This window comes from Dromiciops gliroides, chromosome 3, assembly GCF_019393635.1.
Source record: "Dromiciops gliroides isolate mDroGli1 chromosome 3, mDroGli1.pri, whole genome shotgun sequence".
Classification (NCBI taxonomy): domain Eukaryota; kingdom Metazoa; phylum Chordata; class Mammalia; order Microbiotheria; family Microbiotheriidae; genus Dromiciops; species Dromiciops gliroides.
In genome coordinates this window covers 498,992,961-499,137,139 of record NC_057863.1, presented here as the reverse complement: position 1 = coordinate 499,137,139, position 144,179 = coordinate 498,992,961, and the positions used below count along the sequence as shown (strand labels likewise).

The window sequence follows — 144,179 nt, the reverse complement described above, 5'->3', positions numbered from 1 at the left end:
ATGCTTTGCACAGAGTGGGTGCTTGATAAATGTGTGTGGGGTTGGACTGAATCCATTTACTTTAGAATGGCACTTTACAGATTTCAAAGCATTTTCAAACTGGGGGGTTTTTTTTGTTTTTGTTTTTTTGCTATTTAAAGTAACCCTGGGAAGGAGTCACATCATGGGCCATCATGTCAATTTTACAAATGAAGGAACTGAGTACCATCAAGGTCAAGGTTAGACAACTATTTAATGGCAAAGTCAGGACTAGAGCATATGAGATCAGACATCTTGTCTTATGTTTTCTCTACTACATTCATGGAGGTGACTGGGAGCTCTGCATGGCGCACACACACACACACACACACACACACACACACACACACACACACACTAAACCTGAGGCTTATAAACACATATCATCAACTCATAAAATCCTGGCTCTTAATCACCAGGAGACCAAGATATTGCTGCTCCTCCTCTCTTCCACGTACCCCCCTCAGGGTGTAGATGGCCTTTTTGTGAGTTTGTTTCTCTTCTTGGTATTCACTTTAGCCTCCTTCCATCTAGATACAATGTTGGGGATTGGAAGAAAGTAGAGAAGGTAATGGGGTAATCGCCCTGGTTTGCTTTGGCTTTAGCTTAATTTTATCTGTAGTATTTTTTCCTACTTCAGAAAGGAGTAAGTATTCTTAGCTTAGGCTAGAAGTATAATGAAAAACAGCAGATTCATTACAACAGGGAAGAGCAATCTATTAACCAATTATCACCTACCAAACACATTAGCACTGATTAATTTACCAGAATAGCCCAGGTTCTTAGGAAAGGGGAAACAGGACAGGTAAATTTTGATGGAAAAAGAGGAGGAGGTGGAGGAGGATGAGGAGAAAAGAGGATGAGCATGGAAGAAATCAAAATGCCTGTATTTCACAGTTTTACTTTGTATTCCTATTTCTAAGATCTGTTTTATGAAATAGTTTCTGACTGAAGCTGGTGCCAAACTTGTGGAATTTAGCTGTCAAATTGAAAAGAAAAATGATTCTGTTTCAATCATACTTTAAAGTGCTTCATTTTATTTTTTATTAATTTTGCATTAAACATTCTTTTTTTACATTTGAGTTGATGCAAAATGTATGACTGATTAAATTCAGGCTAATAAATGATAAATTATTTAAACATGATCTTTTGCAAGTCTTATTCTGATGTCAGCTTTTTAAAATGCCAGCATTTGAATAAGCAAATGCCAACTTTTCTAAGCAGAATCTTTCCCACAAATAGGCAAAAATCTTTACCCAAAGGAGCAATATGTGAAATCTGCATGAACTTGGAGACTTTGACATCACTCACATGGGCAGCCTAAACCTTAAAGAAAAATGATACAGTAGGCAATCTTGCCTTTGGCTTCTCTGTAACCACTCCACCTGCTCCTCATTCTTTTTTTTTTTTTTTTGGTGAGGCAATTAGGGTTAAGTGACTTGCCCAGGGTCACACGGCTAGTAAGTGTTAAGTGTCTGAGGTCGGATTTGAACTCAGGTCCTCCTGAATCTAGGGCTGGTGCTCTATCCACTGCACCACCTAGCTGCCCCTCCTCATTCTTTTTTTATGGAATGGAAAACCAACCAGCCTTGCACCTCCAAACCCACCCTCCCAACAATGGCCAACCCAAAACCCAAACAGGTAAACTTCATGCATGGTTTCATATTCAATATTCTATTTTATTTTGGTGACAATGTAGCCTTTAGAGTTTGGATGAGATTATAAACTCATAAGTCTAGAGCTATAAAGGCATTTAGAAGCCATCTAATGCCACTGTGTCACTTTATAGGTGAGGAAACTGAGACCTAGATACAGCAAGTAATTTACCCAAGTTCATAGAGATAACAAGTGTCAGAGGTGGGATTTGAACTCAGGACTTGGAGCCAGAAGATCTAAGTACAAATTTTATCTCAGACACTTAGTACTTACATGACTCTGGGTCAATCACTTAACCTCTCTGAGCCTCAGTTTCCTCATCTGTAAAAAGGGGCTAATAATCACACCTATCTCAGAAGGTTGTTGTAAGGATCAAATAAGATACAGCATGCAAAGTATTTTGGTAATCTTAAAGCCCACATGAGCAGTGAGCAATGATGATGATGATAATGATGGAATTTCTTCAAAGGGAATTCTCTCCTCCAATGAAAGCACAGGTTCAGGTTATAAGGTATAATGCCAATCTCAGTTCAATGTCCCTAACTTGTATCCTCCTCTCTTTCTGCTTTTCCTGCTTCTCTTTCCCCTCACCTTTCTTTAGACTCCCAACTTCCTTTTTTTTTTTTTTTGGTCCTATCCTGCCCACTTACCCTTTCTCTGTCCTGATATGATGACAGAAGGAAAGAAAAATGAAGGCAGAGAGACAATATATACAGGACACAAGGCAGAAGTTGTCTTTATTTTCCATTTGCTGCAGAAGGTGCCCTCATGCTGAGTATTTGTTTCTTTGATTTAAAAACTGCAGTCTTAGAACATGTATCTTTTTGGGGGTTGGGGGGGAGACGTGACAGGGCATTTTTTTGTTTGTTTCATGGCTTCCCTGCTTTGCTCTCTCAAGAAAACCTCTTTGAAAACTCTAATTTATTCACAGGAGAAAGACACTCATGGATGGGTGGGAAGAGAGAGAGGCAGCGAGAGACAGCGAGAGACTGCAAGAGAGAGAGAGAGACAGAGACAGAGAGAGACAGAGAGCGACAGAGAGACAGAGAGAGGCAGAGACAGAGAGAGAGACAGAGAGAGACAGACAGAGAGACAGAGAGAACCAGACAGAGAGACAGAGAGAACAGAAACAAACTTTCCCTTCTTTTCTTGGTGTTGCCTGAGGCTCATTCACCTCCCATCTCACTATGAGGCCTCTTTTCCAACTCTTTATTTTGTAAACCTTAAAGTACTGTATACATGTGAACTATTATTATTGTTGCCTAATGTGGAGGAGTTATTTATGATGGGAATTTCAGGTCAAGCAGGAAAGGAGAGTTTTGCTGGTGGGGTATATTCTGGGAGCAGGTTGGACCTTGCAGATGTGATATTCCCCAAATTATACCATGTAGATGTATATCTGTTCTGCTTCAGCCCAGGGCCATTAACTTCCCTTCCCTTGCCACCCTTACCTTACCCTAAACAGGTGTTCTTTAAATATTTCTGTGCTAAGAATATATTAAAGGAACATGTTCTTTTTAAAAAATGCATACTACTTAAAGAGATCTATATTTTTCCTAATCATAACCTTTTTGAGCCTTTGTTTCCCAATTTGTCAAAGGAGGGGGTTGGAGTCAGAGGGTTTTGTTTGAAAAACTGGCTCTGGCACTTTATTCCTCTGTGACCTTGGGTAAGATATAACCTATCTGAGATTTAAGTTTCCTTATCAGTAAAATGAAGGCATTAGATTAGACAACCTCCAAGTTCTCTTCCAGTTCTAAATCTATGATTCTATTATTCTATTGTAGCCCACATAGATACCCCAGAAGGCAACTAGCTACATCTCCCCACCCCGAGTGTTCTAGGGTCACCCCAAAGAGTATTTGGGGGGGTATTTTTCTAATAGGATCAGCTTTGAGTCTCCATTTCAGTGTATTCTCCCCAATATTAACTGTCAGTTTCAGTTAGTATCTCCCCTATATCATTGATTGACCCAGTGATCAGTGCTCCACTATCATCTAACCAATTAACATCTATTAGCTTTAACAAATGAATATTCACTGAGAGGACACAGCAAGAACAAAAAGTACAAAGCATTTCCCCCAATAGTCGGCCACACTATTCCCTCTATCACCTTGGTCCTTGGGGAGCAGTGGGCTTAAATTTAAAATAGTTGCTATAAAACATTCACCTCACCAAGTTCAATTCCAAATACAGCAGAGCTGATTGATGAAGTCTATCACCGTGTCTTGGCTACTCACAAAGTCTCAGCTATCGCCAGTACTCCTTCCCTTAAGAGCAAGAACGAGGAGATACAATAGAGACAGAAAAACACCCAGACTATGTGTTGACCATCTCCATGTTGGCCTAGGTGGGAGGGCAGAAGGTCAGAAACTTACAGCATATTTCCCTCGATAGACATAAGGAAAGAGAAAAATCAAGTGACTTTTAAAAAGTGACTTTTGTGTGCATACCTAGTTCTGACTCAGCAGCCAGTCAAAGGTGTTTCTTTGCCACACAGTAAGCATACAGGAAATAATCACCAAATTCCTGTATATGATCTAAAGTAGAGAACAGGAACCTCTATTATCCATGACTGAGAGCAGGTTTATCCAGTCTCCATATGGGGCAATTGTAGTAGGCAAAACAGTGCATGCTCAAAGGATGAGAATCCCATTGGCTAATTCCCCCCACCCCCATTGTACTATGATCTATTCTAGCAAAAAATTCACAATCCTGTAACCATCATAAACATCATTACCATAATGTCTTCCTTCCTTCTAAAATAATTATGCTGAGAAACCTGCTGAGTCACATGGGTTGGTTAACTATTGGTTTATAAACTATTGGTATGATACCTAGTATAGAAGAGTCATGGTTCCTTCTACCAGATTGGAATCCTTCTGGCTCTTAATTATCTTCTGTTGTTCTACTCCAGCACACCTTTTACATTGGCATCTTTCTCCCCTCCCTTTGCCCCAGGAAAACAGTAAATATAACAGAAATGTTGGCAAGCAGATTCTGTAGCACAGTCCTAAGTATGTTTGGCCTCAAAAGGAAACATGTGGAAAATAAACTCAGTCATTGTTCTCAGTCATGTGCAGGGACGTCCAGGGAAAATAGTGTATTGGAATACTGGATTTAGTTTCAAAAAGATATGAGTTCAAATCCCACTTCTGACACCTACCAGTTGTCTCATCTGTAAAAAGGGGGATAATAATACCTAGAACACCTATCTTGTGGGTTATTGTGAGGCTCAGTCGAGTTTATGTATGTAAAGTACTTAGCAAACTTTAAAAAGCTATGTATATATTGATTGTTATTTTAATTACAGAGTAAGAAAAACTTAAAATGAAGCAGAAACTGCACCCTAGCAATACCTAGCATGGTGTCGTGTACATTGTAAGTATTCAATAAATATTTTTTAATTAATTGAGTCATAGAAAACTGGAGAAGGGACCTAACTCTCTAAGGCAAGATGGGATTAGGATCTTAAAAACAAACTTCATTCAATAACAGGACAAACAAATAATGCAGTGAGATCCAACTGAGTATTCATTCAGCTTTGGCAAGAGTACAAGGTCATTTAATTGGGGCCTCTAGAAAACAGTTCTACTAGACTCCCCATTGACATACTGCCATCTGGTGGAGCAGGGTCTGTCGATCAGCTTTCCAAGTCTTTGGCTCTCTGAGCTATAACATATGCTCATTCTGCTTTTCCTGCTGATTTTTCTGACGCCTGTCCAGATATCCAGGAGAGGAAGGCAGACAGGACTAGGTTTCTGCAAAATTGTGAAGTAGGTGAAGTTTGTTTCTGGCACTTTCCCAGCTCCCTCTTTCAACCCTCTTCTCCCCCACCCTGTTTCCCTTTTACTAGATGTCTCTTTCTTGTATCCCATCCCCACTAATGCCTCTGAAATGCCATGTTAAGGTGTCACCCCTTTCAGTTGTGGTTTGGCTTTAATAAGGTACTCTTAAAGACCAAAAACCCTTCAAGACGATTTACGGAGTTTCAGTAAACAGGCAGGTCTTTCTATAACAGTCTTTTTATTGATGCAAAAGTACTCTGGGCAAAACCCTGTCTAGAGATCACTACAGCCCACAGCTAGGGGAGCCCCAAAGAAACAGAACACAAACAGTGTTGCTTAGCTGAAAGAGCACTGGACTTGGAATCAGGAAGAACCCAGATTCCACTTAAAACTGTGTGAGTCCTGGCAAGTCACTTCAACTTTCTGACCTCAGTTTCCTCATCTAAAAAAATGGGGATAATAATACTTGCACCATCTCCCAAGGAAAGCACACTGTAAACCTTAAAAATCTATATCAATGTAAGCTATTCTGAGGAATTTTAACACTTCATCTAAATATTTCATCTGATCAGTGAGAGGTGAGGAGTTAATGATCTAAGAAATGTCGGCTTTTGGTTCAGTTCTAGTCCTATAAATAAACATAGGGTCATGAGTACCAAATAGAAGATTCTAGAGATTCACACATTGTGATATCATTAAAGGTTTGTCCTTAGAAAGGAACCAATTATATCCCAAAAACATCCCCAAAAGAGAAAATGACCTACTTGTACAAAATATTTCTAGCAGCTCTTGTTGTGGTGGCTAAGAATTGGAAATCAAAGGAATGCCTATCAATTGGGGAATGGCTAAACAAGCTGTGGTATATGATGGTGATGGGATATTATTGTGCTATAAGAAATGACAAGCAGGATAATTTCATAAAGGCCTGGAAAGACTTGTATGAACTGATGTATAGTGAAATGAGCAGAATCAAGAGAATGTTGTGCACAGAGACAGCAATATTGTTTGATGAAGAACTGTGAATGATTTAACTATTCTCAGCAATACAAAGATCCAAGAAAATCCTAAAGGACTAATGATGAAGCATACTATCCACCTCCAGAGAAAAAACTGATATTGAGTGAATACAGACTGAAGCATGCTATTTTTCACTTTCTTTCATTTTTTCTTTTGTTTTTTTTTTTGTACAAAATGACTAATATGGTAATGTTTTACATAATTGCACGTCTAACCCATATCTGATTGTTTACTGCCTCAGGGAGGGGGGAAGAGAGGGAGGGAAGGATAAAATTTGGAACTCAAAACTATAAATAAAATGTTTATTATATTTTAAAAAAGAAAGGAACCAAAACTTGTGATGCAAACTATCAGCCAGGACTGATAAAGGGACTGTTCCCAGAATCTTGTGCCCAGAGAGTAGCCGAAAAAGCTTGTAAGTAGTTGCCAATGCTTCCCAACTATAGCCATACCACAAAGGAAATGCCTCTGTTGTCTGGAAGAAGTTATATGCTCTAAGGGCTATAAAATTCAGCCTAAGAAACTCTTCCATGATGGTGATTAAACTTGGTACCCCTCCCCACCCACCCCAGCCAGTTGAGCCAGAGAGTAATTTGCAGAATTGTCTGTCAGTGAGATCCTTCTAGGGAGTTCATATTTGGATGGAGTAGCAAAATCTTCCTCTCTTCTGTGTTCTAAGTGTATATATATCCTTTTGAGTCATCAATGTGGACACTGTTTTGGGAGAAATGGATCTCATCTTTTGTCTTCCTTTGGGGGAGTGGAATTACCTTGTGGGAATCTATGTAAAGCTACTTAGTTCTTGTCGTTTGTTAAACGGAGTAATAAAGGACACCTCATAATTATTCTGTCAGACAAGAGTCAATTGGACCTAAAATGGAGCCAAGTTTCATCAGTGGAAGCCACTACTAGTAATCTAACCAGCTCAAACAAAACTCTCTGGTCACTCCTACTCACATACAGAAAAAGACCAAGGAATCCTTTTTCAAAGAGTACTCATTCTCCTAGAACAGAGCTCAGCAAACAATAATCCACAGGAAAAATTCAGCCTGCCACCTGCTTTTGTTCAGCCAGCAAACTAATAATGGCTTTTACATTTTAAAGTAATGCTTTATTGGAATATAGCTGCTTATTCATTTACATATCATCTATGTGCCATGCATATTGCCTTAACATGACATTTAAAAAATTATCAGTTGATACCACTCATGTCAAAACAAGAAAAGAAGGGGAAAAAAGGGTTTTCTTAATGATTTTTTGAGCTCAGGACTGATGAAATTTTTCTGAACAAGATGAACCACCATCTACCACTATTACCAAACCCCGAATGACTTGCTGCAGACTTGATATTGTTTCTTATTGAATTTAACCTAAGTTAAAAGACAAAACTGAACTCATCTGTGAAATGTACTGAAGTAAAGTCAATTCAATGACAACTAACATTGTTCAAATCATAGGTAATATCAAGTTGCTTCATATACTTCCCGTGCTATCAAAAGTTAAAAGTAGGGGGCAGCTAGGTGGTACAGTGGATAAAGTACTGGCCCTGGATTCAGGAGGACCTGAGTTCGAATCCAGCCTCAGACATTTAACACTTATTAGCTGTTCAACCCTTGGCAAGTCACTTAACCCTCATTGCCTCACCAAAAAAAAAAAAAAGTTAAAACTGGAAGTGAGATCTTCATTCCCACACAAATTTGCAGTGGATATATTTTCTGAGCTCAAAATACAAATCCAGCAGTGTTTTTTGGACCTTAATGAAAGTGCAAAAGAAATGTTGATACTTTAAATTCTACTTAACCATTTAATTGAGAACCTTCCATTTAACATTCATTTGGGAGTGATTAATCTGCAATGTAATGACATGCTTAAAAGTAATCTAATAGAATTATATAAGTGCCTTCTAAGTGCTCAATTAAAATCATATGTTCCTGTAATGATATCAGTCTTTGAAAGTACCTATCTTTGTGAAAAGACATTTTCAAAGATGAAATACATAAGATCTCATTACAGATTAGTATTAACAGGTGAACATTTAAAATTAGTAAACCTGCATTACAAAAATTATACTTTATTATTATTGTTGTTTTGAATTTTACCAGTAAAATGTTGGTGGAAATTAGTTTTCTCTAATTATATAAGTATCTATGCAATACCCTTGATTTTGCCTCTCAGTCCACAAAGCCTAAAATATTTCTAATTTGACCCTTTATAGAAAAAGTTTGCCAACCCCTGTCTAGAAAATAGAGATATGTGGAATGTAACCTGGTGCTCAAAGCATTTTACAACAGATTCTCTTTTTTTTACCTGATACTTTGAACTTCTATGAGGGTCAGAGTGAGTAAGAGCTTGGGTGAGGAAAGATCTTAGGTTTCTTGTCTTTGAGAGAGGACACACAAGGTTCGGAGCTTTCTTCAGGATAAGGTGATTGAAGGGAGGGAGAGGAAGACTCTAGTAAGTGTCAAGTGTCTAAGGCTGGATTTGAACTTAGGAACTCCTGAATCCAGGGCCAGTGCTTTATCCACTGTGCCACCTAGCCGCCCCCTGCGACATTCTGTAAAGATCAAAAGACGTATTCCAAGAAGAACTCATATGTTTATTATTATCTGCAAGACTTCATGTTAAATTTTTCATGTTCCAAATCTTATTGAATATCAACAACATTTTAACTTACAATTTGGAAGATGTCTAATATGATAATCATATATAAGCAATTTTGATTTTGGACTTCTTTATTTGAGTAAAAATTTGCAATCTTTGGCTCAACACTAGACAAACACAGACTTAAATCTAGCTCTGCATTGAATTTATTACTCTATTTGGATTTACAACAAGGATAAAGTGAAAATGCTTACTTACACATATATCTAGTGGGAAAATGATAGGAGAATTTTATAAGCTCTCTTCCTGAGAGATGGAAATTAATTTTTCATTTTAACCACCTAACCAACTGACAAAAATGAATAGCTTGTTTTGATATAAAATGATGCATTTACTTTTCTTCTAATGACAAGAACTCTATTAAGTGACAAATGCATTTAAACTTAAATTATATATATAGCTTTTTAAAAAAAATTATGTAAAAACTAACCTTTCAAGTAAAGATTCTCACCAGATATGACTTTCTTCTTTCCTACTACAGCTACCCCAACTTTACTCTCACAGAAATTCTACTTAATGACTAACCACTGTTGCTAGCCAGTTCATTTGATCATTCCTCAGTTAGAAGGATAGGATAAGTTTAAATCAGAAAACAGCCTTAAGACTGCAATGAGAGGCAATGTAAAGTTTGTTTCCACAGAGAGTCGATGATGGTCCATGGTTTCAAGATTACTTGTATTGTGAATGCCCAGTGATTATGGTTTTCAAACAGCCTGATATTTGTGCTACAGGAATGTAAATGTTCATAACATCTTGGTCATGTGATTACATAACTGATTAATTATGATTTCAGGGTAATGGAGGGGAATGAGGGAGCTACTTTAGTTCAGTGTTCAGAACACAAATGGGTGTGTGTGGGGGCAGCTAGGTGGCGCAGTGGATAGAGCACCGGCCCTGGAGTCAGGAGTACCTGAGTTCAAATCCGGCCTCAGACACTTAACACTTACTAGCTGTGTGACCCTGGGCAAGTCACTTAACCCCAATTGCCTCACTAAAAAAAAAAATAATAAAATAAAAAAAAACAAATTGGTGTGTGTAATGTGTTTATCTATTAGGAATTGTTTTGTGCTCAAATACCGAACCTTTGTGGCAGTTTGGCAACAATTTGATGACAGATTGCTGCAAGAACATGTTGGACTTGATCAGAAGTGGTCAGAATTTGAGGCAATAGGTACACAAACACTAAAATAATTGTGAGCATGATTATGGTGGTTTTAATTTGCTAAAGAAATAAACCAAGTGCTTCAAACGAGCACATGCTTGTTGTCACAGAAAAAATATATTTGTAGTATAATTGTGCAATTATTCACTATTTAAGAAACCTTTAAAAGATTTTTAGATGATGGTCTTTTAGACTATTGTCTTGAACCCATGAAGGGTTCACAAAACACTGTACTAGATGATTTCAAAATTATCTTCGAACTCTAATAATCATCTATGATGGGAGTGTTATGGACATAATTTACTTATATTTTGGCAAGGCTTTTGATAAGTATTATTATTTTGGAGAAGATGGAGGAATAAAGACTAGATGATAATAAAATCAACTGGACTTAGAACTAGTTGGATAGTTAAATGTCTATCTGGCAGGAGGTCTCCAGTAGAGGGCCCCAAAGAGCTGTGCGGAGTCCTGTGCTGTCTAGTAATTTTATCAATGATTTTGATAAATGCATACAAAGAATACTCATAAAATATGCAAATGCCATAAATATGGGAGAGAGAGCTCCTGAACTGGGTCCAAAAAGATCTTGACAGCCTAGAGCATAGGCCTGAACCTAATATGATGAAATTTGATGGGCATAAATGTAAATTCTTACATCTGGGCACAACAAATCAACTTTACAAATACAGGATATGGGAAACATTTGGTTAGATGGCAGTTTGTGTGGAAAATATCCGTATGTTTTAGTAGACTGTGAGTTCATTATGAGTTAGTGTGATGTGGTAGACAATAAAGTTAATACTATCTTGGGCTGCATTAAGAGAGGTAAAACTTCCAGGAATAAGGAAGTGATAACTTCTCTATATTCAGCCCTCATCAGACCTCCTCTGGGATATTAAATTTAGTTCTGGGAACCACAGTTTGAAGAGTGGAGGAATCAGGATGGTGAATGGCCTTGATTTCATGTCATATATGAATTGGTGGAAGGAAATAAAGAAGGTTAGCTTGAAAAAGAGAAGATCCAAGGGAGAAATGATAGCTATGTTTAAATATTTAATGAGTTTTCATGCAGAAGAGGCATTAGGTTTGTTCTGTTGACCTTGTAGAGTAAAACTAGGAGAAATAGATGGAAGTTGTAAAGAGACAAATTTAGGTTTGATGTCAGGAAACAATTTTACTTCCTAACAATGAGTTTAAGAAAAGTGTGATGGACTTCCTAGGGACATGGTGGCCTCCTTGTCTTTGGAGGTTTTTGGTGGTCTTTAAGTAGATGTTGAAGAACTACTTGTCACTTATGCTATAATAGAGATTACTTCTGGGTATGAATACCTGGATAGCTGCTGAGGTCACTTCCAAATCTCAAATTCTATGACTTGATTCTATCTATACAAAGCCAAATTGAGTTTTTGTTCTTGTATAAAACTAATTATAGGGGCAGCTAGGTGGCGCAGTGGATAGAGCACCGGCCCTGGGTTCAGGAGGACCTGAGTTCAAATCTGGCCTCAGACACTTAACACTTACTAGCTGTGTGACCTTAGGCAAGTCACTTAAACCCAATTGCCTCACTAAAAAAACAAAACAAAACAAAACAAAAAAACAAAAAAACTAATTATAAAACCACTATTGATTTTTCTAGTAGAATAGATTTACTACCTTTTAAGTGGCAAAACTTAAGTGTTTTATTCCTCTCTTCCCAGACAAAAATAACTAGAGAATAGAACATTGAGTTTAACACAAAGGTTCGACTCAGAAATTGTCTTATAAATCTCAGAGCAGTATGCTTTCAAGAGGGCTAGAGTATGGTGGAAACATAAGACATACCTAGCTCCTGTAGTAGATCTCTAAGTCTTCTGCACAGAGATTATAGTTGAATCCACAGGACTGAAGAGATCACTTAGAGAGAAAGTGTAAAAAGAGAATAGGGCAAGGAAGCAACCCTACAGTACACCTATGCATAAGGAATGGACATACTTGATGTCAGAGGAAATTGAGAAGGAATGGCCAAACAAGTAGAAGGAAAATAAGGAGAGATGTTTTCTCTTCTCTTCTCTTCTCTTCTCTTCTCTTCTCTTCTCTTCTCTTCTCTTCTCTTCTCTTCTCTTCTCTTCTCTTCTCTTCTCTTCTCTTCTCTTCTCTTCTCTTCTCTTCTCTTCTCTCCTCTCCTCTCCTCTCCTCTCCTCTCCTCTCCTCTCCTCTCCTCTCCTCTCCTCTCCTCTCCTCTCCTCTCCTCTCCTCTCCTCTCCTCTCCTCTCCTCTCCTCTCCTCTCCTCTCCTCTCCTCTCCTCTCCTCTCCTCTCCTCTCCTCTCCTCTCCTCTCCTCCCCTCTTTCTCTCTCTCTCTCTCTCTCTCTCTCTCTCTCTCTCTCTCTCTCTCTCTCTCACCACACACACACACACACACACACACACACACACAGATGCGCGCGCACACACAAACAAGCACACAGCCATCTGTCCTCTCTATTATACTTTCATCATCATCATCTCAAAATCCTTTTACATTATCTCAAACTTTCTCCTTTTTTCTTCAGCCTCTGATAATGAGATTACCCTTCTCAATAAGTCAACCCTTCTCTATGCTTGCTTTCCATCTCTTTCCTGCTGTCTTCTCCAACAGACTTCACTCTCAATCATCCCCTCTCTCCTTTTCAATTTCTAGTCATTCCTTGTCTACTCACATGCTGCCAACAGATCTGCCCAAGTTTTTCCCCTCTTAAAAAAAACCCCTTTATTAGACCCTACTATCCTCTCAAGCTATTCTCCCCTACTTCTTTCTTTTTTCTCAAACTCCTAGAAAAGGCTATTTGTTCCTTACCTCTACTTTCTCTCTTCCCAATTGCTTCTTAATTTTTTGCAATCTGATTTTTGACCTCATTACTCAGTTAAATGTCTAAAGACTGATTTATTGACTGATTGATGAGAAGTCTGACCCTCTTATAATGGGCCTCATATCTTTTTCAGCACTTTACACAGTAGAGGGAACTGTTGCGCCAATTGAAGTGGACAAAGGGTTACATTCTTGCCAAGGGAACTTTCTTGATTTCTCTATTAGTTTTTTTTTTTAAGATTCTTTCATTGAGCTTCAGAGGGTAGGAAATTGTATGAATGGTGGTGTCAGCAACAATAATCCAAACTTACCTGCTACTATTTATTGTCTACCTTTCTCCCCCAATATGATAAACTTTTATTAAAGTGCCTCCTGTGTGTAAGATATTATGCGAGTTTCTGGGAATAAATAGCAAAACTGAAAAACATTCCCTGTCCTCACAAAGCTTACTTTCTAGTGGGTGATATCACATATAGAAGTAAATACAAATGATACACAAAGCATTGCAAAATAATTTTGAGAGGAAGAGTGATATCAATAATTGTTTCTTCACTTAAATTGCTCTAGAAACCCTACTGCCTATTCCATGATGTCTTCTTCCCTACTTAATAGCAGAAGTGGCAGCGAATTCTCTTTCTCTCTGTTTATGTTTTCTTCCTCTGATTGGCTGGTTCCTCTCAGAACTGCCATTTTAAGGAGAAGAACCAGGCTAGCCATTGTCTTCATTCTTCTCCAGACTGCACTCCTGACACTGCTGGACTTTCTTTACCGTATTTTTATTTCTATCACAGTGCCTAGAACACAATAAGCAAAGACTTGTTGACTATGTGTAAAACTTGGTTATCTTGCCTAAGAACTAATACCTAGTAGCCAACCTTCTGTTTAGATCGTGTTGTTTTAAAAAAGCAATTTGACTTTGTAGAGCAAAATTCAAACTTTAAGGCAAAGGTTCTTAATCTGGGATCAATGCACCCAACTTTCAGAGGATCTGTGAACTTGGATGGGAAAAGTTATGTCTTTATTTTCACTATCATCTAACCAAAACTTAGCTTTTCCTTCAATTATGAATTTTAATTCATAATTCTTAGGCTTTACCAGACTGTGAATGGGATCCATGGCACACAAAAAGGTTAGTAATTGCTGATTTAAAGGCTCTCCTCCAACATGATGTATTTAATCCATATATAGATAGAGTTCTGGACTTGGAATCAATAGACCTGGGTTTAAATCCCACCTCTGACATTAACTTTGTGATTGTAACAGCTAAGCAACTACCTTTAAGTAACAAGCTCTCTGAATCTCAGTTTCTGTATCAATAAAAGCAATAATAGCTATACTATCTCACAAGTTTGTTGTAAGACTTAAATGATATAATGTAGATAAAGTGCTTTGTTACTCTGAAGCATTTTGAAAATATTTTCTGTACTTACCAATCTCTCTTTAGATCCAAATAAAATAAGTTTGAATTAGGTTACTTAGCAGAATCCAGTACAGCCATATACCTTCTTTAAACACGTTAGTCAATCAACAAACATTTATTAAGTGTTTATTACATGCCAGCCATTGTGCTAAGTGCTGAGGATACAAAGAAAGGAAAAAGACAATCCCAGTCTAATGAAAGAGACAACATGCACACGACTGTGTACAATCTACAGGAAAAAATGGAAATAATCATAAGTGGGAAGGCACTAGAATTAGGGGGGGTTAAGGAAAGGCTTCCTATGGAAAGTTTAAGGTGACCTTGCCCAAGTGTCTAAGTGCCTAAATCAACTCCCTACGACCTATCCACTAAGTCATAGGCTGGTGATTTAGAATTACTTAAATGGGCTGATCACAAATGAAACAATGTGACAATGGGACTTAAGGTAAGAAAAAACCTTTAACACTTCAAGAAGAATCTAGTTTCTAATAGATATCTCTTTTAAAATTTATTTATTTTATTAAATATTTTCCAATTCCATTTACATTTTTAAAACATTCATTCTAAACCATTTTTGAATTTTAAATTCTTTCTCTTCTCCCACACCCATTGAAAAGGCAAACAGTATGATATTAATTATACATGTAAAGTCATGTAAAACATATTAGCAAAAGAAAACACACAAAACAAACAAGAAAAATAAAGAGATGAAAAAGTATGCATCAATTTGCACTTAAAGTTCATCATTTCTCTCTGGAGGTGCATAGCATTTTTCATCATGGGTCATTTGGAATTGTCTTGGATCATTGTCTTGACCAGAGTAGCCAGGTCTTTTAGTCTATTATGGTTGCAATATTGCTGGTACTATGTACAATGTTCTGGTTCCACTCACTTCACTTTGTATCAGTTCATATGACTTCCCAGGTTTTTCTAAAATCATCCTGCTCATCATTTTGTTATAGCACAATGGTATCTCATTATAATCATATACCAAAACATGTTCAGTCACATCCCAATTGATGGGCATTCCCTCAATTTCCACTTCTTTCCTACCACAAAAAGAGCTGCTATATTTGTGTACAAATATATTCTTTTCTTTATTTCCTTGGGATATAGACCTAATAGAGGTATATTGCTGGGGCAAACAATTTTATAGCCCTTTTATAGCCCTATTTCATAGCCCTTTGGGCATAGTTCCAAATTGTTCTCTAGAGTAGTTGGACTAGTTTACAATTCCACCAAAAGTGTATTAGTGGGGCAGCTAGGTGGTGCAGTGGATAGAGCACTGGCCCTGGATTCAGGAGGACCTGAGTTCAAATCCAGCCTCAGACAGTTGACACTAGCTGTGTGACCGTGGGCAAGTCACTTAACCCCAATTGCCCAGAAAACAACAACAACAACAACAACAACAAAAAAGTGTATTAGTGTCCCTATTTTTCCACATCTTCTCCAGCATTTGTAATTTTCCTTTTCTGTCATGTTAGCCAAACTGATAGGTATATAGCCTATCTCAGAGTTATTTTAATTTGCATTTCTCTAATCAACAGTAATTTAGAGCATTTTTTTCAGGTGGCTATTAATAGCTTTGATTTCTTCTTCTGAAAACTACCTGTTCATATCCTTTGACCATTTATCCATTGGGGAATGACTCTTTTTGTTTGTTTTTGCAGGGCAGTAGGGGTTAAGTGACTTGCCCAGGGTCACACGGCTAGCAAGTGTCAAGTGTCTAAGACCAAATTTGAACTCAGGTCCTCCTGAATCCAAGGCCGGTGCTTTATACACTGTGCCACCTAGCTGCCCCACCCCCTTTTAAAAAATAAATTTCGCTTAGTTTCCTATATTTGAGAAATGAGACCTTTATCAGAGAACCTTGTGGTAAATTCTGCCCCCACCCTCCATTTTCTGTTTTCTGTATAATTTTGGCTGCATTGGTTTTGTTTATGTAAAGGCTTTTTAATTTAATGTAATCAAAATAATCTATTTTACTTCCTGTGATCCTCTCAATCTCTTGTTTGGTCATAAAGTCTTATCTTATCCATATATCTGATATGTAATTTTTTCCATGCTCCCTTAATTTATTTATGATATTGCCCTTTATGTCTAAATCATTTATCCATTTTGACCTTATTTTGGAATACAGTCTGAGATGTTGGTCTCTGCCTAGTTTCTGTGACACTGCTTTCCAATTTTCCCAGGAATTTTTGTCAGATAGAGAGTTCTTGTTCCAAAAGCTTGGATCTTTGGGTTTATCAAACAGATGATTGTTATGGCCATTTACTACTGTGTTTGTATGGTTTTTGTTTTTTGTTTTTGTTTTTGCAGGGCAATGAGGGTTAGGTGACTTGCCCAGAGTCACATAGCTAGTAAGTGTCAAGTGTCAGACTGTATTTGAACTCAGGTCCTCCTGTACTACTGTGTTTGTATACTTAATCTATCCTACTGATCCACCACTCTATTTCCTAGCTAGTATCAGATTGTTTTCATGATTACTGCTTTATAACATAGTTTGAAATCTGGTACTTTTAGTAATAGATTTAAAAAATAATTTCCACTCATGACCTACTTTAATGGCTCATTGTGACTAATGGAGGACTATGAGTACTCCCAATGCTTTTTAGGTCCTTTTAAACTGGTATGGCTTCCAGGAGGGGAAAAATAATATATTGTAATCTGAGGGCTAACTTGGCTAACTTTGTTGAGGTTGGCCACTAGGTGATGGATTTTTTTAAAATCTTAGTTCATGAACCAGTCTACTAAGACATGGAGAGGGGATATAATCTGTATTGATGGAAGGGATATCTACAATAATGAAATCATGGATCTTTTGAATTATTGAAGCATTCTTTAACAACAAAAATCCTTTTTATGTTTTAGATGGATAGAGTACTACAATGGCATCAAACTCAAACAGAAACTAGGGGTCACTAATCTATAGATAAAGATCCCTGTGGACTTAGTTTTAAAATGTAATATTATCTATGTTTTATTGTATTTTTATTTATTTTGTTAAATATTTCCCTATTACAGTTAGGAGTTTTTTGCGGGGTAGTGAGGGTTAAGTGACTTGCCCAGGGTCACACAGCTAGTAAGTGTCAAGTGTCTGAGGGCAGATTTGAACCCAGGTCCTCCTGAATCCAGGACCAGTACTTTATCCACTGTACCACCTAGCTGCCCCCCAATTAGATTTTAATTGAGTTCAGCTGCACTAAGGAGTATTGCTGGTTATGGATGTGGTATTTAACACCTCTGGAGTAGTGAATCAATCAGGAAGACCTGAGTTCAAATTCTGACTCAGGCAACTGTGTGATCCTAGGGAAATCACATAATCTCTCCCATGCTCAATTTCCTCATTTGTAAATTTAAAAGCCTTTACCTGCCAAGGCTGTTGTGGAGTTTAAATGTGTTAGTTATATATATATATATATATATATATATATATATATATATATATATATATATATTTTAGTGAGGCAATTGGGGTTAAGTGACTTGCCTAAGGTCACACAGCTAGTAAGTGTTAAGTGTCCGAGGCTGGATTTGAACTCAGGTCCTCCTGACTCCAGGGCCAGTGCTCTATCCACTGCGCCACCTAGCCTCCCTAAATGTGATAATCTTTTTTGTTTTTGTTTTTGTTTTTTTTTTTTTTTTTTTTGTTTTTGTGGGGCAATGGGGGTTAAGTGACTTGCCCAGGGTCACACAGCTAGTAAGTGTCAAGTGTCTGGATTTGAACTCAGGTACTCCTGAATCCAGGGCCAGTGCTCTATCCGTGATAATCTTTTTAAAGTGATTTATAAACTTTAAATCAATATTTAAGGGTAGATTTAAAAAAATTCTATGAATAGAAATGCTTCACTATTCAACAATATGAATCGGTACGCAATCCAGGGGTGATGGATAAGTTAAGACCTGTGGACCAAGCCAACATTTTGTAAGGACCAGTGCAGAGCCACTTGTAGCTGAGTTGGTCTATGCCACTACTGGGTCTATTTCCAAAGACAGGGGAAATAAAATATATAAAATATTTATAGCAGCTTTGTGGTGATGAAGAACTGGAAATTGCAGGAGTGCCTATCAATTGGGGAATGGGTGAACAAGTTGTAATATATTCTTGTGATGGAATGCTACTGTGCTATAGAAATGATGAGCTCAATGATCTTAGAAAATCATGAATAGACTTGCATGAAATAATGAAGAGCAAAATGAGCGAAAACAAAAGAACGTTATATGCAGTAACATCAATATTGTTTTAAGAACAACTTTGAGCAAATAAGTCATTGATAAATGCCAAAATTAATTACAAAGGACATTTGGAGGAAGAGGCTATCTGCATCCAGAAAAAGAAGTGATAATTAGAAGTATGTAGAGAATTGTTTTACACATATATACATATTTGTGTCTGGTGGTAGTCATCTCTAGGGAGGGCCTGGGGAAGAAGGGAAGGAAAAAAGAAATGTACATGATAACTTTTTATGTATTTAAGAGGAATAACAAGTTTTACATAATGGATTTGCAGTTTCATGCGCAATCATCTTTTTTATTATGCTATGTTATGGAAATGCTTGTTTTATTTCATAAATTAAAAGCTGAATAAATAAAAATGTTTTGAAATGAGTTGTATTGCCAGTGGTTCTAGAATAGCTTCTTGTGTAAGATTTGAAGCAATTTAGGAAGATGATTTCGATCCTAGTCTTTGGGGAGGGCATAGCTCCTCTGTAGGGATCCCTTGGTGTGGATGCATTAATGTGTTTCTGGCAGGACTCTGACTCCTGGAAAGACAGCCAGGGGAACTGTTTATAGGCCAGTATTTCCCCTCCCCCTGGGGATCCTGGGTGCTGTGTATAGACCTGATGTTTTCTTTTTGGCTGAAGGTCAGTATTCTGGTATTAGGTTACTTTGTGATGATAAGGCTTTTCTGAAATAGCCAAGGTCTATATCTTTGACACAGTATCTGTCTGAGATGCTGCCCCATCACCCCATCAAAGCTTTGAAGAGTGCCAGACAGAGAAGTTCAACTGACACTAAAGACCTTGCTCCCTTTCTTCTCATGTCACTAGAGCCCCAATTTGTTCACAGAATTCAAGGACCATTTTCATGAGCTGCCAGGAGATCCTGTTAGGGTAGCATGGTAGCAGACTTGGCTCATTCACATCACTATGGCTGTCTACTCAGTATTATAACTACCTAGAGTCCCCACTCCTTACCTGAGCCTGCTATCACATTGCTGCCTATCTTACAGGGGTCAGTGAGTACAAATTAATATTCAAGATACAGACTTTATGATAGATAAGGAATAGGGGACTTTGTGATGGCAAATTCAGGAGAAGCCCCTTGTAATTAAGAAGAGGGTTTCTCGTTGTTGGAAGATTGTAGATGCTTTGAGGATAGGTAGTATTTGGGTACACCTAAAAAAACATGATGCAGGGATGAAAGTGTGCAGATTGGCAGGTTGTTTGTTTTCTGTAGCCTTGGTCACAGCAAAAGATCTTACAATTCAGGTGAGTGATTGACTAGATAATAATAAGGAATATTTACATAGTGCTTTAAAGTTTGCAAGGCACTTTACATAGCTTATCTCATTCACTTTCATTAATACCTTGTGAGGAAGATACCACAGTCATTTCCTCATTTTACAGATGAGGAAACTGAAGCTTAGAGAGCTTAAATGATTCGCATTGGGGTCTCTAAATTCATATCAGAAGAAAGCTCTGAATCCACATCTTCTGATTACCAATAGTGCTTTCCATTTGAGAGTATAGGAGAAGAGGATCTGATAGGTCAGGAGATTCTCAAACCATCATGATTAGGGACACATAGAGGTTTATGGTCTACTAGGCTGTGAGAGCACCAGGGTCATAAAGGTCTTTTTTTTTTTCAGGGCAATGAGGCTTAAGTGACTTGCCCAGGGTCATACAGCTGGTAAGTATCAAGTGTCTGAGACCAGATTTGAACTCAGGTCCCCTGAATCCAGGTCTGGGGCTTTATCAACTGTGCCACCTAGCTGCCCCCATAAAGGTCTTTGTTTCTGTTTCTGTTACTCTGGATCACTGGGATTGACAGTGCTGACAGACCCCTCCCTTCTAGGGACAGAAGAAAGATAGGAGTAAGGACGGAAAAGTTGAGAGGACTTGGAAATCCCACTTAGGGCAAAAGGAGAATGAAAAAATGTTATTGGATTCAGGGTTTTAAAGTAACTATTTCCTGGAGCCAGATCAGGAAATAAGAAGTGCCCCTTCAAGGTAAGGGAACAGCTGAGAGGGTACATACATGTGTCAGACATATACATACACACATATACAATACACATACACATACACATACATATATGTATAAATAATAATAATAAATAGTTAGCAAATATGTGGCACAGTAGATAGAATGCTGGGTCTGGAGTCAGGAAGATGAGCCTTCCTGAGTACATATCTGGCCTCTGACACTTACTAGCCATGTGATCCTGGACAAGTCACTTAATCCTGTTTGTCTCAGTTTCCTCATCTTTAAGATGAGCCAGAGAAGGAAATGGCAAAGTACTCCAGTATCTTTGCCAAAGAAATCCCTAATGGGGACATGAAGAATTGGACACAACTGAAGTGACTCAACAATAACAACAACAATGACGACGATGACAACAACAATGACAGCAACAACAGCTAACATTTATGTAGCATTTTATGGTTTTTAAAGCACTTTATAAGCATCTCATTTCATTCCTACAATACCTATAAGATGTAGGTGTTATTATCATTCCCATTTTACAGATGAAGAAACTGAGGCAGGCAAAGTTTAAATGACTTGACCAGGGTCACACAGGAAGAAGTACGTGTGGTTGAATTCATGATTCCAAGTATTCTAGGTAGCTAGCTGCCTTAGCTATAAGGGACAGATGACTCTGAAAGTAATAGACGTGACTGTAACTAAAGTGGTCAATTAGGGTCTTAGATCCCCAGTATTAAATAGAGCTAATACTACTAAAAAGTACCTAATTGTAACTTCTATGAACTTTCTTGTAAAACTTTCATTCTAGGAAGTGGTAGAAAAAGCCAAGAAGATAGGTGATTGGAAAGGGGTGGGGAACAGGTGAGGTTAACAAAAAGGAAGAAGTTTTGGGGAATGTACCATTCTAGAGGAGCCTTGTGATCTTCTTTTCCTGCCACCTGGGCAATGTTGGCAGTGAGACCTTAGCCATTTATGCCTCACAGGGGAAAAATCTCATGCATACACTTACTGGAGTAAAAGAGATGAAGGTACATGAAAAGTGCTCCATATGGAGGAGTCACAATGATGGACACTGTTATGAGAGATCAGCATTTGATACAGTTTTCCCATGGAACATCTTGATCATTAGAATCACTCTGATTTCCCCAAAAATCCCAAACAGCTTAGACATTGACCCACTGAGAAATTATTTTATGAAAGGAAAAACCCAAGGGTGAATGCTTTTCCAGTTTCCCATGAGAGGGAATAGGAAGAGAACAGAATTTTTGTGCTTTGGCCAATTGTTTGAAATGTTGCTGACTCGTCTGAAGAGGATCACATGAACCAGGTGAAATTCCAAAGCTCAGTGCATTGATGCTATTTAGTTTATTTCTAATTTTCTTAATTTGTATATGCTATGCTTTCTAAGTGAGCTACAGATCCACATAGCTAGGGAAATAATAAAGGTCAAGAGCTAGAAAGATGGAGGCTAAAGCCCTTAAATTTGATTGGATAATGCACAAATATAAACCCTAAACCAATAACACAATATAATATCATTTAGAAATGGGAGAGAGCCAGAGAGCTGTTTGAGAGCCAGAGAGAGCTTGTTAGTTACCAAATCACCTTCTAGAGTTAGGTGGTATGCATGGCAGGTGGGATGAACATTTGATAGCATCTGGTCCTGACTACTGAATAGGGTGAGGCATTGATCATACTGCTGCCCAACTGTTATAGAAACATCATGAAAATTCCCAAGACTTCTTTTTATTTGTGGCCACCTCCAGAGGAAGATGGCAGGCATTACCATTGAGAATCAGGACTGGTTAGAAATCTTTTGTTAGGAGTAGGCATACCAGTTACTTCTATTATCATAATTATGATGCCACTATTGATATTCTGTTGGGGACATACATTCAAATAAATACCAAAATTTTATCTTTATGGTATCTAACAGGGAGCATTCTCTTGTTCCACAAAGGGAGATTTGTGTATTCTTCATAGATTTTTGTCATTCAGTTGTTTCAGTCATGTCCAACTCTTTGTGACTCTATTTGGAGTTTTCTTAGCAAAGATACTGGAGAGATTTACCATTTCTTTCTCTAGCTCATTTTTCAGATGAGGAAACGGAGGCAAACAGTGATTTGCCCAGAGTCACACAGCTAGTAAGTGTCTGAGGCCAGATTTGAACTCAGGTGTTCCTGACTCCAGGCCCTGCTCTCTATCCACTGCATCACTTAGCTGCCAATCTTCACAAATTATTATGGTCTGAAAGATATAGTCATCTACAACTGCCACCTCCCATGCTATTGATTTTGGGCTGAGGTTCAGAGAGGAGAGAACTGCATCAACCTGAAGTTGTTGGAAATCTTTGGGCTCCTTAGGATTGATAGTGAGGATAAGTGGAAAACATCCTGGACATGAGTACTTAGATATGTTCTTTGGGTTGGCTAATGTGGCCATGTCTTTTATAATTTAATTTTAAAAGTGTTTGGTGGCTTTTCTTAATTAACATGCTATGGCCTGCTTAGATGCCATTTTAATTTTTCCTACTGTGACCAAATTCTCATTCCACAGGTCTCTTAAGTTCTCAACTGACTGTTGCACTCAATCTATGGATTATTTTTCACCAGTGAGATAACCTTCCTAGAATTTGTGCAGGGGACAGAATGATTATAAATGGACTCAATGTATATTTGAGCTACATGGGCCTGGGTTCCACCAGCACTATATCACTCCTTTAACACAACAAATAAAATTTTTTTAAATCCCCCCCAATTACATGTAAAAATAATTTTTGACATTCTTTTTTTCCCTAAAATGTTCATTTCCAAATTCTATCCCTCCCTACTTCCCTTTACCCCTTCCTGAGATGGTAAGCAATCTGATATATGCTTACATGTGTAAGCATTTAAAATATTTTCTTATTAGTCATTTTGTGGAAGAAAACTCAAATGAAGAATAAAGTGAAAAATAGTATGCTTTGGTTTGTATTCATACACCACCAGTTCTTTCTCTGGAGGTGGATAGCAATTTTCATCATGAGTCCTTTGGGATTATCTTGGATCATTTTATTGCTGAACATAGCTAAGTCATTCACAGTTGTTCATCACACACTATTGTTGTTACTGTTCTCCTGGTTCTGTTTACTCTACTTTGTATCAATTCATTTAAGTATTTCTAGGAACACAACAAACTTTTACCCACAATTCATAATGGATTCCCAAAGACTGATTGAACTGCTCACACATTTCCCGAGGAAAGACTGGGGGTCTCCAACAGTTGGGGGTCCTCCAAAGACTGAAAAGAACTTTAATTTTAGCATCCCTTAAACAACATATAAAACCAGATTACCTTTTCTTTTTTGAGACAGATACCTTAGGGTCCACCTTGACTCAAATCTTGTCAGAAGTAGAGGCTGATTCACCTTCCAACTGTCTATAAGTCTCACCAATTGGCTTTAGTGGAAAGACATTAATTACACTCTGGTAATTTGGGAGTTTCTTGACATCAAGGCTGTAAGGGAGATCTGGCAGCATCTCCTGGAGGCAGCAATGTACCTTGTCAAAGTCTTAATCCATAAGAGTTTAGTATACTTGAAAGAGCTGGATCTTATGAAGTTGTCGTGCAACAAATGGACATTGTTATTTTGCTGTTTTTCACCTCTGGGTAACCATATTCTTTGGATGAAATATAGTCTCACTGAGGACAAGCCATTATTACTATAAAATCTGATACCTATGTCAGAAAAGACACAGAGATGTTCATTAGAGGTTAGTAAGTAGGAAAGTATACTTCTTTTTTAGGTAGGTTGTGGTGGGACCAAACTTTAGAGAAGAAGTGTTGCAGGAACATCTTGATGTGATTTTAGCCAAACATCATGGGGAAGTGAGGACCAGAAATTTAATCCAGCTGCTCTACTGGTTCAATTTTGTTTTACTAGTGACTTGGATGGCTTCCCAACTCTTGCCAGAGAGGTGTTGGAATACAGGTATAGAAAAAGTCATGCATTTATAGACATAGCCAATGTATTGATCTGTTTTACTTGATTATCTTTATTGGCAATAAGAGAAAACTTCTAATTGGTGTGAGTATGTGTGTGTGATAGAATTAATAGGCAATGAGAGTGATAAAAAAGAAGAAAAGAGCATCAATTAAAGATTAAAAATACAAATAAGAAAGCAGAATGTAAATTCATAAGGGGATATAGATGAGTAGAACAATTTTGTTTCTATTTTATTAAATGTAATGTAAGGGGGGCTAAAATTCTAGCTATAATGTCTAAAATATCTGAGTGGTCGCCAATAAATTATAAGCTTTAGCAAGAGTATTTAAATGCTTAAGTATTTATTAAAGAGCATTAGGATCAGAGAGAAAGGTAAAAATCTAACTATTTCTAAGAGACCTATCATCCAACCCACCATGGCGAGGTCAGGAACCAAAAGAGACAGAACCCCTCCACCAGCGTCCGCTTCCTACTTCATGTCCCTCTCCCAGAAATGGGAGGCTCCTCAAGTTGATTGGCTGATAGCCATGAGCAAACATCACTTCCTGAAGCTAAGGACCTTGACTACATGGCTTGCCCTCAGAGGCCTTCACCTCATGGCGGAGCTTTTCTACAGTAAGTCTCCAGCAGGTGGTGTCATTCCAATCATTACAGTAATATATACTTTAAAAACTGTAATAATTAAATTTCATGTGCAACCCCCTTTTCTGTTGAAATGTTTATGTTAATTGTAAAAGGAACATAATCAATTTGTGCCAGGACAGTGAAGAAATTTGAAATTATGCCACATAAGGGTTGCTTTAGGAAACTGGCTATCTTTAACCAAGAAAAAAGATGATTGTTGGGGGGCAGCTGGGTGGCACAGTGGATAAAGCACCAGCCCTGGATTCAAGAGTACCTGAGTTCAAATCCGGCCTCGGACACTTGATACCTACTAGCTGTGTGACCCTGGGCAAGTCACTTAACCCCCATTGCCCTGCAAAAAAAAAAAAAAAAAGATGATTGTAGTCTTCAGCAACATGGTTGCTATCTTCAAATATATGAAGGGCTCTCATATGGCAGAAGGATTAGCCTTATTTTATGGGGCTCCACAGGGCAGGTCATACCAATGAATGGAATTTATAGAGAAAAAGATATTGTCTCAGTATAAAGAGAGCTTCCCAATAATTCAAGCTATCCCCAAATGGAATGAGCTGCCTTAGAGAGAGTAAATACCCTGTTATTGGAACTCTACAACCAGAGAATAGAGGATTTCTAGTTAGGGATGTTGCATAGGACATGCTACATATAATTGCTTAGAATTACAGAATCTCAGAGTTGGAAAAGACCACATAAGTCATCTATTTTATCTCAAACACATTCATAAATACCATGAATCTAGATAGTTATTAGACTACCTTACCACAATGATGATGAACATATGTGTATATATAAACATATATGTGTATACATGCACACACACCACACATATATGTGTATATATATATATATATATTTCATTAAGGTTTATAAAATACTTTCCTCATAACAGTGCTCTAAGGTAAGCAGCACAAGTGACAATACCTCCATTTTGCAGGTAATGAGACTAAGATTCAGAGAGGTAAATCTACTTTCCCCTGATCACACAGCTAGCAAGGGTTGAAAGCAGGACTATACCACTTCTTTTTTTTGTTTTTTTTTTTTGTTTTTTTTGCGGGGCAATGAGGGTTAAGTGACTTGCCCAAAGTCACCCAGCTAGTAAGTGTCAAGTGTCTGAGACCAGATTTGAATTCAGGTCCTCCTAAATCTAGGGTCAGTGCTTTATCCACTGCACCACCTAGCTGCCCCCTATACCACCTCTTTCTAATAATTTTTATGTGAATTATTAGACTCTGGGTTGAATTAAATGGCTTGTGAGGTTCCTTCCATTTCTAATTTTTATTTATGTAGGGGTTTACTGGAATATACCATGGAGTATACTGATCAATATTTAACAAGTGACTCTTCAAGGGGAAAAAATACAAATGACACACTTTTAAGTTTAATCTGCATTGTTAAAATGTTCACTATCACTTTCTTAAGTCTAGACAATAAACAAAACAATAAACCAACCCTATTTGTAGCATTTGCCAGTTTTTGAGGCATAAATGTTCACAATGAAAATTTAGCAATTGGCTTTCACAAGCCAGTTTAAGCTGGCACCAGCATGCCCCAGATATTCCCCACGGAGCATGGAGAATACCCATAGCTTCATTGCTAACTTCTGGGAAGATGTGGCTCAACATTGGTGCTTTGGGATGACTTATCAGGGTGATCCCCTGATACCCTCTGGTTTTTCCCGCCACCTCCAGATAGCTGTCTCTTTCTGTCTGCCCAATGAGACAAGGACTCTTCAAGCTTCTCCCTGGGGGGATGAGGGGGGTCTACTACCATCCTCTAACCCAGCAGAAATGGCAAACTGTCCACATATGACAGTCAATACATGTTCTGGACTAGATGAGCTTAATACTAGATCTCAAAGCCCTAGATACCCCTTCTACAATCCTGAACAATCCTAAAATGAACATTTATGGCCTTCGAGATAATTTTGTGATTCTGAGATGCTGGAAGCTCATCATTTTGCTGGCTGTATTTATGGGGAAGTGCCTGACAACAACTATAGCATTTCTTAGAGAATATGACCACTGGTAGGAGGATGGGCCCAACTTCTGGACTAGTTTGCTAGAAGAATTGGACTTGGGTGAAATTATTTAGAGAGTATAGAGTTGAAATGAAGGTGAAATACCAATTTAGTGGTCTTGCAAACTACTTAATTTCAATATTTTAAGTATCAACCTTTCCAAAGAGTGTAACAGTAGTTATAAAGTTGTAAATATATACTTCTTGTTTAAGTTTTTTGCCAAGGATTGTTTTTTTTGCCAAATGAAGGGAGTCTTTCGTGTTTTTTAGCATTTATTTTTTGTGGAAGATATAAATAGCTGTCTTATATCTGATTTATATCATAAATTGTGTGTTTTTCCCCCATTTTTTTCATTTGTTAATACAAGGATCCCAAGCATGATGCAAAGCTAAAATTTAAATGATTCTCCCTAAGGCTCCAGTGCAGGTATGTACTGAGCCAAAGATTTGAAAATATAAAGCCTGGATGCCTTCTATGGAGCCAGGCTTCCCTACAACTGAAGTCATACATCTGGAACTGAGATGGACTTGTTGGGGGGCAGGGGTGAAGTTGGTAGGAAAAGGGCAAATAACTTAGCTCTCCTGGGTTCAGCAATGATTCTTTTTTTTTTTTTTGGAGGCAATTGGGGTTAAGTGACTTGCCCAGGGTCACACAGCTAGTTAAGTGTTAAGTGTCTGAGGCCAGATTTGAACTCAGGTCCTCCTGACTCCAGGGCCAATGCTCTATCCACTACACTACCTAGCTGCCCCTCAGCAATGATTCTTAATGTTACACTAACATTTTATGAAAATGGGAATATTTAGCTAGATGATTTCTAATATTCCTTCTAGCTTTTATTTGAGCATTCTTAAAAGTAGTAGCTGATTTTCAGAACTACTCTGGTAATCCAGATATCTGATATGTTTAAAAACTGATAATGTTCTAGTATATAAAGATTATCACTTAATGACATGAACTAACACAGATGAAAGTGTGTTAGTGCAAATGGCATTTGATTTGGAGTAAGACCAGGATTTGAATTTCACATTTCCTTTTTACTGCCTGTGTTACCTTTGGCTAGTAATTCAACCTTGCTTAGACTCAGTTACCTGTAAAATGAGGGTTTCAGAGTCTGAGATTTTTCAGGTCTCTTTTAGCTTTAACATTTCTCTCATCATAGGATCTTGACAACACCATTCCTATTATCGGAATAGACTATATAGCACATTCCTGGTAGTGTAGTCATTTTGCCAGTAGAGGGTGACATGATGCCATGCCTTTAGAACGGTAGAGCCATTCCATCCGTTGGAGGGCAGTGACTGCCACAACGATCTGGCACAACCCAGACAAGCTGAAGCGAAATCTTGAGTCCTGTTCTTATTTCCTGAGTACCTCAAACACAAAATGGGCTGAGATGCAAAGTTTGAGCGACTTCTTATTTGTAAAGATGTGGAAAACTGAAAAACTCTTCTTGCAACGCTAACTACAATCCATATTCTCCAGCATTATCAGTTCAGTTGGCCTCCATTTGAAAATCCCATGGACTTTTAACAGAATATGGAGGCTGGTTATATATAGAAGCTGATCTAGTAACCAAAGCTCCATGACATGCCATTTGAGATAGAAAATGGAGGTTTCTAGAAGGGCCATACTTGCATCCTTAAAACTGAACTCATCAACACCATCAACAGGAATTTACTATTTACTTAATGCTAAGTAAAAAGTAAGTAAAGTGCTAGACATGGTTTTGTAACTTTATTTATTTATTGTTTTTTTTTTAAGAAAATAGGATATTTAAAATTAAGGCACTATTAGTCATATAATGATCTTTATCAAGGAGAATAAAATCTTGTGGCAACACATTGGACTCTCTTAGAGGATATCAGCCAATCATTTGAAACTTTTTTTGTGGATCTTTCCAAACAATTCAACAAAAGTAACTTTACTAGAGGGGTTTGGCAGTGATGATAAATGAGAGAACACATTATATAAATTAATGGCAGAGTAGAAACAGTTAAGCCACATCCAGAGTGGTATATATCTTACCACGATCCCTTCTTCCCATCCAATATGCAATTATTTTAACTAACTCCAGCCCATCTTGGTTGCAGTCCAGGCTCCCTTTGCCTGCCTCCCAGGGAAGTCTGAATGCTTTTCCTAGCCAGAATCTGCTTTTATTTCCCATTGAACTTTTCTCCTTAGGCAGCATGAATACTCTATCTCTTCTACTATAGGTTCTAAGGTTCTACGTAAACTATGGCTGTACCTTTTATTTATCTGTTCACAGTTAGCCCTTAACAACTAAGTTATCCTCATTTAATGAGCAGAGGTAGACAAATAGCAGCTAGGTGATGCAGTGGATGGAGTGCTGGGCCTGGGCTCAGGAAGATCCCATTGCAGACACTTAGCTATGTGACCCTGTGTCATTTAACCTCTTTAAGCCTCAACTTCTTCCTCTGTAGAATGGGGACACTAGCACCTACCATACAGTGTTGTGAGAATCACTGGAGATAACATATGTGAAGTACTTTGCAAACCTTAAAGTGATATATAAATATTATTATTATCTCAATACCATTACATGAAAGATCAGGCATTGAGGCATGTACAGCAATGGGGTGGGGATATTACTGCAAAGCTTAATAGAAAATGTGGATCATTTATCTGAAACAATAAAGGCTTATAAACTTCAGGCCGCTATTTTCACTTTAAACCTATGCCCAGAGGACAGACATAAAAAAAGTGTAACCACCAGGAGGTCAATTATGGTCAATACTACCTAGAATTGAAATGGAAACTCTCTCTTCTTCCAGTTTCTTGGTTCAGAAAAGCAAAAGCCAGAATCTGCTTCCGATTCTCTAAACAAAACTGATTTATTAAAAACCAAAAAAAAAAAAAAACCCCAAACCCACCCCAAACTTTCAAAATAGGATCTCTAGTTCATGCATGAGAATGTTAATGAGGTAATAATGAAAATGGGACAAGGCCATTGGACTAAGATCTTTCGGGTTTCAGAGCTCCTCCCTGGGCATTAATTTCTCCCCAGGTGATACTCAGTCTCATGTTGTCTCTAAGAAATGAATTGATGCTCACACTGATTCTGTAGAAAGAATGCTGGATTTGGAGACAGCAGATTTGAGTTTTAATTGCAGGTCTGCCGCATAATATGTGACTTTGGAAAAGTCACTTGGGTCCCTGTTTTTTGTTGTTTTTTTTTTTTGATCTGTAAAATGAAGAGGTGTGCTATGTAATCTCTAGGTTCTCTTCCAACTCTAAAACTATGTTATGATATTATACCCACTGAAGGTATTAAGTTAAAAAAAAACACCTCTAGAAGTAGGAAAAGCTATACTGATTTGGTCACTGGTGTGCCTCCCTTTGTGCAAAGGTTAGGTTCCTAAAAAAACCCATATAAATGGGGTTTGGTTGTACAGAAAAGCCAATAGATTCTCTCAGGAGAATGTTAATTGGTTACTGGTGCTGCTATTTACTATTGTTTTTCAGCATTTATGGAGCACTGTCACTGGGTTGGGCTTGATGTTGGCTGGTATGGTCTTTGGCTGCCCAGTGTTTCCAAGTCGGCATCCAACAAACACATGGTTATTCTTGGGACACAGATATTCCATCATCACCCCCCTCACATTCTGGATCTAGGCAGCAACAGAGCACTTTCCAAATATTAAATTGTTAAATTACACAGCCTTCCTTAGGAGTGCCATCCTGTTTCTGGTTTCAGAAGAGGGTAAACTACTCCCTGGGAGGTGTCCACACTCTCAGTGTGCCAGCACAGCCAGTTGAAAAGTGAAAAATGGAATCAACAAGTTGTTTTGTCTACACAATGAATCTGACAAATCTTTTATTTTTTTCTTAAACAAAGTTGGCTGAATTTGTTATTGTGCTGACTGAGATGACCAGATGTTTTGGCAGCTTATTTAAATTTGACCCAAGAGACGAAATAATTGGCCCAAGATACAGTGTCAGGATAAAATTGGCCCTAGAATTGAGGAGCCTCTGCTTTGTGCTGCTTTAACAAGCCATCTAAAAGGGTAAGCCCTCTGAGTTGCTGAGATACCATGAACTTTGTACTGGCCTTTCACTTAGCTGATTTTGAAAGCTTTTGTAGATTGTAGCATCTGTGTAATCTTATGAATATATGGAAGGAAAAATCTGCATTATTAGAGACCAATAAAAGGCATTCCTTAGGCTGTGTGTAGATACTCTAAATGAAATGGGAAAAAAGCAAATAAGTATGTGGAGAGCAGAAGCAATTATCTGGAAGTATAGGCAATATTAGATTTTCTATCATGAAACCTGGGATTCGAATCTCAGCTCTGCTATTTAGAATCTTAATCTTAGAGCTGGGAGAGGTCTTCTTAGAGGTCTTCTCTTTTGTCCCCTCCATTTATAGGGGTGGTCAGTGAGGCCCAGAGAGATTAAATGATTTCCTCAAGGTCACACAAGTAGTAAAGGGCAGAGTTGGGATTCAAACCCACATTTTTTGATTCCAAATTTAGCACTTCCCACTGCACTGGATTCCAATAAATCACTGAATGTCTTCGGCTTCAATTTTCTCATCTGTAAAATGAGGATCTCTTAAAATACAATCCAGATCTAAAGTCTGAGAATAATCCAAGCCAAATGACCCTTCTGACTTAATTATTTATCTATTTTAAGTGATAGTGTTTAGGGCCTAAATGATTAAGAGAATTCCTTTGATTATCTGGGGCTTTGAGTATAAAGAAACAGCTAAAATCTATGTTCATGCTGCAATAACATGTATACTAATGTTTATTTTCTCCAACACTGATTTAAAGGAGACAAACAGTTCTCAGAAAGGTTATGACTGTGTAGGAAATGCTGTATTTCAGTTGATGATTTATTCCTTTAAAAGAGAAAGTGGCCTCTTCCTTTTCTTTAAATAAATTCTTATTTTTATAAATTCCTTTTCTTATAACATCACATTCATTTGTAAATATAGCCTTCCTTATCCTCTACCCAGTAAGCTATTGCTTGTATAATCTGCCTTTTGAGGCACAGTAATATCAGGATACACAGCTATTTTTTTAAAAATTCTGTAGTGTGTGTGTGTGTGTGTGTGTGTGTGTGTGTGGTGTGTTTCTAGGATTTGTTCAGGGAGAATTCTGGGAAGAAGATGAGAGAAACGTGCAGAATTTGAAAAGGGTGGATAAATGTTCCAATTTGAGTAAGAGACACATGTAGAATGACTTATTTCCTCCCAAGCACTTTCATCTGGAAGGACTGAGAGCTGATGACCACAGAAATATAGCTTCCAGTGTCAATTTGGTATTGGTGAATTATATCCAACTGGATCCCCAAAGCTATTCCTTCTCTCCCCACTCCTCCCACCCAAGGGCTCACTTAGGGAAAGGTACCGATGAATTGCTTCTCTCTAATATCTCAACCAAGAAATCTTCCTATTCCCTGAAGTAAGATGAATTTCTGACTGTTGTACTTTCACTGTAAAAATCAGCTCCAGTTAGCCAACCTTCTACCCCTGCCCAATGAGTTTTCTGTTAGCTCCCTCAATTAAAAAAAAATATATGTATATATATACATATATATACACACACATATATATGTGTGTGTGTGTACATATTTAATTCTCTTTGATTTATACACATCTTTTTAGCATACTAATCTTGACTCCATGATCATATGAAGAGTGCTAGAGGTTTTGGTCATAGGAAGTAAAGTCAGTGTGAAATGAACATAATAGATTCACTCAGTGCACAGTTTGGGCCACAGCTTCTGGAGCTAAAGATGCCAGGAAAAGGATGAATTGTTCTAATCCAGCCCCAGCATCTACCACATTCTAAGATGGCCCATGATGATAAATGGGAGAGGTAAACAAGGCCCAGAGAGAGTGTTATAATGTAACCTACATGCACTCCAGATGAAATATGAGACAAAGCAAAAATAAAAGCAAGAATTAAAAGAGAAAGGTAAAAGAGGTGTTACAATTCATGCTTCCCCTGAGTTCCTCTACCCTTGGCACTTGACCTTCTCTATCCACTTACATGCAAAACACTTCACCTTCATTACAGTTGGAACAAAGATTAAATTATAAAGATAAGAAGGCAATTCTACAAAACTAGCTAACATATCAATCACATCTGACAGTATTTGAAGCATTCCACCCTCATGATCCCTCATCTCTGCAAGGGCCGGGGGCCTTGCTTGTTCATAACAATTATACAGCATTCAGATTTTGTTTGTTGTTATTTTAACTTACATTAATTTTCATTGGATATGCTGGATTTCTAGTTCTACTTTTAACATGCTGCATCAATTCCTATGTCTTCCTGTGCTTACATGAATTCTTCATGCTTTTTGTTTCTTATGGTACAGTTGTATTCGATTGCCTTCATGTGGTAGAACTTCTTCTATTTCTCTACTTTGTTTCCAGTATTTTGTTGCTATGAAAAGTGCTGCTGTGAATATTTTAATGTACATGAGACTCATTCTGTTTTTTACCTCCTTGCCTAACATGGAATTATCTGAGTCAATGGACATTTTAGTAATTTTTTTAAACCTCTGTTTGCCTCATTTTCTTTGTAAAATGGGGATAATAATAGCACATACCCTTCGGGGTCATTGTGAAGATCAAATGAGATAATATTTGGGTTTTTCCCCTTTTATTTTCAATTCATGGAACAAAACAAGTATTTCCATAACAGCACAGTAAAAATGAGTGTATATGAAACTGCAGACCTACCATTTACAAGTTGCTATTCTCTCCAAATATACATCAAAGTTATCATGTTAATTTCTTTTAAAAATATTTGTAAATATTAATTTAAAATGTTTGTAAAGCACTTCACACAGTGCTTGGCATATAGTAGGAGCTATATAAAAGTTAATTATTATTGTTATTATTATTATAGTATAATTGAGAATTAATCAATAAGGGCCCAGTCCTTAAAGCATGCAGAAATCTTTTCTGCCTGTTTCTAATCCAATCACCTGAGAACTTTGGGGAGCTTATTTCTATCTATGAGTGATTCAGGTGTCCAGTACTACGTAATGACAAAAAGTTTTTTAATTGACTGTAGAGCCAGAATATCTAATAATTTAGGAGTTGCTGAACTAGAATCCAACGAGCTTCCAAAAGGTATGATCTGCCCATTTCTCAGTCTCTTTCCTTAGCATCTGTGATGAGACGGGACTACCCTGAGATGGTTCTGAGAGTTGGGTAGGGTATCAATCCTGTCTTTCATAGTATTTGTAACAACATATCTGCCTGTTTCTTTGGGATTATTCTTTCCTGATATTAGACCAATGTGTGCCTCAAGGAGAACTTGTCTAAGCATTGACCTTGTGAGTTAAGGAGATTCAGGGGTTCCATCAGCAACTTGCATTTGTAGCAGAGCCAAATGGAAGCAATAGCAAAAGCCATAAGCATTGGAAGGTGATTGTAAAGCAGTCTTGAGATAGATGGATGTAGGCATTGTGAGGTTTGGAGAGATTGCAGGGTGGCAACTGAACAACCTTTCCTAGTACCATCTGGACCTAGATGGAGCTCGCATGTAGCTTGGTGACACAGTAAGAGTCTTCTGCTATTTTGGCACCGTAATAGAATGGAAGGAGAAAGTACCAGAGGCAGTGGAGTAGCCCAGGAAGGGAGAAAAATACTTCTAGAACCAAGAGGCTACACATGTTCTCTATGTGCTTTATTACCATTACATTTAAAATTTAAGCCCACTGTTCCTAGGAAACTTGTGTGTACAAGGAGAGAGTATGCTCCATATTTGGGGGATATGTTTTGTAACAACTCTTTTAGTGCCTTCTCAGAGAGCATAGTGGTTAGGGTTCAAATGCTATAATATTATAAATAGCAACCCCTAAACCCTGAGAAGATAGATGCCATCTTAAGACCTCATTCTGGTCCAAGTGGGAGTTGAGAGAAGTAATTGCTACATTAGCACAATTCCAAATTGTTTTCCAGAAGGGTTGAACTGATTCATATCATTACTAAAATATAATTAACATAGGGGTTGGCAAACTATTGCCCAAGCAGGCTGTACAAAAACAGTGGAAGGCCATATTTGATCGGCCGGCCTTAGTTTGCTGATGGTTGGTGTGCCTATCTTTCCATATCCTCCCTAGCATTAATTATTTCAGTCTTTTCTTATCTTTGCCAATTTGAGAGGTGAAACCAGTTATTTTGATTTGTATTTTTCTTGTTATTGATAATTCAGAGTAATCTTTCCTATGTTGCAAATAGTTTGACCTTCTACATATAGAACTATTTGTCATATCTTTTCTTTCTTTCTTTCTTTCTTTCGTGAGGCAATTGGGGTTAAGTGACTTGCCCAGGGTCACACAGCTAGTAAGTGTTAAGTGTCTGAGGCCGGATTTGAACTCAGGTACTCCTGACTCCAGGGCCGGTGCTCTATCCACTGAGCCATCTAGCTGCCCCTTGTCATATCTTTTCAACACTTATCCATTGGAGAATGAGTCTTGATGTTATATATTTATGTTAATTCCTTCTATGCCTTGGATATCAGATTCCTATCAGAGATATTTGAGGAAAAATTTTTTCTTAAACAATAGTTTTCCTTCTTATACTAGATACATTATTTTTTCCAGTAAAAGTCATATGTGTATATGTATATATATACATATATTTGTATGAAATCAATATTATACATTCCATATTTTGTGATCTCTATTTCTTGTTTGATTAAGAATCCTCACCCTAGCCATAATTTGGAAGTTATCTAATCTTATTTCCTTTTTTCCCTTTCTAAAAAAGTGCCTTACCTTTTCTATCAGGTTGGATATCCATCTTGGGTTTATTGTGGTATGTGGTGGAAAGTCTTAGTCTAAACTTGATTTCTGCTACACTGATTTTCAGTTTTCCCAGGGTCACACAGCTAGTAAGTGTTAAGTGTCTGAGGTCAGATTTGAACTCGGGTCCTCCTGACTCCAGGGCGGGTGCTCTATCCACTGCACCACCTAGCTGCCCCCTTTCCCTGCATTTTTGTTAGATGTAGGAGTTCTTACCTAAGTAATTTACATTCTAGGATTTATTGAATACTGGGCTATTAATTTGGTTGTTTCTGATTTTTTTCTTCTGATCTATTCTATTGATCTACTCTTCTATTTGTTTTTATCCAATACTAAATAGTTTTGACGATCACTAACTTATAATAGGAGTAATGCTGAGTGCTTTTACTAAGACTGTCTCATTTGATCTTCACAATAACCCCGTGAAGGAGGTGCCATTATGATTCTGATTTTACAGTCAAAGAAACTTGCTCAGGATCACAAAGTTAGTAAATATCTGAGGTCAGAGCTGAACTCAGATCTTCCTGACTCCAGACCCAGCATTCCATCTACTGAGCCACCAGTTGCAGTTGCAGTTTATAATTTGAGGTCTCTGTCCAATTTTACTTTTTTTTTTAATGATTTTATTTAAATCTTTTGTTTTTATACCACCTAGATTTGCTCCTGTATCCTTCCCTCTTCCTTCCCAAAGAATTACGCTTTAATAGCAAAGAATTTAAAGGAAAAGAGAAAAAACATTCAGCAAAGCTAATCAACTCATCATAAAATTTTGATTCTCTATGCAATGTTTGACAACCCCCTAATGCTAGTCACTATAAAGGAGTGGGGAGAGGTGCCTCAAATGTATCCCAGGGTCAGACTTGTTTTTTAAATTTTACAACATTCAGCGTCAATTGTTTTGTGGTTGTTCTTTCCATTTATATTGTTGTAGTCATTTGTATTTTGTATTTTGTTTTCCAGCCTCAGCTTGTTTAACTTTGTTTTGGCCCATATAAGCCTTCCTCAGTTTCTCTGTATACCTCATGTTTCCTTAAGCACAGTTATATTCCATTAAAGTCCTGTACCAAAATTTGTTTAGCTATTCTTCAATCAAATCTATTCCTTTTCTTTTTTTTTTTAACTTTTTTTTTTTTTTTTTGGTGAGGCAATTGGGGTTAAGTGACTTGCCCAGGGTCACACAGCCAGTAAGTGTTAAGGGTCTGAGGCCGGATTTGAACTCAGGTACTCCTGAATCCAGGGCAGGTGTTTTATCCACTGCGCCATCTAGCTGCCCCAAGTCTATTCCTTTTCAACAAATAATTTTGAAGTACTTTCTATGTACAAATCAAAATGTAAAGCACTGAGAGTTATGTGAGATTGATCACTTTCATGTGAAGGAATTATTTATCTATATCTAAGACCAAAAGATGGAAACTCATGAAAACTATAGCTAAACCTCTTTTGAATTTCTATCTCTTGAGATGAAGTAACCATTCTTTAGAGTTCATTTTATAGGCAAGGTTTTATAATATATATCTTCTTTTTTCTCCATCTTTCCTCTTTTCTCTCTTTATTCCTCAATAAAAATTTAAGAAAAAGATCTTACAAATATATATTAGCCCCTGTCCCTTGTCTAAGGTAGCTAGGTAGCATAGTGGATAGAGTGCCAGGCCTGGAGCCAGGAAGACTCACCTTCCTGAGTTCAAATCTGACCTCAGATGCTTACTAACTATGTGACCCTGGGCAAGTCAATCCTGTTTGTCTCAGTTTCCTCATCTGTAAAGTGAACTGGAGAAGGAAATGGCAAACCACTCCAGTATCTGTGCCAAGAAAATCCCAGTTGGGGGTCACAGAGAGTCATACATTGACTGAGCAACAACAAACAACAAGAGTCATACCCTCTTTTTTGCAGAGTGCCCTTCTGGTGAAGGTTGAACTCATTCTGCAAAGGATTATAGATTTGGTTAGTCAATCACTTAGCAGTCAGTCAATAAGCATTTATTAAGCACTTGCTATGTGCTTGCCAGTGTGCTAAACACAAGAGATATAAATGGTAAAAACCAGCGATACGTATATACAGAGTGATAGATATACACACATCATATACATATACATACACATACATACATCTACATCTATTCCTACATCCATCCATATATATGTATATAAACACACATATCTATATATCTATATCTATCTATCTGTCTATCGAGAGAAAGAGAGATGCAAGGTAATCCAAGATAGGAAGGCACATGCAGCTGGATGCATAGGAAGGGCCTCCTACAGATGGTGAAATTTGAGTTGAGTTTTGAAGGAAGTTGGAGAAACTAAGAGGCAGAGGTGAGGAGACACAGCATCCCAAGTATAAGAGCCAGCTGATAGAAAGGCATGGAGTTGTTGGAGAGACTGCAAGTAGGCCAATGTAGCTAGATTATTGGGGCAGGAAGGGAGCTTTCATGGCATGGTATTTGATAATTATTCTACTCTATTAGCATAGAAACAATAGAACCAATAAATTTATTTAATCATAAAAGCTGCTTGTATACATTCTTTTTCATTTTCATATATATATATTTTTTTCATGTGCCCAAAAGGGAGACCGGCTCATGATTCTTTCCATTTGCTAGGTAAGATAGAGTCTATGTTTTTGTCATTGACAATACCATGATGCTAATGATCTCTTGTTATCTTTAAAAAGCTGCCTTTAAAAAGTTAACCTTGCCTGTTAGTGAGGACTCTGAAGCAAGGTATCCTGAACCCAAGTTTCAAACCACATTCTGATACTGGATTTGAGAACATTGGCAGAATAATTTTTTTCTTTTTTTTTTTTTAAATAAGGGGGGTTTGGGGCAACGCATAATATAGAGAGCACGGATGATCCTATTTTCACTGGTGTACATTGTTTATGTTGGAAGAATTATAAACAAAGCAGATCCTTCCAAGCTTATTTAGGTGTGATGATAGACATGTACAGATGTGCTGAATCTGTAGCATTAGATGACAGATGTTAACTGGTAATTAGGGATGACCTGCAGACACTGTCATCTCATAGAATCATAAAATCATAGCATTTAAAAAGCAGGAGGGACCTTAGAGAATATTTCATTCAAATCTATTTTACATATGAATGATTTTGAAAGTTAAGGGATTTAACTAGTTAATTAACAGGTTATATGGGAACCCTTTTGAGAGATTTTTAGTTAATTAATTGCCCTTCTTGATTGTTTTGGGCATAATTGTAAACTAAGGTCTTCCTGACTCCAGACAAAGTGCTTTATCTACTGTGCCAGTTCCCAAATTATAACATAATTTGAACTCTAGAAAGTGGTATTGCCTGTGACCAATTTTTCTTTTCTTTTTTAATTCTCTCTCTCTCTCTCTCTCTCTCTCTTTGAGGAACACTTCACTGGGGTTCTATATCTCCTTAGTTCTATGTTGGTTTGAGGTTTGGAATGATGAAAGGAATGAATTCTATAAAGGGTCACACATTTAAAGCAAGAAGGGACATCAGAGGTCATCTAGTTAAGGCACCTTATCTTACAGGTTAGGAAACTTAAACCCAGAGCAACCAAGGTCATACATGTAAGCACATGTGAACCCAGCTCCTTTGACTACAAATCAGGTACCCTTTTGACCAACAAACTCTGCTCTTGGGGACATTCTCCTTGAGACTTTCTGGGACATTCTTTAGAACTACCATCTTATTTTAGAAAGGGTCTTGCTAATAAAGCTAAATGGATTCAAACCCTAAAGCAAAGGACCGCTACTAAAATTTCACACAGGTGCTTCATCTTGGCACGGAGGAGACGCTGGCTTCTTACAAAACAAAAACAAAAACAAAAAACAAAAAAGAAATGAAAAACTGCTCCAGCAGAAGGAAACTCTTACAGATGCTAGAGAACGGGAGAGGTTTCAAGCACCAGACCATGTGCACTTTACGGCTGTTGTCTGAGGCTCAGAACTACAAGGTTGGCAATCTGTTGATTTTTCTTTTTGGCCAGTGGTACTTAAGAAGGCATGGAGGGAGTTGGCATCTGTGTCAGTGGTGGGGGTACGCACACTGAAGCAATGATATATCTTTCAAATTGTTGAAGAAGTTGTAAAGGGCTGCAAGTTCATTCACAACCCTGAATTGACAGAGTCCCCTTTTCTGTTTTGCAACAGAATGAAACTGGCTCAGCCACCACATGAAATATAGCAACAAGAATGTTATTCACTATCTCCCCACCCCATACTCCCACAGAAGCCTGGCTAAGTCATGAGTTGCCACTTTTTATGACCCCTGTTTTACAGGTGGGGAAACTGAAGTGCAGAGCAATCATGTGACTTGAGCAAGAAGCATGCTGTTGGCAAAATCGTGATTAGAGAATGCCACAGCATCCAGGTTTAAAGGTTTTTGTTGTGATTGTTTCTTTAGCAGACAAGAACTTCTAGATATTTGAAAATGTAGGTGATGGACTGAATTTTCATTATTTATTCCAGTGACTTGTTGTGAAGATGGTCTTTTTCTCCTATCTTTTCAATTTAATACTTTCTCCTCTTTGAGAATAGAAAATAATAGAATAAATAGCCATCCAAGCACAGGGCCCTTGATTTAGAGTTGGGAAGGAATTTAAAAATTATCTAGTTTAATGTCCCAATTTCACAGATATGACAAAGTCCTACAGAGGTGGAGTGACTTACCCAAAATCAAAGTCAGAGCCAGGGTTGAAACCCTGGTCCTTTGCTTCCAAATTAGAGATTCTTTGTACTTCAACTCTATGACATATTCAGTGCCTCTCAGTTATGTAAATTGTATTTCTGCCTTCTCCAAAAACAAAACAAAAAACCCCCAAAGTCATAGTTGTGAAAACAGCAGCATTTTTTTTCTTTGTGTGTTTATATAAATAAACTTTTCATCATTAAAAATAGACCAACATCCTTGTCACTTTAGTCAACTCCTGGTTATATGTTGTTGTTATAGAAAAGCTCAGAAGCTGGAGAAGCTTGGCATGCTCTTTCCTCTCCTAGGACTAATTCCTTACTAGCCTTTCCACTTTAGCCTGTTGTGGAAAGCAAAAGTCAACGACCTGAATGAAAACTAGTAAAAAATATTTTTTAGAACTTGAGATGAACCTCAACTTTCTCTCCTTGGGGGCAAGGTGGTTGGGTTATTGATTTATTGAACATTTGTGCTGTCCCCACCCTTTGTATACACATTTATGAAAGGATTTGAGTTTACAGATGAACATCCAGTTTGACAGTTCAATAAAATATCTGCACATAAAATAGAATAGTCTTTGGGAAGGTTGAATTGTCTGAGTTATTTTTTACTACTGCTATTTTAATTCTATTTGTCTGATTGAACATTTACTCTAACTATGTAAGATTCTGTATTTGTCCTCAGAAGAAGGGGCTAGCAAGGTGGGGAACTTGTGATCTTTAGTTTCCACTCTTCAAAACTTTTAGTCCTAGCATTTTGTAATTGAGTATTTGGTCCCTGCTTCCCTCTGGCAAGGCTCTGCAACATCCTCACAACCACCACCATTGCCACAAAAGTAGGTATCAAATTGGGGAGTGGATCCCCTGATCTCCCTTTGGTGAGAGCTTGCATGGACCAGACAGAACTTTTTCAGTATGTGTGTTTATGGGGATATGTTCCGAAGGCACCACTGGGGCACAGTCACTGGAGGATGGGAAGTGTCTCTGTGGTTCCAACAGCTGTAAAAGGTTTGAGTCCCCTTGGCAGATGTTTGCTGTCCCAGCCACTTCATTAATGCTGGAAACAAAACCCCTGATTATACTAGACCAAAGTTCTCCTTGCATGATTGACAGCTAGAATATGCTTCATGAGACAAAAACCTTATTACTGTTTAAAAAGAAAGAGGGGAGAAGGGATGTTGAAAAGGAAGGAGAGGGATCCAAGAGAGGAGAAAGGTAAGAATAAGCTGTTCTTGCTGAAAAGAAAAAAAAGAGCTGGAAAAAAGAGACACCAAAGCAAATCTAATAATGAAAACAACTCAGTTCTAGTTGGGAAAAGATGGTAACTTGAGCTCCACCTTATGAACTATTTCTCTACCCCTTGATCAGAAGCCCAGGAACAGAATCAGAATGTCTTAAAGCCCAGACTCTTTTCCTTGGCTAATTTAAAATAGTTACCAGATTTTAGATAAACCAATGTTGGTGGTGGGGCAAAAACTGGTAAATATTGTTTCCTTGAGGAAAAGGAATAGGAGAGAAGTGAGAACAAAGAATAAATGGGGAGGGGGAGTTTTAGGTAAAGTTGGAGAGTACCTTCTTCCTTGCTATGTATATCCTACCTTTCTTCCAACTCCTTCTTACCATTACTCCCTTGCTCATCCAAACATACAGGCAGAAATCTCCACGGAGAATAAAATTTCAACTTTTCCTCTGAAAAAGACAAAAGGAGAAGAGTAAGTAGAAGAAAGGAGACAGGAGCAAGGAAGAGGAAAGATAATGTAGAGGAAAGAAGAAAGAGAAAAGAAGGAAGGAGGAGGTTAAGGGGGAAAGGGGGGTCAAGAGATGGTGGGCAGAGGAAGAATGTGGTTGAAAGAGGAGGAAGGAAGAAGAAAGAGGGAAAAGAAGGGAGTCAAGCAGAAGGAAGGAAGAGGAAGGAGTGGAAGATGAAGAGAAGAGAAGGAAAAGGAAATAGAAGATAAGGGAAAAGACAAGAAAGGCAATAAAAGCAGGAGAAACAACAGAAGGAAGTAGGAAAATAAAGGAGGCAGAAAACAGAATGAAGTAGGAGTAAGGAAAATGGAATAAGGAAGATGAACACTAGAAGAGATGATGGGGAGAAATGATTGAGAATAGAGGAAAAAAGAAAATGGATGAGAGAAAAATGAAAAAGGATGAGAGAAAAGAAAGAGAAGCAGTGAAGAGGGCGGATCAGGGGAAAGAGGAGAGAAAAAAGTAGAGAAAGGAAGGAGGAGGGGAAAGAAAGAAAAAGATATTAGAGGGAAAAAAAGGAAAACTAAAAGGGAAGAGAAAGGGATTAGGGTCCAGGATGGAAATTAATGTGATAATGCTGGACTTCTTGGTAGACATCATTAGCTGGACAAAAAGTTGTAATTTTGATTTGTCCTGCCTGAGGCGATATGTCTAAGAGACCTGGATTTAACAGGAAACCTACCTCAGATATTGGTTTGGATTCAGATTCTCTATCATGTCCCCAGCCCTCAGCAGTCTTGGGGATGGATCAAAGAAAAGGCACAGCTGAGAAACTTCTGGTCTGGATTTTTTTCTGAAGGCAAATAGAAGCCCCTTACTTTGGATTGTTTGTGGGACACAGACACAGTGAGACGAGCGAAATTTTAACTTTTTACTGTGTCCAGTCGTTCACCTACAGCCCTAACTGAATACCCGCTCCCTATCTAGACCAATCCTGTTCGGTGGTCAGTTGTTCCGAATCGCTACTGGCAGCTTCGGGAAAGCCCCGCGGTTATTCACTGTTCCCTTCGTATAGAAACTCTTGGGAAGAGTCACGTCCAAGGCTCCAAGTAGCAGGTGCCCTTGACCCAGGAACCGGGTTGGCTTAAAATGGAAGGAAGGGTCTGGGACCCCAGTCCAAGAAGCCTCACAACCTCCCTAGGGAAGGCAGTATAGAACGAGTTTTATTATTTAAAAGTACAGGTTACCCCCGCGGGGCTCTCCCAGCTTTGTACTTTGCGTTCGGCAGCAATTTATTGGAACAGAAGATGGGAAATAATTACTGCAAACAGAGAACAAGAACAAAATGAAACATACCACCTATCAAAATCCCACAGAAACAACAGAATTTATATTTTAAACGGATCGCTCAGTTTTCCTCTCCTTGTTTATTTCCTCCTTGGTCTTAATTTAAAAATGCCTTAATTTAAAAAAAATAAGTTGCCAATTGCCTCTTTTTCTATCCATGCAATGTTGGTTTATTCATTAATCAGCCTATATTATTTCAGTCTGTTAGTTTATTTGTCAACCTGTTTTAGTGCTCGTCTATTAGTGTGTTAGTAAGCCTGCATTAGTGTTTGCTTATTAATTGAATCGTCAATTAATCAGTCTATATGGTCGTGTCTGCTCTGATCAGTAATGCGTTGTTTGCTTCACGAAGATGAAGAACGGAGAGTAACTGTAAACTTTCCTCAACTCGGGGTGGGTGAATCAGATACCGAGACTCTAAAGTTTGTTTCCGACCCTGTTTATGGGCTCTTGAAGGAGGATCGCGCTGAGAAACAAGGGAGAACAGGAGCTCCGACTCTGCTCTGCGCTAACGACTCCTGGAAGACAATTCAAGCTGTGGCTTCCAGGCAAGAGCCACTAGAAATCTGGTGTGTGTGTGTGTGTGTGTGTGTGTGTGTGTGTGTGTGTGTGTGTGTGTGTAAAATAAAATCATCAGACACACACGAAACAACCCAAAACATAAAACAAAAGGGTTTGAATTGTTAATATATATTTTTAAAAATAAAGGAAAAATAATCAGACTATTTCTCTTAGCCCTGCAACAAAACAAAAGTAAATCTAATTTATTATAGGGGTAAATAAGGCAATGGAAGAACATGTTCTCTGCAGCCGTCAGCAACCGAAGCCTGGAGAAAACCCCCAGAAGCCAGCTTGGGATAGGTCATCTCCCATCAATTTCCGAGAGAGAAAGGAGTGGAAAATACGCTGTAGTTTACATGTTGTTTCTCTTAAAAACAACGACGACAACAACAAAACAAAAGAACAACACCACCAAACTATAAATTTCTCGTGTTTTCTGTTTTCTACTACTTACATCAAAGGGAAGAGGAAAGACATTTTTGGGTGGAGGGGAGGTAGGAGAGGAAAAGTGAAAAGTTTGAAAATCTTAGTAAAATCTTCCTACTCTAGAAAACCGCAAAAGCTCCCGCATCTTCCACGGATATTGCGCGGGGTCCGCGTGGGGTGGAGACTGGGGGTGGGGGGAAGGGGAAAGGGAGAAGAAAAGCCAGCAGAGCAGTTCTTTGGAAAACCCCTGCAGTCGCAGCAAGAGCGGGTTCACTCTCAAATTACTCACTCGAGAGCTCTAAATAGTGAAATTGTAACTTACAAATTTCGCAGTCTCTAAGCTTAGCTCTTGGTTACTGGCTTTCCCTACCCTTCAATGCCGCCCCTCCCCAAAAAAGTTCCCGGAATCTCAGAAGGATAGAAGGATTCCTTCTAGTGACCAGTAAAAGGAAAGACAACTCTGGCCACTCGCTTTTTGGGGCTGGTTGTCTGGAGGTAGGAGAAACGGTCTTCAGCAGAAAAGGACGAAATGGTCAAAGGGTTAGTGTGGGAGTTGGGACGAAGACTCGCTTCCTGGAGTTTTCCTTAAAGGTATTACACTTAAGGCTACTAGGGGGAAGAGCGCGTGGATATAAACACACACGCACACACACACACACACACACACACACACACACACACACACACACACACACACACACCTGGAGTTTCTCCCAGGAGGGGGAGGAGAAGGAAAAAAAATTGCTAGCTGTATGAGTATCTTAAAATAGAGACACGGGGAGACGGAGAGAGATTGAGAAAGGCAGAGAGAAGGGAGGAGAGAAAGGGAGGGCGGAGAGAGACAGTGGCTGAGAGACACACAGAAAGTCCCAGGGATAGGTGGGGGGTAATTAGCTCGCGTTTGTTGGCTGGCCCTCCCCAAGCTGCTGCTCCGCGCAGCGACACAATGCAGCCGGGCCTGGCAGTGCAGGAAGCGCGCCGTGATTGACAGCTGCGCTGTCCCAAAAAGGCTCCCGAGAAGATGCTTATCGGCCGGTGTGTATAGGAGAGAGGGATAGCGCGCGGGCGCTGCACTGTTCCCCGCAGTGCGCGCGGAGCCCGAACGCAGCGGTGCACTGTCTGTCCCCTTCGGGCCTCCCGGAGGAGGTGGGGGTCTGGCCCCACAGCCCCCGCCCCTCACTCCCGGAAGACGCTCCTGCCGCACTCGCTGTCCCGCTTGGCGCTTTGGGGAGCGGTGCTCCGGCCGACTGGCCGCTCGCTCGACCCGGGCTCACCATGCATTGCCACGCCGAGCTGAGGCTGAGCTCGCCCGGCCAGCTAAAAGCAGCCAGGCGGCGCTACAAGACTTTCATGATCGACGAGATCCTCTCCAAGGAGACCTGCGATTACTTTGAGAAACTTTCCCTCTATTCTGTGTGCCCTTCACTCATCGTCCGACCCAAACCCCTGCATTCCTGTACTGGTAAGACCTCCTAGGACCTTTCCTATTGTCAATTATATGCTCTTCCTCGAAGTGTTGGACAGAGAGGGGTCCGAGGAGAGTCTCTCCTCTTCCCCTGCTAGGGGTCAAACTCTCCTGTCGTGGTGAATTTGAGGGTAGGACTTGAACGGAGCAGGAAATGAGCCCATTAATTGAGCTGGTTGGAAATAATTCCAATACGTTACTTCCCTGGGAATACGTCCCTTTAGCGACGCCTGATAATAAGTATAAGGGAAATGTGACTTCCTCATCCTCCCTGTGGAGGTTCACATTGAAGGTTTGAGGGCTTCTCAAATGTATTCAGCTCTTGACATCAAATCTTGTTCTCTGTGCCTCAAGACACTGATTACAATTTGAGCTTGTTACTTTTCACTTCAATATAATTTACCTAGCTCCTTGCTTTTACCCTTAGGAACCTGTCAAATTAATCCTTGTGCTTGCATGATCGACCAAATCCGCAATCCGCTGAACTAGTTTCAGAATTATTTTGCTGTGGGGAAGTTAACTAAGTTAGCTAGCTGATCGTGGAAAGTATCTGAGTGTGTGGATTAGTGTTTGCTTTGCCTAGGGCAAGTCGTTTTTAAAAAGTTCATAAGTTATTTCATTTCTCCCCAACAATCGATGATAATGGAAGACGTGAGGTGAACTTATACACACGCATCTATCTGTCTATATTGAAAAAAGGGGCACATTTAATGTAGCTTAATTTCAAAGATGTTTAAAGAAACACTAGCATTAATTAGATTTCTAATAAATACTATTGACAGCACAAAATGCCTGGGTATGACTGCAATCCACGTTATTAGTAAATACAGCAAAAGATGTTGTTCGTCCAACGTTCTTGAAGAGGACCACAAAAATTTCAATATTCCTCCAAACCAAAGTAGTCATTTGGATGTTCCTTTGTGCTGGTGAAAATATGATACATTGTGAAATAAATCATTTACATGGGCAAAGTGAAGAGTGGAGCAATTATTCAATGCATTTGACAAGACAACTTTCATTTTTCAGGCCAAACCTAAGTCCTAGTTTCCCCTGCTTAGGGCTTTATATTTCTGTCAAATCATTGTTAGCTCAGTGGGGTGATCAATGAAATGTCTAACAAATATAGTTTGAGTCCTGTCATAAAACAATTTATTACATGAATTCATATATAACATGACTGCTACAGACTCATGTTAGTTTACAACTAATCCATAAAATGAGTGTTGGGCCTGCCCATCATCACTGGAATCACAAGTAGCTTGTAGAGTATAAAAATAAGACTACAAACAGCAAATATATATATATATATATATATTTATCCTCTAAAATGTCTCAATTGTATATCTTCCACTGTAGATGAGCTACAATTATTAGGCATGGGAGAGACACTTAAATCTCTTAATTTCTTTCTAATTTGGAAAAAATGTGAAAATTCTGTATTAAGGAAGTAGATAAATAATGATCTGGAGCAAAATCTAAGAAGAGGAACCTAGTGAAGCTCTTTGACCAGGTGAATTTTTTGTTAGGAACAGTTCTGAATACAAGGCACTTGTTATACCAATCCAAATGTATTTGAAAGAAAATAGAGGGGAAAGTTTTAATAACCTCAGTGTGTACCAGGATAAACACATTACATTGAAATATGTAGAGAGATACTTTCCTCAGAGAATCAAAACACCTTTCTGTGAACTCTAGGCTCAACTACACCAAGGAACATTTTTTTGTGTGTTTTGACTTGTTAGACAATTGTTTTTGGTTCACAAAGGCCATGGAATTGAATTGTTTCAGATAGTTCACCAGCACACAAACTGGCAAGATTATAGAAGAGAATACAGACCACATACACTGTTCACCCTGCCCCCCCCCATGACAGCAATAAATAACCTCAGAAAACTTTGATTATCAATTTTTAGGGCTAGGAAATTCCATCTCTTATTGAAACTTGCCTGGGATATTCCACAGGGGAGATGACTCCTGTGTCATTTTGTGAGTGTTTGCAATGCATTTCAAGTGTATCTGACTCTCCATCCTGTGTTTTCAGTAGTTTAGTAACTTTACTTAAGCAAGTGGATTACAATTGCCCACAGTCACTATCTTGTTTAATCATTTCAGTCCTCTGGGACATGAAGTTGCTCTTGGTTAAGGGTTATGACTTCTCTTAAAAGAGATTTGTCTTATGGAAACGGGTCTGCCAAGGGAATTAAATTCATAACAACTGACTACACTGGTCCACACTTTCAGATCCTAAGCCCTCAGTGGGTTTACAATTACAGTTAAAGCCTTCCTTGCATTAGATCATGGGAATCCAACTAATGACTGCTCAATAGTTTTGCAAATACCACATTTTCAAAGCATTTTTGTTGCCTTTAGCAGTTAGGATGTGCACCACAAATCTTGGATGGGATGAGCCTAATCCCCCTTTGATTGAAAGAGGCCACAATAAAGCACTGACAGCCACACAGAAAACTTGATTTTGTTTTGCTAGAGTATTTTGCAGATAAAGGTATTTCACACTCTTGGTGGAACCAATGAACTAAGGAACTCAAATGGAAAACCTTAGTTGTTCAGATAAAAATTGTCAAACTATAGCAGCCACATCATTTATAGGTTGGTAATTGAAATAATTAAATATAAGATAAACATTTTTTTCTGAAGTCAGTTTTTAAAACCCACAGCAGTAGATGTGATGAGTGTATTAGTTGGAATGGAAGTGACAGAGCTATATACTAATTAAGAAGATCCCCCTTACTCCTCCCTTAGTCAACCAAGCCAATCTAGTTATTTAGACTCTATAAGCCCCAACATCGAACTCTGATGCCACATCTCCTCAGGCAGAAGAGTTGGTATTCAAGTAAACTGAGAAATGGAAATGTTTTCATCTGCCAGTTAATCACTGGACAGTAATTTCTTAGTTTCTCTAAAATTGTCCTTAAAAAGTTCTTTCAGTTGCAGTTGTGATCTCCTATACCTTACACAAAGTTCTTGAAATTCAGAAACTCTAATTTTTTTAGGCTTGGTAGAAAGCTTCTCCTCAAAACTGAAACTGAGTTTGAAATAGGAAAGTCTTACCTTGTTTAGGTTAAACTCAAGGAAACCAGATCATGGACATTTTCTGATGGGATTTTTTCCTCTCTAAGCCTGGATTTCAGGGAAGAGACCCATCAAGGAGAAACTTTTTTGTTGTTGTTCATGAATATTGTTTTGTTATATGTTATTCTAGAGGCTGGTAGAGTTGGTTATCTATTTGGATTTCAATAGAACATTTAAGCTGGTGTTATTTCAGTGATTTCAATTTTTGCATTCGGTGACCTATCCTGAAGGTTACAAAATTGACAAGTGATGGAAACCACCAAGCAAATTGGAATTTGTGATGTCAAATAATGCTTTAATATAGGAATTATGTTGACTTTTTTGGTGGTTGTTAGAATTTTTTGGTAGAAGAGCAGTCAGAAGAAATTGTACTAATTAGGAATGTCCTCCATTTCTAATTTTTCCCTGTCTCCTAGCCTTTGCTCGCCAAGTTCCATAGAGTTGGAATGAGCTGTTTTCTTGTCCTCCCCCCTGGCTAAGGCTCCTCCATGAAGCATTTTCTCTCCTTTCAGGACCTCTGAAATAGCCACCCTCCCCAACTGATCTCATTTTCCTCAAATTTCATATAAATAAGCACAATAGAAGCTTATACTTATTATAGTATTTTAAGACTTGCAAAGCATTATAAATGCATTCCATATGTTTTCTTATTTACCATGAGGTATCATCAGAACACCATGCCTGGGCTTTTCTCTTGCTATCACATTTGATTTTATATCATAGCTCCTCGTATACATGTCCCAAACCTCCTGTTAGATTCCCACCCTTTAATTGTAAGCTTCCTGAGATAAGTTTTTTTGTCATATCTATCTTTTATCTTCAATTGCTAGTACAATGCCTTTATACATAGGAGGTGATTAATAAATTCTTTTAATTGAATGAAATCCAATTTGATTGTATTCTATTGTATTGTAATCTATTGAATATTATACTCTGTTGAAACACCCCTCCAGTTGGAATCATCAACAATAACAAAATCACATTTATGTGGTACTTTAACTACATTATTTCACAACAACCCAGTGAGGTAGATATTGTCAGTATCCTTATTTCCATTTTACAGATGGAAAACTGACCGCTGGATATAATGGGGGCAACTAGATGGCCCAGTGGATAGAATGCTGGGCCTGGAGTCAGGAAGACTTATCTTCCTGAGTTCAAATCTGGCCTCAGATGCTCACTAGATGTGTGACCCTTGCAAGTCACTTAACCCTATGTTCGTCATCTGTAAAATGAGTTGAAGGAAATGGCAAACCACTCAGGTATGTGCCAAGAAAACACCCAATGGGATCATGAAGTATTGGATATTACTGAACAACAACAACAACAACAGAGATATTAATTTTAATTGACTTACCCATGGACATACAGTAAGTGTTCAAAGCACATAAGACTGGAACCTAGGGCTTCTTTATAGATGTCTAATGCTCTGACATTAAGTCATACTTAACTCTCATTATCTTGCACCTCAGGAAATTAGGGAGCAAATACAGGAATTCTTTAGCATTTGTTTCATAGTAACAACTCATTTGAGATGCTTTACTTTAGTGTGTTCCCAGACCCAGAGAGACTTTATATACCAACCGGCAAAAAGTTTACAGTACAAATTACATGCACAATGATAGCATATGTTGACCTCCTGACAGGTGATAGACAGGAAGTCTCTACTTTTCTATAACCAACCATCAAAGTTTTCCTTCTGTGTTAATACCTGCTTGTTGTTTTGTTCCTCTTCCCTTATTCTGCCACTATAGTCTCTGGTGCTTCTCATGTCTTCTTCCCCCAACCACAGTCACCAGTTCTCACCTTAGATAAGTACTTATCCAGAATGAGGCCTTTGTAGCAGGTCTGGTATATCAAGGTCAGGGAGGTACAGGACACAGGAAGGGAAGGTGAATTTTCATGGCTCAACCACCCTTTCACTTGATGCTGTGGTCAAGATCTTGGCTGGATCTTGTTGACAGCACTGCTTACATAACTGGCCCTCATTCCCCATGCTGACCCTTGACCCCTTGTTCCTGGGTTCTGGGTGATCCTCTTAATGGTAGATAATTTATTTCCCTGTGTGTGCCCAGATTTGGGATTTGGGATTTGGGCTTGGGGCCCCCTATGTGTGCAAAGATCTGTCATTTGGGAGGGGGTGATGATATGGCCTTTTCACACCATTTCCTTTTGTGATTTGCAGTGAAAATCCTTAGGGAACCTCAAAAGGGCTGCCATGCTTGCTTTAGAGATTATGCATCAAATTCAGAGAAGTCAGAGAAATTGTGAGACTGCATTTTTGTTCTGTGATGGACCAGGGAAGGAGTGGCTTCTCACTAGAAATTCCAGGTCTGGACAACAGAAAGGAAAAAGAACCCTAAATCTGACTGGGTTCCTCAAAAGGAAAGAAGGTGACAGGGAACTGGCCTAGACTGAAAAAGTGTCTTAGCTGCTCTAGCCTCTTGAATTGCCTGTACCTCACACCACAGAAGCCACAACTAATGACTTGGAACTTGAGGAAATTATGCTCCCACTGCATAGCCTCTGGGTGTTGGGAGAGGTGGAAGATTGAAGTGGGGGTGGCAGTAGTGGGTAGGGGAATGTGCTCCCAGAAGAATATTCCCAACTGGAATTTTGAATACATTTCTCCTAGAACTGTTGGTACCTCTGGTGCTTGGGGCTACTTAACTACCTTAGTGTTGCAGCCACTTAGACTTCAGACATATCTTGGGTTATAAAGGATTTTGTGGACTGGCCTGGGGAACCTAACCCCATATGTAACACTTGATACAGGAAAATTCCTTCCCCATTTCAAACAACCTACTTATAAATGAACCTTGGATTCTCAACCCACTTGTAAGCTTAGTATTCAGACATGATCTCAGTTCTGTATGACTGTATTTTAAACATTCCACCTAAAATGACAAAGTTGATCACTTCACCCCCTGTGACTTTCAATAGCTAGGTCAGTCACTAAATAGCTAAACAAGCTTAGCCAAATATGAATTTTGGGACAGAAGGGAGATTAAAGATCATTGTAATCAATTGCCTTAGGTAGAAAAATCCTACAAGATGGGCCAAAAGTCACCATGTTTTAATAACTCTTTGAAAGTGACAGTCATTCTTTTTTCTTTATTTTTCACCATTTACAAGATTTGGTTTTTCACATGTAATGTAAATTCATTTCCTATATATACTGTATATGATGCTATGATATTGAAAATTAAAAACAAAAATAATAAAGGAGTTATTAGATAGTGAACCCTCTTTGTAACTTTTGGCCGATCTTGTACTTATTTTCGGGGGGATGGGTGGGTCCAGCCTGTGATTTATCCATGTGGAGAATTCCTGTTAAGGAAACACCCTTTGCTGATGAAGATCCACAACTAATTTCTAGCTTCAGGTTTTAGAAAGTTGCCTGAGGCACCGAGAGATTAAGGGATGGTCACCCAACTACTGTATAGCAGAAGCAGGTCTGGAACCCATGTCTTCCCATCTGCAAGTCTGACTTTTTTGCCACTGAGTTCATCATTAGGCTTCTCTCATAGTTGTTTCAGAGATCAAGTGAAATGCTGTATGTACACCATTTCACCATGTTCACAAACCTCAAAGCATAATACAAATATAAGCTATTATTGTAGTGGTTGTTATAACGAATAATATCTCACTCTGAGTCCACATCAACACCCACCTCCCCAATCATATTTGTTCTCTAAGGGTCAGGGAGCCAGCCAGATAGATAGACCCAAGTTAATTATACCCAAGGCTTGGGGTGCTATAATGAACCAAGCCAGTCACATGCAGGGTATAGCCAGCAAACCAATTTAGTGGGGGATTTGGGGAAGGGTTATTTCATGTCATGGCATTGAGAACATTTTATCCTCCAAGCATGAGGAAAGAGTACATTCCTTAGCTTGGTATTCCTTGTGTATTTCTGTCTTAAAGAACATTTTCCACCTGGAATTTAAAATGAAATGAAATGCAGGAGTGGCTATCTTCTTTGGAAGTGAAGGGACCTGCCACACTCTCAACATGTTAGCTCTAGATTTTACGAAAACCACAGCTCTTTTTGGATAGGCAGGCACCAAACCCCATCCCATTGCCTGGGAACTTGAGAAATGGGCACTGGAATGTTAATGGAGAAATGTAAAACGGGGGCTTGGAAAATGATCATTATCAACCAGGATTTGTATTTTGGCCAGGGGCAAATAGGCTTTTATCATAATTACTCATAACTGCTGCTCCGGTTGCCTTTCCAAGGGTAAGGAAACTGAGGGGTAGAAAGGATATGTGTCTGGTCCAGGTCTTCCAAGGTCAGGGAACAAGTCACGAAAAGAGCTAGGACTATTGAGGCAGAGCCCTTCTGAGTCCCATAGCACAGGAAACCTTTCTGTTGCCTAATCTGTCCAATCCCTTGACCAAGTGACTCTAAGGGATTTCTTAGTAAGGGGGTCTCTTTTGGTTCCATTCAATTGAGTTTTATTGACAACCCGTCTTTCCTCAGCTTTGAGTACCCCCCCCCACCCCCAAGGTTAAGCAGGAAACATTTCAGTTTACAAGCTTGAAACTACTTTCTAAATATCTAGGATGCCAAAAGTCATTCAATTCAATAAATAATTATTTTAGCATATGTCTTATTTGCCTTCTCTCTTGTTGCCTAGGTGGTCATTCATATTTTCCTACTTTATCCTAAATCCCCTCTATACCTCTTCAGTTTACAGGTAGATTAACTGGGGAAGCAGTAAGAATTTCTACAAGTCCAAATTCTACTGGGATCACTGCAAAGCCTTTCTGGGGTGGTCTCAGGTCTACAAAAGGAACTAGGATAAGGAAGACACTCTGACAATTTAATACCTAGTATATACTATGTGTCGTTTGCTCTCCAAACTCCACCTACGGGGTATGTCACCCATGAAGTAATCATGTTAACCTCATTAGTGTGAAATTGTGTGTAATGCCTTGTAGGGGGTGAATTTCCCTGTAAATACACCAGTGTCCTTGACATTTGTACCTCTTCCTTGGTGATTAAATTTCAGACACAAAGTTAAGAGTATTTGTTAGGTCTGACAAATCATCCCTTTCTTCACCCCCTCTGCCACCATCAGGACATAGACTCAACAAAAAGTCTTGGGGAAATTGAAGGAATTAATGAAAGTAGTATCTGTCTAGAGATAAATTAATTTGAAAGACATCAGCAAAAAAAAAAAAAAGACACATTTTCTTTTAAACTCAGGAAGCCTCTGAAATTCAGTCCGAGAGCGGCTGCTGCTTCTCCTCAGAGTAGCTCTGGAGCAGCTGAAATCTTAACCTTGGAAATGCCTTCATATGCAGACAGAAAAGGCAGAGACCCAGGGAAGAAAACCTCCATTTAAAAAATTTTCTCTTCCTTTTTCTTTTTTAACCTCCTTTTGCTTTACATAGAAATGTTGCAGGCTCTTCAAGAGTGGGCTCTGTCCAGCGCCTAATATTCCTCACTCTTATGGAACAAGATAAAAATTGAGTTAGAAACTTCCAAGAGCAAAGGGCCCATTGCTCCCCTTGAAATTGAGGGACAAAGTGGAGGAACACAACAGAAAAGTCCAGAGGCTCCCGTTGTCGGTTGTCGAGTTCCTCAAGTTTTAACAAGCGCAAGGGACTGCTTATAATTTCTGTTGTCCCCATTTGGTTGAACAGACATAACAAATGCTCACCGTAGGTGGGCTGCTATTCCTGCTGTGCATCATTCACTGAGAAGTGGGTGGAACTCTGGGCTTTGGGATGAGAAGAACAGAGTTTGCAGATGATGTCTGAAAGGAATTCAATAGGTTCCAGGTCTTCATGCACAACTGTACCTTGTGCTGAATTTTGGCGTTGAGTGGACTGTTGCCACTGGGACATTTTGGAATCTATTCATTTCAGTGTGGTCCCAGAGACACAGTTTTCCAGAGTTCATTAAACTATCTGGGCATCAGATCCAGCAAAGGAAACTCCATTCTACAGAGGACTATCTGTCAAAGTCAGAAAGCATACAGAATGCCCCTAAAGCATTCCTATGGAAAGCCGAGTGATGTGAATCAAGAAAGGACCATTGGGAGAGCCAGCCTGAAAACAAAAACAAAAAAACATTGCCAATTTTCAACCTTGCTTGGGGTCTGACTCAATTCCTGTTTCCTGAAAGATTGTAACGGGTACTTTTTTTTCTCAGTATGGAATGACAGGAAAGAAATAAGAATTTATATGGCAGGGGGACCTGGTTACAATTTCTGGTAGCATTCAGCAGGTAATTCAGTGAATTAAAATTAACCCTCTGGTTCCATACTCATTAGGTGTTGTTTTTTTTTTAAAGTACCAACCACAGCAAACCCATAGGGTTTTATTTTTACAACTGCCTAATAACATTTTTGGAAGGGTGTTTGTGATGAAAGTCTTGTAAAATATAAATGCTCTAAATAAAAACACAATTAATTTTTTCATTATAGAGTCTAATTAATCATCATTAAAGCTTTTTTATATAGTAATTTAACTTTGTGAAAATGGAAACTTGGCACACATTTAAGAAAGAAAACAACACACCTAGATAGATATCAGGAATGGGACTAATTACATTTGGGCTGGGATTGAATCTTAAATATGATTGTTGTTGTAAAAGAAGCGGAGATGACAGAAAGCCCAATTCTGTAATCACTTTGGAAAGTCTCTAGCTTCTTTTGTGCTGATTGAAATTGAATATGGGCTGGGGAGTGGTGATTCTGAGCATTAGCTGATGTACAAGTACATTTGAAATGGGTCCTTGCCAATCACCAATTGCATCTGGTGGCATTGCTGTTTGACGGGCGCAAAGGGACAGCTATATATGCTTCCTGACTTCAGTGGCAGGGTTCATAAAGATGAGCACAGCCTTCTTACAAGGAAAGGTCAAGACGTGGTTTGAACCAAAGCCAGCCTGAGACTCTGAACATCAGTTTTAAAGTGGTTGGAGTCTAGGCACAGAGGGCTTTACAATGAATACTTCCCCAGACTGTGGCTGATGAAGCAGAGAGCTGCAATGCTTTGTCATGCCCTGTTGCCCTGTAAGCATTATTTCTTAATTCTACTCTGGGTTTATTTCATTTGTTCCCAAACCCAATAGCCCATGCTCATATATTTTTGGACATGGGGTGGGGTGGGGTGTTATCTTTGGCAATGTGTGGAAGGTTTGGGAAAAGATGCTGTCTCAACGAGCTAGTTAAGAAAAAAAAAAGGATTCTCCCATTGGGTTTCTAAACTGGCTGCTGCCTGGACTGGTAGAACTTTTGGTCATTATAGCATATTAAAAAGTACCCCTGCTGCTTGATTTAGCTCAGCTATGCTTGTCTCTTGCCCCTTTATTTTCGTCATTCACAGATCACTTATGACCGTGGGGAAACATTGAGGCAGTCTCCATAATGCCATGAGGTCACAGGAGTGTTTCCATTTCAGGAAATACCTATTAGAAGCCTGACTGCTAATGTCAATTCATGGTCCCTACCCTATCCCATACTATCATTGTGACCTTTTAACTTTATAACTGTTGTTTGTTATGCCTAGGAAAGAAGAAGAAAGCAAAAATAGGTGCTACTTATGGTTTGATTTAGACAGCATCTTTTGGAAATGGCTTTGTAAAGCTTCCCCCAACAAGATAGACAATTCTAATTTTGTTCCTTTCTTTCTCATCTTGGGGAAATAGCCCAGACTAGTGGTTCTCAAAGTGTTGTCCAAGGGGCCAACTAGGTGGCGCAGTGGATAGAGCACTGGCCCTGGATTCAGGAGTACATGAGTTCAAATCCAGCTTCAGACACTTGACACTTACTAGCTGTGTGACCTTGGGCAAGTCACTTAACCCTCATTGCCCAACCAAAAAAAAAAAAAACAACAACAACAAAACAAAGTGTTGTCCAGGATATCTGGAGGTCCCTGACACCCTTTCAGGGAATCCATGAGGTCAAAATTATTTTTATAATAATACTAAAATTTTAAGTTTCTAATATGATAAGTGATGATTGATAGAAACCACAAAGCCAAAAGTTGTTTAGGGAGTACTCAATAATTTTTTAAGAGTGAGGGGGTTCTGGAGTAGCTAGGTGGCACAGTGGATAGAGCACTGGCCCCGGATTCAGGAGGACCTGAGTTCAAATCTGATCTCAGATCTTTGACACTTACTAGCTGTGTGACCCTGGGCAAGTCATTTAACGCTCATTGCCCCACCAAAAAAATTTTAAAAAGAGTGAGGGGGTTCTGACTTCACAAGGTTTGAGAACCACTGCCTGAAAGGTGGAGTCTGCTTCCTGTAGCATATACCTTTACAGGGAAGCATTGACTTATAAGAAATGTGACCAGCACCCCATATCCCAAACTATCAAGCAGGTAAATTAAGTCATGTTCTGAAAAAAAATAATTAAACTTAATCTATTCTCTCTCTCTCTCTCTCTCTCTCTCTCTCTCTCTCTCTCTCTCTTTCTCTCTCTCTCTCTCTCTCTCTCTCTCTCTCTCTCTCTCTCTCTGCCTCTCTCTCTCTCTCTCTCTTTTTTTTTTTTTTTTGCGGGGCAATGAGGGTTAAGTGACTTGCCCAGGATCACACAACTAGTGTCAAGTGTCTGAGGCTGGTGAGTCAATCTATTCTCAAAACAAACTTAATCAGAGCTAAGACTCACCTCGGAGCGTCACTTAAAGGTACTTTATCAGAGAACTGAGGTAAAATCTGTATACTGAGAGACTCCAGGTTTCAATGAATATCTTTGTCTTTATGGACTAGTGAATGGTTTTCTTAATCACTTCTTGATCCTGCAGCAAAAATCTGTCAACTTGCACTTTTATTTCACTTTTAAACTGGGAAACACACACACTCAAAGGTACATTATATATACAAATATATTTTCTCATTGGCCCCAGTAAAATCTTGCCTTCCTCAATATCTCAATTTGGTAAATGATTTTTGCTCATCTCTGTGTTGGTTTCTGATCTAATTCATGAGGTTTAGTATATGAGTTAATGCCATCTTTGTATTGAAAACCTGGGATTGGATTATTTTGCAGCCATTTTTTTTCTCCCAAAATATGCAGTGATCCTGCCACTTGAGTCCTTCATTTCTTTCTGATAACATAAAAATTCTAAATGAATTGCCTGTCAGTAAGGGCAAGACAAATGTACTTTTGATTGCTTTGTGTTTTAATAAGTATTTGACAAATATGGATATATCCTAGCCTTGTCTTTGGCCCAATATGCATGTTGGCATTGACACTTTAAATCAAAGCTTCTTAAACTGTGGGTTACAACCCTATGTATGGTTGCATAACTGAATGTGGGGGTCATGAAAAATTTGGCAGTAAATGTTTGATTTGTTCATGCAAAAAGTGGTCCTGAGTGGAAAAAGTTTTATAAGCCTTGCTGTAAATTTTAAAAAGAATTTGTTGTTGTTAGAGAGATGATTGTAGTTAAGAGTAGAAGGAGCTAAAGAAAAAAAACAAAAACAAAAAACAATAGGGTCAGCTAGGTGGCACAGTTGATAAAGCACTGGCCCTGGATTCAGGAGGACCTGAGTTCAAATCCGGCCTCAGACACTTGACATCAGTTGTGTGACCCTGGGCAAGTCAGTTAACCCTCATTACCCCGCCAAAAGAAAAAAAACAAAAACAAAAGAGTAGAAGGAGCTAAAATATAATTAGTGATAGATAACATTGACACATAAAACCACAGAGTTCTATTTTTCTCTGCTGTCTAATGGTGAATTGATAATTAGCTTAAAAACAATTACAAGTGAATTTTTAAATGTTAAATTGAGGATCAGGAATTAGCAATAGAATACTGTGCTGTCCTTGGTGAGTCTTGTCCCTGTCCATTCATAAATCTTCCCTGGAGGATCTACCTAATGTGATTTGGGTCTTTTAATGTTCTGTGATAAAAGTACAAACCCTGGCTTTTTTTCCCCCCTTGATCTTGCTACTTAGTGACAATGCTTACTTAGTGACAGTGTGTTTGTTACTTATGATGAATAACCTTGTTGCTATTAATTTCCTAATGCTTGGTGAACAGAGTATAACTAGCAATGGATGGGTTCCATTATTCTCTAGTGATTTTGCTTAATGATACTTATTTAATAAAAAAGATTTTTTCCCCTTTTCCTGGGGGGAAAAATTCGCAGATTCATAGATATTACAACTGGAGGGGACCTTAAAGATCAAATTGGCAATATAGGTTGAAATAATTTTGGCAAAAGTTAAATATAGGTTTTGTAGAGGACTGTACTTTCCATTGGGAAGGTTTAAACAAAATAAAATGAATTAAATATTGCTGCAGCTAGGATGGTTGAAATGTTCACAAAATCATTTTCTTTTGAGAAAGCAAAAAAGATTGAGCCATCACCCCAAGGTAGCATTCTGATTTATTTGTTCTTTTTGTATTTACATAAAGAGAATAAATATATTTGTTATATATGTACTTGTTATCTCTTCCACTAGAATGTTAGCTCATTGTAACTAAACATTGTTCTATTCTTTGTACTTGTATCTCCAACACCTGGTACAGTGCCTAGCAAATAGTAGGTGCTTATAAAATGTTTCTTGGTAGATTGTAGCACTATTTGCATTAGTATATGGAACCTTAGGCTTGAAGTCAGAAGAAATGGATTTAACTCCCACCTTAGATACTTTATAGTGGTGTAACTAGGGTCAAATCACTTTCTCAGAGCCTCAGTTCCCTTCTTTGTTAAATGTGTATATCAGTTGCACAAGGTAACCTCACAGGATTGTTGTGAGAAAAGCATTTTGCAAACCTTAAAGAACTATACAACTGTGAATTATTTTTATTTGCTAGGGTTATCAAAGTTGGAAGTGACCATAAAGATTATCTTGTCCAACCCCCTCATTTTATAGGTTTGGAAAGAAACTGAGGCTCAGATAAGTTAAATTACCTGACCAAGGGTTTACAGGTAAGAAATAACAGAGATCTACTTGACTAAAATCTCTTCCTTTTCAATGGCTGTCCCTCAAGCCTTGATTCTTCTCACTCCTGCCGCCTGCCTTTCCTGCTTCAAGAATCAGCTAAATTCTCCCTGTCCCCCACAGACTATTCTTTTTTTTAGATCTATCTATCTATCTATCTATCTATCTATCTATCTATCTATCTATCTATCTATCTATCTATCTATCTATCCATCCATCCATCCATCCATCCATCCATCCATCCATCCATCCATCCATCCATCTATCTATCTATCTGTCTGTCTGTCTATCTATCTATCTATCTATCTATCTATCTATCTATCCGCAGGACAATGAGGGTTAAGTGACTTGCTCAGGGTCCCACAGCTAGTAAGTATCAAATGTCTGAGGCTGGATTTGAATTCAGGTCCTCCTGAATCCAGGGCTGATGCTTTATCCACTGCACCACCTAGCTGCCCCCCCAGACTATTCTTGATCCCCCTCCCCCTCACTGCTAGTATCTTTTCTCTGGGATTACTTTCCATTTACATGGTGTATATATCTATATATATTTTATATACACATAGTTCTTTGAATGTTTCCATCATTAGAAGATATTCTTGAGGGCAAGGACCCAGATTTTCTTTTTTTTGCCTTTCTTTGTATCCCCTCTGTTTATCACAGTTCATGGCACACAGTCAGGACTTAATAAGTGCATGTTGATGAGGATGGCTAAGCTGCCCCCTCAAAAATAACAGAGCCAGAGATGATGGGAATTAATAACTGGCTCTACAGGACTGAAGTCAAATCTTCCATGACCAAAAGGACTGATGGGTCTGATTTAGTGTAGCAATGGGTACTTCTCATTATCAGGCTATTTGCATAAAAGAGCTATGAATATTCTCTGTTGGGGGGGGGGGGTGCCAATATCTATACCAAGTTTTGGCTTGATCTAATTTTGCTGCACTTATAGATAAAAATCATTTTGTCCCTTTACAATCATGTATTATCTCTCATTTTATACAATTTATAAATTGGGAGCTTTGAAGGAAAAGAAGGTTCTGAAAACAGGTGATGCTGATTTCTTCAAGGTGAGGGATGGTGGTGGTGGTGGTGTGTCATTTCAGTCATGACCAACTCTTAGTGACACCATTTAGGGTTTTCTTGGCAAAGATACTGAAGTGGTTTGTCATTTCCTTTTCCAACTTATTTTACAAATGAGGAAACTGAGGTAAACAGGGTGAAGTGACTTGCCCAGGGTCACAGAGATAGTGTCTAAGGTCACATTTGAATTCAGGAAGATGAGTCTTCCTAACTCCAGGCCCAGTGCTCTATCCACTGTGTCACCTAACTGCCCTAAGGGATGCTAGTGGGATTTTGATCTTTTCAGGTGGTTTGGTTGAGATTTCTCTGACATTTTCCTCTTGAGTGGGAAGGATGGAGATGTATTCCACAAAGGCTTTGGATCTAGATTCCATTCTTTTTATAAACAACCTCACAAAATAAGTAAGAAGGTCATACAGAGGAAGTCATTCATTATGGACCTGAGGGGAGAGGGGAGAAAGAAGGGCAGGTAATGAAGAGGATGGATTATTATGCCCCAGGGTAGATTCTTAGTCTTCAACTACACTGAGATTCTGCAAACCTTTCATTTTTTTTCTTAATTAGCAACTTTCAAGCGCAGGTTTATTTTTGTTTTAAAAGAAAATAGCAAAATCAACCTTAAGTTCTCCTGATAAATGAACATTTATCCTATATCCTAGAATGCTACTAAAATACCATTGAATTTTTATCATTATTCTTTATTTTTTTTTTGCTTTGATAAACTTCTCTTATTACTGAACTCTCTTTCCAGTAGCCATATTTAACTAGTGAATTAATTTTGTTGCTCCTGAATATTGTAGTAACTCAGTGTAGACATTGGTTCTTCTTGTCTGTTTTGGAAGGTCTTTTTGGAAGTTACTTTGGACTCTCTGGTTAGGAAATTGGAGTATGTTATAAGGAAGGAATATCCTGTTGGAGCCTATAGCTTTTGTTTTAACCACAGACTCTCCAAAACAGGCAATGTTTTCATTTTTGGGAGCTGAGTGGAGAGGGCTGGTCGATGAGGTTGTAAGATCTTTCAGGGAAGGAAGTGTTATCTATAGCATAAAAATAGGGTCTAATGAATATTCTGGGTATGCATAGGATTCCTTTTAAACATATTTTGTTTATCCTCTTGGTGAACCAATTTTGTAGGTTTTGCAGACTTTACAGATAAGAGGGACCTAGTTGATCAACCCAGCTTTCTTATTTAAAATAACTTTTGCTTTTACATCATTGTTTTATATCTCCTAATATCTATCCTTTACCATATTCCCAAATTGAACCCTCCCTTGTTACAAAAAGAAAGTTGTTTTTGTTTTTTGCAGGGCAGTGAGGATTAAATGACTTGCCCAGGGTCATACAGCTAGTAAGTGCCAAGTGTTTGAAGCCGGGTTTGAACTCAGGTCATCCTGAATCCAGGGCTGGCATTTTATCCACTGCACCACCTAGCTGCCCACCCCCTTTTTTTTTTTAAGCAAAAAGACCAAATAAAGTGACTGTACCTAAGAGTGTATACAACATTCTTCCCCAGTAGTCCCCGGGGAGGTTAGTTTCATTATCTGTTCTCTGGGACCATTGCTGGTTTTCCATTTACTCAGTTTGGCATTCTTTTTGACTCCTTTTATAGATAAGGAAATTGATTTTAGGAAATGTGAAATGTACCACATCTGAACTGAGTCCACTCTTCTTGTTCCCTTCCCCCTGCCCTTGCTTTGAGCTTTACAATGATTCTAGAAGTTTCTTTGGAATCTTGGTTTTCCTCTTTATGTGCAGAAAGAGGGAGAAAATGGGTTGTATAGACAACAGGATGAGTGGTGCTCCAAAGGTCTGTCTTTGGATATATTTGTCTAAAGAAATGAGTCTTCTAAAAGACACGTAAGTCCAAGTGTTTGAAGCCTAAATACCAGCTACATTCCAATTCCATTGTATTGAAAGCTGAGGCTTAGACCATCTCCATAATACTTTATAATTCTACTTAATAGAAAGACATGTTGATTCTGCTATATTTTGCCCATGTCATACCACACTTGGAATACTCCGACCAGTTTTGGACACAACATTTGAAGGACATCTATAATTTGAAGATTACCCAGAGTGAGGTACTAGAATGGTTAAAAAACCCCAACAAAACCCAACAACAACCCCCCAAAGCCCCCATTCTGTATGAGACTTAATTGAAGGAATTAAGGACATATGACCTTAAGGGAAGACTTTGGTTGAATATGGTTTCTGTCTTTAAATATTTGGAAGGTTGGTTTTTTTGGAAGAGTAATCATACTAATTTTGCCTGGTCTGAGGGGTCAAAATAGGACCAATAGATGAAAATTACAAGGAGGAAGATTTTAGCTCAATATAAGAAAGAACAGGGGCAGCTAGGTGACACAGTGGATAGAGCACTGGCCCTGGATTCAGGAGGACCTGAGTACAAATCCGGTCTCAGACATTTGACATTTACTAGTTGTGTGACCCTAGGAAAGTCACTTAACCCCAATTGTCTCACCCCTCCCCCCCCCCGGCCAAAATATAAGAAAGAACTTCCTAACATTTAGAGTTCTTCAAAAATAGTGAGCCTGTTGTCACTGGAAATGTACAAATAGAGTCTGGATGACAGTTTTTCGGGTATGTTGTAAAAGACAGTGATGTTATATGTGGACATTGGACTATAGGACTTTTAAGGTCCCTTTCAGACTTGAAATTCAAACATATAGTGAAGAGAGTTCTGGATTTGGATTGAAGAAACCTGCATTCAAATCCCACCTCAGGCACTTTCTGGCTGTGTCACCCATGATAAAGCACATAACTTTTCAGAGCTTCAGTTTCTCCATCCATAAAATGGGGATAATCACACTGCCCACTACCTATCTACTGATGATACTGGGTTATTTTGAGGAAAATACTTTGCAAACCTTAAAGTTGTATGTGGTTGTGAGTTATTACTATCACCATTATTATTATTGATCTTTTCAGTGAAAGACATCAGTCAGGTTGCTTGCTTAGCACAATGTAAATTCTGAACACTAATATTTACTTGTGTTCCTAATAGCTCACATCAATAGGAACTTTTCAGGTGACAAAGAGTTTTATTCATAGTCCTTTGAGGCAGGTGTTGGAAATATTCTAACCCTGTTTTTACATATGAGGAAACTGATGTCTAAAGTGGCTTGTTACATTTTGCATATCTAATCAGTGGTAGAACTAGGACTGGGACCCCTATTTTATGACTATAGGTCAGTGATTTTCCTGTGTTGTGCTTGAACCTAACCCCCACCCTAGAGCATCACCAATTCAGGCAATGACATGATGCTGTAATATGGATTACAATTTATTATAAATGCTTAAGTGAATAACACCAAAGGAATCAACATTATTCCATTACAAAAATGTCATTTTTTCTTCTATTTTTGCAAATTTCATTTTGGCTTGACTATTCTCTCCACCCCATCACATAATGTTTCCTAATACATTGTCAAGTGCTTCTCTCTCTCTGTCTCTGTCTCTCTCTGTCTCTGTCTCTCTCTCTGTCTCTCTGTCCACCTATCTATCTATCTAGATACAGTGGAGTTTGGTGTTGGGAGACTTATTGAGTCAGTCTGTTGTAGAGGGAGATGGGCTATGCATCCAGGATGAGAATTTGTTTCTTTTTGGATCACTGAGAGGAAAGAATAAAATTCAGTCAATGTCTCTTTTTCTCAATCAGGCAGTGTGGGAACAGGCAACAGGAGGAAAGGTTGAAGTGTACTATGATGGTTGATACTTTTCTAACCTCTTGTTCCTTGGAGTTACAGGAGGACAGGAGTTATGAAAAAAGTCCTTATTTTATAAGCTTTGAAAATTACAAAGCCTGGAACACCTGTAATAAGCAGGTGGCAGATCTGAGTGATGATTCTATTTTTAAAGGGATAATTATTGATGATGGGATGTGAGGAAATGGAAATCTGAATCCAGGCCCTTTGTGGGCTTACAGTTGTACCCAACCAAACCTTGCTATCAGTGGGAGTTAGTTAAATATACTATTTGTAAATTCTCCCCATAAGGTGAAGATTCTCTCTCCTTTCAGGTGTTCAAGAAATATCTTAGATGCCCAGCAGAAGGGGTAGATGAGAATTGTGGGTTCACATTACTTACTAACATGTTATAATACTTCATCATTGTTCCTATGGTGATCATTTTTTTCTTTTAATTTTTTTTATTGATGCAGGGTTTCTTTGTAGTTCAGTCACTTTCCAATGACTCCCCTGTTCCTTCCCCTAACAACCCTGTAACAATAAGCTTAAGCAACTTTAAACAAATCAATACATTGACAATGTCTGAAAATGTGTACCTTATTCTATTTCTATAGTTGACTACCTCTCTAGGAGGTAGGAGTCATGTTTCACCATCCTTTGAACTCACAAACTGGCATGTTTCTGAGCCCTTCCATCTTTTCCTTTAAATGATCTTGGTGAACATGTAAATCAATGTCTTACTTAGCTCTGCATCATCCTATATATTTTCCTCTAAAGGATTCTCTGAATCCTTCAAATTAGTCATTTTTTATATACCAGTCATATTCCAATTACATTCATATACCAATTTGTTAAGCTCTTCCATGATTGGTGGATATGTGCTTTTGGTCCAGGTCTTTGCTACTACAAAATGTTCTGTTAGACTGTAGTATTACTCTTCAGTATTCTTGTCTAGATTCAACCTTTACAGGGAGAGATTGGAAGAGAATGGAAGTAGTCAAGGAAGGAAGAGTGGAAGTTCAAAGTTGCTAGCAAAAAGTAGTCTTTATTAGAGGTGGAATCGAACAATTGACCTCATCATCTGTGACCCCGGGAGCCAGAAAATATGAATTAGAGGAGTTGTTGGACAAGAAAAATGGATAGAGATATGAACCCCCTATGAGTTTACTGAGAAATTCAACCTCCAACCTAGGGTGCTTAAGAGATAAATGAAGGCTGATGTATATATGAAAAGACGGGGAAAGGGTAATAAAGTAAGTTACATCAGGAGTTGGGGAAAAGGACAACATATAGTGTAGCAAGAGGTAGAGAACTTTGGGTGTCAGCACTTTTATTCCCTACTAGAAGAACAGAACTGAAAAACATGAGAATGGGATATTTCTTTTTTGGAAATCTGTGCTGTGAGTACGTGCTTATTATCACAGGCGTTCCTGGTAAGTGACAGCCACCAATGATCTCTGGTTAGGCAATGGTTTTGCTTAGAATGCATACAGCCTAATTAGCTTATATATTATTGATGCATTAAGGAATTTCATCAGCCAGCTTCACAAAAGATCATCATTATTGTATTATGATAACATAATAATACTAATGAGGCAGTATTTGCATTTTATATGCTACTCAGATAAACTTTGTCTGGTGCTTATTGCATAGATTTGATCTATGGAAGCAGTATGGAAGGGTGAAGAAAAGTAAAGGGTAATAGAAGGCATTGTCTTCCTTTTCCAGTGGGCCCTCTTTTTATTCATTCTATGACTATAAATAAGTCATTTTTAACTTTTTCTGGGTTTACATAAGGGAATTTATAGCATTGATTTCTCTACTCTGGGTATTGAGAAAGGTTGACTGATTAATGAATCAATTTAATGGTTTAAAAATATAAAAGCATGAGATAAATGCAAAGTATGAATGGGAGGGCAGCTATGTGGCCCAAAGTGAATTATACTTCCCTATTACCATGTTTTTGTAAGCAGCTGGTTTGATGGAAGCAGGGCTACTTAATTACGAAATATAGCATGACTCTGAAACACAAGATATGTCATTCTAGGACACATACACGCTTGCTCCATTACAGTACAGGGTTTGGTTGTCATCTTGTGACACACCTGAAACTTAATTGTGGGAGTCAATGAGGGATTTTTCAGGGACTTGAAGCAAGACCAGGCTCATGTTTCTGATTTATCACTGAATCAAAGCCCTTTCTCGAAACAATATGAATCTTTTAGTCAGTAAGTTGCTAAAATATGAAGAACACAGTTATTGAAGTAAGGATGCCCTTTTTGGTGGTGGTGGTGGTGGAGGATTTCTTTTGTGATCTTACAATTTCCCTTCCTCTTTCTCCAAAGGATGGGTGGAGTTGACAGCTGATATTGAGGGTGAAAACTAAATGAATGTTATTTTTCAATTTGGAGTTTAGATGATGGCTGGAGGTGCTCCTTCCTTTAACTGGTTTGCCCACCCCTAGAAATAAGAGAGTTGTGCAATCACCCCAGTCCAGCCCAAGCAGGCCTGTCAATGTAGTCTTTCTTTATTGCAAGAGGACATTCTGCTAGTGGGACATGTGTCCATCTGTGCCTTTTGAAACCTGCAGCCTTCTTGGTTTCTCTAAGTCTTGTTACATAGTTTTTTAGGAAAGACTGATCAAGATTATCTCAGGTGTCCAAATCTCTCTTGACTAGGAAGTTGACTGTTAAGGAAAGCAGTGCATGCCTCTGAGGGTACTCAGAAGTCATTTATAAGTAGCTACCAATGCAGCCAATTAAGCTAGAGGACCTCTAATGGGCTTTAAATCTATGTTCTTACAGACTTTGGATTCTTAATCTGGGGTTTATGAACTTTTTTTGTAGGCAATGAGGGTTAAGTGATTTGCCCAAGGTCACATAGCTAGTAAGTGTCAAGTGTCTGAGGCTGGATTTGAACTCAGGTCCTCCTGAATCCAGGGCTGGTGCTTGCTTTATCCACTGCCACATAGCTGCCCCCATGAACTTTTTTAAAGCACTAGAACAGTGGAATTTAAGAAGTACCTTGAAGGAACAAGTCACATCAATTTAAAAAGTATATTTTTTTAAAACCCTAAGGCAAAGAAAATAGAGACATTAAAATGAAAGCCTTTATTTCAAAGTATAATTATAATACACTTGCATCAATTGATATACCTGGACCTTTTGGTGCTAAATATTTTGATAAACATATTTCAATATAATTGGCTTTCTTTGTAAAAAATTCCTCTGTATTTTTTAAATGCATTTAAAAGCATGAGTCTGAAAAGGATTCCATGACCAAATAAATAAATAAATAAATAAATAAAGGTTAAGAACCTGTATTATAGAACCTGGGGATACAAACAGAGCTGCAGTACACATTCTGTCCTCTAGAAGTCTGTCTTCTTGATGGAGGATGGGAGAGGAAGAGAAACAAGTAGTTTGAAGGACAATGTTTTTTGGGAGAGAGGAGAATGACTTTTTTTTTTTTTAGTGAGGCAATTGGGGTTAAGTGACTTGCCCAGGGTCACACAGCTAGTAAGTGTTAAGTGTCTGAGGCCGGATTTGAACTCAGGTACTCCTGATTCCAGGGCCGGTGCTCTATCCACTGCGCCACCTAGCTGCCCCAACTTTTGATTATATATAAAGCAAATGCATTTGAAGATATTATTTCAGATGATTTCTGGGCTAATCCCTGGGAATTGATTCAACTTTCCTCTCCCCTCCCTTCCTCCATAACAAAATATGAAAGAGATAGAAGAGAATCCTTACCCTTCTGCACTCAGCAAATACTGTCATAAATGCCTTGTCCCAGTATTGTGATAGATTTGCAGATTTCTTTCACTCATCTACCAACCCAGCCAAACAAACAGAAACTGAGTCAGGGTAGAGATATAGATGTGCATTAAAATAGCAGTTTCATTAATTAAAAAAGATCTATTGATGTCTTTTTTTTTTTTTTGCAGGGCAACGGGGGTTAAGTGACTTGCCCAGGGTCACACAGCTAGTAAGTGTTTGAGGCCAGATTTGAACTCAGGCACTCCTGAATCCAGGGCCAGTGCTTTATCCACTGCACCACCTAGCTGCCCCGATGTCTTTTGTTTTTAATATCACTTTTATTTCCAATGATCTTTCCACCCTTACCTCCCCAGAGCACAATCCCTAGTAACAAAGGAGAGAGAGAGAGAGAGAGAGAGAGAGAGAGAGAGAGAGAGAGAGGTGTCAGCAAAACTAAGCAATTGTGATTGTATATGCAGAGGTCCACACCCATAGCCTCATACCTCTAAGGAGGTAGGGAAGGACATTTTCTCCTCTTCTTGAGGGCCAAGCTTGAGCACTGCAATTATATAGAGTTTGGGTTTATTTTGTTATTGTTCTTTCCATTTACTTGCTTGTAGTTATTAATGCATCTCGTTTTCCTGGTTCTGTTTACTTCACTTTGAATCAGTTCATATGTCATCTCATGTTTCTCTATGTTCTTCATATTCATTGTGTTGTGTGGCAGAGTAATATCCCATTATTTTCATATACGCATTGTGGTGTAGAGTGGATAGAGAGCTTGAATTAATTCAGCCTTCCCTTCCCTTTCCTAGTTTCTCTGTCCCATTGACACAGCCCTAGAATATTCCCCTTCTCCCCCACCCCAAGAATATGAAAGGATTGAAGAGCAACCTTTTTTCCCCTTCTGATTTCAGGGCATTCATTGTTACCCAATTTGGAGTGGAAAATCAGGAAAAATTTACCTTTTTCCAGTACAGTGCTAGGCTTATAATAGGGAACTAGTAAATACTTGTTGATGGATAAGAATGTTTACTTTCCTTATTAGTACTGATTTGATATACTTTCTGTGATTAGACACAGGCTGTCACTGTCCAACAGACCAGAGAGGTAGATTAACTTTTCCAAAAATCCTCCTTCCCTCCAAGCAAACTCAGAGATTCTTCCACAAATTCAGCCACAGAAGAAAGTCTTCATGCCAAGAACACAAAGTGAGTCTATGGCAGGGATCCAGGTTCTCTGTCCTCCAGCTCAGCACTTTGTCCATTAGACCTTGCCACCTTTAGTTCAGAGGAAGGATTTGATTTTAAATCAAATTGATTTCAATGACTAAATTGCTTCTCAAGACTTCATTTTATTTGTTCGTTCGTTCATTTGTTCATTCATTCATTCATTTATCTATCTATCTATTCATTCACTCATACATACATTCATTCATTCATTTGTTTTTTGTGTGGCAATGAGGGTTAAGTGACTTGTCCAGGGTCACACAGCTAGTAAGTGTCAAGTGTCTGAGGCGGGATTTGAACTCAGGTCCTCCTGAAACCAGGGCCGGTCCTTTATCTACTGTGCCACCTAGCTGTCCCTCAAGAAGAATTTTAAAATCTTTTTTTCTCCTATAAAAAGGTCATTCTTGTTCATGTTAAATATTAATACATACTCTTCACACCTTGAAAGTAGATGGTAGGTTTTATTTTCAAGCAGCCTTAACCTGTTATTTGATATTTTTTCTTGATTAACCTTGTGTCTGTATTAGGAAGCTGAATGATAGCTGAACTTTATTTTATAAAACTAATAGAATCAGTTGTTCTTATTACTTGAAGTTGGGTGGGAAAACTTCCGATTTCACAGTTAAGATGTGTAATCATTTTGCCAAAATGTGCAAATATGTTTTAATGTTTGATTATTCTACTTCGAATATGAACTGTGGTTTTCTTTAAAATAAAAATTAAATGGGCAGCTAGGTGGTGCAGCGGATAAAGCACTGGCCCTAGATTCAGGAGGACCTGAGTTCAAATCCAGACTCAGACACTTGACACTTACTAGCTGTGTGACCCTGGGCAAGTCACTTAATCCTCATTGCTCCCCCAAATAAATAAATAAAAATTAAAATTAAACTGTGTTATCCAGATGAAGATGAGAAACTTTAAAACAACATTAGAACATGTAGCAATCTCAGTTTTCACCTTTGTTTATTCATAGGTTGGAAAAATACAAGCTTTCCTGCTTTTTCAATTTAGAGTGATAGTTAAATTTTAAAAAGTAATCTAGAGAGAGCTCCTGGGAATTACATTAGATTCTCCCTTCCCTGTGACTTGTTCTGACCTATTTATTAAACAATCTCTATGTAGAGTACTAGGCTACGTTAAAAGATACCATTCATAGTGATATCTCTGAACCTCAATGTATCTTAACTACATTTTTTTTTACAAAAAATGTTTTTTTTGTTTTTTTACAAAAAGCAACCTCAATTTTTAAAAAGGTGACTTAAAATTTAAAAAAAAGTTTTCTACCCTGCATAACAGGAATCTAACTAGCTAGTGGGGGTAGGGGGGAGGGAAGGGCTGTTTAAGATGTCATTCCCCTGAAGTTATCTGGGAAACATCCAAACCGTGCTGAGCCCAAACCCTTGGCAGTGTGCTCTCTTTGGGAGCCTTTATTTAGTTCACACAGACTGGGTTCTGGCACTGACAATATTTGCATTGTATTACAAGCTTGCTACTGCCAGTGGTGTTAGAAGACAAGTTCAAAACTTGAAAGATCCTGCTGTAGTGTCAACAAAGAACGGCCCAGACTTTTCCCCAAGCTGTTGTCCACTTCTTGTCTTCATCTTGTCCTGGGGGGCTTTCCCATCTTAAGAAAACATTAGGGAATCTTAATGAGGCCTTTTGAATTTGGTTATGTCTGTGGGCAGCAGATTCCTTGCATTTAATGAGAGGAAGCTGTTATTGGCTCTAAGAATCTCTCCCCCTGACCTCTCCCATCACTTCCCACCAATGTCATCTAGTGCATCCATCCCATCCCCCCCAATTCTGAAATAGCTTTGATTCAGTATGGAAAGGGTGTGTGTGTGTATATGAAATTTATCAATCTACCCTTTCAGGTATTTATGAGTTTAACTTGCCTCTTGTGCATTTCCAAACAAAATGTTTAGAGTTTCTTCTAAAGGAGAATGTTCCTAAGCTTCCAAAGGACATATTTTCAGGTAGAAATGTATACACTCCATTAAGGCCTAAAACTTTAGGGATGTTGCAATTGTTTAGTTTGGTTGAGGAATAGAATACCTATACATGAACATAGTACATAGAGACATCTTAAAAGTAGATAAATCAGTTTCCTAGACTGTTGAAAAGAGTCAGTGCCAGCAACTGGTTTTGTCTTTTTCATGTTGGTGGTGCCACATGTTTTGTTGTCTCTGTGGAGCTGTTCAAAAAAGGGAAGAATGGGGTCTACTGCTTTGAAAACTAGGTAATGAACCTTACACTACTTTATAAGAATGACTGGTTCTTGGAGATTCCTTTCCCTTCTATTGACTTCAAAAAAACAAACATTTGATGCTTGTGCAGACATAATAAAGAAAAATCACCTGTGAAAGAAATTTCCATAGAGTAATTCCTGTTTTTCCATTGATTTCCAATAATAATAATACTAGCTGACATTTATATAGTACCTACCATGTGCCAAATACTGTACTAAGCACTTTACGAAGATTATCTCATTTGATCCTCCCAATAATCCTGGGAGGTAGGTGATATTATTATTCCCATTTTACAAATGAGGAAACTGAGGCAGCCAGAAATGAAATAACTTGCTCAGGGCCAGTAAGTATCTGAGGTGAGATTTGAACTCAGGTCTTCCTAACTCCAGACCCAGTGCTCTTTTCACTGTGATAGTTAATTTATGTTTTCATACGAAAGAAAATAATCTTTTAATAAACCCAGTAGAAAGCTTATAGTAATTTTATTTAGCTTATACGTTCTAATTTACATGTTATCTCTAGCATTAAATGTAAGCTTCTTGAGGGCAGGGTCTTTTTTTTTTCTTTGTATGCCTTGCATTATGGTGGCTTTAAACAACAACATGCTTATTGATTGATTCATGGACAGTCTCATAGTGTTCTGAACATTTCTATGCCTCTTGGCAATTATCTTCTTTTCATACTTTCCCCAACTAACTTTTTCTATGCATTATGCTGTAGCATTTTTGTCAGATCACCTTTAGCTGTGACCCCATCTCTAAATGACCTTCCAAGGGCATAGGAACATTTCCCATTATGTATCTATAATGAGTGGCTCAACTGAAATACCTTATTCTAGGAGATGATGTTTTTTCAAAATGGATTGGATCTGTAATTTCTTCCATGTAGAGAACTCCCATAGAGGAAATTCCCTCCACCAATGAAGACTGACATTTTTTTTTTTTTTTTTTACAATTTGTAGTCTTAGCTGCCTGGGGCACTGCAAGGATATGTGACTTGTCCATGGTCACACAACCAGTATATGTTAGAAGTGGTACATGAAACCAGGTCTTCCTGAGTCTTGAGACCAGATTTCTGTCATGCCACCCAGGGCTGTTTCTGTAACTAGTAAGTTACATGGTTTAACATACACTTATCCTGAAAAGCCACACATTCCGGGGATTTTAGTAAAGTGAGTTAGTCTCTTATTTCATAAGTTTTATGAGTTCATATTGAATAAGGAGTGTTGATGATTTTTCAGTAAATCCGTATCTTTGACATCTAGCAACATAATCAGATGGGGATAAGGAATTTCAATAGAGAATAATTTTTACTCCAAGGAGGATACTAATAGCTATGGGTATTTGGGGCTTGGAAATGTGTCATGTTTAGCCATTCCCCCATTGATAGGTTTCCCCTCAATTTCCAATTCTTTGCTACCACAAAAAGAGTAGCTATAAATATTTTTGTACATGCGGGTCCTTTTCCCTTTTTTATGATCTCTTTGGGTTATAGACCTAGTCGCTTACCAGGTCAAAGGGTATGCATAGTTTTAAAGCCTTTTGGGCAAGGTTCCAAATTGCTCTCCAGAATGGTTGGATCAATTCACAGCTCCACTAACAGTACATTAGTGTTCCAATTTTCCCACATCTTCTCCAACATTTATCATTTTCCTTTTTTGTCATATTAGCCCATTGGATAGGTGTGAGGTGGTACCTCAGAGTAGTTTTAATTTGCATTTCTCTATTCAGTAGTGATTGAGAACATTTTTTCATATGGCTGTAGATAGTTTTAATTTCATCATCTGAAAACTGCCCGTTCATATCCTTTGATCATGTCTCAACTGGGGATGTGTCTCCAAAACTGGAGAGCTTTTAAACTGTTTTATCCCCAGAAGAAAGACCAGTGTAATTAGCAGCACTGCAGGGCCCTAAATCTTTACACCTTAGTGTTGACTCACCATCTTCTAGAGAGGAGAAAGGAGGATTTACCTTAGATAAATTCCACTGAAGCCTTGCTTGGACCTAGGCAAACAGTGCTATATCAAAACTGGAGTTTCCCTTGCCTGTCCTTATTCCTTTCTCACTAATATCCCTTTGGATATTTGTTATGTTATTTTCAGTAGTGAAATAGAGCTAGGGGATGAAGTGTGTATTGAGTAAGTAAACTAATGTCTTATTACATACATTCTACTGAAGCTATGCTTGTAACATTCAAATATTCAGTTTGGCCAATGGGAGTATTCCATTAAGGCATTTCCCTTCCCCCCACTCCTTGATTGGTCAGGGCCAATGGCTGGGATTTATATCAGCTAAATGACTGGTCTTTCCCTAATAGGGATTTCTTTAAAAGCAAACTGAACCGTGTTAGTAAATGGGTAAATGTTAGAAAGGACCAACTGGTTGTTGCCATGGCCTCCCGAAAAACTATAAAAACTCAGCTTCATGATAGCCAGGTGAAGCTGTTTAATCATCTGTCGATCAATGGCCTGCAAGATGGAGACTGATCTGAAGATGAGACCATCTCCAGAGCCAGGTGAGCTAGAGATGGAAAGACTAGGAGAGAGTGTCATGGTTAGCCTATATGCATGATCGAACATCCACTTTCCCTGTGACATGAGAAGTATCCTTCCCAGAGAGCCATGTGGGACAAGGCAGTCCCAGATTACCCCTACATGTTATTTATTCTCTTGCTGTTATCCTCCATTTCACTAGTGGAGGTCTACCTTTTCCATTTCAACTCTGCTTTAGATTAATAGTCTGTAAAATGGGAGCATTGTTTTTGTTTCTTCTGTGCTTGATAAGGCTTGATGATTATAAAATTTTCAGGGCTCTAGGGGTGACAGAAACTCTAAGAAAGTGAATGTGAGTGCCTGTCTTATCAGCACTGTGACTTCTTGAACACAATGAGCTCACATAGCAATCATAGACAGAACACATCATCCTTTATGAAAGAAATGAAATAAATATATGTACCCAAATGCACCAATAACAGATCTGGAAGAACAATTATTAGAGATCTTGGTTCTCCCCAAGATTGCAAGAGGGATCCAAGATACCCCAAATGGTTAAGAACCCCTGGCCTGGATGGCTTCTGAGTTCTTTCCAGTTCTACATCTATGAGTTTTGATAATCACTTTTTTATATCATTTAATGCTGACGAAACACTTTCCCAAAAACAAATCCATGAGGTAAGCATTAGAAGTATCCCCATTTTACAGAAGAGGAAATAGACTCTGAGAGGTTATGACTCAACCAAGGTCAAACAACTAGTAAGTATTGGAGCCAGGATTTGAAAACAGATCTATCCTGATTCTAAGTCCAGTGTGCCTTTCACAGGCTGCTTGAGGAAAGGATGGAGTCCCTGCCCCCATAGCACTTATAGTACAGTAAGGGAATGAGACAGACATGTACAGATGATTATAATACAGTTTTTTCTAATGAACTCAAGGTTAATAAGAAAATCCTTTTGTTTCAACTTCTGTTGAAAATATCTATGAAATAATTGTAATTTCAAGTTTCCCGTATGTTTGAGATCTGGCTAAGAGGTTTTGAAGCACAATTATTTCATTATTGTGACTTTGAAGGATCAGGGTAGTTAGTTGTCTTGTCCAGAGCACAGATAAGAAGAGAGCTCTTTGGAACTTCTGGGTGTATGTTTCTCATTTTGGTACAGGTGCTGATGTGACTTGGGTGAGTTGTTCACACTTCTTTCTGTTCATTTCTCTCTGTGTGAAGGAGGACTCATACTCCCTGGTAAAGGGCTCTGAGTTTCTTGAATATCTCAGTTATTATAAGACAGTTCTGAAATGTGACCCTGAAATAGATATTCATTACTGTGATTAAGCGGATGATGGAAGAGTGCTGGATTTGGCAGTCAGATGACCTGGGTTCAAATCCTGACTCAACATCTTAATACCTAAGTGCATCTTTGGGCAAGTAACCTCCCTAGACTTCAGTGTCCTCCTTTGAAAAAAATGGGTGAAGATGGAGATGGACTAGTTGACCTCTAAAGGTACTTGCACCTCTAAATCTATGACCCTTTGTGGCAAATGGCAAAGCATTTTAATCTCTATTGAAACATCAGTGAGATTAAAATATTTCATTTATGTCTTTGCATCCCCAGTGTACTTAGCCAGTGCCTGTCATGTAGACTGAAAGACAGCCCATGGTATTTACATAGATAATTCTATGCCTATGCATGGTATTGCTATGTGCCAGTCATGCTCTGGCATCCATGTTATTTGTAGAGTCCATCTCAGCATTGGAAATTCTAAATGAGGAGAAGAAACACAATATTTATATTTTTCTTAAAGCCTGTTTCCTGTCAGCAAAACTCAAGCTTGATTTTGATTTTAGTTTGGAAAACCAAAAGAGAACACGGATGATTTTGACCCCCAACCCAGTTGGCTTCTGGGTTATTTGTCCCAGAGTTTCTGAGAAGACAAGCTTTCCCAGCTTGTTTAGCAGCAAAGAGCTTCAGAAAATGCCAAACTCTTAACTTCACTGTGGATGGCTTACAGAGCAGGTGCTGACCTGCATTGATAGAAGGAGTTTCCTTATGATACCAATGAAATCACAAATCTGATTCAAACTAATTTTGTTGTTGTTTTTACTTATATGTGTATATGTTGTCTCTTCCTAGAGAACATTCACTTTCTTGAGCTCAGGGAACCATTTAATTTGTGCCTAATAAATGCTTGTTGAATTGAAACATCAAGTGAGTGAGGGTGACGAAGCTCAGAGCAGTCTCGTAGAATTCTTGAGTCTCCTTTGTTTGCCAGTGGACAAGATAGTAACTGGTGGGAGTAGTGTGTATCTAATTCAGTGATGGTTGCTATGAACACTACATTAATGGCATCTTTGGAATAAGATGATACAGTAACTCAAGTCCTCGTTCTATGTAGATCCCTACATCTGCCTCATTATTATTTTTACAGGGCTCAGGATGGGAGCCAGAGACACCAAGTTGTATAACCCAAAGTCTTAAGTAGTGCTGGTAGTCTTTTCACAATATTGTGGTAGCAGCCATATACCTGGGAGCAGATAATTTAACTGTTGTTATGCCCTAGTTAAACACTGTGACACTCCATACCTTATTTCATCCTTGCAAGATTAAGGATATAGAGAAAAGGGGAAAGGAGGTAGAGAAGGGAAGACATAAGCACTTGGTCTGTACTCAAATGTGATGCCTTTTTTAGATTGTCATCAGAATAATATCTCTTAGGCAGAGATCTCTCTGTCAATTCTCTACTTAAAGATCTCTGGTTGCTGATTAATTAATTAATCAACAGCATTTGGCAGCATTGCCCTACTTACTCCATTTATTTGTTTGATTGATTGGCAGACTGACTTTTCTATATAGGAAAGAATGTGTCCCTTCACTGTCTGGGACATCTTTGATACTGATATTCTATCATTTTAAGTCTTGTTATTAACACATCAGTGTGCTCATTTTTGTATTGCTCAGGTTGGGAGCCTCCACTTTCCCTTTTGGTCCCCCCTTTCCCCTATTTCTTCTCCCCATAGTTTTTGGTCAATGGGGGGTAGTTTCCATGAGTGATGACTATGTATGTGTGAGGGGGAAGGAGATCCTTTTTAACAGATATGCTTGCCTTTATTTCTCTTTCTCTTCCTCCCTCCCTCCCTCCCTCCCTCCCTCCCTCCCTCCCTCCCTTCCCTCCCTTCCTTCTCTCCTTCCCTCCCTCCTTCCTTCCTTCCTTCCTTCCTTCCTTCCTTCCTTCCTTCCTTCCTTCCTTCCTTCCTTCCTTCCTTCCTTCCTTCCTTCCTTCCTTCCTTCCTTCCTTCCTTCCTTCCTTCCTTCCTTCCTCTTGGTCCACAGTGCCTGGCTTGGATGCCTCACTATGAACCTAAGTAGTTTGCCTGGAATGAATCCAAACCTAACTAATGACTTGTGCTCTTATCTCAGCATATCCTTGGTTGCACCAACCCCCCTACCCCCACCTCCACCCCTGCCCCAACAGGGGTTCACTGAGATTTTGTTCTAATGGTAACTGCAAAGAAGCCTGGAAGATTGAAGGGATTAAAGGAGATGTAGTTAGAATTTTAATGATTAGACAGACCAACTCAGTTTTATACCTTCACTGAGCTCCACTAGAAGGGTCCAGGGAATGGGAAAGGAGAGCATAGACCCAGGGCACCTCAAGTCTTGCTTAAGTGGATTCTGACCTTCCTGGAAATCATCTGGCAGCTTTCACTGGGCATTTAAACTAACATGAAAATATTGCAGGGGAGAGGAGGGGAAGGAGGTACATGAGAGACACAGCCTTCCCTATACCCAACACGAAGTCTCTTTTGCTTCCTGCTCTGACTACTCTTGCCACATCCACAAGTAGGCCAGGGTTGCTTTGGGGGTAGGGCATCAGGCATACAATGCACCTTTCAGAGGTCACAACAGCGCTCTTGTCTCCTGTGCCAAGCCAAATGATTCTAGGAGTAAATGTCATTCCACAGTCCTGCTTCAGGTATTCAGCACCATCTGGAGAGGGACAGGATATGACACTGGGTAGAGAGAGGGAGTAAAGGTGAATCCCTGTAGCTGTTCCTTCTGCCCTCAGTGAAGGTAAAGAATAGGTACTAAGCATCCAACCCCTCCCCAAGACCACCTTTGAACTAGGGGGTGACCTTTGGGACTTCATTTAATATCTTGAAGCTTCAGTTTCTTGGTCCATGAAATGAGGATGATACCACGTTTTCCATGTTATTAATAATGGTTAGGAAACCTGGTAGGAAATACTTTCTTCTCCAGGAGCCAAGCTACTGTTTCATGCTTCACTCCTCATAAGAACACAAAGCCTTTCCATTTGGTGGCAGCAATGAAAAGAGGCCTCTGACAGGTGCCGCTGTAAGCTCTCTGGGTCCTGTTGAGATTCAGAGGCCATCAGTCCTGTTTTGATCTTGACTCAGATGGAAAGCTTTAGTGGAGAACTCTTGAGGGCTGAGAAGGGGATTCTTTGATCTCTGCTCTGCCCTAATAGGCAGAACACTCTTCTCTGTTTCCTCTAAGGACAAAAATAAACAGAGCGCCTGGGTTTGGGAACAGCTGCATAAACAATACAATTTGGAGGGATGCAAACAATGCATGGGTTATATATGCATCCACACATGAATACTCCTTCATCCAGGCATTTGCATCCTTTGTGATTATCATTTGATCCAAGGAAGATCTTCCAGCTGAGGAGATGAAACTTTGTCCCTAAAACTCTAAGGAGTTTGAAGCCTTGGGACACCACACTTAGAGAGTTCTGCCCCTTTGGCCCCAAATTTGAAATGTCTACAGTCTTATCTGGTTTGTGACTCACCATTCCACTGAAATGGTTCCCTCAAAAGTGGCTAGTGACCTCCTAATGACCAAATCCATTGGTTATCCTGGACCTTTCTCTGTAGCTTTTGACACTGTCACCCATACCTACTAGATGCTCCAGAGATACCACACTCTCATGGTTTCTATCTCTACTTTTCTACATATTCCTTCTCTAACTCTTTGCCTCTTCACATCTTGATACTTTGATGAGGGTTCTTTTCTCTCTCCAGTCTCTTCCTTGGCAATTTCATTAATTTTTATGGCTTCTGCTATAACCTTCATGCATATATATGACTTTCAAATCTCTGCTCTGACTTCTCTTCAGAACTCCAGACCTGCACCACCAACTACTTAAAGCATACATTAACCAGGCTATCCCTTTAACATTTCAAACTCAATCTACCTAAACCTACTTCTCTTCTTGACAACTATTTCTTTTGGTAGCATGAACATCTGCTGTTTTCTCTGTTTTAAAAATTTATATATTTGACTTTTTTCTTTCCCATAACTCTCATATTCATTTAGTTACCAAGTCATGTGGATTCTACCTCTGCATTATTGCTTGTGTCTGTCTTCTACTCTCTATAGTTACTTGGATTATTATAATAGACTCCTGATAAGTCTTCATACCATTACTACCTCCTCACCTCCAATTTGTTCTTAATACTTATGGCTGAGTAGACCTGAGTTCAAATTCAGCCTCAGACATTTGCTGGCTCTATGACCTTTGGAGAGTCACTTAGCCTCTATCTGCCTTGGTTTCCACAACTGTGAAATGGGGATAATAATAGAATCAACTTCCCAATATTCATCTGTGAAATGGGAATAATAATAGAACCCACCTCCTAAGTAGTGAAGTGGATTGAGTACTGAGCTTACAATCAAGAAGACTCATCTTCATGAGTTCAAATCCAGCCTGAGACCCTTACTAGCCATGTGACCCTGGGCAAGTCACTGTTTGTTTCAGTTCTTCATCTGTAAAATGAGTTGGAGAAGGAAATGGCAAACTATTCCAGTATTTTTGTCAAGAAAACCACAATGAGGAGGCAGCTAGGTGGCACAGTGGATAAAACACTGGCCCTGGATTTAGGAGGACCTGAGTTCAAATCTGGCCTCAGACACTTGACACACTAGCTGTGTGACCCAGGGCAAGTCACTTAACCCTCATTGCCCCGCAAAGAAAAGAAAAGAAAACCACAATGTGCTCATGGAGAGTCAGATATGACCAAACAACAACAACCTAGGGTTGTCATGATCTAATGAGATACTATCTGTAAGGCACATAGTAGGTGCCTAATAAATGCTTAATAAAAAAGTTGATTGTGAATTAACCCTTATGGTTATACTACTCATTGCTCAGAAATCTTTAGTGATTCCCCCTTGCCCTCTGAAAAAAAGTAAAACCTTTTTTGCTTGGCATTCCAGGTCTGCTTTAATCTGGCAACTTTCCAGCCTTACCTCATAAGCTTTGCCACATTCTTTATTTCAGTTCTAAATTAGAATGCTCTCTTTTTTACAAACTCCTCCACTGCCCTAGGTGTCCTATGTCCTCCACCTTTCTTTACACTCTTCCTTAAGCCTGAAATGCCTTCCTTACCTATTCAATTTTTACCCAGCCTTTTAAAAGCTCAGTTCAAGTATCACTTGTTCAAGGTAATCCTCTAATTGGTCACAACCTTCCTCTTCCAACCTTCCCTAGCCTTTTATTTTGTAACTGTTGAACTGTATTTTCATTTTTCCCATCTGTCTTTTAATTTTTTCATTTTATTTTTACTTAATAAGCATTAATTTTCTCTTGCCAGCAACACTCCTCAAATTTGAAAGAAAAAATAAAGTTTAAAAACTTTTATAACAAATATACATAATCAAGCAAAACAAATTACTACTTTGTCTATGCCTGAAAATGTGTGTGTCATTCTACATATTTTATTTTATTTTTTGTGTGAGGCAATGAGGGTTAAGTGACTTGCCCAGGGTCACACACCTAGTAAGTGTCAAGGGTCTGAGGCCGGATTTGAATTCAGGTTCTCCTGAATCCAGGGCCAGTGCTCTATCCACTGTGCCACCTACCTGCCCCCTCATTCTACATCTTGAATCCATCGCCTTTCTTTCAGGAGACAGATTGCATAATTCATCATCAGCTCACTATAATCATGGTTGTTCATTACAGTGAACAGAGATCTTAAGTATTTTGAAGTTATTTGTCTTTATAGTGTTGTTATTGTATAAATTGTTTTCCTGGTGCTGTTCACTTCACTTTTTTTCAGTTCATATAAGTTTTCCCAGGTTTCTTTAAACTCAATTTTTCTGTAATTTCTTATGGCACAATAATGTTTTATTACTTTTATATAGAGAAAGGGATGGGGAACAAGCATTTATTAAATACCCACTATATGCCAGGTACCATGCTAAGTGTTTTACAAATATTCTATTTGATTTAATATGCTATAATTTGTTTAGTGGTTTCCCAAATGATTGACTTCTCTTTGGTTTCCAGTTCTTTGCAACTACCAAAAGAATTGCTATAAATATTTTTGTACAGAGGAATTTTTTTCCTCTTTCTTTGATTTCTTTGGAGTATAGGTGTAAGAATGGTATTGCTGGATCAAAGAATACATCTGTCATTTAGTGACTTTTTGGACATGGTTCCAAATTGCTTTTCAAAATGACTAGAGCAGTTCACAGCTTTAATTAGTGTACCTATTTTCCTGAAATCCCTCCAGTAATTGTCATTTTCCATTTTTGTCATCTTTGCCTATTTTGTGGGTGTGAGGTGGAAACTCAGAGTTGTTTTAATTTGCATTTCTCTATTAGCAATTTGGACCATTTTTATATTGTTGAGAGTTTGGATGTTTCTCTTTGATAAGAGCCTGTTCATATCCTTTGACCATTTATAAATTGGAGAATAGCTCTTATTGTTATAACATTTGAATCTTAGAAATTAAACCTTTTTTCAGAGAAACTTGCTGCAAAGATTTTTCCTCACTTCTCTGTTCCCCTTCTAATTTAATCTTCATTGCTAATGTTCATTAGGAAAACTTTTCGACATCATCAAACTTGTCCATCATATCTTCTATGACCTATTAAATTTTTATTGTCTTATCCTTATTTGTTTTTGTTTTAATTCCCAAACTAGACTATAAGCTTTATGAAGGCAGGAACAATATTGATCTCTAGAGGAAACAGACTAGGGTAGTGAAAGGACTGAAAACTATATCACCTCTATCTCCAGTTTTGATCACTCTTCCAAGTTCCAGATATTCTTTTCCCAAATCCCTATAGAACCCATCTCTACTTGCACCTCAAACTCAATACATCCCAAACAGAACTTATTTTCTTCTTCTTTCTTCTATTATATTCATTTGTCCTACCTCCTCTCTCCTACCATCTTTCCCCAAATGCTTCTCTTTGTGATTTTTCTATCTCAGTCAGTGGCACCACTATTCATTTGATCTCCCATACTCCTGTATAATCTTGTTATCTTTGATTATCTTCTCCCTTATATCTCATATTTAATCTGTTATTTCTTCTGTCAAGCATTGCCTTCCTGATTTCCACCTATCAAAGTCTCTTTTCTCTCTGTGAAGCTAGTTAGCCAGGGTTATCAACCTTTTGCTTTTGGCCTTATGAATACCAAGACCCCCACCTCCCACAGCCTCACACCAGACACTTAATGTGAAGCAATATGAATCTTAGAATAAAACAGCATATTCATGATTTAGATTGAATTTTTCTGTTCTATGTTGATAAATCCTATAAAAACATAGAGCCAGTAATATGAGAGAAAGGGAAAATGATAAATTTTGGAGAAGATGTGGGGAAACTGGGAAACTAATACACTGTTGGAATTGTGAATTATGAATTGACCCAACCATTCTGGAGAGCAATTTGAAACTATGCCCAAAGAGCAATCAAACTTTGATCCATCAGTACCACTACTAGGTCTCTATCCCAAAGAGATCATAAACAAGGGAAAAGGACCTCCATGCACAAAAATATTTATAGCAACTCTTTTTGTTGTGTGGAATTGGAAATTGAGGGGATGCCCTTCAGTTGGGGAATGACTGAACAAGTTGTGGCATATGAATGCAATGGAATACTATGCAGCTATATGAAATGATGAGCAGTTGTATTTCAGAAAAACCTGGAAAAACCTACATGAACTGATGCAAACATTGTACATAGTAACAGCAACATTTTGTAATGGTCATCTATAAATGACTTAGCTCCTCTCAGCAATACAATCATTCAAGACAATTCCAAAGGACTCACGAAGAAAAACAGTATCCACATTCGAAGAAAGAATTGATGGACTCTGAATGCTGATTGAAACATTATATTTTCACTTTGTGTGTGTGTGTGTGTGTGTGTGAGTGTATGTGTTTTCTTTTGGTCTACTTATTCTTTTACAACATGACTAATGTGAAAATATGTTTAACATGATTGTACATGCATAACATATCAAATTTCTTACTGTTTTAGGAGGAGGGAAGGGAGGAAGGGAGAAAAATTTGGAACTCAAAATTTTATTTAAAAAATGAATTTTGAAAATTGTCTTTATGACAAGCCAGGCAGGCTGAGAAGAAGCCCAATCACCCCCTGGGTCATGCTGTAGCACAAACGGTGTGTCCGGGAAGCAGCGCTACACTTTTAGGAGTAAAAAGCCAAGAAACAGTAAGCCAGCATGAGTAGGCAGAGAAAGCAGAAGACCATCGAAAACTTCTTTGGGGGAAAGGTAGACCACAATACATCCTCAGAAGAAGAAGATAATAATAGGGTCAAAACTCCAACATCCAAAGCTTCCAAGAAAAATATGAACTGGTCTCAGGCCATGGAAGCTCTCAAAAGGGACTTTGAAGAGAAAGTAGGAGAGATAGAACAAAGATGTAGAGAAAGAGAGGAAGGAATGGAAAGGGAAATGAGAGCGATGCAGGAGAGTCATGAGAAAAAAGTCAACAGTTTGAAAAGCCAAATGGAAAAGGAGATTAAAAAACTGTCTGCTGAAAATAATTGCCTAAGAATTAGGATTGAACAAATGGAAGCTAGTGACCTTATGAGAAACCAAGACACAGTAAAGCAAATCCAATTGAATGGAAAAATAGAGGGCAATGTGAAATATCTCCTTGGAAAAACAGCTAACCTAGAAAATAAATCTAGGAGAGATAATTTGAAAATCATTGGACTACCTGAAAACCATGACCAAAACAAGAGTTTAGACACCATCCTCCAAGAGATTGTGAGGGAAAATTGCCCTGATATTCTAGAAGCAGAAGCTAAAATAGAAATTGAAAGAATCCACCGATCACCTCCTGAAAGAGATCCCAAAAGGAAAACCTCCAGGAATATTATAGCCAAATTCCAGAACTCCCAGGTCAAGGAGAAAATATTGCAAGCAGCTAGAAAAAAGGAATTTAAATATTGTGGAGCTCCAATAAGGATAAAGCAAGATCTAGCAGCTTCTACATTAAAGGACCGGAGGGCATGGAATATGATATTCCAGAGGGCAAAGGAACTGGGACTACAGCCAAAAATCACGTACCCAGCAAAACTAAGCATCATCTTTCAGAGGCAAACATGGAACTTCAAGGAGAAAGAAGACTTTCAGGCATTTGTTATGAAAAGACCTGAACTGAATAGAAAATTTGACTTTCAAATACAAGACCCTGGAGAAGCATAAAAAGATAAACAGGAAAAAGACTTCATGAGGGATATTAAAAGATCAAACTGTTAACATTCCTATATGGGAAGATAATACTGAGGTCACAGGTCTGAACTGAATACGAAGAGATGTTATGTTTTGTTCTTTGTGGGGTGTCTTATGTATGGGGCCGGATTTGGGCTTGGGGGCTCCTGGGTCCAGGGCTGGTGCATTGTCCACTGTGCCACCTAACTAACCCATAATGATATCCTTAAAATAGGGTTGAGGTGTAGGAGAAATAGACTGGGGGAGGGGGAAGGGGAGAGATGGTCTGGGGAGAGGTTGTTCACATGAAGGAAACAAGAAAAAAGCTTATGGAGGGGAGGGGAAGAGGGGGAAGGAATTGGGGAGTGATTGAACCTTAATATCATCAGAATTGACTCGAAGGAGGACTAACATACATACTCAAGTGGGTATAGTAATATATTTTGCCCTGAGGGAGGGGAGGGAGATAAGGGGGGGGGGAAGAGGGGAAGGAGGGAAGGGCAGATTCTGGGAGAGAGTAGTAAAAAGCAAAATACTTTCAAGGAAGGTGAAGATGTTCTGCATAACGGCACAAGTATGAAATATTGAATTGCTTGATTTCATAGGGAGGGTTGAGAGAGGGAGGAAGAAAATTTGGAACATAGAATTAGCTCAAAGACCTTAAACTCATCAGAGTGGGCTCATGGAGGGAATAACATTCACACCCAGTTGGGAGGAGTAATCTATTTAACCTTATAGGAAAGTATGAGGGGAAGAGGATAAGGAAGGATGGGTGAAAAAAAAGGGAGTGCAGAGTAGGGGAGGGGACAGTCAGAAGTAAAATACTTTTGAGGAGGAATAGTTTAAAAGAAGATAGAAAATAGAGTAAATATCATGGGAAGGGAATAGGATGGAGGGAAATAGTCATGATGACTTTGCTGGGCTAATATGAAGAAAATTCTTTGTCAAGTTTAAGGTACATTATTTAGGTTATGATGAACAGGATACTATTAGAAAAATCTGGAAAGACCTACATGAACTGAAGCAGAATGAAATGCACTGTATACAAAATAACAGCAATAGTGTAAAATGATCTGCTGGGAAGCATGTGGTTATTTTCAGCAAGGCAGTGGTCCAATATAACCCTGAAGGACTTATGAAAATGGCAACCCATCTACAGAGAAAGAAGTGATAGTATCTGAAAACAGATGGAAACACATTTTTTTTCTTTTCTTTTTTTCTTCTTTTTTGGTGAGGCAATTGGGGTTGGGTGGCTTGCCCGGGGTCATGCGGCAGGTGGGTGTTGGGTGTCTGGGGCCGGATTTGGGCTTGGGTGCTCCTGGTTCCAGGGCCGGTGCTCTGTCCGCTGCACCACCTAGTTGCCCCTGGAAACACATTTTTTTAAAAAAATGTTTTTTCTCTTTGACAATTCCTCAGTCTGAAGTTTTGGGAGTTTTTGACTGTTTTTTTCTCACAACCTAGCTAATGTGGGAATGTTTTCCATGACTACTCATGTATAATTTATTTTGAAATGCTTGAGTTCTAGTGGGTGGGGGGTGGGAATAGAGGAGGAAGAGAAGTTGGAACAATTTTTTTTTAAAAAATTGATGTTAAAATTTGTTTTTACATAGATTTTGGAAAATAAAATTCTATTCAGAAAAAAAAGAAAATTGTCTTTACATATAATTAGAAAAAACTACAAAAATAGAAAAAATGTAGAGCCAAGTAGTGAGTACTATAAATTAGAAGGGCTTAAGTGAAGTGAGATGTAACAAAGGGGAGGCAGAAGTAGATTGATAAACCTAAAACTACATGATGCTAAAAATCAGGCCAAAAATGGAGAATTTTATTATCTATCTAGTAGTTTCTAAATATCTAGGTATTTGCATTGGGTAGGTGAAACATCTGGTGAACAAATGAGCTTTTCACTTTTCATCTGGTTGTTCTAATCTAATGGGTGAGAGACAAAATAATTAGAGAGGGACATCAATCGAGTTCCAAAGTAATGGAGAAAGAGAAAACCATCGACTAGAAGCAAAAAAGCTCATTATGAAGAATGGGAAACTGATTCTATCCCAAATATGGAAAGCACCCTAGTTTCCTGTGCTTAGGTTTTACTGATCTGACCTTTATAATGTAGTTTGGAAGTTCAAACATCATAGAATTTTGGATTAGGAAAGTAATCTGTCATTATGAGCTGGGATTATCTGATTTCCCTTACAGTGTATTCAAATTGTTTCACTACTCAAAGTGCTTAAAATTTTGCGTGGCAGCTCATTCTATTATTGGATAACAGTTATTTAAAGTTTTTCCCCCATATTTAACTGAAATATGCCTCCCTATGACTTTCATTGATTGGTCCTAGTTTTGACCTTCTCAAATCAAGGCTACAGTCTACTTCAGTGCCCATAAAGCCCTTAAAAGATTTGAAGAGAGCTCTTTTGTATTCCCTCTGCCTCAGTGTTCTCTTTTGTAAAACATTTAGCATGATGCTTGGTGCATAGTACGCTCTATATAAATATTGACTATTATTCTCTATTACTATCTTTTGGCTCTCTCAGTTGTTCCTCATATGACATTTTTACCAGAACCTTTTACCATTGTTATCTTCATTCAGACCCTCTCAAAATGTGCTCATAACTGGACACAATACTACTGGTAAGGTATTATTAGTACAGAATACAGTGAGTGATTATCTCCCAGGAGCTAATTCAGGGTAAGATTATGTTAACTTTTAATTGGCTATATCATACTGTTGACTAATATTGAATTTGTAGTCAACCAAAACCACCAAGTATTTTTCCCATGAATTGCATTTGGCCAAATGCCTTTAATTGTTGTTGTTTTTTAACCTAATTATCTAACCTTTAATTATTTTTTATTAACCTAAATGCAAAACTTTAAATTTATCCCAGTTGAATTTAATATTACTGGTTTTGGCCCAGATTCCCCACCTATTGAGATATTTTTGATTGCTTAATCTGTTATAAAACATTAGCTCTCCTTTCTAGATCTGTGCTTTCCATGAGATGTAATAAACATGCTTTCTATATTTTAATTTAAATGATTTTACAGGACATGCTGCATGATGTAATGGAGAGAGTAGTGGCTTTAGAGTCAGATGTCTTGAGTTGGAATCTCAACTCTGACAATTTAATATCTGTATGACCTTGGGCACATCATTTCACTTTTCTGGGGCTCAGGTTACTTATCAGTAAAATTAGTGAATTGGATAAAATGATTTTTCTCTTTCTATTTAGTTCTAAATCTTCTGAAAGGAAGTGATATATGACCAGTGACTTCATCCAAGTTGACATTGATGCATTAATCAATATTCTTTAAATATGGTTACTTAATTAGCTATAATTTCACCTACTATCAACTGATCAACATTTTCTGTGCTGTTTTGCACAAGATTATCATGTGAGATTTAGTGAAACGCCTTCTTGAAATTTAGTTATTTTATGTCACTGGCAATCTTTCATCTGTCAGAATCTTAATTATGTCAAAAACAGAATAATACAATGCTAGTTTGACTAATGTTTTCTAAATCTGTTATAATTCCTGATAATTACTGCTTTCCTTTTCTAAGTGATTATAAACCATATATTTAATAATTCATTCTAGCCTTTTGTTGGAGATAAATAATAGCTTTTTGTTGTTCAGTCATTTCAGTCATGTCCAACTTTTCATGACCCCATTTGGGGTTTTCCTGGAAAAGACACTGGAGTGGTTTGCCATCTCCTTCTCTAACTCATCTTACAGATGAGGAACTGAGGCAAACAGGGTGAAATGACTTGTCCAGGGTCATACAGTTAGTAAGTATCTGAGGCCAGAGTTGAACTCAGGGAGATGAGATTTCCTGATTCTATGTCTGGCGCTCTATCTACTACGCTACCTAGCTGTGCCCCCGCCCCCAATAACAGATTATTACTTAAATTGTGCTTTATGGTTTTCAACATGTTTTACATATGTTAGCTCATTTGGATGAATGTCTATCATACTGGCCTATAGTACATGGAATCAACCTTTTTTCTCCTTTTTGAAAATAAGGACATACCCGTATTTCTGTACTGAGGAATAATGAATGCAGAGATGGGAATCCATTTGCGCCTAATTATATATACAAATACTTCTGTTCAGAATAGAATAAACAGGGACCTGATGCTGGTCATAGCATATCCTTTCTACTAATGGTCTTTTAATTTCCATATGGAGATGATCCTTGTTCATTTACCTGTTGAAGCACCCCTAGGCAGAACCTGTACTTTTAAAGTGAACACTAAAACCTCAGGTCCACCTTGGGAAATGTCTGCCAAGCTTTTTGATCTTGTATCCCAAGGAATCATATGAGAGTAAATGGTAACAGTCTCTATACGGTGGAGACATCACCATGATACCTCCAGGAGAATAGATTATGTGAGTGTCTTGAAAAGCACCACTGATATCTAAGTAGAGTCAGGGTTAAAGTGACTTGCCCATGGTTGCATGACTAGTGTATGAGGTTATATTTGAACTCAGGTCTTTTTGACTCCAGATCTGGCACTTGACCCATTGCATCATATTGCTGGCCTCCATGGGACATATCATACAATAAAACAGGTTTTGATGGCATGAAAACTCAAATCTGGAGTCAAGATCTGGGTTTGATTTTCAGCTCTAGGTCTCGATTTTTATTGCCTAACAAGTCCTGGACAAGTCATTTTACTTCCCCAGGCTTGGGCCTGGTGTCCACATCTGCAAAATGGGAACTTTTAGCTTCAAATCAATGATCCTGTGATTCTGCAGAGTTCATGCTGTGGGCTCATGGTACAGGCAAAACTGCAGGACTGAATTTTGCATTGTAGTGAGATGTGTTGGTGAGCTTCCCCCTTTATTTTATTCTGAACAGACAGCACTGGTATGTTTGGACAGAAGAGCATAGAGGAGAGGATCTTTGTAGTTGTGCTTCTTACTTGCCACTATTCAGACCTTAAAGGACTGAAGAATGGAGGAAGAATTTGGATGAGATCTGAGAGAGAACTACAAGAGTTCAGAGGTTCTGGGCTTGGGCCACAAGAGGAAAATGGAAAGGATCTGTGTTTATTTAGCTTAGAGAAGAGGATCAATCACCCAACACATTTTTTTTTTTTGCAGGGCAATGAGGGTTAAGTGACTTGCCCAGGGTCACACAGCTAGTAAGTGTCAAGTGTCTGAGGCCGGATTTGAACTCAGGTACTCCTGAATCCAGAACTGGTGCTTTACCACTGTGCCATCTAGCTGCCTCTGCAACACACATTTTTAAAAAATTAGAAATGTATTGGTGCTTTTTGTTTTTATGTCATTGTCAATTACAATATGGGCAGTGAGGTGGCACAAGGGATAGAGTGCCAGGCCTGGAATCAGGAAGACTTGAGTTCAAATCCAGCCTCAGACACTTGCTAATTGTGTGACCTTGGGCAAGTCACTTAACTCTGTTTGCCTCAGTGTCCTCATCTGTAAAATGGGCTGGAAAAGGAAACCACTCCAGTATCTTTGCCAGGAAGACCTCATATGGAGTCACAAAGAGTTGGACATGACTGAACAACAAAACAATAATTATGATATATTTGCCTCTTTTTTTGGAGTGGGAAATACTATACCTCTCATTGCAATCGAAAGCTCCCAGTGAGGAATCTCCCTTTAACAATACCAATCAGCAACTCATCTGTAACTTATAGCCTTTGAGAGTTTCATGGGGTTTAAGTGAAGTGACTTGCTCAGGGTCGATCAGCCAGTAATGAGTCAGAGGTAGGCTGCCTCTCTATCCACTCATGAATGCTGCCTGTCTGAACCTTTCCTTATAACAATGAGAAGTTAAGCAAAATCAACTGATACAGAGATTGTACTTAACAAGGTATACGTGCAACATTCTGTCCCGTAATCTCCTCTGCTCACAACTACATCTGCAGAATGGAGGAAGGTGTCAACATTGCTGAACTTGCCAACATAGAATTCTTGTATGAAAGTAAATGTACAGGGCACATAGTAGGGCATATCTAGAAGATTAAAAAGCTCTTTTTGCCTTAAAGGACATTGGTGAGAGAGAATATATACATATGAAATTCTAACAAAACAGGGGTATTTTAAGTGCCAAATGAGTAGTTGGGATAATCAATGCTTTACCACTTCAGAGGAGGTAGAACACAATAGTAGAGTTAGAAGGGACTTGGAATAATTCATGAAAGAGGTGGAACTTGACCTGGGCTTTGAAGAATGGCCAAGAGTTAGGTTCAGAATGTCGGAGAACAGAATAAGCAAAAACAAAAACAAAAACAAAAAATCTTATAATACTTTTCAGACAATGCTGTGAAAAAAGAATATTATCACTCATTTTATAGATGTAGAAACAGGCTCAGAGAGGTTAGATGACTTGCCCAGGGTCACACAACTAATCATCCCAGGTAGGATTCAAACACAAGTGGCCCAGCTCTAAATTTAGCATTGTTTCATATTTTGGGGGGAGTGGGGCACACAGGGTCACACAGCTAGTAAGTGTCAAGTGTCTGAGGCCAGATTTGAACTCAGGTCCTCCTGAATCCAGGGCTGGTGCTTTATCCACTGCACCACCTAGCTGCCCAATTAGCACTCTTTCCATGGTACCATCTTGTACTGTAGAATAGATCAGAATTGCATAGTGGAGTAGGTCAATAAAACTGCTCCAGTGGGTGGCTCATGTGGAGGCTTGGTGAGGAAAAGTAGGTTGTGGTCAAATGGTGGGCTTGCATGCTATGGTATGGAGTTTGGATTTTATTCTGCCTTTTGATGATCCCTGGAATATTTTTGAACTTGGGAGCAATATGATGGAAATGGTGCTGTAGATAAATTAATCTGTAGAGAATATGAAGAATAGATGGGATAAAGGGAGCAACTAGAGGCTGGCAAAGCAGTTAGGGGTATGTTGCAATAATCTAAACATTAAATGTCTAGACAGTGGGATTGGCAAATATACTGGGAATGGGAAGGAAGGGACAAATGCGCAGGCCCAAATATTGGTCCTTGTGGCTCTGTTTTGATATTAATACTTTTATTCTCATCATCTGTTCAGTCTTATCTGATAATCATATAGTACCTTCACATTCAGAAAGGGTTTTCTTCATAACAGCTTTGTGAAGAAAACAAGGTAAGTGTGATCCTTCCAGAGGGCAGAATTATAAGCAAGGGGTAGAAGTTGTGAAGATGTAAATTTCAGCATGGAAAACCAAACCAAACCAAACCAAAAACCCTTGAACCTCTTTATTATCCAAAAAGGTGACTAAAGAAACACAAATGGGGCAGCTAGGTGGCGCAGTGGATAAAGGACTAGCCCTGGATTCGGGAGGAACTGAGTTCAAATGTGACCTCAGACACTTGACACTGGCTGTGTGACCCTGGGCAAGTCACTTAACCCCAATTGCCTCAAAAAAAAAAACAAAACCAAAAACCAACAATCCACAAAAAACTACATGCCAACCTTCTTAGCCATATGCAATTTGAAAAAGAATAATATACACAGAAACAAGGACTTCCTTGATGAGGGTACTAGAAGGGAACAGGTAGGTTTTGGCAAGTGACACTCCACAGGAGAGCACGTCTTTATCCTCACGTAACTGACTGAAGGCTAGAAAGAATACAAAATCCTACTCTGCTACTGTCTTCATTAAGAAAACATTTGGCCTTCTGGGGCGGAGCCAAGATGGCGGAGGAAAGGCAGTGAGCTCCCGAACTCATGACAGGATTGCTCCAAAAAACATCCAAATAAGGTCATAGGAAAATGCCCAGAGCAGCAAAACTCACAGAAAAATGTGCTGAAATCATCTTCTAACCAAGAACAGCTTGGAAGGTCAGAAGGAGGGAGCTGCTGTGCTGATACAGGAGTTGGGCCCAACCCCACAGTCACCCTGACACAGATCCAGTCTCAGGAAGAACTCACCAGAGATGGAGAGCCCCCAGAGCCTCTGAATCAGCTGAAGCACCAGTGTCGTCTGGAACTAAGCTCACAGTCTGGTGAGTGGGCTGAGCCCTGGGCAGGGGAGAGACTATAGGGGTTTATGCTGGTGCTAAGGCAGAACTTGGATTTTACACCCCTACTGAGAACCAGGAGGTAGGCTCAAGTAGCAGTGGCCCAGGTCGGGGAGTAGCACAGGCTCGTTGGAGCTAACAACCACAACACACAAAGCTGGTTGATTGGCAAGTTGGTCTGGGGTCATCTAGGACCAGGAAACAGGCCGGTAGAGGGAAGAACCTGATTCTCCTTAAATCATACCACCTGGGACATCTTAAGCTTGGGATACTGCAGCCTGGAAACAGTGCCCCACTTTAAGGAGCTAAAAGTCTAGTAAAAGAAAGGCAAAATGAGCAGACAGATAAAGGTGAAGACCATAGAAAATTTCTTCAGTAACAAGGAAGACCAAGGGGCACCCTCAGAGGAAGATGTCAACATCAGGGCCCCTATATCTAAAGCTTCCAAGAAAAGTACGAATTGGTCTCAGGCCATAGAGGTGCTCAAAAAGGACTTTGAAGATAAAATTAGAGAGGTAGAGGAAAAAATGGAAAGAGAAATGAGGGTGATGCAGGAAAGACATGAGAAAAAAGTCGACAGCTTGAAAAGTCAAATGGAAAAGGAGGTACAAAAGCTTTCTGATGAAAATAATTGCCTAAGAATTAGGATTGAACAAATGGAAACCAGTGACTTTATGAGAAACCAAGACACAATAAAGCAAATCCAAATGAATAAAAAAATAGAGGGCAATGTGAAATATCTTCTGGGAAAAACTTCCGACCTGGAAAATAGGTCCAGGAGAGATAATTTGAAAATTATTGGTCTACCTGAAAACCATGATCAAGGAAAGATCTTAGACACCATCTTCCAAGATATTCTCAGGGAAAATTGCCCTGAAATTCTAGAAGAAGAAACTAAAATAGAAATTGAAAGAATCCACTGATCACCTCCAGAAAGAGATCCCAAAAAGAAAACTCCTAGGAATATTATAGTGAAATTCCAGAGCTCTCAGGTCAAGGAGAAAATATTGCAAGCTGCCAAAAAAGAAAGAATTCAAGTACAGTGGAGCCCCAGTCAGGGTAGCACAAGATCTAGCAGCTTCTACAATAAAGGACTGGAGGGCATGGAATATGATATTCCAAAGGGCAAAGGAAATGGGATTACAACCAAGAATCACCTACCCAGCAAAACTCAGCATTATCTTTCAGCGGAAAAAATGGGACTTTAATGAAAAAGAAGACTTTCAGATATTTGTGATGAAAAGATCTGAACTGAACGGCAAATTTGACTTTCAAATACAAGACCCTGGAGAACCATAAAAAAAAAAAAATTGGAGCTGGGGGATATACCTGGGGTTGTACAGTGGGCGACTGTCTTGTGTCTGAGGCCAGGTTTTGGCTGGGATCCCCCTGGGTCCAGGGGTGATGATTTGTCCACTGTGTCACTTAGCTAGATGATAACATCTTTAGAGTTAAATTGAGGGGTGAAGGGCATTCATTGGGGGAGAGGAAGGGCAGAAGCGAAATCCTACATGAAAGTAACAGGAAAAGGCTTATGGAGTGGGGGAAGAGATGGGAGAGGAGCAGGACAGTAAATGAATTTTACACTCATCAGAAAAAGCTCAAAGATCTTAAACTCATCAGAGCTGCCTCAAGGAGGGACTAACAGACACACCCAACTGGGTGGAGTAATCTATTTAATCTGGGCAGTAAATGAGCCTAACACTCATTAAAATTGGCTCAAAGACCTCAATCTCATTAGAATTGGCTCAAGGAGGGACTAAAGTACACACTCATTTGGGTGGAGTAATCTCTCTAACCCTGCAGGAAAATAGGAGGGGAAGGGGATAAAGAGAGAGGGGCAAAAGAAGGAAGGGCAGAGTGGGGGAGGGGACAGACAGAAGCAAATCCCTTTTGAAGAGTGATAGGATGAAAGAAGATGGATAATAGAATAAATATCATGGGGAAGGGAATAGGATGGAAGGGAAACAGTTAACAATAGTAATCATGAAAAAGAGAAAAGGGGGAAAAATTGTACAAAAAATATTTATAGCAACTCTTGGTGGAGGCTAAGAATTGAGAATCAAGGGAATGTCCATCAATTGAGGAATGATGGAAAAAGCTGTGCTATATGATTGTAGTGGAATGGACTTGTGCTAAAGGAAATGACAAACAGGATGATCCCCGAAAAACCTTGAAAGACTAATGAACATCGATGTATGGTGAAGTGAGCAGAGCTGAGAGGACATTGTGTGTAGTGACAGCAGTATTGTTCAATGAGTAATTGTGAATGACTTAGCTACTCTCAGCAGTATAATGATCCAGGACAATCCCAAGGTACTAATGAGGAAGCATACTATGCACTGCTATAGAAAGAACTGATAAAAAGAACACTTGTGGATTGTACATATATAACCTGATTGCGATTTTGTGGAGGGGGGAGGAAAGGGAGGGAGAAAAATTTGGACCCTTACATGTAAATGGAAAATAAAATAAATGTTTGTTGAGAAAAAATAAATTAAAAAAAAAAGAAAATATTTGATCCAGTAAAGCGAATTATTTAATAGAGACAACTTAAAGGTGCTTTTCCCACATGTATTTCAAAATCAGCAACAGAGAAAACCTTGTTTGAACTTCTGACTATTAATATCAAGCAAAGCATAAAGTAGGAAGATATATGCTCATCAAAGTTGTTCAACATTGTCATGTATGAGATCCAAGGCAAGATCAATCAAGACACAGTATGGTGTATATATTGGGATAATCAGAAAGTTCTGGATTTGAATTTTAAATGTTCTGAACATCAGTTTCTTCATCTGTAAACTAGGGATAATAGCACTTACCTAGCAAAGTTGTTATGAGACTTGAATGAGATGATGTATGTAAAGTGTTTTGCAAACCTCAGGTGCTCTACAAATGTCAGTTATTAATCTCTTCCTTGTCCTTCTAGTCCTCCTTATCCTCTTCCTCCTCCTCCTCCTCCTTCTTCTCTTCCCCCTTCTCTTTTTCCTCTTCTTCCTTTTCTTTTTAAACTCTCCTATCATTTTGTAGGAGTGTGTGTATATGTGTATGAAATTTATGAAATTTGCATCTCGGGGCAGCTAGGTGGTGCAGTGGATAGAGCACCAGTCCTGGCGTCAGGAGTACCTGAATTCAAATCCGGCCTCAGACACTTAACACTTACTAGCTGTGTGACCCTGGGTGAGTCACTTAACCCCAATTGCCTCACTAAAAAAAAAAAGAAAAAAGAAAAAAGAAATTTGCATCTCTTTCCATAGGTCTTTAAACCTAATGACATTCAATACTTTCCAATCATCTCCATTGTTTGTTTTGAGCCATTTTAAATCTAACTTTATTCTTTAATATCTTTCATTTCCTATGAATATGTAAAGCTTTCAGCTTTCTAGTAGTGGGAAGTTTAGGGGGAAGATTTTTTTTTCACCTTCTAGCTTTCATTTATTCTGATTAATAAAAGTTATCCATGACAACTTTAACTTTGTATTGCCACACACACATATACATATATATGTATATATAAACACATATATACTATATATATATGGGTATATATTCACACTAGTGTATTGGTGGCGAGGCTGGGAATTAGTACAAACATTTTGGAATCTGCAACTAAGGTGAGTAAAATGTCCATACTTTTTGACCCATAGATTCCACTACTAGGCTTATACCCCAAGGAGACCATTTGATAAGAAGAAAATCCCCATCTATTACAAAATATTTATAGTAATACTGTTTGTGATGTAAACAAATTGGAAGCCCATTGTTTGGAGAATGCTTAAACAAATTGTGGTACATGAATGCTATAGAGTATTACTGTACTGTAACAATGTATATGATGAAAACAAAAAAGCATGGAAAAATTTATAGGATCTAATACAGAGTGAAGTGAGCAAAGTCTAGAAAACAATATATGCAACGACTGTGACAAAGTAAATGGAAAGAACAACCACAAAACAATCAGAAGACAATGCTATAAAATTACAAAGAACAAACATGGTTCCAAGGAAGAAATAGGAGAAGACACCCCCAGCTCACCCCTTTGCAAAAATGGGAAGTCCGTGGATGGGGCACATTGTACATATTTTCAGAGATTTTTAATATATTGATAAATTTTCTGTTCTTTTGTTGCTTTAAAATATCATTTGTTCAGGGCAGCTAGGTGGCGCAGTGGATAGAGCACTGGCCCTGGAGTCAGGAGGACCTGAGTTCAAATCCGACCTCAGATAATTGACACTTACTAGCTGTGTGACCCTGGGCAAGTCACTTAACCCCAATTACCTCAACAGCAACAACAACAATATATATATATAATTTATTCTATGGGATTGTGCTTTGGGAGCGATATTGATAGAAATTTTGGTGATGTAAAAAACACTCAAAATATCAATAAAATTTTATTTTTAAAAAGGTGTAATTAAAAAGATGAATTGCTCATATAGTGAACAATATAACCAATGAAAGAACTTTTTATATTCCTTTCATACCCTCACCTTGTCAAGAGAACATGAAGATGGGGCAGCTAGGTGGCACAGTGGATAAAGCACTGGCCCTGGATTCAGGAAGACCTGAGTTCAAATTCGGCCTCAGACACTTGACGCTTGCTGGCTGTGTGATTCTGGGCAAGTCGCTTAACCCTCATTGCCCCACCAAAAAAAAAAAAATCAACTTAAAGAGAACATGAAGATGATCTCCAACAGGTTGGGTAGATTCCCTGGAGTGAATTTAATGAGAGGGCATGCATGAGCTAAGACCATGCCTCATTGGAAGAATACCTACATTGATGAGATAACAGCTATTCAAACACAGGGACAATTAGAACTATCCAGAAGTAGAATGCACTGCCCTGGGAAGTCAGAGGATCCCAGAAATAGATCTGGAGCAGAAGAAGACTTTAAAGGTCATTTAGTCCTAGCCTCTTGTTTTATAGTGGAGGAAAGGGATTTAGAGAAGAGGAAAGCCTAAAGAAGGTAGATGACCTGCCCAAGGTCAGACAGACAATAAGTAGCAGTGCTGGGATGAAAACTCAGGTTTAAGGTCAGCATTCCTTTTTGATATAATAGGAATTCCTGAAGTCTCTCTTCCACAAATTAAAAAATTAAAAATTAAAAAAAAAAAAAAGGCAATTGGGGTTAAGTGACTTGACCAGAATCACACAGCTAGTAAGTATCTGAGGCTAAATTTGATCACAGGTCCTCTTAACTCCAGGGCTGGTGCTCTATCCACTGTACCACCTAGCTGTCCTTCCCAGGAGGTTTTAAGCAAAGGCTAGATGGCAACTTGTTTCCTGTGTGGTTGAAGATGCTCAGGTATGGAATAGACTAGATGACCTCAGAGGTCACCTCCAATTCTGCAATTCTCTCATTCTTCTTTAACAGAGGACAAAAGTGAGACATGTAGAAACAAAATAACTGGCTCAAGGTCACATATCTAGAGAGCAACAGAGGTAGGATTTAAGTTTTAGGACTTCATATCCAATATTGTCCAATATTGTTTCCATGTCAGCTCATCAGCCGTGCTAATGTGGCCTTTTGTAGAATGTCATAGTTCACAGGACAGCTTCTCTTGTATGACTTCCTTTTTTGCTCCTCTCATAGTACTTTGCATAATTGAGCATCATGGGATGTTCACTGTAAGCTCTAAATGTAATAGCAATCCTTAGAAATTGTGATGCTTTGGTATGCATCTTCAGTGACTTATTGTATTGTTGTTGTTTAGCTATTTTTCATTCGTGTCTGACTCTTCGTGACCTCATTGGGGTTTTCTTGGCAAAGATACTGGAATGGTTTGTCATTTCCTTCTCCAGCTCATTTTACAGATGAGGAAACTGAAGGAAACAAGGTTAAATGACTTGCCCGGGATCACACAGCTAGTAAATATCTAAAACCAGATTTGAACTCAGGAAGATGAATCTTCCTGACTCCAGGCCCAGTGCACTACCCACTACACCACCTAGCTTCCCAAGTTATTGTATGGATGCTATACAATAAGCCCTGTGGGTCTGTTCTACAGCCTTTGAATCCTCTCTGTGGACCCTGCAGCAAAACAGCATTTCATATTATTCTCTGCCTCTCTTCACCTATAATTTTTCACTGATACTTAACTGCACTTTACTGGGCATGATCTGCAGCCTCCTCACATGAGTCTGTTGCTCACAGAAGATACTCTGTCTCCCTACTCCAAACACTTTCACTGGTTGTCCCCGTGCCTAGAAATCTCTACCTCATTGCCTCTAATTCTGGCTTCCTTGGTTGGGTTCCTTCAAGTCTTGGCTAAAATCCCACCTTCTATAAGAAACCTCAACTAGTCTTCCTTAATCTCAGAGCCTTCCCTCTGAGATGATCTACTTTTAATTTATCCAGCATATGGTTTTTTTATGTGCATTTTTGGCATGGTTTTTCACCATTAGTATGTGAATATCTTGAGGGCAAAGGACTGTTTTTTATCTTTCTTTGTATCTTTAGCACCAGCAGAGTGCCTGGCACATAGTAGGTGCTTAACAAATGCTTATTGATAGCCATAGTCTTTGGTCCAGTGACAATGGTCCTACTGTTTCCTGAACAAAACATTCTACTTCTCAGTCTGGGCATTTTCTATTGGTTATCTCCCATGCCTGCAATTCTCTCCCTCCTCATTTCCACCTTCCAGCTTCCCTAATTTCTTTCAACTATAACTAAAATCTCACTTTCTACTGTAAGCCTTTTCTAATCCTTTAGTGCCTTCCCTCTGTTAATTATTTCCTATTTATCCTACATGTAGCTTGTTTGTACATAGTCTACTTGTTGTTTCCCCCATTAAATTGTGAACTCCTAAGGGCCAGGGACTGCTTTTTTTGTATTCTCAGTTCTTAGCAGAGTGTTTGGCACATAGTAGGTGTTTAATAAAAATGCTTGTTAACTTGACTTATAAAATTCCTCAGTCATCAAGATTCTTCTCCCTAAAATTGTCTAGGCATTTCATCTTAGCAACCATAGCTAATCTGCTGAGATCATTAGTGATAACTTTTATGTGAAATGCATTTTCCTTCCCATCTAACAGCCCCCCCCCCTCTGAGATGGACCAGATGCTTGCAAACCAGTTCCCAGATTAGAGAGCATTGGATCCTATAATCTTTTGGCTCCTTCAGATGGCTAAATTGTATCCAAGGAGTGAACTTATCCTTCATCACATGGGATATGCTTGGGAAGGATATTTATCAAGACTTAGCTGAAAAAAATACACCACCCCCTCTTCTTCCTACCCTTCTGTTTAAAAAGAAAGCCACCCTGCAATTTAAAATAAGTTTGCTAAAGCCAAAGATGTCCCTGGATGTTTCTTAAGTGGGTTGGTGGCTTGGGTCCCAGTAATTTCTCTCCATCTTCCAAATGATGTGGCTCCTTGGAACTCTTTCACATTAGTTTCTGAGGGACTGGCATGGCCTGGGATCATAACTCCCCACAGTCTCAGACAGACTTCTCCCTGACCCCCCACAAAGGTTGGCATGGCTTCAGAGAAGTAATTTTTTAAAATCCCTTTTAATTCTTGACCCTGGCACAAAAGTTTTGGCTAGATAGGTCACTTAGGATCTGGGCACTTGAAATAAGCAGTTACTGTTTGGTTGGCAGATAACGAACTTTTACATTCCCATAGACACTTTGGGTATGGCCTAGCAAAAGGGTATTTGCCCTGTTTAAATGTTCACACTCTAATGGTTTTATGTTCAATAGCACCAGTTTAGAGACTGTTTGGGAATCACGTGCTTGGATTCTATAACATTTTACCGATCTTAGCAGGCTGGATGACATTTAGTGCTTATGAAAAAAAAAGATTAGGAAAAGGATTGCATAAAGAAAACAGAAGGTGGTCATTGGATAAATAGAAGGCCACTGGACAAGGAGTCAAAAGACATGGGCTATATAGTCTGAGATTTTTAGTTCTATAGGCTTCGGTAACTGAACTTTTTTTTTTTTTTTGGTGGGGCAATGGGGGTTAAGTGATTTGCCCAGGGTCACACAGCTAGTAAGTGTCAAGTGTCTGAGGCTGGATTTGAACTCAGGTACTCCTGAATCCAGGGCCAGTGCTTTATCCACTGTACCACCTAGCTGCCCCTGGTAACTCAACTTTTTTAAGCCTCAGTTTCATCATTTGTATTGCCTATCTCAAAAGGGATTTTATGAGGATCAAATTAAATCATTTTTATTTAGACATTTTATAAACTGCAAATTTTAATATAAAGTGAAATATTATTTTTTTGAGAGGTAAGACATAGAAGCAATGGGAGAATTACAATTTCAATGCAGAAATGTTTGACAAGATGAGATACAGTCTTGTTGAAATTCTCAGAAACTTCTCTAGGGAAATTGATAATTGATGTTAGCTAATTAGTGAATATTTTGAAATTATCATTGGCTATAATGCATAGTGGCTTCTGAAACAGGACAATCAGAATAATAAAGTATTGGTCCACCAATTGGAATTATTTAGTGGAAACCTCTTTTTTGTCTCTGAGCCTTGGACAACCTAGTGCATTAGTCAAGCTGGATACCACCATTGACTAAAGCCCTATTTTGTTTATAACCCCAGAATAGTGACATAGCTTGCCTTCCCAGCCTCAGCAGCATCTGCTTATTCTGTGGATGCTAAAACCACTAACAGCCTGCTTCTACCCCTGTGGATATATGATTTCCACAAAGATTTTGGCTCAGTGAAATTTGGCTGCTTGTCTGGACCTATTTTGAGATGCTTTCAAAATGTCCAAGGAAGGATTCCTATTTGGTGTCTTTTCTTTTTTACTTAATAAAGACATGACAACACCCCTGACTTCTCCTAAGCTCCCCCTTACTTATATACAATACAAAATGAACACAGGCAGAAGAGGGGAACAACACACTATCCTAACTTGTGCACAAGCTGTGTTCCCTGGGACAAATGGGGCTAATTCCCCAGCTACTCTCATGATGTCTTTTGGGATTTGCATTGATAAAGGAAAGGCAGATTTAACCAAGGAAAGCCGGACTTCAGGTGCTGCTATGGGCATAAGTAGGAGACTAGGTGAATACTCTAGGACTGGAAAAGACCAAAACCCCAAATGGAGGAACATGAGGGCAAAACAGCATCCACGTGCTTCCTGGTTCTTTCCCTCTTCTTAGATTCCAGAAAGCCACTATTGTCGGTAGCCTCTTCCAAGAGCATAATTCAAATCAAATAACACAATTACTGGGCACAGAGAGGAGTGACTCCTGAGATGATGGAAGGATGTTCCCAAACTATGAAGGTAGAATGACAGGGAAATGAACACCACTAAGGGTGCAAGGCTTTCTCTCCTTGTGCTAAAAGTGGGAGGGGACCTGTTCCAGCATGGGTTGTCCAGCCCCAAGCTTGAAGCTTTGCCTTCACATACACATAAAATGGGGTACATTGAAGTCTTTTCACAACATTGCCATTTTCCCCTAAGGTGCAGAATTTTTTTTTTCTAAAATCCAGTCTTCTCAGGTTATAATCTTATCTTTAAGCGCAAGATTTTCTGAGTTTTTGTTGCTTTTCTTGCTGTCATCTTGGTAAAGATAGAAATGCACTGCAGCGCATAGCGCATTCCTTTTGGTGGCTATAGGATTTATATTTCTTTTTTTTTAATTAATAAAGTATTTTATTTATTTTTTTTCCCGTTACATGTAAAGATAGTTCTCATCTTTTGTTTATACAAGCTTTACAATTTCAGATTTTTCTCCCTCCCTCCCCTCCCTTCCCCCTCCCCTAGACAGCAGGTAATCTGATATAGGTTTTATATATATATATATACACACACACACACACACACACACACATACATACACACACACATATATCCATATATCCATATATACACATAATAACATTAAGGATTTATATTTCTATGAGACAGTGGTCCTCTTTTTCAGAATTCCATGGAGAAAAGGTTTCCTCTGTAGCCCTCTCATCCCCTCTTGCACTTATTTGGGAGATAATGTTGAGAAAAAAATCTAGTCTAGGGAAAGCATAGCGTGGAATGGATTCTCTAGGGATGATGGATGTAAATGTTGCTAATCTCATAATGATACTGTTTTAGCTTTCCCATGTAGGATGGGGGAAATGGCTAACATGGATCCAAAAAGGACCTGAGTTGAGGACATTTAGTTACAAGCTGGAGTGGTTTGCCTCCTTCCTTTGGAACTTGTCATGAAGTTTGTATTTCTCTGCTGAGTGCTCAATAGGTAGAATACATGTTCTTGTCATGTTGGTTATTTCTCAGCCTGTAGGAAGAATCTGTTTGCCTTATTCTGCATGAACTAATAGCTGCAGCACTACCTTCCTGTCTGACAAAGATTCATATTCAGACCCCCAGATGTGGTCATTCTGTCGTTTTTCATGGATTCATAGCTGTAGAGCTGGAAGAGATATCAGAAGCCATCTAAGCCAGCCCCCTCATTGTATAGATGAGGAGAATGAAGCCTAAATGACTCACCCAAAGAGTGCATCTCTGATGGGCTGGGCCTGTTATTTGAATGACAAACATACACTTGTCGAAAAGACTTTTACAGAGAACTCACACAAGGCAAGTGCTAATATGGAGGCCAGAAGAATGGATACAGGTCTTCCTGAAGAACTTTGAAATTGATTGGGCACCATGAGAGATGCTGGCAAAAGACTGCCCAGAATGGCATACCATACCCGTGTCAAAGCGCTGTGCTCTGTGAGCAAAGCAGAATAGAAGTGGCTCAAAAGAAACATGAAATATACACATTTAGAGAAGCCACCCCAATGTTTACATGGACTATTTGTGCTCGACCTGTGGTAGAGCATTTTGAACTACTGGTTTCATCTGTCACAGTCAAACACAATGTAACTTGACTCAACACACTGATGTCATTTTGGTCCTCTTTGAAAAAGAAAGACAACAACCAACCAACCAACCAACAGATGTTAGAGGAGGGATTGGACTTCATCTTCTGACTTCAGCACCAAATACTCTTTCCACTGTACTACACTGGTACCCTAACTAGTTATACTTTGCTGCTTCTGACTTAGAGGATTTGAGAGAGGGAACTTTTAAGAATGTCAGGAATGACCATGCCCTTGAGATAAAGATAATGCAGAGTCAACATAGTGGCTCCTAGAAAAGCTACAACTAAGGTAGGTTAGGTTGGGCTTTGTCCCAGGGCACTCAATTTAAAGGGCTCGGATAGTACTTACAGCTCTTTAGAAGTATAGAAACAACAAAGCTTTGTCCTAGTTAGCATGAATAATTAATCAAAATTGAAGCTACCATTATACTTTTTTTGGTCCTTCCTCCAACTCTGATGAACTCTCCACTGTTTTGTTCCACCTTCCCTGCCCTTTCACACTGAATTTATCTTTAAATCTCAGGGCCACTCCCTACCTACTTGCCCTGGCCCTTTCTACAAAAATTGGTAGTAATGGCTGTAGCCACTATTACAATCTGGATATAATGCAGGAATGACAAATTTTTGTCCAGTTTCATACACTCTCTATAAGACTAAATAATTGAAAAAGAGTGCTACTGAAAAGTGCCTTTCCAGGGCCTTGGGGTATCGGGCAGAATTTGCAGGATTTGGTAATAATTTAGCCTCTTATTCTGAGTTGACTAATCCTCCTTAAGACTTTGTCCATTAGATAAACTAACATTTTGTTAGGGAATAAACACAGGGTCAAGATTGTGGGAATCAGTGTTTTAAAGTAGAAACTGGGTCTCTTTAACCCTTGATTTAAACTTGTGACTCCAAACATTTGTTTCTGCATTAAGGAGATTTTTTTCCCCTATGCAAAAGTTGCGATTGGCTGTTAGTGAGTCAGATTAATAATTGTCATAATGATAATAGTAATATTAATAGCTAGCATTTATATAGTGCTTTAAAATTTGCAAAACACTATGCATATGTTATCTCATTTGATCCTCACAAAAACCTTGTGAGAGGTAGGTGCTATTATTTCCCCCATTTTATGTATGAGGAAAAGAGAGGTGAAATGATTCATCTGGGATCACACAACTAAGTCAGTATCTGAGGCTGGGTTTGAACTCATCTTGTAGCAATCTGTCCACTGTCTGAATATTCTCTAGGTTCCTACTGGGCAAATAACATGCAGGAAGAAAAGAAGCATTTGAAGACAAATAATACAGTCTATTTTGGAAACTCTTGCCTAGGGAATTGGCATGATGTATGGAAAGAACTACATCTACAATTCTTAGGATTCAGAAAACTGGGTTCTAATCTAGTCTTCCTTGGGCTCTGTCACTAAGTAATTAATTGTGTGCCCTTAGGCAAGTTATTGACTCTTTCTGAGTCTGTTTTCTCATCTTAGACTTGTAGTAGCAATGCTGAAATTTGAACCCAGGTTCATACTCCAATAGAGAAGTAGTCAAAGGATATGAAAAAAGAGTTCTTAAAAGAATTGTAGACTGTTGACAACTACACGAAAGAATGATGCAGTCATGAATAAGAGAAATGAAAATCAAAGCATCCCTAATATTTCACCTCATGTTCAGCTAATTGGCAAAAATGACAAAAGATTGGAATTATTGATGTTGAGGTGATTGTGGAAATGCCAAACATACTAATATACGATTGGTAGAGCTGTGATTTGGTCCAACCATTGTGGGAAGCAATGTAGTAGCTTGTAAATAAAGCGACTTAAATGTTCATACACTTGATCCAGAGATTCACTGTGAGGTTACACTTTAAGGAGTACATTGACAAAAAGAAAGACTCCAAATAGCAGCACTTTTTGTTTTAGCAAAGAATTTGGAACAAATTAAATGCCCATTGATTGCAGAATGACTAAACAGGTTGTGTTGTGTGAATATAGTAGAATTACTATAGTAGAATATAGTAGAATTACTGTGCTGTAATAAATCAACAATGGGCAGGACAAATGCAAAGAAGGATGGAAACATATATGAACTTATACAAAATGAAATGAGAAGAGCCAAAAAATAGAGAATGAATACAGTAATATAAAGGAAAGAACAACTACTACAAATCAATCAAAACTGAATATTGTGAAATTTTAAAGAACAAATTTGGCCCCAAAATAAGGGAAATGAGAAGATAACTCACCTTCCTCCTTTGAAGAAGTTGGAGATTGTGGAGCATCACATATAACCATCAGATTTTTTTTGATGACTTTTTTGCTGAATTTTATTCCCTTTCTCTTAAAAAAACCTTTTTTAAAAAAATTATAAGGGATGTTTCTATGGGAGAGGAGAGAAGGAGATATACAAGGGCAAATCTAGGAGATATGAAAACAAAAGATATCAATAAAAATCTTATTTTTCAGAAGTTTTCCCTTATGAGGAACTCTGCTGACTTTGACTTTCTTGAAATATTCTACTTTCTTTGTTGTCAACGAATTACCCTCTGGTTTTCCTCCTACCTGTTCAATTATTTCCCCTGTTACCTTCACTGGCTCTACTTCTTTCATCTTCTGCAAATCTAATTATACCACAATTCCTTGTACATAATTCTCCATTTTTCAGGCTACATTCTCTCTCCCTTGGAGAGCTCATCTGTTCTTAGGACTTTCAACTAACACCTCTAAGCCAATAACTCTCAAAATCTTCATATCAATACCTGAACTCTTTCTTAAATCCTAGTCTAGTTTCCTAATGAACTGCCAGATATCATCATTTGGATGTGGTCTTGTTTCCTCAAATTCCATATGTCCAAAATCAGACTCATAAGCTCCCCCTTGGAACTTTACTATTTCTGTCATTCCACTATATATCTAGTCATTCAGGTTTAAAATCTTGGAGTCAGGGGCAGCCAGGTGCAGTGGATAAAGCACTGGCTCTGGATTCAGGAGGACCTGAATTCAAATCTGGTCTCAGACACTTGGCATTTACTAGCTGTGTGACCTTGGGCAAGTCACTTAACCTTCATTGCCCTGCCCCCCCCAAAAGAAGCTTGGGGTCATCTTTGGCTCCTCTCTTTCTCCCCTCTCCCCCCTTTTCCTCCCTCTCTCTCTCCTTATGTCCAATCACCCAATGCATCTTACCTTATTCTATTGAATCATCTCCTATTTGTGTTTGTCCCGCCCCCTTTCCCAGTGTCACTGCTCTAATTATTAAATCTAAGAATATCATTTCCTAACCTTTTCAATTCATTTTATACACTTATATCAAATTAATCTTCTTGACAAATTGCCCCCCACAATCAAAAACCTTAAAAGAGTTCCCCATTGTTTACAGATGTGATGTCAGTCCAGTCTAATGGAAAGAACATCTATATCACCTTGCAGATCTCTTCATTTTTCTGAGCCTCAGTTTTCTCATCTTTAAAATGAAGTACAAGAAAACACTCAAGGGTCCCTTCCAGTTCTATGAATGTGATTATCACACTTATTAAATTAACACTCAGTTTGGTTCTTGCTTACACTTATATGCACTACCATTATCCCTACCACCAGCACTATCACCACCACCACCACCCCTTTTTTCTCCTCCTTCTTACTCTTCCACATTTAGGTCTTGAAGACTTGCATGTGCAGTTTTGCTTCGAGAAGAGCAGCTTTTTTGTTGAGTTCTTGGTCTCTTGAAGGTTTGTGTTTTGAGGTTGATATATATTTGTAATAGGTGAATTTGATTTTGGGGGATACTATATTTACTGTGTCACATGTGCTGTGTAAACAAAATTATTTGCACATTTTCTTTTATCTACAAAAACATGATAACCAAAATTTTGTGGCACACCTAGGAAAACTTGTAGCACATTAATATGCTATAGTGCACCCTTTAAGAAGCATTGTTTTGGTTGTTATTCATCTCCTTGCTTCCTCCTATCCAAAATTTGAGAAGACCGTGTATTTGAATGCCTTAATTAAAACATTGCCTATGGATTTCAGACCTTTCATCTTAAATTTGGCATGCAGGAAATCTGAAGTGGATTGGGGAGAGCAGAGAGCCATACTGCTCAGTTTAGTTAGCCATGTGCTAGAGCCACCCTGTGGGAAGTGCTTTGAAGGTGGATCCCTTACTTATGGGATAGGGTATTACTTTTGTTGATGATGACCTGATGACTGTAGGCTGTTTGTTAGATGAATAAGGGAAAACTTAGAAATGGGTTATGTACAAAAGGAGATATGTGTGTTTGTGTGTGTGTGTGTGCGTGTGTGATGATGAAGTTGGTCAGAATGACATAAATTTAAAGTTGGAATGGCCCTTACTGGTCAGTTTAATTCAACTCCTTCATTTTATAGATGAGAAAATTGCTGTCCACAATAAGTTGAAAAAGACCTGGGATTCAAATCTAGATTTTCCGACTCTAAATCCAACATTCCAAATATCCATAAGTTAACAAACATTTAGACAGGCTAGCAAAATTCCAACTGCCTGCCACTGAAGTTCTTCCATCAGTGCTTCATTATGGCATGGAAGTGACTATGGGTTCTCAAAAGCCATGCAGGGAATATACACTTTGGCAGGTCTGAGCAAGATGTAAAGACTGGAATATAGGCAGGGCTACCCCTTGGGTGTGTGGGGACCTAAGCAAATATCTTTTGTGGGACCCCAGTATACAAATATGTGTGTATAAAGAGAGACAATTTTATTTAAAATATATTATTAGGGGCAGCTAGGTGGCGCAATGATAGAGCACTAGCCCTGGATTCAGGAGGACCTGAGTTCAAATCCAGCCTCAGACATTTGACACTTAACTAGCTGTGTGACCCTGGGCAAGTCACTTAACCCTCATTGCCCTGAAAAAAAAACAAAAAACAAAAACAAACAAAAAAGCCCAAACAAAACAAATCCAGCCTCAGACACTTGACACTTACTAGCTATGTGACCCTGGGCAAGTCACTTAACCCCAATTGCCTCACAAAAAAAAAATATTAAATTCACAAGCTCATGTGAGGTATACTGATTTATCTATGAACTCATTTTACATATATATTAGCTTCTGTATATTATATATTAGAATAATTAGCTTGCAGCATCTAACTTTTCATAAAAAGTATTGTGATTTAATACATAAGAAGTATTGTGAGGCAGCTAGATGGCTCAGTGGATAGAACACTGGAGCTGGAGTCAGGAAGACTCCAAGAGTTCAAATCTGTTTTTTGTTTTGTTTCTTTTTGGTGGGTTTTTTTGGGTGGAGCAATGAGGTTTAAGTGACTTGCCCAAGGTCACACACTTGCCTAGTAAGTGTCAACTGTCTGAGGTCAAATTTGAACTCAGGACCTCCTGAATCCAGGGCCAGTGTTTTATCCACTGCGCCACCTAGCTGCCCCCAAGAGTTCAAATCTGGCCTCAGATACTTACTAGGTGTGTGACCCTGGGCAAGTCATTTAACCTCTGTTTGCCTTAATCCATTAGAAAAGGAAATGGCAAACGTTTCCAGTATCTTTGCTAAGAAAATCCCATAGACAATACTTGAGTGCTATATGGTTCATGGGGCCACAAAGAGTCAGATACAATTAAGTGACTGAACAACAACAACAATAAAAAATTGTGATTTAAATCACTGATATGTGCAGGATCAAGATAACTGTCTAAAATTGGGTTGCTATTATAGCCCTACAATCATTCTTGCTACAATTCTGTGCCGCATGTGCAACCACTGATGGTGAGAGTTCATCTTTCCACCTATCCTCTCAGTTATTCACAACACTATTCTTGAGATATTCCAGGAAAATGGTTTACACTCTAATAGCCCACCTCACTCTTACGCTGCCTGCAGTTCCTCAACACACCACAAATATCCATAGCTTTAAATTCAGAAAGTGTTTTTTTACCATCATTCAGTCACTGATATCCAGAAGTCAGAATACATTGAACAGCCTATTGTCACTCCCCAATAATGTCTTCCAAGAAAAACACAGTGTTACCCTTTTTGCAACAGCATATATCAAAGAATAAAATACAGTGAATAGAAACCTTTATCTATTTGGGTGTGTTTTGAGTGAAAAAAGGGAGGCCCTTAATAGAAGACCCTGATCATGATATTAGTTTTCATGAAATATATTATTTTAAAGAAAATTCTTGTTTCTCCTTAAAGTTTAAACTAGTGTGTTAAAAATATTTATGCATTGGCAGTACAAATAAATCATATAAAGGAATGGTGATACTATCTTTACATTTCACAGTTCTCTATTTCTGAAGCCTCAGATGTAATAATTATCTTCCTGAAATTTAAGAATAACTTTGTTTTAAATATACATAATACATCAAAATTATGATTTGAGAAATTGAAATCCAGTAAAACTTATGTTCTAATTTTGTTGATACCAAATTTATAGTAATATTTTCTTGTTAAACATCGCACTTTACCTTGGTTTTTTCCACTATTATTTATGACAGATCACACACACACAAATACAAAAGTACAAAATTAAAAGATTCTGGTCTCTCCACAAATTATACAGCCTCTAATGTAATGTTATATAATAAAAGACATTGTGTCCTACATAGCATTTCTATGCAGGAATTCCTTCCTGGCACTTCTCAGGATATGTATGTTTTTCCAAATCTCCCCCCCCCCCTTCCAATCAGTTGTGAAATCGGGGAAAGTATGATAATTCTCCTTTGAGAATTAAAGGTTAGCAGTCAGCATAAAGATGTTACTGGTTTGAAGGAACCCACTGACATCAAGTCTAAAGCAAGAACAGGAAATGTTGACACAGAGTCAAAGGTTAAGGTTGACATTTCCAGGAACTGGGACAGGAATATGTATGACAGAAGTGGCCGCAATTTAATCAGTCAGTCTTGCTTGTAACTGTTGCCATGTTTTAAGAGTGTGTTTGTGGCTCTGCCTGCTGCTAGCAGTGAGACATTTTTGCAAATAAAATAAATATGATTAAGTTTATCTGCATGGTATTCTTTATAGAAGTCCTGTGAGGGGTGTTCTAAGAAGTAACAAATTTTGGACGCAAACTAAGTGCTTAAATTGGCAATTTCAACTAGTGATATTGTGTAGAGCTATTAAACTTGCTTGGAGATATGAATATTACTGTTTTTGTCAGTGTTATTATTTTTTGAGTACTAATACTCAAGTACTCAATACTAATTGAGTACCCAATACTGCTTGTTAACTTTTAAATATTTGCTATAGGATACAGTTCTTTGTGAATATAACTAAACTTACTATTTCTAATTTATTAAACAATCTTATTGGATATTCATAATAATGAATAGAATATAAAGAATATTGGAAGCATTTTAAGAAAGATAAAGGAAATAAAAAAACCCATTGCCAAAAATGTTTTAAATCATTGTCATACTATGTTGACTCATAATGATAATAAACCATGCATTTATTATCTTTTGTTTTTTACAGAAAACATCAGAAATTCTTAGTATATCTATCACAGAAAAGTGATTTACTGTTTATTGCCATGGTCACTCATTATTATTTAAAAACATAAATCGAAAGTTATGAAAATACAGACTAAATGATGATTCTGGCAGTTCCTGGTATTTCTCATTCCCAAATTCTGAAGAGTAATATCTCTTGGGAATTTGGAAACACTGATCCTATAGAATGTAATGAGCTAGTGTATACTTTGATGGCAGTCATCAATTGACTGCTTCTTTATATAGGAGAAATTTTAGATTTAAGTTTATTACAGTTACAGTCATAAAATTAATGATTGAGATACAGTTTAAGAACAAATTTAAAGAAATAGTGGCTTCTTTTGTGAATTTTTAAGAATTTAGGTAAATCACCCATAATTTTTAAGCAGCCAATAAGGGATATATTAGAAATTGTTAAAAGCAAATAAAGGGGGGCAGCTAGGTGGCACAGTGGTTCGAGCACCGGCCCTGGATTCAGGAGGACTTGAGTTTAAATCCAGTCTCAGACACTTGACATGTACTAGCTGTGTGACCCTGGGCAAGTCACTTAACCCCAATTGCCTCAGCAAAAAAAGAAAAGAAAAGAAAAAAGCAAATAAAGGATATCAAAAGCAGTTAACGCCTCAAAACATTTGAAAATATGCTACTAATATCAATATTTGAAGTTTAATATTCTCAAACTTTAATGTAATAGATGTCATCCCATCTCTTATCTCTGTGTCTTTGCATAAACTCTGCCCTATGCCTGTAATTCTCTCCCTCTTTACCACCACTTGTTGATCTAGCCAGCTAGGTGACATAGTGTAGAATACTGAGCCTGGAGTGAGGAAGACCTGAGTTTAAAGCCAGTCTCAGATACTCATTAGCTGTGTGCCCCTGGGCAAGTCACTTAAAATCTCTGTCTCAAGTTTCCTTAATTGTATGATAGGGATTGTAACAACCCCTACCTTGCAGAATTGTGAGGATCAAATAAGATGTTTGTAAAAGTACCTAACCGTGCCTGGGCAGCTAGGTGGCACAGTGGATAGAGTGCTGTGTCTGCAGTCATGAAGAGTTCAAATCTGGCCTGAGACGCTTATTAGCTATGTGACCCTGAACAAGTCGTTTAACCCTGTTGGCCTGTTTCCTCATCTGTAAAATGAGCTGGAGAAGGGCATTTAGGTGGCACAGTGGATAAAGCACTGGCCCTGGATTCAGGAGGACCTGAGTTCAAATCTGGCCTCAGACACTTGACACTAGCTGTGTGACCCTGGGCAAGTCACTTAGCCCCCATTGCCCAGGCCCTCCACCAAAAAAAAGAGCTAGAGAAGAAAATGTCAAACCGCTCCAGTATCTTTGCCAAGAAAACCCCAAATGGGGTTATGAAGAGTTGGACACAACTGAACAGCGACAAGCACAGTGCCTGGCATGTAGCAATTCTTATATAAATGTTCATTCCCTTCTTCCTTCCCTTTGAACTCTTGGTACCTTTCCAGTTGTGAAAAATTTGCCAAGAATAAAAAGTTATGTATACCTGTTTTGAGGGTCGCATAAAAATTTCTCAGGTGAACAGGGATTATATGTGGAAAGGATTTAAGAAGCCCTGGTCTAGGTAGCTCTCACAGTATATAGATTGCAGAGAAGAAACTGACCTGAGGGAGGAATTTCTTCACTTTGGAACTAGTTCTCTCTACTAATGAAGTCACAGATTCAGTCCCTATTCTAAAAATGATTACTTTGCTCAGTATAAAAAACATCCACTGACTTGTGCATCTTTAAGTAGCTGAAACAATTCACATACTTGACTAACTACATAAATTAAAGAAACTGAATAACTAATTATGAAGACAAGCATTATTTATAAGGGTTTTTTTTTTTTGCCAAGATAGACACAAGTTTTTTAAAGAATAAGGAAACATATTTAGTCACACTATTTTCAACCAAAATTTTTAGGTTTTAGGTGAGGGCAAAAAGGGTTTTGTACAATTAATAAAGTATTTTTAAAATTGCTTATTTCACCTTTATTTTTATAGCTATTTTCGTGTATGTTTCATAACATTAATGCAGAAGAACACATTTACAATTTTGTAAATAATTTATTTTTTTTACTCATAAGGGTTCACTGTTCAGATGTTTTAGAGAACATTTGCCTAGGGCAGTGAGAGTTTAAGTGACTTGCTTATGGTCACACAGCTAGCATATACTGGGGTGGCCTGTTGTAAGCCAAACTGCCTCTGAATAGCTCCTTATATTGAGCTAAAATCATATTCCTTGCAGATTTTACCCAATACTTCTATTCCCAAACATCCCCCTCCCAAGTAACAGAAGATGAAAAAATGTGTTTCCTAATACAAATTTACTATTTCTGAAGTTTCAAAGTTAGTGATTGAGATCTAGATCTAGAATGAGATCTAATCTAGGTGGTGGTCCAGTGAAGAGAGCACTGAACTTGGTGTTAGGGAGACCTACATTTATTCAAATCCTGACTCACACGCTTATTGGCTATGTGCAAGTCACTTAACTCTTTTCATCCTTAACTGTAACAGGCAAGTTTCATCACCTGTAAAACAGGGTTAATAATAGCACCTACTTCCCCAGCCAGGGGATACTCTCAGGGGTCTAAGTCTGGACCCAGGGGTTCTGGGGCAGTGAGAGGGTCTCCTTTCCCCACTTTGATCTCCTATTAATTTTTTGTACCCCCTGAGCCAGGACTCAACTTACACTAGTCTAAGGGAGTAAAGGCCCAGTGAAGGGGGTATGTCTGTCATCTAAAGATCAGCTCAGCAAAGAGTGGGAAGACCTCATCTGACTACTAGGTTGGCCCCCAGGTGAGGCATTGTTTTCATCCATAGCAATTGGTCAAGACTATTTACAAAATGTGGAGGGGTTATATCCTGCAGCAGTAAATGTAGTATCTGCCTGCCATAGGCTGGTGAACTTTTTTGTGGGGTAATGAGGGTTAAGTGACTTGCCCAGGATCACACAGCTTGTGTCAAGTGTCTGAGGTCACATTTGAACTCAGGTCCTTCTGAATCCAAGGCCAGTACTTTATCCACTGTGCCACCTAGCTGCCCCCGCTGGTGAACTTTTAAGGAGACTAGTAAAGTAAGGTCCCTAAATCTATTTGCAAAGTTGGCTTAATTTGTCTTGCACTATGTATCTTGGCTTGACTTACTAGTGTTTAAATATTTTAATTATTGTGCTTGGTTGACTCTATGGGACAGAGCTTGTCTTCTTGTTTGAGTAAATGTTATGACACTTTAAGTAAGTGATATAAACAATTAGTTAGCAAAACAGATAGAGTACTGGACCTGGAATCAGGAAGACCTGAATTAAAATCTGGTTTCAGGGGGCAGCTAGGTGGAGCAATGGATAAAGCACCCGCCCTGGATTCAGGAGGATCTGAGTTAAAATCTGGCCTCAGACACTTGACACTTACTAGCTGGGCAAGTCACTTAACCCTCATTGCCCTGAAAAAAAAATTATAAAATCAAATCAAATCTGGTTTCAGTCAATCATCTACATTTGTTAAGCACCCTACTATGTGCCAGGCACTGTACTGAGCTCTAGGGACATAAAAAGAGGCAAAACACAATCTCTGCCATCAAGGAACATACAATCTAATTAGTTGTGTGGTGCTAGGCAAGTCATTTAACCTGTTCTAGCTTCAGTTTCCCTTTTGGTAAAATGGCAATGTAATAATGGCACTTATATCACAGGATTGTTTTGAGGACCAAGAAAATAATATTTGTAATAGAGCTTTGCAAACCTTAAAGCACTATATAAATGCTCTAGCTACTATTACTTTGAGATAGAAGGGTATCATGCTGCCTCACTGCCTTCATTGGGTAGATGTCCCAAGCTCCTTTTTCTCAAACTTTTTTGATTCTTCCAAACCCTAATGGAGCTGCTTAGCCGCACCTCTTTGTCCTTCATTTGTAAGGCCTGCATGTGCATTTAAACTTTTTTATTTGATGGGATAGTGATTCCAGGGCCTACATCATGGCAACTTCAGGATTTCCAATTCCATGTGGATACTGGGGGAAATTCATTCCGTATGTTTCTGATTCATTTACACTTAACTCATCAAAATGTTCTCTTCACTTTATGAGCCAGTCTATAGCCAAGACATCTTGTCGGCCTTTGAGTTGGCCTCTTAAAATATTTTCTATTTTACTTAGACACACAAAGCCAAAGTTTGTAAAGATTGAGTTTACTCCAACGACTGGTTACAATGAGGTTAAGTGGCCAAGTATGAGCTATTCCCTCTCTCTCCTTCTTTTCTCCCCCAACCCCTTTCTCTTTCTCACACAACTGCTTGAGCCTGCATGAGAAACCTTGTCTTTTTTTTTTTACCTTGTCTGTCTTATTTCCTACTTCCAGAACTAAGTTCTAATGTAAGACAGCTAGTTAGTTTTAACCAACATATCCATTTCCCCCACACAGTTTATGCACATAGCCTCTGACTCCATATCACTTTCTTTTTTTTTTTTAGTGAGGCAATTGGGGTTAAGCGACTTGCCCAGGGTCACACAACTAGTAAGTGTTAAGTGTCTGAGGCCGGCTTTGAACTCAGGTACTCCTGACTCCAGGGCCGGTGCTCTATCCACTGCGCCACCTAGCTGCCCCTCCATATCACTTTCAACCAATTTTTTTGTCCCTCCCCAAAACTTGCGTTAGTTGGGGCCCTGATTGTGGATTCTCAAGATGTGGTCTTGGGGTTTTTTTATGGTGCCCCACAAATATCAAATGATTATTTGAAGAATCATGACCATCCTTCATAAAGTGGGGAGGGGGAAGGTTGTGACATCACTGGCACTCTGTTGCTGTGGACAACCCCCATCTTTTCCTGACTTGACATGGAAACTGACAGAGCCTAGAGCTGCTGAAATTTTGAGAAAGTGGAGGTGACTGGGAGAGAGATACACATAGTGTTCAATAATCAACGGCCTCTTTGTGGGAAAATGTTCCCAAGTAGCTTTGTTCTGTGCCTCCAGCGCCAGCAACCAAGCTGGAGTTGTGATTTGTAAACTTGTGATCCTGTATCTATAGGAACAGTTTTGTGTGTGTGAGCGATGTGTGTGAATGCGCTTGCTCGTTCCCACATGTGCATGGATCAGCAGAACTGTTTCTATTTATTCATGTCTCTGTGTGCATTTCAGTGCAGATTTTTCCCCCTATGTATCTCTTTATCTGTCTGCACCTGTGTCTTTTTGTCTGTTTGTGTCTTACATGTGTTGTTTGGAAGCTTTTTGTAAGATATGTAGGCCAGGAATACTTAATACATAAATCCATCAAACTAGAAACCTACAGATACTTATCCATTCAAACCTTTGGCACTTGCCTGTCTCAATCGGAAATGGGAGTACATTTCAGGGGTTGGTTTGTTGGAGGAGGGGTGGGAGAGAGGCTCTCAGGAGGCTTGTCAGAGCACATCTATCCTTTGGGAGCCGTGTTCCTCTGTAAAGTGTGTTAGGACAGTCATTGCTAGAGGGAAAAGGCCTTATGCCTTTCCCCTTTAGGAAGGAAGGACTTGCTATGTAGCTGAGCGGCTCAGTAAAAAGTTTAATGTCTTACCTCAATGTGCATGCCCATGCTCTTTTTCAGGCATATACATTTTGTGTATAGTTTCAAAAAATAGTAAAACCTGAAAATATTTTGATTGGCCTATGAAAATCTGATGACTTGGTAAAATGGAAAGAACACTCCAACCTAATCTAGTAAGCTTTCATGAAATACTATTTTGTACAAGGAACTATAATAGGTTCTGGGCCTACTAAGACAGAATAGGATCTTGTCTCAGGGAGCTTATATTCTATTGTATTCCTACCGTACAATGCTTGAACATACTTATGTTATGACTCTGGGCAAGACATATAACCTCTCAGAGGCTCTCAGATTTCTTATCGCTAAAATAAGGATGCCAATGCCCAGTGAAATGGACATTCTATCTTAGAATTTGTGTTAGAGAAGAGGAAAGCAAGCCATAGTCTAATATATACCCTATATTTTGGGAGATCGGATTTCCATTGGTTTTGAGAAAGAATGGGTAGCATTCTATGGAATAAAATGTTACATAGTATAGGAGGGCAGAGAAGCTTTCAAAAATGAAATTCTGAAGACACAAAAAGTAATATTTCTTTCTGCTAAAGAGGAAAAGGTGGGGTTGTCAGAAGATATTTATGTAGATATACTTTTTTACTTAGATTTTAAAGACACATACAAAAGATGGAACCAAAGACAAATGATAGGAGATCAATATTAAAATGTGACCAGAGCTCAAAGTAGATAGTATCTGGATAAAGGATAGTGTAGAGAAGGTAGAGTTAATTATTCATTATTTTCCTTCATTTCCTCTGCTAAGGACAATGATCTTTTCATTGTGAAGTATAGAACAAGAATGGCTGACAAGGAGTTAATATTATTACCTCACTAATTAACTTGGAGAGGAGGTCAAATAGCTATCCCTGATTGGTTCAAAATATCATGTCCAGATAAACTATATATTCCAGAGTTCTGTAAGAATGGTGGATGCAATTGCTGAGTCATTATTTGTGATGATGGGAAGATAATGGAAGAGATATAGCAATATTAGAGAAGAGAAAATTTTGTCCTGTCTTATAAAAAAGGGAGGCGAATGGAAACTATATTAACAAATTACATAAGACCATAATTCTTGGCAAAATTCCTGAATGTTATTTAAAGGGATGGTTAATGAGCATCTGGAAAAGGAGGCAGTGATTGCAGTGCCAGGATGGCTTCCTTAAGAGCATACTCATTTTCCTGAGTTCAAATCTGGCCTCACACACACTCTATAAAGCTATGTGACCCTGGGCAAGTCACTTAATCTCAGTTTCCTCCTCTGTAAAATGAGCTGGAGAACAAAATGGCAACCTTTCCTTTAACTTTGCCAAGAAACCCCCAAATGGGATCATGAAGAATTGACATAAATGGAGTGCCTGAGGGATCTTCACTTGACCCTCTAAATACTGAACATTTTATCCTATGACTTAAAGACTTGTGTGACATTCTTAGTCAATTTTCAGATGGCACAAAGGTAGAAAAGTAACTAAGATGTTGGACAACAGAATCGGGATCCAAAAAGATCTCAATAGGTTAGAACATTTGAACAAATCTAACAATGAGATGAAAATGGTTAGGAAAAATTTAAAGTCAGAAGTGTAGGAAGGATGTAAAGTGGAATGGACTGCCTTAGGAAACAGATGATTTCCCTGTCCTTAAAGGCTGGATAGCCACTTGCCAAATATGTTGTAGAGAAAATTTCTCTTCAGGTTGGGGTTGGACTAGAAAGGTTGCTGAGATTCCTTCTAATTCTGAGGTTCTGTGATTCTATGAAAACAATTATTAGAAAATCCATTCATGGGGGCAGCTAGGTGGCACAGTGGATAAAGCACCGGCCCTGGATTCAGGAGGACCTGAGTTCAAATCCAGCCTCAGACACTTAACACTTACTAGCTATGTGACCCTGGGCAAGTCACTTAACCCTCATTGCCTGCCCCCCCAAAAAAACAAACAAAAAAAACCCTAAAGAAAATCCATTCATTCTAGTTAATTCATTTCCATGTTTATTCTTCTTTTGGCAACTAAAAACATATGTTCATTCAAACTTAGATACCCAAAGTTTATGCTAATATTTTTCAGTAAGAGATGAAGGGTTAAAAATTCACATGTACATGAGAATGGTACAAGGTCAAAGGGTCTAAGTTAGCATTTTTACAGTGACAATCCTTGGGCAAAGGTCTTATTTAAGTTAACTAATGAATATCCTTCACAATATAAGCAGGGCCCTAATGAAGGAACTTGCTAATAGTCTTTTGATGTTCATAGGCCTCGGGCCAAGTTTGGATGTTAGTCTCAGAATACATATTTCTGTACAGTTCTAACCCAAGGCTTGAGAGAAATCCAATTATCTAGGCAGGAAAATAGTACAAGAACTCACAGAGACCAAAGTACATATCTTTTCTCTTCCTATTCCCAATTGGCAAATCAGCCTCTGAGAACAGTGTTCCCATTTTCATTATTTCCAAAATTCGTGGATTTTTGCTCCTCTAGATTTATTTTGTCTAATACTATAAAATAGAACTTTAGTATGGTAGTAAATCTGTTGAAACTTTTAGGTAATATGTTATTTTTATTAGATTAACAAGGCCTGACCATCAACAATTGATCTCTTTCTAGCTAAGTCTGTATTTAAATAGTGTTTTGTAGTTGTGCCCATATAATTTCTGTGTGTCGTGGTACATGAGCCACCAAGATTTTATACATTCGATGGTCATTTTGAATGGCATTTCTATTTCTGTATATACAAAACTCAACAGGAACATACAGGTGGATGATTTTTGTAGATTTGTTTTATATCCTGCTACATTACTGAAGTTATTGTTTCAATTGGTTTTCTTTTACTTGAATCTTTGGAGTTCTCTTAAGTAAGCCTTCTGTCATCTACAGAAAAGGATCATTTTCTTTCTTTTCCTATGTTTATTCCTTCAGTTTCTTTATTTTATCTTAAGATTTCTAAAACTACATCAAAGGATGGTGGTGAAAATGGACATCCTTCTGACCCCTGATCTTATTGGAAAAGCCACTGCAGACAAAAGGGAAAATCAAGTTAGTCTTAGGTTGTTTAATGTTTTTAATGTAAATGTGAGTTGTATTTTGTTAAAAGCTTTTTCTGAATTTAATTTTTCTAATTTGCCATCCTTATTTCCCTGGTATAAATCCAATCTATTCATAGTCTGCCCATTTTCTAGTTATGGATAGGAAAATTGTCTCTTGTCCTCATGATCCTTTTGGTGACGCTGCTTCTGCCTTTCCATTTTGTCTTTTAGGCTCCCCTTCCCTTCGGGCATACCCTCTTCTCTCTGTGATCACCCGGCAGCCTCCCGTTATCTCCCATCTGGTTCCTGCCACCCCTCGCATTGCCCAGGCTTTGTCATGTCGCCCAGCTACAGAGGCCACTTCTGATGCTCCAGCCAGTGAGGCCCCAGCCAGCAGTGAGTCTGAGACTGAACAGCCAACTCCCAGGTTGAAAAAACCCCGTCGTAGCCGGACCATCTTTACAGAGCTGCAGCTCATGGGATTGGAGAAAAAGTTTCAGAAACAGAAATATCTTTCCACACCAGACAGGTAAACTGATGGGAGAGGGAGAGGGAAATGGAGAGAGAAAGAGAGAAGAAGAGGGTGACTCTACAGATTTAAGGTGGGAGGAATGAGGGGAGGAAGAGTTTCCCAGAACTCTTTGTTCAGGTGGTTATTGATTAATAATATTAATAATACAATGACAAGGAACAAGTCCCTGTTCTCAAGGAGCTATATTCTACTGGTCTGGGTAGATAGAGGGTTGATATGTATAAAGTTAATTAGATATAAAACATAAACAATGAAAAATAATAATATTGATATTATAAATCAATTAATAATATTCTATTTGAAGGGGAGAATCCTTTTCTAGAAAACCCCTTGTAGTTATGACCCCCTCAGTGAGTAAGCTACTGGGCTGTGCTAAGGATTCTTATACAATTCTGCCCTTTGCTAAATGTTGGGAATATGAGTAGCTGATCTCCAAGATTCCTTCCAGCTCTAACATTCTATGAATCTCTGGGCCAGTGGTAGGATTATATTCCATAGCTCACTGCCTGGTGACATGATACCAGTTAAGGTGGACACAGAGAGTCAAGGGAACTGTTACGAAAGTCTGTACTTGCCACACCCTCAGCACAGTACCCTCAGCTGTTTCCCAGTGTGTGTGGCTGCCTCAGTAGAGCAGCCATGTATCCAGGCTTTGATGGTATCTTCCTCTCTGCCCCTATTTTGGAGGTCATTCAGGGAACAGAGTGAACTAGAAATACTAAAAAGATGGCAGTTGTCTTAGGGAGATGGGCAAGGGCACTGGTTGGAGTCTGAGCAGGTCCTGGGATTAGTGTCCAGGGTCTCTTTTGCTATCTTGTGGGGGCAATCTTGGCTTGGAAAAACCGCATCCACTTTCTGTACTTAAGTGTCCTGACTCTTAAATGAAGTTTTGTGATCTGGAGAACAAGAGGAAACTATAAAGGGGGTTTCTGAGAAGATATGTCAATCTTTTGGGGGACTCTCAAAGTTCTTGTTTCTTATCTTTCTATGCTAGGTTTCATATCACTGAATTAACAGGGTCAAAAGCAGGGGTTCTTAACCTGGGGGTCTGTGAACTTTTTAAATTTAATATTTAGATAATTATTTCAAAAGAATTTATTTCCTTTGCAATCTTGTGTAATTTATTTTATACACTTCAAACATTATTCTGAGGGAGGGGATTCTGTAGACTTCACCTAGCTGCCAAGGGGGTGAAGAACCCTTGGTCTAGAGGGATCATAGGAGTTTCAGAATTGTGAGGAATCTTCTAATTATATAGCTGAACTCCTTCTTTCATAGGTGAGGAAACTGAGGCCAGAAGTTAAGCAATTGGCCATAGTCCTGAAGGTGGTAAGAAGCAGGGCTAGGATTAGACCCAAAGTTTTCTGAATCCAAATCCAGTCCGCTTTTCATTCTGTCACAGAGAAAAGCAGTAAAACTCAAATGTGTATTAAGCTTTCAGGTAGCTGCTTGAGTCAAAGGTTTAGTTGGAGAGGAGACTGAAATCATTGACTAAAAGGAAATTGGGGATTAGCTGTAGATCTTCATTATCTGTCCCTGTGACCCCAATCCTTGACACAGCATTAAGAGCCAACTACTTTGCAGGTAAGTGAAATGGGCAATATTATTTAATTGTATGATGTGTCTAAAGGACTTTGAGATGAATAGGTAAAACCAACCACTAATTTCAGGCCAATTAAAAAAAGTCAAAGAAGCTTTTCCATAGCTCCTAAAAACCCTTCCTGGGGCCTCAGATACCTGCCCAGGCATCTCTCAGGTGTTCCAGGGACCTGCAGAGGATTGGCTCTCTTGCCTGGGGAGGTGGACACCATCTGGCAGGCACCCGACATTGTTGCCTTAATCTGCCATTATGGATGTTCCTCACCTCTGTACGTGACTGAGGCTATGAGCAATCACTCCTCCCTGAGCCCTCTCCCTCTTGCTCTGTTTGTTTCCCTGGTTTCCTAGGCAATCTCATTTAGGTAAATGTGCAGGGAAAAGAGAAGTTGTAACGGTGGCAGGTAGGGAGAAAGAGAGGAGATTACAGAGAAGCATGTTTCTTTAGACAGGAATGAATCAAAGATGCATATTTCTCAAGTGAGCTAATGTAGTTTGGTAACCAGTGGCAGGCCTGTGAACTGAACCTTCCATTGACTAATGTACCCAATGACCTCAAGTGGACTGAGTCACAAAGAGAATTGAAGGAGGCTGTGGAAGGGATCTGACTACAGGGAGACTAGAAATCCAGAGTGATTGCATATCAGGTCCCAGAATCTTTGGTGAATTAATGTTAAGGACACAATTCTCCTATGTAGGAGGAAAGGGCCAAACGGAAAAAAAATCATATCTTTCCTACTCATAATAGCCTTTCAAATACCCAAAGAAATTTATGTGTCCCCCAAGTCTTTTCTTCTTCACACTAAACATGCCCAGTTTTTTCAAGTCTCTCAGAAGCTACTCATTGAATATTGACTGGATACTCAGTCCTGAGGTAGATGGTGAAATATGAGTATGGTTCTCTGGCCTCAAGAAGCTTACATTTCCAACTGGAAACAGAATCGACATATATGAAACAAATGAAAAACAGTAAAGAATTAAATTCCATCATCTTGTCTCTAAGAGCAGTGGGAGTTTAAGAAAGGGAGGGACTGGTATGTGCTGGAGTAGAAAGGGAATACTTCTTGGATAGGTGTGACTTGAACTGAGTCTTAAAGAATTTATAGAACTTATATAAGAAATATGTGGCCTTGTATTTTATTTCCAGCTTGGATGTTTAGCCAGAGCTTTCACCTAAGAGTACCAGAAATGAAATGTCAGGAAGAAAACTTTGTAATGAAGGGATAGAGATGCTTTCCAATTTAGTGAAATATCTGAGGTAGAGGATTGCCCTTAGTCAATGTGGGGATGAGTATCTCTTCTCATCCTTTAGCACAGGGGTTCTTGGCCTTTCCACGGAGTCTGGATAAATTTAAGAGAGTCCATGAACTTTGATGGGAAAAAAATTTATATCTTGATTTTCATTAACCTTTGGTTTCCTTTGTTTTTCTCCGTATTTTATTTTATGTTTTTATTATGTATTTCATTGTGTGTCCATAGGCATCACCAGACTGCCAACGGGGTCAGTGAAATAAACAAGGTTAAGATGATTTGATCTAGGGATTCTCATCCCTAGGAAGTTTTACAGGAAGAGCTAGTAATACTTATTTGGGAGAGAAGGGCTGGACTGAACCCTGCAAGATCCTATTATTGCCTGCCTTCATTTTCCCATTGTCTCATTACACCTCTGTGTCCCTTGCCTTCTAGGTTGGACCTTGCTCAGTCTCTGGGACTCACTCAACTCCAAGTAAAGACTTGGTATCAAAATCGCAGGATGAAATGGAAGAAAATGGTAAAAAAAAAAAAAAAACCCATAATGTCATTTCAAGTTTTTTTAGTGGTTGGAAATAGTAGCAAGCTTTGTGATGTTGGGGCAGTCATTTCACTTCTGCTTTAGTTTCATCACTTATGAAATGAGGGTAGGGTGTACAGGATGATCTCTAAAGTCTATTCTAGCTCTGAACTGGAATTCTCTGACATTTGGTTGGACGGGACTGGGAAGGTCATAGGGTTTATAGTTGAATGGAACCTTAGAGATCATTCAGTCTAATTTCTTCATTACACATATGAAGAAACTGCAACTCTCTAGTCTATAAAAAAAAGGGATTTGCCTGAGGTCACATAGGAGAACTGCAATTCAAATTTGGTTTTTCTAACTTCAAATTTAGTGCCCTTTCCCATCACCGTTGTCTCTGCTGCCAATATTATTTAACATAACGGCGGCCTTGGGCAAAGAGACAAATAGAGCTCCATTTTTTTCTCCTATTAACAATGTTATCTCCACATGACATCCCTATTATTCTATAATCAAGAGGAATAGCATAAATAGAATTTCAGGCTGGGGTGATTAGGACAGTAGATCCTTACTGAGCCAGAGGCTCTCCAATGACATCATTTTCTAAGGTGGGCTTTCTCTATGGTTGGGGTGTAGGTGCAGGAACAGGATTTAAATGGAATTCAGACCACCCCAAAGATACTGCCCTCTACTTTTCCTCCCCAGAGAGCGCAGTGTTTGTTTCCCTTTAGGCCACCGTAGTTAGATGCTCTTTGGGACAACTGGAACCTGGGAAGGATTTTTAAAAGATGAATTTTTAATGTGAAGATTCCACCTGATGAAGCATAAACAAATGAGATACAGATACAAATGCAAACAAACACATGTCCTTTTAATAAATCAATCAAGTATTTATTGGGCACTTACTCTGTTCTATAATCCCTTTGACTATTATAATAACTCACATTTACATGATACTTTTTTTTTTTTGGTGAGGCAATTGGAGTTAAGTGACTTGCCCAGGGTCACACAGCTAGTAAGTGTCAAGTGTCTGAGGCTGGATTTGAACTCAGGTACGCCTGAATCTAGGGCGGGTGCTTTATCCACTGCGCCACCTAGCCGCCCCTAAATGATACTTTTAAGAGGCAGCACAGCATAGTAAATAGTAGTGTTGAGGGCACAGAGCACCCCAGAAGTTCTCTGGGGCACATCAAGGAATCTTCTCCTTGAGAAAGTAAACCAAAGCACAAATAAGCCTAGAGAGATAAGGGGAACCAGTTTGGACTGAGCTAGCTTTGGGACCCCTACCCTTCATTCTGATCTCCCTTACCCCTGGGGAGATAAGTTTGGGTGTGGCTGCTGCCTTTGTATCCCGAAGAGAGAGATGGCTTGAGAGATGGCCACCCCTCACCCAATTCCCCCAGCTACCACCAGTGGGGGATGGTCCTCCCTCACTAAAGGAACTTTCCACAGTCAAATGGTCACCCCTCTCCCCGTCAATCCTAAAAAAGTACCTGGCAGTCTCCTGCTCAAGGAGACTGGTACCTCAGAGACATATGCTTTGTGCCTTTCTCCCCAAGAGAAGTCCAAAGATTTCTTTTCCCTTCCCTTCCCTTCCCTTCCCTTCCCTTCCCCCACCCCTTCCCTTCCCTTCCCTTCCCTTCCCCCACCCCTTCCCTTCCCTTCCCTTCCCTTCCCCCACCCCTTCCCTTCCCTTCCCTTCCCTTCCCCCACCCCTTCCCTTCCCTTCCCTTCCCTTCCCCCACCCCTTCCCTTCCCTTCCCTTCCCTTCCCCCACCCCTTCCCTTCCCTTCCCTTCCCTTCCCCCACCCCTTCCCTTCCCTTCCCTTCCCTTCCCCCACCCCTTCCCTTCCCTTCCCTTCCCTTCCCCCACCCCTTCCCTTCCCTTCCCTTCCCTTCCCCCACCCCTTCCCTTCCCTTCCCTTCCCTTCCCCCACCCCTTCCCTTCCCTTCCCTTCCCTTCCCCCACCCCTTCCCTTCCCTTCCCTTCCCTTCCCTTCCCTTCCCTTCCCTTCCCTTCCCTTCCCTTCCCTTCCCCCACCCCTTCCCTTGCCCCTAAATAAACTACCATCTTATTTTAACTGCTTTTGTGTGCAAGATGGTGTAATTCTTTAAAGAGGAATTCCTAAGAACCACAACCCCTAACCCAACCCCGTACCCAATTTTCCCCCATAACAGTAGGAAAGATCTAGGAAGACCTGAGAATCAGGCAGAGCTGGGTTCAAGTCCTCTCTTTGACATATACTGATTATGTTACCCTGGGCAAATCACTTAATCCCTCAGTGATCCCAGGCATCTCTCTAAATCAGACCTTCTTAAACTTTTTTCACTCAAGACTCCTTTTTGGCTGAGAAATTTTTACATATGCTCCTGGGTACATAGGTATATAAAAAAGGTATACATAACTTTTTACTGTTGCCAAATTTTTCACAATCCCCACATTCATTTATATGATAGGGTTGCAACCCATAGTTTAAGAAACTTTGCTCTAAATCATGGAGCTGGTAGAAGAGGGTTCTCTCCCTCATAGTTCTCTGTTCCAGGGAAATCGGGTCAAAATACATTGTCATTCATATAACTTTAGACAGTGTTCTTGTCCCAGAACTTTCAGAGACAAGGCACAGGAAATGATTAGTGAACAAAACAAAACAATGTATAATTGTATATGTATATGTATAAATATATAATTAAGTGTTAAATTATACTGCAAAGAAGGGAGAGACCAAAGTGGGCTGGGGTAGTCAGAGAATACTTCTGGGAGGAGTAATGTGATCTGAGTTTTGAAGGATGGGTAAGATCTGGATAAGTGAAGGGAAAAGGGGTGGGAATGTGAACATGCCATGCATGTTCCCAAGGGTGAAACTATAGGGCACAGGGACAGGGAGGAGACAGCAGTGACTAATGGTAACTTCTTTAAGATCAACAGAGTGTGGGAGGTCTGGTAGGGCTGTCTTCAGGGGCCCCTGCCATCTGACAGGGTACAGAACAAGGTTGTCCCTGGACTGAGGAACCTCTATAACTCATGCCTGTCCTTGGCCATCTGGGGAGTAAGTAGGTCTGGATCCCTCATCAGGGACAGTATAGGAAGTATAGAGGGCCTTCCCAAGCCCTCCCTCCCTCCCTCCCTCCCTTCCTTCCCCTCCCCCCTCCCCCCCCCCCCCCGCCCCCGCCCCTGGCCTGGAGTTAGAGAGACTCGAGTTCAAATCCAGCCTCAGACACTTAGTAGCTGTGTGACTCTGGTCAAGTCACTTAACCTCTATTTGCTTCTGTTTCCTCAAAATGGTGACAATACCTACCTCCCTGGGTTGTTGTGAGAATCAAAGGAGATAATAATTGTAAAGTGCATAGCAGAGGGCTTGGCACATAGTAAGATTTTTATAAATGTTAGCTATTATTATTGTTGTTGTTTGCTTGTTATTCTTATTATTTAGCACTTTACAAACCTTAAAATGCTATAGAAATGCTAGTTATTATTACTAGGGAAGAATGGGAATGAATATGAAGAAGGTTTATCCCTATAGCTCTTCACACAAGCACAGTGCCTAGCACATAGTAGGTGCTTAATAAATCCCTCCTTCCTTCTTTCTGAGAATCTGGAACCCCTGTTCTTCTTTCTAAGATCCCTACCTATACTATTCTTTTAACCTCTTCTTCCTTCTCACTGGAATGCCTGAAATTCCCTGAAAAGGACATTTCAAGAGCTGAGATTGATTAATACACTGGGGCATATTCACCCCTAGAGACTTCTGGACCACTGAGTACAAATTCTTGAAAACTTCAGCATACCTACTTTAATCTCATTAGTGCAAACTAAGCTACTGGGGAGGAAAAGAACAAAAATGATAATTGAGTAATAAAGATGTCTCAGAGGCTAGTGCCCTAATTGGAACTGGAAAAAGATTAGTATTTGGTTCTCAGTTACTCATAGCACTGCCAAGAGCTGAGTTGCCAGTTTGCCAAAACTGAGATAGCATCTCCAACTAGTTTTTACTGGTCATCATTGGTAAACCATAGCGGTTGAGTAAATTTCACCTTGCACATTAGATGCTGAACTCATTCCATTGCTCTTGGATTTTGCTCCAGAAATGTTCACAGAATGTTGCAATAGGTTGCAAGTGTTATGGGGGAAATGGGATTTGGGGTTTGGGGTAGGGGTAGGGGTCCTTAGGAATTCCACCCTCTTGCACACAAAAGCAGTTAGAATAAGATGGTAGTTTATTTAGGGGCAAGGGAAGGGAAGGGGCGGGGAGGGAAACCATGAAAGAAATCCCTGGATTTCTCATGGGGAGATAGGTATAGAACAAAGCACGTGGCTCTGAGGTACCAATCTCCTCCAGCAGGAGGCTGGTAGGTACTTTTATAGGGGACTGATAGGGGTGTGACCATCTACCTGTGGAAAGTTCCTTTAGTGAGGGAGGACCATCCCCCACTGGTGGTGGCTAGAGGAGTTGGGTGAGGAGTGGAGGACCATCCCCCACTGGTAGTGACTAGAAGAATTGGGTGAGGGGTGGCTAGAGATCTCTCAAGCCATCTCTCTCTTCAGGACACAAAGGCTGCAGCCACACCCAAATTTATCTCTGCAGGGGTAAGGGAGATCAGAATGAAGGGTGGAGGTCTCCAAGCTAGCTCAGTCTGATCTGGTTCCACTTATCTCTCTAGGCATATCTGTCCTCTGGTTTAGTTTCTCAAGGAAAAGATTCCTTGGTGTGCCCCAGAGAACTTCTGGGGTGCTCTGCACCCTCAACACAAGTGTGTCATTGTTCAAAAGATCTAGACACGGAATTAGAATCTAAGCACCAGGAAGAGGATTAAGCCAGAGAACCTAAATTAGAAGGTCATTCTGTGTCCTCAACAAGGGTGACCCTTGGATGGAAGATTTTCTGAGCTGTTAGAAGCCCACAGAGACAAGTCAAAGCTAACTTCTTTAGATTTCCAGGAACCCTTCTTTCTCTTTGACTAACAACTCTACCAGCATGATGAATGACTGCCACCAACCCACCAGCCCCAGTCATTTTTTTTTTCCAGCCATGTTTGTGACTTAGACTAGTTGGGAATCTTAGCTTCAGCAAAAAATATCTGTTTGCCGATATGTGGTAGTGCTGAAGGAGAGTGGATGACTCTAGAGATTTTGAATTTGTTCTTTGGCTTTGAAGAATCACTCAGCAATTACATCCGGTGATGCAGAACATTTTGGGGGCAATAATGAAATGAGAGAAGAGATCCTTGACCTTTCAGCTTGGAGGTTAGAAGGAGTGGGGGGAGCAGCAACAGATAAAATAAATGCCCTCTAAACACAAACAAAAGTAATACCATAAATCCTATACCTGAAAATGGGGAAGAAATTAATTTGAGAGATTATCTAGTCTAGTCCCAGGTCTCTTTGGAAGATTTCATACCGATCACCTTGATAAGGTCACAAAAAGCCAAGTTCTTTTGTATGCAAAGAGAGTAGTTTGACTTCAATCTGGCATCGGAACAGGAATGTCTAATGGAAGAAGTAGATGTGCTTGCCAGGTGTTTTTCCTGAGAGCCTGGGAGAGGTGTGTGACCCAGCCCACATTCAACGTAGGGGCCACTCCTGACCCTGCGGGGTTAAATTGGCACAAGTAATGATTGTTGGCCATAGGGACTGGGGGAGGGGGAACGTTGACTGAACGTCAACAAAGGTTCATTTGAATATTTAGTACTGGGTGTGGGGTGGTGGGGGTGAGATAATTGCAGTTTCAGGTGTGCTTGAGAGGCCGGGGGCCAGAGGTCGAGTGCCTGAAGCTGCTGAAGAGGATAGTTATCTCCTAATTATTACCACTCTGGAATGTTTGATTCCATTTAGAAAATGGTTTGATTGTTGTTGTGTTTTTTACCCCCTCAATGGAGGAAAAAGGCCAGGTTAGGCTGATCCAAGCCCTGTGGGTGGTGTTCACTAATTGCCTGGGCTGGACTTTCTTTTGCCAATTAGGTTGCTTCCTTAGACCTCCCCTTTTATAACTTGATTGTTATACAGGGCAACTTGATTTTATATCACCCCTTTCATAGTAAGTGGAGCTGCTTTCAACACAAACTCCACCTTGGCACCCTATCCTCCGCAGGCTGCTTTTGAAAGCAAGCCTGAAACGATGATCAGATATTGACTTTGGTGGAAATGCTCTACCGACTTGATATAGTGGGAAAATGGGTACGGGTTGGGGTTGGGGTTCTTGGGAATTCCTCTTTAAAGAATTACACCCTCTTGCACACAAAACTTAGTTAGAACAAGGTGATAGTTTATTTAGGGCCAAGGGAAGGGAAGGGTGGGGGGAGGGAAACCATGAAAGAAATCCTTAGACTTTTCATGGGGAGATTTGGCATAAAGCACATGGCTCAGAGGTACCAAATCTCCTCGAACAGGAGACTGGAAGGTACTTTTATAGAGGCCTGATGGGGGTGGCCCATCTGCCTGTGGAAAGTTCCTTTAGTGAGAGAGGACCATCCCCCACTGGTGGTAGCTTGGGGAATTGGGTGAGGGGTAGCTACGTATCCCTCTTCAGAACACAAAGGCCGAAGCCACACCCAAACTTATCTCCCCAGGGTAAGGGAGACCAGAATGAAGGGTAGGAATCCCAAGCCAGCTCAGTCCGATTTGGTTCCTCTAGGCGTTATCTGTCCTCTGGTTTAGTTTCTCAAGGAGAAGATTCCTCGGTGTGCCCCAGAGAAATTCTGGGGTGCTCTGCGCCCCATGACAGACTTTTTCTCCCTAAAGGAAGATCCTGTCAGTACAAATGCCTTATTAAAGATTGTCTTTGCAGCGACTGTGGGGTGGAAGTCTGACAAGCGACTCATTCAGGCAAGAACTGTCAGCTTGACACGTTAGGTCTATTACAGTTCAGCAACCTGAGGACCCAGTGCTCCTTCTGTGATGTAGATGTGGGGGAGGAGAGAGTGGAGGGGACTTCCTCTCATCACAAGGAAAGGCAGCAATTTGTCTATGTCTGAGGTTCGTGAGTCCCTAACATCTCTGATGTTTCCATGAGTGTGTTGGAGAACATTTAGTTCAACCTTAGGGACTGGAGGTTGAGTTCTGGTTGTAAAGGGCATTAAATGGCAAACAAAGCAGTTTAGATTTGATCCTAGAGCTAATAGATAGTCATTGGAGTTCATTGAATAGGAAGAACTTTAGGAAAATCATCTTGTGGGTTTTGTGGAGTGTTATGGGGTTATTGAGGTTTGAACTGGCCAGCTAGGTGAGGGGACACGGGTCTGGGGTGGCTCTTCTTGAGAAGCTAAACCATAGGACACCTAAAGAAGCTAGGGAGATAAGATGCACCCCCTAGGGACTGAGATAACTCCAGGACCACCACCCTTTATTCCAGTCCTCTCCGGGAGATAATCCTGTTAGGCATGGCTGCTGCCTGAGTGACCAAGGGGACAGAGATAGAACAACTGCTCCTCACCTGACTTCTCCCAGCCCACCCACAATAAGGGTTCAGGTGATCACCCCATGACTATCTGAGAGGGATGAATATAATGTGCCCTCCTCAGGAAATATTGGGTAGGCTACATTGTCCAAGTCCTGGGGGCTTCTTCTCCCCCTCCCCACCATTCCCTTCCTTTCCTGCTGAGCTAGCAGTTACAATTGAGAGGAATATGTCTCTCTCAGATAGGGCAGACTACATTGTTCAAGTCCCAGGAGCTTCTCCCCATCCCCGAAATTCTCTTCCTTTTCCTGCTGAGCTAGCAGTTAATTATCTAAGAGAAGAACCACACAATCCCCATCCAGAAGTCCCATGGGTCGGGGTATATGTTTAGGAGTGTTGTGAAGAATGTGCATCCAGAGTAGCCAGATAAACGTTGAAATGGGATAGGGAATCCTTGCACTGGGGACAGACCTATATAAACTCACTGAGACGAGCATGCTTTGCACAACTTCTTTGGAAGTGTGTGCCTTTTCTTTCAAGATTGTAATAAAATGGCCTTCCTTCTTTGCACCAGACAAGGAGTCATACCTCTGTTTACCTGTTTCTTACACCATCTATAAAAGCTATGGCTGTTCTCCTGTTTGGGGAGATAGGTATCTCAGGAACCATGTCTCTGGTACTATGTCCCCTCCACACCCCTCTTCAGGTTTCCTTTCTCTGGCTCTTAAATAAAAGGTTATTTTATTCTAATTGGGTCTGTGTGGGAGAGGGTGTAATATTTTTTTTTTGTGTGTGTGTGTGTGTGTGTGAGGCAATTGGGGTTACGTGACTTGCCCAAGGTCACACAGCTAGTATTAAGTGTCTGAGGCAGAATTTGAACTCAGGTCCTCCTGACTCCAGGGCCGGTACTCTATCCACTGCGCCACCTAGCTGCCCTGGGTGTAATTCTTTAAAGAGGAATACCTAAGGACCCTCAACAACCAATTTCCCCATGACATAGTAGATAGAGTGTAGAGGAGAGAAATCAGATACAAAGGGACCTCAACAGCCCAGGCCAGAGATGTTGAAAGTCTGAGATGGTCTCTGTATGAATAGAGAGAAGGGGACACATGGGATGAAGGTTGTGGAGATAAAAATAACAAGACTTGCCAAAATCCCAGGATATATGAAGTGAGAGAAAGGGAGAGGCGTCAAGCATAACTCCATGACTGTGAAACCTGGGCGACTGGAAGGATGAGGGTATCCCTTGAAAGAAATAGGTAAATATTGGTTGTTGGAGGGATTGTGGGAAAACTGGCACACCAATCCACTGTTGATGGAGAGCAATTTGAAACTATGTTCCAAGGGCTATAGAACTGTGCATGCCCTTTGATCCAGCAATACCTCTGCTAGATTTATATCCCAAAGACATCCCCCAAAAGAGAAAAAGACCTATTTGTACAAAAATATTTCTAGCTGCTCTTTTTTGTGGTGGCTAAGAATTGGAAATCAAAGGAATGCCCATCAATTGGGGAATGGCTAAACCAGCTGTGGTATATGATGGTGATGGAATATTACTGTGTAGTAAGAAATGACAAACAGGATGACTTCAAAAAAGCTTGGAAAGACAGGTATGGAATGATGTATTGGGAAGTGAGCAGAAACAAGAGAACACCGTACACAGAGACAGCAATATTGTGTGAATGACTTTACTATTCTCAACAATACAATAATCTAAAACAATCCGAAAACAATATTGATGAAACATACTATCCACCTCCAAAGAAAGAACTGATATCGATGGAACACACTGAAGCATGCTTTTTTTCACTTTCTTTCATTAAGTGACAAATATGGTGATGTTTTTCATGATCATATATGTATAACCCATATCAGATTGTTTGCTGCCTCAGGAAGGGGGGAAGGGAGGGAGGGAAAGAGGGATAGAGATTGGAAGAGAAAAACATAAATAAAAATGTTTAATCTAGAAAAAAAAGGTGGGGGAGGGTGTGCTGGGAAGGGTACAGGATGTATATATGTATCTATATGTGTACACACACATAAATATATATGTTGTACATATATGAGTTATTTAGGTCTTATTTATAATTATATTGAAACAAATTTGTCATATATATTATTTATATAAATCGATATATATGTTATTTATAAAACAGTTATTTACCTGTTTTGAAAAAAGAAAACTGCCTATTTTTTTTTAAAAAGGAAGAGGAAGGATTTAAAATACTAAGTTATATGTATTAGAATATATCTAGGTATATCTAAATGTAATAACATAGAAAATATATGTCATTAAAAATATATATGTATATATGTCATTAAAAAAAGAAAGAAATAGGAAAGTTTAGAAGTGGGGTGGATTTGGAGGAAAAGAAATTGTATTTTTGACATGTTGAATTTGAGATTCCTATGGAATATACAATTGGAATCTCTAATAGGTTGATGAAACCTACTTGAATTTCTTCTCACCAACATAAACTTGGAGTTTTCTGAAGAATTTCTGATTTTTATATTTCCATAGGAAATTTAATGCTACTGAAAAGGCATGGTTTAAATAGCCTTAAGAAACCAACTCTTCTTGCATTTGGGGGGGAAAAAACCAACCTATAATTTTACTAGTAAGTGGTTCCTTCACATCTCTTCCTAAGGAAATTCATCATCCCCGAACCATAAAACAGATGTTCAAGTGTGCTCTGGTTTATGGATTTTGGTCAAAAGCAATCATTTTATGGATTGATAGATTAGAGCTGGAATTCCCTTATTTTATTAACAGGGATCTGAAATTCAAGAGAAGAGAAATAACTTGGACAAATAACTGGGTATATCACCATCTGGTTAATAAGTATTTGAGCCCTGAGAATGCATGGTAATATGTTCAGTGATTAGGAGTTTAAAGATGGGATGTGATGCATTCACTAGAGGACACAGGTGGGACCTGAATATGGAAACAATGGAAATATAATCTTCTTAGTTAACCTTGGTGATCTAAGGCCACTTGTTAAGACCATAAGTTCCTGAAGGGCATGGACTGTTTTTGCCTTTTTTTGTATCCTAGCCACTGAACACAACGCTTGGCTCCTAGTAGGCTAGTTGACTGACCCATCTCTGTTCTTGTATTTGCTCAGGTAATTAATATAATTAGACTAGATCAAAGGGTTTCAGAGCCTGGCACAGGGAGAGAAGGTCTCTGTTTACATATTATCCATCCTTTTATCTCTGTCTCTGCTCAGTCATGATCTTAAAGTTGGAAGAGATCCAAGAGATCCTTGGTCGAACCCAAACCTGAAAAAAAAGATTCCCCACCAATGGAACATCCAATCTTTACTTGAAGGGAACATAAGGCATCCCTTTCCACTTTTTGAAAGCCTCCGTTGTTAGGAACTTTTCCTTTATGCTAAGCTTAAATTCGGCAGCTAGGTGCTACAGCAGATAGAGTGTCTGCCCTGGAGTCAGGAAGACTCATTTTGAGTTCAAATCTGGCCTCAGAGACTTACCAGCTTGTGTGACCCTGGGCAAGTCATTTAACCCTGTTTGCCTCAGTTTCCTCATCTATAAAATGAGCTGGAAGAAAAAAATGACAAACCACTTCGATATCTCTGCAAGGAAACCCCAAATGAGATCACAAAGAATCAGACACGACTGAAAAGTGATTGAACTGAGCAGCCATCTTTCTAGATTGCATTCACATTACTTCCTCTCAAAAACTCTGCTTTCTAGTCAAACTGGCCTATTTTCTGATTCCTGTACATGACATGCCATCTCCCACCTCTTTGCCTTTGTGGAGGTTCATTCCCATCCCTGGAATGTTCTCCTTTCCTTGGAATCTCTAGGTTCTTTCATGGCTCAGCTCAGGTGTTGCTAATGCTTTGGACCTGTCTTTCCCCCAGTCATTAGTGTTCTCCCTCATCCTCTAAATTTTATAGTATTTATGTTTGTATATGTTATTTAGGTATTTATTTGTTCGTTCATTTTTTTTGTTTGTTTGTTTTGAGGCAATTGGGGTTATGTGACTTGCCCAGGGTCACACAGCTAGTGAGTATCAAGTGTCTGAGGCTGGATTTGAACTCAGGTCCTCCTGAATCCAGGGCCAGTGCTCTATCCACTGAGCCGCCTAGCTTCCCCTGTTCAGTCATTTTAAAAAAAAATTATCTAACTGTTTCATTGCTGTTTTTGTATCCCCGTTGCATAGCATAGCAGTGCCTGGTGCGTAGTAGATGCTGAGGAGCATAGATGTAAAGACAGAAGGAAATTTAGAGGTTGATTGTACATTCCTTGAGGGCAGGGACTGTCTTTTGACTCTTTTTGTATCCCTAGCACTTTGCATGGAGCCCGATACTTATTGAGCCCTTAATAAATATTTATCTATTGATAATCTAGCCTCTGAAGGGTGTCCCAAGAGTCTTGGTGCAGTTTTAAGCTTTAATAGCTTAAATATGAGGGAAATATATATATATATATATATATAAGGAAACTGAGTCCCACGGAGTCAGACATCTTGTAAATGGAAGAGTCAAGATGCAAATTCAGGCCCCCAAACTCCAAGTTTTACACTCTTTCCCTTGTGCCATACTGATCGGTAAATGCTTATTGAAATGAATTCCTAAGGTAGAGGTCTGACTACATTAGTCCACTACTTGTGGCTTGTAAGACAAAAATACAAATACCTCAGCCTGACATTTCAGGCTTTCTTCTGTCTGGCTCTGACCTACTAACTCCAGCTTCATTTGATATTATTATTCTTCCCTCCCTCCTTTTCTCCCTTCCTCCCTCCATCCCTTCCTTCCTTCCTTCCTCCCTCCATCCCTTCCTTCCTTCCTTCTTCCCTCCATCCCTTCCTCCCTTCTTTTCTCCCTTCCTCCCTCTCTCCCTTCCTTCCTTCCTTCCTTCCTTCCTTCCTTCCTTCCTTCCTTCCTTCCTTCCTTCCTCCCTCTCTCCCTTCCTTCCTTCCTTCCTTCCTTCCTTCCTCCCTTCCTTCCTTCCATCCCTTCCTTCCTTCCTTCCTTCTTCCCTCCATCCCTTCCTCCCTTCTTTTCTCCCTTCCTCCCTCTCTCCCTTCCTTCTCTCCCTTCCTTCCTTCCTTCCTTCCTTCCTTCCTTCCTTCCTTCCTTCCTTCCTTCCTTCCTTCCTTCCTTCCTTCCTTCCTTCCTTCCTTCCTTCCTTCCTTCCTTCCTTCCTTCCTTCCTCTCTCCCTTCCTTCCTTCCTTCCTTTCCTTCCTTTCTTCCACATTTCAGCCAAGTGAACTACTGGTTGCTACACTTGTCATCCCATCTCTCTTTCTCTCTGCCTCTGCACCTCTCCTCTATTTCTTAGGATCCTTTTCTTTCTTCAAGGCCCAGCTCCAGTATCACCTCCTATGGAAAGTCCTCCTTGCCCCTTCATCTACAGTTGTTAGGGTTTTCTCTCTCCTAAAATTCTTTTTTTTTTTTTTTACTCATTTGTTTGCTTTGTTCCCCTCAACCCCACCAGGGGAATGTAAACTCTCTGAGGGCAAAGACTATTCCATTTTTATCTTTAGGTCCTTGTTATTAGCACTGTACTTTGTACATGGTAGTTGCTTAATACATGCTTGTTAAATTGAACTTTTAGCACCTTAGTGACTGATCCACGTGAGAGCTCATTAACCTGATTACAACATCTTAATGACTATACTGTTTAATCACTAATAACCTTAAGTTGTGGGCAGTTGTTGGCTTAAGATAATAATTAATTCAAATAATCCTATTAACAACACCCTAATAGGATGCCTTAGAAGGAGAGAAGTATGGACAGAGATTCGGAATGGGGCTAACGGACAGCTGCCAAAGATAATGTTATTGTCATAGGGCAAGACATTGTTCCTACAAGTCCCTGGTGAACATTCAGTTCAAATCAATTTAATTCAGTGTGACGATCAATTGAGCAACTATTAGATTAAATAAATATTTATTAAGTTCCTGCTATGTGCAAGGCACTATGCTAGGGGCTGGGCATATTAAGACAAAAAATGAGTCCCAGCCCTCAAGAAGTTACATTCTATATTAATCAGTGTGATAGCTTCACTGGGACATTTGGGAACATTGTCCCATGTTGAAATGACTAACCATTAATAGAAGCCTCTTCCCCTTATATTTTATGTATCCTATCACTATTTCTGGAACTCTGGTAGTGGGGGGTATATTCCCTCAAGGCATCACAGTTTCATTAGGGAAATACACAAATGAACCAGATAGGAAAGATAGTGTGTGGGCAAATACTAAAATATGTGGTACTGACAGTAGATGCTGTAGGAATCCAGGGGAAGAACTTGATTTGGGCTAGAAAAGTTGGGGGATACTGTATCGAAGACTGATTCCAACTTCATCTTGTAGGATACAGGATTGAGGACCCTTTTCATCAAAACCTTGGTACTTACTTCCAGAACAGAGAGATTGTTTCATGTGGCATTAAGGGTCCTTTACAATGCGCTCCTACCTACTTTTCAGCCTTTTTTCATATTGTTCCCCTTAATGAACTCTACATTCCAGCCATTCTGGACTCCTAGTTGTTCTCCAAATTAATACAGTCATCCTTTCTACATTGAGGGGGTTGGGGCAGGGTGCCTCTAATGGGGAAAGTCCCAGTGTGGAAGGGATAACTGTAGTCCATATCCTATCTTGGTATATTTGAAAAAGCCATTTCCCATGTGTGGAATGGACCATCCCCTCTTCATCTCTGCTTCTCAGAAACCATATCTTCCTACAAGGTTTAATTCAGGCATCACTAACCGTTCCCTGATTTCTCCCCCTCCCCATTTGTTCCCTTTGTTAGTGCTGTTGTCTTTTGTTTTCTGTGATACCTCGGATTTCCTCACCCTGTATTTGTGTTCAAATTGCAGTTATCTCTTCCACATCATGGGGGCTGGGGTACGGTCCCTCATAGTGATCTGGAAAGTCCATGTGATATTTTTGGCCCTCCCTCGGTACCAGAGAAGATGTCTGAATGTTTTCTTTTTCTTTACAGTACCTTCTTGTAACATTTGGGTTATGTATTTAGATCATAGGCTTGGTGTTGTCTGCTGGCCTTTGTGTGTCATCTGCGAGTTCCACAAAAGTCCCCCCCAAATTCCTATTTAGTTTCTTATGCTGATCTGTAATATAGTGAAACCATGATGGGGCAAAGATTGCAATGTGGAAGGAGTAAGTGTATAGGTAATCATCAGAATGCAGTTCAGCCTTAGAGGCAGGATTCCACGACAGTACTTTGCCTCTTACTTAGCATACAGTGTTTAATAACTGTTTGAATTAAATCTGTTGGATGTCCTTTAAGCAGATCTTTCCCTCATATCATGTTTTTTCTTCCTTCTCAGGTTCTTAAAGGTGGGCAAGAAGCTCCTACCAAACCCAAAGGGCGTCCCAAGAAGAACTCCATCCCCACCTCAGAAGAGATTGAGGCTGAAGAGAAAATGAACAGTCAAGCTCAGAAGCAGGATGTGCTAGAACCCACTCAGGAACACGAGAAGCTAGAACCTCCAGAGGAACCCAAGGCATCTGATCTTCCCACAGAGGCCCTTGAGTCCCCCAGTAGCCAGTCCCAGGAGCTACCACTGCCCTCTTCTGAACCCGCATCATCAAGCTAAAATTTATCTTTCTCGGGAGGGGAGGGAGTGACTGAGGGTAAGAGGAGAGGAGGCAGGGGGAAGTAGGGAGAAAAAACTCACCAAAGAACTCATACCTGATGTGCCTGGGGAGGAGAGAAGGCAGGCAAATCCCTCCCTTCCTCCCAGAATGTTCTCACATCATCCTCAGCATGCATGCACTTGAATGAAGACTTGTTTGTTTTAGGCCTTGCTCCTGTTGAAAGGGTGTACTAGCCACAGGACTGCCCAACTTGCCTAAGGAAGAGAGTTCCCTGGGGATTTCTCACTGACACCATGGTTGTCATGGAGATGGTTGTGGTACTCTGGCTGGGTACAAAAAACCTATTTATGGTGTAGGCTGCATCCTGGAACCAAGAGGGAGGACATCATAGCTCTTTCTCTATCAGCCCCAGGGCAACCACTAATCAAAACAGAGAGATAAGGAGGAACTAGGGCACTTCCCAGTATCCTCAGTGACCTAGCACTTATTTCTTGTAGGTTTTAAAAGAAAACATTTTAAATTTTTTGTGGGGAGGGGGAAGGGCAGGGTGGGTCAGGGATTAAGGGAGTTCTGAATTATTAGAGTTGTTTCTGAAGAAAGTTCCTGTTTGTTTGTTTGACGTGTGCCTTTGTACCAATTAAGGGGATGCCATCCCCAACAGCTCCAGTGCAGATGCCAGGGGATGCCATCCCCAACAGCTCCAATGCAGATGCCAGGGGATGCCATCCCCAACAGCTCCAATGCAGATGCCAGGGGATGCCATCCCCAACAGCTCCAATGCAGATGCCAGGGGATGCCATCCCCAACAGCTCCAATGCAGATGTGTTAAAATAACTTTTATTTTTTAATTAAAAAATAAATAATTGAATAGGATTTTGTGTTCATTGTCTTGGTGGGGGTGGGGACTTGACAAGGAATTTTATACTTAGCCCTTGGAAGAATGAAAAATTCAGGCCCTAGAGGCAATTGTTTGAGGGTAAATGCATGTCAATATATGGAAATTTGCTCAGAACAAGGACTGTATTCCAGTGATCCCTAGCACCTAATACTGTGGTTGCCTCATAGTAGGTGTTTATTACAGAGAGTTTTCACTGAAGCAAATGTCATGAACCCTATACTGGGTAGTAGTCAGGAGATGTGCGATCTAGCTTTAGGAAGCCTTAATATTCCTTCCCAAACTCTGCAGTGGGTCTAATCCACTGGCAGAACATTACCAGCCCCAGCCTAGCAGGAAGCAACACCGTGATGCAGGAGATGTGTGATGGGGACACACAGTTGTGAGAAGTCACTTTAACTCCTGAGGCATAGTCCCCTAGCCTACTCAACCCACTCTGGAAAATCCTTTATCAACTTGTGGAGTATCAACTTTATTCCCTGCATCCTTGAATTTGGACATTGGGTACTCAACGTTTATCCTCTTTGGAGTGGCCAGAGAGGATGACTTTCATACCAGGGGAAAGGACCTATGTGTTCCTGAGTCCCATATTCTTGTGCATGTCTCCAGTTTCATAGCATCTGACATCTTGTTTCCAGTTCTCGATTACCAGTCCTTGTAATTAAGGCATCTTAAAATCAGTTCAATGCAACAGTTAGGTTCTCAGAAATGTTCACTCACATTCTAAAAATCCCTCCCCTTCCTCTGATTCCTCTGGTCTGCCTGGCCACTATCTTGTCCCAGCCTTGCCTTGCTTTCTCAAGTGGTAGAAAAGAAAGCATAGAATGTTAAATAAAGTTCATTCAGTTGTCTATACCAATGCGTGATCTTTGTCTAATGGCCGAGTCAATATACTAACGATAATGATGGCTCTTAACCCAATAAACATTTATGAATCAACTACTACGTGCAAAGCCAGATGCTGGGATATGAAGGTAAAAATATATCATTAAGATATTAAAAGAGCTGGAGATGGGGGCAGCTAGGTGGCGCAGTGGATAAAGCACCAGCCCTGGAGTCAGGAGGACCTGAGTTCAAATCCGGCCTCAGACACTTGACACTTACTACCTGTGTGACCCTGGGCAAGTCACTTAACCCTCATTGCCCCACGAAAAAAAAAAAGAGTTGTAGATAAGCCTCTATCTCATGGAGTAGCTCTCATGGTATAACATGGCCAAGAATTTTGCAGATTGAAAAGAATTGGAGGAGTTTCAATTCACCATGATGGAAGGAGTATCCATGCCAGTGAAATTCAGCTCCATCAAGTTATCAATCAACCATGTGCCAGGCACCATGCTAAGTGATGAGGCAAAAAAAAGTCTCTGCCTTCAAGGAGATCATGAACTAATGGAGGAGACAACGTGCAAACAAATATATACAAAGCAAGCAATATACAAGATAAATGGGAAATAATCAACAGAGGGAAGGCACTGGAATCAAGAATGTGCAATAGGGGGCAGCTAGGTGGCACAATGGATAGAGCACCAGCCCTGGAGTCAGGAGGACCTGAGTTCAAATCTGGCCTCAGACACTTAACACTTACTAGCTGTGTGACTCTGGGCTTAACACTTAACACTTAACCCCAATTGCCTCACTAAAAAAAAAAAAAGAATGTGCAATAGAACCTAGGCAACTTAGGAGGTCTGCCTAGGGTACTGGAAATATAGATATGTTTCCCTAACCTTGATAATATTTAGGTACATAAATATATAGATATGTAATACATCAATAATTTAGTAAGCACTTACCATGTACTTGATCAATTAAGGCACTAAAGCTGTCCTAGTGCTAGTAATACAAATATACTCAAGCAAGATAGTGCCTTCTCTCAAGGAGCTTACCTTTTAATTTCAGTTGATTCAGTCATTTTTCAGTCATGTCTGACTCTGTGACCCCATTTGGGGTTTTTGTGGAAAAGATATTGGAGTGGTTTGCCATTTCCTTCTCCAGCTCATTTTACTAATGAGGAAACCAAGGCACTGTTAAGTGACTTGCCCAGGGTCACATGGCTAGTAAGTGTCTGAGGCCAAATATAAACTCAGGCCTGACTGACACCTGACGCTCTATCCATTTCAATGCCTAGCTGCCCAATATACATTCTAATGGGGGAAGACATTATAGAAGCAAACTGTAAAGGAAAGCAACATAGTGTGGAGTTGGAAGAGAAGTAGTATGGTTGCTTGTTGTAGGCACAAGTTCATAGATCAGAGCCTATGAACCAAAATATTCCATGAGATCCAGACTAGGACAAATTGGTGTTAAAAGTTCGCATGGCTCATTTCCTCTTTTCTTGAACTGTTTTGCTGCCAGATGTGGCTCTGGTAGACATAGAGCCAGATGGGGCTTTAGACATTATCTAGTCTTACCACTTCATAGTATAGATGAGTAAACCGTGGCTTAGAGAAGAGACTTGCCCCAAATCATCCAGTTAATAAGTAACAGAGCCAGGATTTCTGACACCATCCTACTTTCACTACTTCAAATTGTAGCTCTATCATCTCTCAAGCCCCATACTGAGGAAAAGAATAATATGAGAAAGAATAATTTGTTGTTTAATCATTTGGTTATATCCAACTCTCCATGACCCCATTTGGAGTTTTCTTGGCAAACATACCAGAGTGATTTGCCATTTCCTTCATCTCAGGTGAGGAAACTGAGGCAAAACAGGGTGAACTGATTTGCCCAGAGCTCCATAGCTAGTAAGTGTCTGAGGCCAGATTTGAACTCAGGTCTTCCTGACTCTAGGCCTGGTGTTCTGTCCATTGTGCCACTTAGCTGCCCTGAAAAAATAATAGCTCACTTTTATATAGCATTCTGTGCCTTACAAAATGCTTTGTTCACATCAATTGGATTCTCTCTGGAGGATTTTCAGAATGATACAGAGAATTTTGCATGTGAGGTAGGCACTGTGAACATGACTTCTGTCTTATAGATGTAGAAAACTGAATTCTAGAGAAATAAAAATGATTTTGCTCAGGGTCACACAGTTATGATGTGTAAGAGACAGGATTCAAACTTGGGTTTCTTGACTCCAAGTCAACAGCCTTTGTACCATCCAGCTGAGATTCCTAAACATAATTTCTCTCCACTCAGCTCAGTCCTCCATTCTCCTTTCTTTTTTGCTATCCATTTTTTGGGAAGCAATCGGGGTTAAGTGATTTGCAGCTAGTAAGTATCTGAGCCTGGATTTGAACTCAGGTCTTCCTGACTTCAGGGCCACTACTCTATCTGCTGAACCACCTAGACGCTCCTCATACATTTTCTTTAGAATTACAGATTACTAGAATATACAAAACCAAAAGTATTTGTCCTCTTCTGGCTCCTAGAATGGGTCACTTCAGAGACTCATCACATGTTTTTCATTTTTCTTTGGACCTATAAAAGTCTACCTCAGTTTTTCCAAAGAGGAAGGGGAAACAGTGATAAGATCTTCTGCTCATTAAACCATACCAGTAGGCCTTGCTATAAGGATTTCTATTGCTTGGCTTAATGGAAGTTGCTCTATGCTGGCAGAATCACTGAACATCAGAGTCAGAAGAGAATTCAGAGGTCACCTGGTCAGGAATTCTCTTAATAATTTCCCCTTGCGGCATATCCTTTCCAAGAATCTCAAAGCACTTTCTAATTCAGACATCTGCCATTCCTTCCCTTGCCCCCTCCCTACAATGTAAAGGAGGCCAGCTTACTCTTAGTTTTATGAAAGGCAAATTTAGGGAGAGGGAAGCTAGATGCCTTGGATTGGCTTACCTAACATAAAGGTCAGTGCTAAGAACTGAACCCAGATGCTTGTCAGCCGAGCCCCACTCTTGAGCACCCAGGGGCTGGCTGAGATCCTAGCTAGGCTTTCAGAAAGTTTGCTACCTCTTTGCCGCTCCCCTGTCAGTTTCCACCCTCACCCTAGGATTTAGAAGAGGTCTTCACTGCTTATGGGTAATGAGTCAGCAGGCAGGCACAGTCCTGACAGGCTTGCTGGTCCCCTTAAATTCTTCTGCTGCCTTCCTTGGATTACAGTGTGCCAGGTTGTGTGCGGCTCCTGAGCCCCCACTCTGACACATTAGTTAAAGAAGGAAATTCTAGGATACA

The 144,179-nt window shown here is 39.3% G+C and overlaps 1 protein-coding gene across 1 annotated transcript; it reads left to right on the top strand.

The window, feature by feature from the left end:
• Positions 1-45,783: 45,783 nt before the first annotated feature.
• BARX2 (BARX homeobox 2) lies at positions 45,784-139,683 on the top strand. Its single transcript, XM_043997272.1, has 4 exons — positions 45,784-46,360; positions 120,505-120,802; positions 124,088-124,172; positions 138,892-139,683. The coding sequence occupies exons 1-4, from the start codon at positions 46,174-46,176 to the stop codon at positions 139,159-139,161; spliced, it is 840 nt and encodes a 279-aa protein (XP_043853207.1). The 5' UTR covers positions 45,784-46,173; the 3' UTR covers positions 139,162-139,683.
• The last annotated feature ends 4,496 nt before the right edge of the window (positions 139,684-144,179 follow it).

Coding starts and splice junctions, on each gene's coding strand:
- BARX2 (XM_043997272.1), top strand. CDS start 46,174: ATGCATTGCCACGCCGAGCTGAGGCTGAGCTCGCCCGGCCAGCTAAAA. Junction 46,361..120,504: donor ACCCCTGCATTCCTGTACTG/GTAAGACCTCCT, acceptor TTTGTCTTTTAG/GCTCCCCTTCCCTTCGGGCA. Junction 124,173..138,891: donor GGATGAAATGGAAGAAAATG/GTAAAAAAAAAA, acceptor CTTCCTTCTCAG/GTTCTTAAAGGTGGGCAAGA.